The 144179-nt window shown below is 42.5% G+C and overlaps 3 protein-coding genes across 6 annotated transcripts in view; 2 read left to right on the top strand and 1 right to left on the bottom strand.

Annotated features, from left to right (window-relative positions):
• Nucleotides 1–3653, top strand: part of SMIM3 (small integral membrane protein 3) — a 4383-nt gene extending 730 nt beyond the window's left edge. Inside the window, exon 1 of the mRNA XM_063292177.1 lies at nucleotides 1–3653. This exon is cut by the window's left edge and continues 730 nt beyond it. Coding sequence (XP_063148247.1) covers nucleotides 1956–2147 — 192 coding nt within the window. The 5' untranslated portion in view covers nucleotides 1–1955 and the 3' untranslated portion in view covers nucleotides 2148–3653.
• A 67570-nt stretch (nucleotides 3654–71223) lies between these two features.
• Nucleotides 71224–81580, top strand: GPX3 (glutathione peroxidase 3). Its single transcript, XM_063292191.1, has 6 exons — nucleotides 71224–71431; nucleotides 73554–73646; nucleotides 76417–76567; nucleotides 78134–78251; nucleotides 79303–79402; nucleotides 80096–81580. Exons 1-6 carry the CDS (start codon nucleotides 71345–71347, stop codon nucleotides 80303–80305), a joined length of 759 nt encoding a protein of 252 aa, XP_063148261.1. The 5' UTR covers nucleotides 71224–71344; the 3' UTR covers nucleotides 80306–81580.
• Nucleotides 81581–82368: 788 nt separating this feature from the next.
• Nucleotides 82369–143701, bottom strand: TNIP1 (TNFAIP3 interacting protein 1). Of its 4 annotated transcripts, none has more exons than XM_063292183.1 (18): nucleotides 143570–143701; nucleotides 123232–123408; nucleotides 121661–121783; nucleotides 115715–115803; nucleotides 115032–115103; nucleotides 104271–104477; nucleotides 101780–101874; nucleotides 98814–98904; nucleotides 97112–97201; nucleotides 96586–96651; nucleotides 95676–95807; nucleotides 94252–94380; nucleotides 93934–94062; nucleotides 88590–88715; nucleotides 87515–87595; nucleotides 85273–85470; nucleotides 84654–84741; nucleotides 82369–84068 (listed from the first exon to the last, which is right to left on the bottom strand). In XM_063292183.1, the coding sequence occupies exons 2-18, from the start codon at nucleotides 123368–123370 to the stop codon at nucleotides 84025–84027; spliced, it is 1899 nt and encodes a 632-aa protein (XP_063148253.1). In that variant the 5' UTR covers nucleotides 123371–123408; nucleotides 143570–143701; the 3' UTR covers nucleotides 82369–84024. The 4 variants fall into 4 exon arrangements, with proteins under 4 accessions (XP_063148253.1, XP_063148255.1, XP_063148254.1 ...); XM_063292185.1 differs by having other exon boundaries at nucleotides 104286–104477; XM_063292184.1 differs by having other exon boundaries at nucleotides 123238–123408.
• Nucleotides 143702–144179: the final 478 nt, after the last annotated feature.

Here is a 144179-nt window from a genome sequence, read left to right as displayed (position 1 = left end):
GCTTCCGAGACCCCGCTAGATGGAATTCTTTTATAGATGGGGCCCGTAACATGCCCTCCCTGCATGACCAGATGGGGCGGGTCGATGTAACAGGGATGAGACAGTCCCTCAGATATCCTGGTCCCATGCCATGTAGGGACAAAATTGCCAAATTGCTGTAACATTTTCCATTCAGGGGTGCAGTTAAAGTTAATATTTAAAACTTTTCTCATATTGCGTTGCTTAAGATGAATTGGTTTTACACGACTCTTGATTATTCCCCCAAGGTGCTTACACAGTGTAAACAGTTTCAAAAACAAATTATCCCAATGAACCTGGGAAGGTATTAAAATAAGAGAGAGTGGCAAAAAATGTTGCTGAGCTGAGATTTGTACCCAGATCTCCTTCTTTCATATCTGTTAAATCAGTTACATCGCAATCACAAATTATTTATTGTATGCCTTTTGTTGGATTTATGGGCTAATCAGATTTAAATCCAGTTAAAACAATAGAACATTCCAGTGCAAAGTAAAGCAGTATATTATATTAATCATGTGGCATGCAGCTGGACATTGTATATTTCTTTTCTACAGTGTAAATGTGCAGGATCCTGACATGGATCAGGATTACCATGAGCAAGGAGAGAAGTTTCAAAAGGGGAGGGAAGCACCCAAATTTTGATCACATGACTGTCCCCTGTCACTGTGTTCCAGACTGCTGCACTGGCCAGAACTTCAAGCACCAGTCTTAAGTCACTTTCTTCAGCGCATTCATTTGAACGGTCACTGAACAAATGGTCATTAAGCAAGGACTACCTGTATTGTTAAAACAGCTGCTCCCTCCTCTGTTTAGTTACACAGCCATGTGTTGACTGAAAAGGCAGAGTTCCTCCTCCCATCAGATTATGAAACCAAAGGCTAATTAAAATAATAATTACATACAACAAATACTTTTACAACATGTCTTATTGAAGGGTATCAGAGTACAGAGTTTTCCGCTCCCCACAGATTTACCTGTTGAAAAGAACATTTTGTGGTTATGTATTTAGTATACGGAGTATAAACAGCAACCCAACTTTGAAAACTGCTTCCCTGTCATTCTGTCATATATCTTACCATATTCTACACATTCAGCTTATATATCGCTATCTAACAAATGATTGCCAGCTTCCAGAAAAAGAGAAAACTGGAGATATGGTATTCTGAAATAAACATCATCCATTTTATTCTACAATTCACAAATAAATTTATTTCTTCATTTAGCGTATGTGCATCCTGTCTCTCATACAAGGCACACAACTTTGTTAGGTAGTTCAGGAAAATACAGTATTGATAATCAGGGATTTGAGTATAGGTTTCTAAGATTTATGAAGGCTGACCTGCTGACTTCCGGATATATTGGACTTGAATACCATATCTCCAGCCAGCATGGTGGCCAAATTCTAGAATTTGAATTCCAACACTTCTGAAGACAAGCAGACTGAGGAAACCTGGTTTACTAAAGGGTTTTAGGAAGTCAAATTGCATTGACTTACATCAAGTTTCGTATGGTGCAAGGACAGAAGTCTTGCTTCAGAGAGATCTATTCCATTAGGTTCTCATAACCTTGCTGGCACAAACCAGATACTTCCATTTTCAAAGATTTAATTCTGTAAACACTTATATGATTATATAACCAGAAGTGAAAATGTATGTAAGGTTTCTGAAGAATGCTCCACTCCGCTTAAAAGTAGCCCCAGTACTGCTTTGTCTGCTGTAGAGAAAAGAAAAGATGATATGTTTATATGAATCTGTCCTTTCCAGGGATTAATGAACTGAACCATCACGGTCAATGGTGAGGGTTGCTGGGTGTTGCAGTTCAGCAATCTCTGGAGGACCATGCTAATCCTAACCCTAGAACTGTGGTTTTTACTCTGTTTCCTTTCTAGTTGGTAACCTTTTTTCACTTCTTCTTGCCTTAGGGAGGAACTTGGGAAGATGATGGGTAACTTGGAGAGCATGGAATCTACCCAACTCTCCCTTCCAAAGCACATTTTGGACATATGGGTCATTGTCCTAATCATCCTGGGCACCATTGTCATCATGACTTTACTGGTATTGTGCCCAGCAACAACAGTGATTATTTATCGAGTCTGGACACACCCTATACATCATAATGGTGCTGAGTGAGAGTTGCCTCCTTGTCACTGTTTGGACTCTACTTTTGAGGAAAATGCAGTAGGGAAAGCAGCCAATTTATCTAGCAGCTTTCAAGATTAGGTTGAGCCCTGAGCAGGCGTTGGTGAATTGTCAGCAAGGATATGGCAGCAACACATCTGCTGTCAGCGTGTGATAAGAATGCTACAGTTCTCAAGAAGTATCTTCAAAGCCTGGTTATCCATTTGGCCTATGACCATAACACATTACATCCTGGACTTTATCCCCACTTGTGGAAACTGCTACAGAATTCCAGATCGTTCCAGTTTGGGTTTCTGGTGTGTGTACTTTAATCAAAATGTGTCTTCATGTTTACTGAGCAAACTATTCCAAAGGACCAAGGAGATGGCAGAATCCGATGCCTGGAGTCCTTCAGTAAAATTTAAATGGTGGCTGCTTTGTATAAGCAACCTGTTTTATCTGATCCAGACAAACTTTTTATCTTCATTCCATACAAATCAGATGGGATGGAGAGCGAGAGGTCTTAGCTGAAATATTTGTGGTCCATCTTTTCTTCCAGCGCCCTCTGTTTCAATCAACACCAGTTAAAGAGAATCAGAAGGGAGAAATGAGAAGTCAGCAGATAAGTGACTAGTTGAAATCGTATTTGCGATCTACTGCAGTGGAATAGTACATTCATGATGGGAGATTTGTTTTGAAGAAATTAAAAATCTAAGTTATAAACAAAATACAGGGGGAGGGAGCGAGAGATAAGAGAGTAAGATTCTAGCAAAACATTTTACTGTAAGGGATTAGTGTAGGATGTGCCCATGAGAAAAGAGAGGTAAAAAATCTTTTAGTTTGCTCTTGATTTTGTGAAACTAGATTTTGTGATAGGAAAGTCTATCTCAAGGAAAGGTTTTACAGCTACCGTGCTATACAAGCAGTGTTATAATGATGTTTTTGTTTCAGGAGATTGATCCCTGCCATCAAACCTTTTTAAAATATGTTCTCTTTTCAGTAATTGACTTCCTAGAAGAACTAAAGTAGCTTCCTCAATTTGATGTCCTCCATATGGTTGGGACAAAATCATTCAGAATTCTTGGAGAAAGCCAGTCTAGACATCTCATTTACCTAGCTGATAGAATAATTCACATTTTCAAGAACCAGTCAATTGAATGTCCCTTCTCTTTCTCCCATGGTTATTGCTGGCTTTAGGAAAGAACACGTTCAGTCTCAGTTGTTTTCCATTCCCTTGTACAGTAGAGCTGGCAGCCTCTCATCCACGTGGGTTCTTAGACCTATAACATCTACAGAGAACAGAAACATTTAGCAGGCATTGTGGTCAATGTCTGGAAGGAAATACTCTGGCAAGTGAAAAATAGTAATAGTGTTTAATAAATGAAGCAGCCAGTCACTACTCATATACATATCAACAGATACTGAATTCATTTCCAGTCAATATATGAGAAAATTGTTGTATTAAATTACAATATTGCACAATGCCATGTAATAAACTTACTGATGCCTGTCTCTGAATATTGATCTTTGAATATTGGTTTACTTCTGCCTGTTTGGCCTTGAAATGTGTTACAGTATTCTATTCTTTTATTGTGCAGCTTCACACCATTCTAGTCCTCCCTTATCTGTTTGGTCAAGCTTGAACATTCTCAAACGAAGCTAAGTTCACAATGCAAACATATATTGTTGCCTATTATACACTATATGATTATCACCAATTGCCCCAGAGGCGGGAAATATATATGTAAGCCCAAAACGTGTGTTAAATACCAAGTGAAAACGGATGCTGATAGGGAGAAATCTACCACTAATTGGTGGATGCTTGGGATTAAAAGCTTGCTGAGCGCAATAGTTCGAGTTTATTTGAGAAGAAAGAAATATGCATACAAGAATATTAGATGGAGGCTAGGAGTACAGAAAATACGAAACCCAATGTTTGGACAACTCTTTGAGCTCATGGTTTATTTTATGCAGGATGAGGTTTTGATGCATATCTGCTTTGTGCCATGATGCTGTCTTAGGGCAATTTTGTAGCGTTTTCTCATACAGTCTAGGGTTTAGATGTGGTAAGAGCTGAGTAAATGGAGGGAAGCCCTCAATAATGAGATGAGTCAGCCTCTAGCCTCGAAGAGGTGGAATATGTTTTATTTGCTTACATCCTGTTTCCTGTAAGGTGAGGCCTAGGTGTGGGACATAAAGGGGGATTAAATATGCATTTAAATATGCATTTAATACAAAAGCTGCCTTATTGTACTGCATGCACAACTGGTTTGCTCTCAGAATGGAGGAATGGAATTTCCGTATTCCTGTTATATAGTGATGGGCTCTGATTTCCAAGTCATAATGGTGAGATACTCTGCACATTCAAAAACAGTCTATGTTGCGATTTGTATTTCACGTGGTGTCTTAAGCTGTGCACCTCTGCATTGCCAGGAGGGCTGGAGGACCTGGCTATACTAAAGAAGATCAACCAAGCAGCTCTTTTCTTTTCTCTCTCTTCTCTCCTCTCATAAACCGAAGCTAGCCTAAAGCAAATCTTGGTGATTTTGGAGGACTCTCCATTTTGGGAGTTTAAAGGAGGAGAGTCAGAGAGGCACCAGTTAGGGTCAGGATTATAAGAAAAACCAGACCTGTTCTCAATAGAGGAGTCATAATTTCAGTCAAGTCAGAGGTACATAAGGAAATGTGAAAATAGTATACAAGACGCCCCACATCTTGTACTAAGTCTGATCTTGGCCACACCAACATTTCTCAATGCACTGGTGCTGCCATGGTTCACCCCACCCAGGTTTTCACCCATCTTTGTCTCTGTTTTGGCCACTTCTCTTCTTGCTGCCCCCTCAGCTGACAATAGCAGCAGCCACTGCACTTCCTTTGATCCCCAGCAGTGACAATTAAGCTGCTCAAATCATTGGTCACTGGTGGGTGCAATTCTTTCACCAGTGGCTTATGAGCAAACACACCCAGCAGCGAGGACCAGAGTCGTCATCTCCCAAATAGTTTACGGGTGGCCTCTCAGCTTCCCCATTATCTCACTTTCTATCTTTGCTCTCATGATATTTCTGCTGTCATTGCCATTGGAACACATTTGTTCTCAGCTGTTCTTCCACTTCCCTCTCTCCTTCTGACAAGAACTTCCACTACTGCCAGGCCTTTGAGGAAGGCCAGGTCATGAAACAGGCATGGCAGGGGCTCCAGGAATGCCCTTTATTGTAGTAAGATAAAATAACCAAATCTTGAAAGCCTGTCCAAGCTTCTGCAGATCCCATCTTATACTAAACACCATTAAGGTGGGATTATTTTGAGTTTCTTTCAGGACTGTGTAACCTTTTCTGCAAGTCCCCCCTTGATGACTCGCTGATTCCTTCTCTATGCCCAAGATCAATTCTACATTCCTTTACAACCACCCAACAATTCATATTCATATCCTGTCCACTTCTCCCTAACATCTATCCTCCAAAGTCAAAATTCAATAATTAAACTATCATTGGACTAACCAACTACAAACAACCCTGGGTGTCATCTGAAAAAAGAACTGCATTCAGAGCACAATAGTAAGATAGTTCAGTATTATCCCCTTAGCACAGGTGGACTGACCAAAATCTATCCATTTTACAGACATCTTTGGCCTTCTTTTCTCCAGAATGAGTCTCAAGCGAGGAATAAAAGACTTTCCTTGATCTTTTTGTTTGTTCAACTTGTATACAGCCAGATCCTCTGGAACTCTAAACAGTTGACATTGTTTGTTCACTTAAAACAGCCACAGTAAATATATCATCATGCAAATCTTCCTGCATCATTCCAGTTTTTATACATGTGCTGCCTAAGCTCTATAGTAAAGGTAAAGGTTTCCCTTGACATTAAGTCCAGTCGTGTCCGACTCTAGGGGGCGGTGTTCAACTCCGTTTCAAAGTCGAAGAGCCGGCGTTTGTCCGTAGACACTTCCGTGGTCATGTGGCTGGCATGACTACACGGAACGCCGTTACCTGCCCGCCGAAGCTACTCACATTTGCATGTTTTCGAACTGCTAGGTTGGCAGGAGCTGGGACTAGCAACGGGAGCTCACCCCGTCATGCAGATTCGAACCGCCGACCTTCCGATCGGCAAGCTCAGCAGCACAGCGGTTTAACCCGCAGCGCCACCACGTCCCTAAGCTCTATAGCTATAGAGAAATTTGAATGTGGAATGTTCTGATTCACAGCTCGGATATATTATCAGTTAAACCATGAGCTCTACATTTTTATGAAGAAGTCATGCTAAATACAGACCCTCTAAAATATGATTGGGAAATATGCTAAGTACAAATCCCATTAAGATTATGTGATACACTTGGTCTCATATAAGCCTTAATTAAGAGGAAACATTTTTTCTCCAGGGTGTCATGAGCACTGATGACGAGCAGGAGGGGGCCCCTATCCAGGGGGGAAAATGCATGCGTAGTACTGAGGAGTTAAGCAGTCATTCAAAGAGACACAGATTAGACCCGCCTTGACTTTTGGGGTTTATCTGTCTGGGTTTTTCCCACGCTTCTTCAGTTTGTTAGGATTCTGTTTTATCTAGCAGTAATAAACACTAGAGACCTATTCCTTGTCTCAGCGTGATTTCTGACTGTTAGGACATGGGAATTAGTAAGTGTCATGCGCTGCCTACCTCTGAATAACACTCAGACACTGGTTCGTGGATCAGGCTCTGGTTTATTTGCAGGGCAGGTACAGCGTCGGTAGAAAAAAGCTGAGAGTGACAGGAGCGCGCCGGTGCGGGGTTTAAATACCCCGCGCCGGTCAGCGCCCCCTCACTCACGGTCACGTCACCCCCCTTTGTCCAATACGTTGCCCTGCCGGTGGGTGAGGGTTTCCGGGATCGCCCATCATCAGGTTTCCCATTCCTCTGCTGATTGCTTTCAGCTGGGCGATCCCCGTTGTATTGCCGCTGATGGCTTGGGTGGCTCCGTGATCCGTTTAGCTATTGTTTGTTAGCCGTTAGTCGTTGTGGGTTGATGGCTACTTATCTTGTACCCCTTCACCTATTTCCTTGTCATTGTCATGTGTGCCATTGCGCTGATGACTTTAGCTCAACGGCACTCATGACATACTGCCCCCTGTTCGAATAGTGTTCTCCCCCGGTTTTCTGGGTTTTCCCCGTGGAGCTGTCAAAACGCCACATTTTTTTTTTTTTTTCCAAAGTTCCCGCCGGAGTAGTTGTCGCCCCTCCCTTTGCTCCTCCCTCTACCACGTGCCTTCCCAGGGTGTGTCCATGGTACGCATGCTCGGGTCCTGACCTGGCGTGCGCATGCTCCAGCCACACCCTGTTTGTTTGGCTCAGTTCGGCGAGGAGAGAGGCGTGGCTGGTCGGGTGCTTCTCAGCTCCAGGTAGGGCCCTTCTTTTTCTTATTTAAAGTGCGTCGCCTTTGTTGTGTCTCCTGGGCGTTGCCCCCAGGTTGCCCTGTTGACTTGCTTGCCACTCCCCCGCGGCCGGGGGGCGGGGGGAGGGTGCTGGCGAACGTTTGTCACCACCCCGTGGGCCCGGGGCGGGGGGAGTGAGTCCCGGGGGGGGGGAAGGTCCACCCAAGTCGCGGGCTTGGGGGGGCCCTTTCCCTTGGGGCACGGGAGGCGGGGGGGGGGCCTGCGGGGGGGGGTTTGGTTTTGCTGACCTTGGTTGCGGTTTGTCGGGGTATGCCCGGTGAAATGCTCTGGTCAGGTCAGGCGCGTTAACGTTGTGCGCCGCCACCCATTCCGGGTGGGGGAAGTGTTTCCACCTGACCAGATAGTGTAGAGTTCCTCGTTGCTTGCGGGAGTCGAGGATGTCCCTTATCTCGAAGTGGTGTTGCCCGTCGATCATCACCGGTGCGGGCTGTGGCGTGCTTGGGTGCCATCGGGAGGTGGTTGCCGGTTTCAGGAGGCTGGTGTGGAACACCGGGTGGAGTCTCCGGAGGTTGTGTGGCAGGTCCAAGCGTATTGCTACCGGGTTCACTATTTGCGTGACTCGGAACGGCCCGATGTACTTAGGCCCCAGTTTTTTCGAGGGTTGGGTTGACTTTAGGAACTTGGTGGATAGATAGGCCATATCCCCCGCCTGGAACGTCGGTTGTTGGCGCCGGTGCTTGTCGGCCTGCTCTTTGTAGGCAGCCTGTGCATCCTTCAGCGCCGCCGTGATTACTGGCCATGCTTCCGCGATCTTCCGTCCCCAGTCGCTAGCGTCCACCTGGGGTTCCGGGGGTTGAGGTAGCTCCGGTATGGGGACGAAGTCGCGCCCCGAGACTACTTCGAACGGAGTTTTCCCCGTGCTCGTGTGGACGGCGTTGTTGTATGCGACTTCGGCGAACGGGAGCAGTTCAGCCCAGTCGTCTTGGTGGTAGTTAGTATATGATCGTATAAATTGCTCTAAGGTGGCATTAAGAACCTCAGTGGCTCCGTCCGTCTGAGGGTGCCAAGCCGTAGATAGGGCCTGTTGGGTCCCCGTCAGCTTCAGGAAGGCCCGCCAGAATTTGGAGGTGAACTGTGTGCCCCTGTCGGTCACCACACGTGCGGGACATCCGTGTAGCCTGTACACGTGGATGAGGAAGAGTTTGGCTAGCTGTTGTGAGGATGGGACCGACGTGCAGGGGATGAAGTGGGCCTGCTTTGAGAAGTAGTCCTTCACCACCCAAATGGCCGTTTTCTTCTGGCTGGGTGGGAGGTCCACTATAAAATCCATAGAGATTTCCTCCCATGGGCGGGAGGGTTCTGCCACCCGTTGCAATAGCCCCGCGGGTTTGCCTGGTGCCCGTTTGGCCCTAGCGCACGTTGGGCAGGACGCCACATAGGTTTTTACGTCTCGCCTGAGCGCGGGCCACCAGAATTGACGCCGTGTTAGGTGTAGGGTCTTGAGGAACCCAAAGTGTCCCGCTTGCTTGGCGTCGTGTGACCTATGCAAGATCGCCTGGCGTTGCGAGTCCGGGACGTAGATTCTGCCTTCCCCCCATGCCAGGTCTTGTGCCATCGTTACCTTGTCGGGGTTTGCCAGGAACCAGGGGTCGGTTTTGAGGGCGGCGGCGAGGTCCGTGCGCATTCCCCCTGGTAGTTGCGGTTGGCTTCTTTCCGTCGCCGGTTGTCCCGCCGTCGGCTGCGCCGTAGAGTCGAGCTGCCTCCGTGCGCCGCTTCGGGTGGTCACGGCCATCCCCAGTTGCGAGGCGGATAGGACCGTCCCAATGGTGTCTGGGGCGGGCTCTTCGTCTTGGGGCAGTCGGGAGAGGGCGTCGGCCAGGAAGTTCTTCTTGCCCGGCATGAACTTCAGCTGGAAATCAAAGCGGCTGAAGAATTGGGCCCATCGGACCTGTTTTGGGCTAAGGCATCTAGGCGTTCGTAGGGCCTCGAGGTTCCGGTGGTCAGTCCAGACCTCGAATGGTTGGGTGGCTCCCTCGAGTAGGTGTCGCCATGTCTCTAGTGCCGATTTCACCGCGAAGGCTTCTTTCTCCCAGACGTGCCATCGCCTCTCTGTCTCGGAGAACTTCCTTGACAGGTAGGCGCATGGTTTCAGGAGTCCCGTGGGGTCTTTCTGTAGCAGGATGGCTCCCAGGGAGAAGTCTGAGGCGTCGGCTTGGACCACGAACGGCCGTTCTGGGTCCGGGTGCGCGAGGATTGGCTCCGTAGTGAACAGCGCTTTCAGCTTGTTGAATGCGGTCTGGCACGCGGGAGTCCAATTCAGCACTGTGCCTGGGTTCTTGGCGCGTCGGGTGTCCCCCACCCCTTTGGTTTTGAGGAGGTCCGTTAAGGGGAGGGCTATCTCAGCGAACCCCCGGGCGAATGACCTGTAGAAATTCGCGAATCCGAGGAAGCTCTGTAGTTGCCGTCTGTTGCGGGGCCGCTCCCAGTTTAGCACCGCTTCGACTTTTGCGGGGTCCATTTCGATGCCGTCCCCGGAGATTCGGTACCCCAGATAGTCTAGGCGCTTTTTGTGAAACTCGCACTTTGTAGGCTTTGCATAGAGCTGCGCCCTTCTGAGCTTGTCGAGGACTTGCCTCACGAGGGTTACATGTTCCTCGTGCGTTTTTGTGTAAATAAGGACGTCGTCGATGTAGACCAGGACCCCTTTGAACAGATGTTCATGCAGTACCTCATTGATGAGCTGCATGAACACCCCAGGGGCCCCCGCGAGTCCAAAGGGCAGTACCTTGTACTGGAAAGCGCCTAGGGGGCAGTTAAACGCCGTCTTCCATTCGTCCCCCTCCCTGATTCGGATGCGATAGTACGCCTCGCGAAGGTCCAATTTGGAAAAGACTTTGCCCGTGGACAGGTGGGCGAGCATGTCCTTCACCAGGGGTAAGGGGTATTTGTTGGACAGGGAAGCCGCGTTTAGGCCCCGGTAGTCGGTGCAGAGCCGTAGGGTCCCGTCTTTCTTCTCCCGGAATAAGACGGGGGCTCCGACCGGTGAGCATGCTGGCTCTATGAATCCCCTGTCTAGGTTTTTATCGATGAACTCCCGGAGGGTTGCCATCTCCTTCGGGGTCATTGAATAGATCTTTGGTCTAGGTAAGGGGACGTCGGGCAGTAGGTCGATCCGGCAATCCGTCTTGCGGTGGGGGGGTAGTTGGTCAGCTTCTGCCTCTCCGAAGACCTCGGAGAAGTCGGCGTATTGTTCTGGTAGGTCTGCTGTGGTAGCGGCGTTGTCTTGTGTGGTCGCCTCCGCTCGTCCTACCGTGGGGTTGCTTCTGCCCGCTGGAACTGGTGCTCGATACTCGCCGTCGCCGAATGTGAAGGTGCGGGTCTCCCAGTTGATCCGCGGGTTGTTTGTCGCGAGCCATGGCATCCCCAGGACTGCAATGGGCCGTCCGATGTGCGTGACTACGAACGATGTGCGCTCGGTGTGAGTGCCCATTTGCAGGGTGACCGGCTCGGTTTGTAGCGTGGCTGGTTTCCCTCCCGCTGTAGAGCCGTCCAGCTGGTGGAATGCCAGCGGCGTGGGGAGGGGGAAGCAGCGGAGGTCGAGTTTGGCGACTAGGTCGGGGTGGATGAGGTTTTTTGAGCACCCCGAGTCCACTAGTGCCGCGGCCGTGGTGGCTCCGTTGCCGGCAGAGAGTTGAATTGCTGCCAATATTACGGGGCTTTCGTCGTTTCGTTGAGGTGGTCCGCGTTGCTGTCCCACCGCCTGCCTCGCCACGCGTCTCAGGGCAAGCGGGGAGCATTTCCCGCCGGCTGGTCGGGGTCTGTATTGTCCTCTTCCCCCCAGTAAGCGTCCCAGCCCTCTTCTGGTGTCGCTGTGGCCACGGTCATTCGGCGGTAAGGGGGCGGCCCCGGGTTGGGTGGTTTGGGGCTAATTTTCGGAGTGGGTTTGGGCGCGCTGGTCGGCGGTCGGTTGGCGAAGCAATCCGCCGTCTTGTGCCCTAATTTGCCACTCCTCCCGCAGGGCTCCCGGTTGAACTTCTTTTTTGGGTATATGGGGCCGGCCATCCCCCCGTGTGGTGCGGGTACCTTTTTCCCGGCATAGTTTGTGTCTTCCGTGGTTGTCATGAGGAAGGTGCGGTGCGCATGTTCGGCTTTCCCCGCGAGGTGGATCCACCCGTGTAACGTTTCTGGGTCGTCGCGGTAGAGGGCCCATTGGAGAACGTCGCGGTTGAGCCCCCTTTTGAACATTTCCAGCAGGGTGGTCTCGGACCAGTCGCTGACCTTCCCCGCGAGGGCTTTGAACTCCAGGGCGTAGTCAGGGACCGTGCGTGTGCCCTGTTTAAGTCTTTGGAGTGCGCTTTTCGCCCTTACTTTGGCTAGGGGGTCTTCGAAGTAGTTTTTCATCTCATTGATGAAAGCAGGGAAGGTGGCGAGGGCGGGGGAGCTGGACTCGTACAGTTGGACGTACCAGTCCGCCGCCCTGTCTTGGAGTTTGATCGCCACGGCGGCGATCTTGTCGGCCTCGGAGTCATAGGAGTGTCCGTGCCTCCCCATGAACTCCCTAGCGTTGGTCACGAAAAACGAGAGTTTTGTGGGGGTCCCATCGAAGAAGATGGGGAAGTCCTTTGGGGCCTGGGCGTTTTGTGCGGCCCCGCCTCTCGCTTCCCGGGGTGTGGTGTCGGCCGCCTGTGCCGTCTGCTGACCCTCCGCTGGCCCGTGTGGGTTCGGTGCTTCGCTCGGGGTGTGGGCTTGTGCGGGGACGTCGTTGGGTGGCGCGGGGGGCATAAGCGCCTGGAGCATGGTCCGGAGTTCCGTCAGTTGAGCCCGCATGGCCGCGAGTTCAGCTCGTGCCTCGTCCACAGCCCGCGCTGCCGCTGGGGCCGGTTCCGTTGGCGCGTCCTCGGGGGTGGGTTGCCGGCGGGGTTCATCGTCCCTCTGCCGCGGGTCCGCTTCCTCCGCCGTCTGATGGGTGTCTCCGTCGTCCTCCTCCGTGTTGAGCGCCGTGGGGCTGTCGCTCCACGCCCGTTGCTGGGGTGCGATGTGGGGCGCGGGGTCCTCCGCTGGTTTCGGAAGTCGTGCTGCTCCCTCCCGCGGTCGGGTTGCCTCCGTCGCCATCTCCCCTTGGGGTTGGAGCTGAGGCTCGGGTCGGGTGGGGTGGGCGTCCATGGCTCCGGGAGTCCGCGGTGCCTCTGGCCTTGGTCGGTCCTCCTCTGTCTCTTGCCGCACGGCTCGCCCTCCTTGCCCGCGCCGCTCCGGCCTCATCTTGCTGGTCTTCTCGCCGTCTACTCCTCCCGCGGCTCGTTGTCGTCCGGTGGGGCTCGGCGAGGCTGAGTTTATGACTCTCAGCTTTATGTCATGCGCTGCCTACCTCTGAATAACACTCAGACACTGGTTCGTGGATCAGGCTCTGGTTTATTTGCAGGGCAGGTACAGCGTCGGTAGAAAAAAGCTGAGAGTGACAGGAGCGCGCCGGTGCGGGGTTTAAATACCCCGCGCCGGTCAGCGCCCCCTCACTCACGGTCACGTCACCCCCCTTTGTCCAATACGTTGCCCTGCTGGTGGGTGAGGGTTTCCGGGATCGCCCATCATCAGGTTTCCCATTCCTCTGCTGATTGCTTTCAGCTGGGCGATCCCCGTTGTATTGCCGCTGATGGCTTGGGTGGCTCCTTGATCCGTTTAGCTATTGTTTGTTAGCCGTTAGTCGTTGTGGGTTGATGGCTACTTATCTTGTACCCCTTCACCTATTTCCTTGTCATTGTCATGTGTGCCATTGCGCTGATGACTTTAGCTCAACGGCACTCATGACAGTAAGAGACTCAGGATAAAAACTGCTGCACAGGAAGCAGTTTCAATCAGAGAGTGGCAGGGGGGATCAAGGAGACAATTACAGAAAATGAAATGCGATACTCAGAAAAATAATGTGCCTTAGCCCAGATAGTTTATAGCCAAACCTGTGTTCAGTTTCTGCCCCAGAAATATATTTGTGTTTTCTCTGCAGGCATACAGCTGTGGAAAGAAATGCTAGTGTATTTGAGGAGCGCACAAACTATTTTGTTAGAGACTATTCAACCTTGGAAGAACATACAAAAAAAATATGTGTGTGTGTGTGTTCAGTAATAAATTGCCCTAATTTGATTCAGGCCAAACCAGAATATAAATACAGAAAAATATTTTTTTAGGAGGAAGAATTAGATAATTTTTTGACAGCAGCCACATTCCTTTTTCTTTTTTCTTTTATGCTTTCTTTTTTTTTTCATTTTTACTCAAGGGCATATGAAATATTTTATTTACTGATGACAAAATTTGTTTAATGTTCCAGCAAGTACAGTTTCAAAATACTTTACGGAACAGATGGAGTGCTTTATAATGAACTTTAACGTAAAAATGGCCCCAAGATCTGGTGATCGTCTTTAAGAAAAGGAATGATAAAAGACCAATTTTATGGAGAAATGGAAGTAGCTAGATTAGGATTCATCAAATATTTTAATATTTCCTCTGGATTACACAGAGATTGGGGGGAGGAGGTTACACTATCCACATACTTATACAAAAATGCCTATAGCACACATAGCTACTCCTTTATTATTGGTCATGATCTGTAGGTAATTCTGTCTCTTACCTCATGGCATCACATGAACATTCAAAAGGGACAGATTTTGTGCTGTGATGGTACGCTGCTGCCTTCATCGTGTTGATCCTCTGCTACAGAAGTTGATGCGACAACACATTTGTTAGGCTGTAAGGAGTCGCATTCTGAACTGGTAAGCTGGTGATTGCAGGGCAGGTCTCAGCTGTTCTCAGACGCTGAGCATGTAACTTCTCCAGTTCCAAGCAAAAATGCAGCTAAAGTAATAAATAAAGTCAAATAAATAAAGGTTAGGCCTGGAGAAGCTCAATCACTTGGAAAAAAATAGGATTGGCCAGTGCAGTTTTTCTGTATGCCTATGACAAATAATGATAACGATCTCTGATTTTTGTACCAGCTTTGATATTTACTTAGTCAATTTCCCCTAAAACATAACTGAAAGGTTAAAAGAACTGTGTTTGACTTCGTTCTTGACCAGTTGAAACATCGGCCAGGACATATTTCACGGCGCCACTCTGTCCAGGCAAAACTTCATCTTCTGAATTGCAAAAGTAGAAAATGCAGAGAAACATAGTTTGCCTAGCAATGAATGAATGAATGAATGAATGAATGAATGAATGAATGAATTTATTTATTTATTTATTTATTTATTTATTTATCAAATTTGTCACCGCCCATCTCCTCCGACCGGAGGGACTCTGGGCGGTTTACAATACAGAACAAGAAATATACAATAAAATTCTAATTAATATACAATAACATTCTAATAAAATCCCACTTCTTAACTACCCCAGCTCATAAAATCCAGATGGCTGTGATCTCCTTCAGTCGTTATGTAGGAGGGGCACTTCAAGGCACTAGCCAACCCCAAGTATGTCGATTCTCCTCCCTGCCCCAAGCCCGGTGGCAGAGCCAGGTCTTCACCTTCCTCCGGAAGGCTAGAAGCGATGGGGCTAATCTCACCTCTGGGGGCAAGATGTCCCAAAGGGCAGGTGCTACTGCCGAGGAGGCCCGCCTCCTGGACCCCGCCAGATGGAATTGTCTTATCGAAGCATGCCCTCTCTGCATGATCGGGTGGGATGGGCTGATGATACAGGGAAGAGGCAGTCCCTCAGGTAACCCAGTCCCATGCCATGTAGGGCTTTAAAGGTGATAACCAACACCTTGAGTTGGACCCGGAAGCAGACTGGTATCCAATGCAGCTTGCACAGCAGCGGTGTTACATGTGCCCTTCTGGGGGCACCAAAAACAGCTTGTGCAGCCGCATTCTGGACTAGCTGAAGCTTCCGGATACTCTTCAAGGGTAGCCCCATGTAGAGCACATTGCAGTAGTCTATATGGGAGATAATAAGGGCATGAGTGACTGTCGAACGGCTTCCCGATCCAGGAAAGGGCACAACTGGTGCACAACACGAAGCTGTGCAAAGGCCCTTCTGGCCACGGTTGCCACCTGCTCTTTGAGCAGGAGCCGTGAGTCCATGAAGACCCCCAGATTATGCACCGGGTCTGTCTGGGGCAGTGCAACCCCATCCAGAACTAAAGATGACAAAGTCCCAGATACGGAGGAACCCTTAACCCACAGCCACGCCATCTTACCAGGGTTCAGCCGAAGCCTGTTGTTCCCCATCCAGACCCCTACAGCCCCCAGGCACTGAGAGAGGGCAGTCCCAGCATCACTTACCTCACCTGGGATGGAGATATACAATTGAGTATCATCAGCATATTGATGATACCTCATCCTGTGGTGATGGATGATCTCACTCAGCGGTTTCTTGTAGATGTTGAATAGGAGAGGAGAAAGAACTGAACCCTGCAACACCCCACAAAGGAGAGGTCAAGGGTCGGATCTCTGCCCCCCCATCACCACCAACTGGGACCAGCCCTGGAGGAAGGAGGTGAACCAGTGCAAAACTATGCTGCCCACCCCCAACTCCCTGAGCTGACCCAAAAGGATACCATGGTCGATGGTATCGAAAACCGCTGAGAGGTCAAGAAGAGTGAGGATGGATGCACTACCCCCATCCTGCTCCCTCCAGAGGAACCTGAAACCTGACTGAAAGGGGTCTAGATAATCTGTTTCCTCCAGAATCCTCTGGCGTTGCCACCACTTTCTCAACCACTTTCCCCAAAAAGGGGAGATGGGAGACTGGATGAAAATTATCCAGTACAGTAGGGTCCAGCGATGGTTTCTTGAGGAGGGTTTGTACCAGCGCCTCCTTAAAGGCAGCTGGAAACACCCCCTCCCTCAAGGATGTATTAACCATTGCCTGGACCCAACCACATGTCACCTCCTGAGCTGCTTTCACCAGCCAGGAGGGATATGGATCTAATTGGCAAATGGTGGCATTTACCGTCTGGAGGATCCTGTCCACTTTCTCGGGTCCAACAGGGTCAAACTGTTCCCAGATAACATGGTAAGTACGATCTCTTGGTATCTCCACAGACCCTGCCTCATGCTTGGAGTCTAACTTAGAGTGGATCCAAGCAATTTTGTCTTGCAGATGCTCTGAAAACTCCTCTGCATGGCCCTGTAGGTGGGTCACTGTACCCACCCTCCCCAAAAGGGATTGAGTTATTTTAAACAGGGCCGTTGGGCGGCATTCTGCAGACGCAATAAGAGCGGAGAAGTATTGGCGCTTTGCCACTTTTATTGCCACCAGGTAGCCCTTAATAGCGGCTCTAACCAGTGTTCGGTCAGATTGTTTTTAAAAACATTACAATTCCATGTAAGACTGAAAATAGCAAATCACCCTTGAACTAAATAACTAAATAACCCATTTAGTGTGTTTGTATTGCTATTACTGCTCTCTATAGACATTTTCTCCCAGGGGAACACAGAGAATCTGCAAATCACCAATCTGATCCCGAGAAAATGAAAGGACACCCTGTAATAAGCTAAGAAACAAGGCCTGAATGGTTTCTTTTCTAGTTTTGAGCCAGCAGTGGTCAAATATTTTCATTAACTTTTTAACATTTAGCATTATTTATACTCAATGAAGCAACCCTGATGAAAAACTCCATCATGCCCCAAGAACAACTAGTATATTTACTCAGTAATTGGATGGAGATCATGAGGGCTCTTGCCTAAGCCTTGGAATTTGGGGGTGGTGGTGGTGGAATCCAGAAAATGGCAATGGCAACTCATTTTCATATAGTGCCAAGAGAATTACAAACCTCCTCGTGTTGAATCAAGTCAAATTCAACTCAGAGGAGACTCTGTCTTAAATTCCACTGAACTTCTTTAGTCTGCAGAGGATCAACATGTTAAGCATTGAGCTATCTAAAACTAAACTAAAAGTACAAACAATCTTGTGAGGATGTGCTACTGTTAAGTGTGTTACCATTTATTTTCTACCCTAAGATTGGAATGCCATCAAGGAAAAGAGAAGTAAGGTCCAGCCTCTCTTTGGGTCTATTCCAAAGTTAATGCAGTGTTGGAGGTCCTGGCAAATCCGGCATGCCTCATTAGCATGTAAAATGAGTTGATCCCATGATGCAACTCTCCATGCTTCTGAGGAAGCTGTTTGTTGCCACTCCCACTTCCTCTCTCTCTCTTTCTCCTTCTTCACCATCTGGGAAGAAGCATGCTTTGCTTCTCTCTCCATCTTGGGCCTAAAGCCATGTGCTTGCCCCTTTCTCCCACGCAGCTCTTAGCAGCTATAGGGCTAAGAGTTCATTAAGTTTAGGGAAAGAACAGAAGAAACAAGGAACATCATTTTTCCACCAAAGATGGATGTAACTAAACGAAGAATAAAATCAGTAAGACTCTTTTTACTTTTAAACCTACTTTGTCTAAGCATGTGATTCTTTATGCTTGGGAGGGCTGAGTGTGTAAAATCAATAACCTGTGTTTCTCTGACATGCTCATTAAAGCTATTTAAGATAATATTCTTTTTCTGTGTGCAGTTTCTCTGCTGTGTTAAGCTCTGCTCCATTCAGTGGTCCTAGCTGTCCACTAATGGCTTCATGCAAGAGGAAAGGCCTGTCAGCATCGCATTCACTTTTAGGACAAGGAAGCAAATGATATCATCTTTCTGCTGTGAAAAAGTCCAGGAGCTGTACTACCTTTCATCACGACAGCACTCCACAGACTCTACAGAGCATTTGTTGAAATATTTGAGAATACAAGCATTTAAGGAACAGCATTCTACATATGAATTCTGAATTTTCAAAAGATGACTGCTTTTTTGGTTTGAGTCAGCCTTCCTCAAGTGATGCGCTTCAGATAAGCTGAGCTTCAATTCCTAATATTTATCGTCAACGATCTGGAAAGCATCAGCAAAGGGAAAGCTAGTTTAGCTGCTCTGTTTCTTCATTTAACTTGTTAGTCCTTGCTTCTAATAAACTGTTGCAGGCAGGCAAAGAGTTTCGTTGTCTGAAAATCTCATTTCCTTTGCTTATGGTTAAGTGAATGTCCTTCTTAATTAACATCAGTATGAAATTAGTAAACATGTTTCCCATTGTTTTGGTGAAGTCACAGCAGCATATGTCAACCCTGTAAGCTGTCTTCTTTGTTATATATGGCAGCCACACAGCTAAATGAGACAGATTTTTTGTTGTTGTTGGCACTTGCACAGGCAAATGAATACTTTCACCCTTCACTGTTGGAGAAGGTTGTAAGAATCAGAGAGAAAGGGAAAGCAGGAGCATCAGTTTCATATAGGTAAAGGTAAAGGTTTCCCTTGACATTAAGTCCAGTCGTGTCCGACTCTAGGGGGCGGTGCTCATCTCCGTTTCAAAGCCGAAGAGCTGGCATTTGTCCGTAGACAATTCCATGGTCATGTGGCTGGCATGACTATACGGAAGGCTAGATAAATGGTGACTTAACAGAAAATTCATTATGAGATCCCCATGCAAGAGTCTGGGATTACTGTATATTGGTTTGTTTCATAAGTGATAAGAATGTTACGGATGTAGTATCTGAGGGATGCAAACAAGCATAGTAAAGGTAAAGGTTTCCCTTGACATTAAGTCCAGTCGTGTCCGACTCTAGGGGTGGTGCTCATCTCTGTTTCAAAGCCAAAGAGCCGGCGTTTGTCCGTAGACACTTCCGTGGTCATGTGGCCGGCATGACTACACGGAACGCCGTTACCTGCCTGCCGAAGCGGTACCTATTAATCTACTCACATTTGCATGTTTTTGAACTGCTAGGTTGGCAGGAGCTGGGACTAGCAACGGGAGCTCACCCCGTCACGCAGATTATAAAGAACTTAATTGCTATAAATTGGAAGAGAAAACAAACAGTGGTTTTATATACTGTAATACCTATTGCTGTCTAGAAAGCACTTTTATACAGTATCGGGACTCTGCATCAAAACAGCTCCAGACCTCTGTGATCCCATGACACCAGCTAGGTCTGGCAACTGAGAAGATTTATTTCCAGCTCAGCTGTGGTATAACCCAAAGGCAAACATTAAAATAAAATATAAATCCTGATAAAGGTCTTCAGAGTTTTTGCACAATTGATTGGAGAATACTTTTGCCTATGTCCCCAAGTTCCCAGAGGCCTCACAAGACGCCCTCTAAGGCAGCATTAGCAGGGATAAAATGGACAAAAGTTCAAAATTGTCCTTTTCTTTTCAGCAGTGAATGAATGAGCATGAGTTTGAGGTGCAATGCTACTTGTTTCTTGTTTTTAATCTTGTTGCTTTCTCTTGTGTGTGAAGAGGGGAAGGGAGGGGGAACCTTAAGGTTATTTCAGTGGGATGAAAACAGTGGCAGCAAGGAAATGCCCTTGCAATGAGTTCTGCTCCTGCAGCCAAAAAACATGCATTTTGCTTAGAATAAATTGCCCCTCTCCCTCACTTTAGTTGAGTGCGGGAAAAAGCACTTGATTGCAAAATTAGTAATATGGTATCATATTTCCTTCCCTCATCTCAGTGGGATCATTAATAAAGAAGTCACTGGGTAACTGGACAGCTGCACCCTATTACAAGTGCTCGGACTTTTTTTGCAAACAACCTGACAAGGGGGCGCAAAGCATACCGAAAATGTGGCTTGTGGAAAGGGGATGTGCTGGTAATTTATTTTCAAAATTTAACTTAAGTTTTCTATTGAATCGAGTTGAGATAATTTTTAAAAAGTAGTCCAGGACCTTAGTAGCTGAGGCAGGGCACTGACTTCTTTTTACTTGTTCTTCTTGGTCAATAGCAGGGAGACACTGATTAGCTCACTCCTAAAGTGGGCAGGAGCAAGGATGATTGGAAGGTCAGCTTCAAAGAGCTTTGGAGGCACTGGGGAAGAGAAGTGCCCAAAGTATTCAATGAAACAGAGACAGAGATTTCAGCTGTAAGAGAAATAAATTATGAAGGTGAGAACTTGAGATTGGCTTTGATGCTACAACAGGTATCTTCGTTTCAGATTGTACTCCAATAATAAACTTATCTAATTGTTTGTGAAAGTATGTAAGGGAAATAATGATCTAAGTGTGTGTGTGTTTGTCCTCCTTGAGAGTTCTTTTTTTTAGACTTATTCCTGACTCTGCTGTAATTTTCATAGCTACAAGGCAAGTATAAAATTGTATTAAAACATGATTAAAAACAGCACATACCAATATGAAGATAATGCAAATAGCAAGAATAAAAATGAAACAGCATAAAATCATTAACAAAATAAAATGAAAAAAAGTTAGACTCACCTACTTTTGGAGCAAAGTGACAGCAAATGTGGTGCTGATGTGGCCTCTGGGCCATGGATTAGTCTCCCCTGACCTAAATGATATTCTTAGATCAGTGTTTCTCAACCTTGGAAACTTTAAGATATGTGGACTTCAACTCCCAGAATTCCCCATGGCTGGCTGGGGAATTTTGGGAGTTGAAGTCCACACATCTTAAAGTTGCCAAGATTGAGAAACACTGCCTTAGATGATGAGGTGGACAGATAATGGAAGAAGCCTCTCTTTCTGGAGCCTTGGGAATGTTATACCATTCCCAATTCTACCATATTTCATTCTATATTCTACCATATAGAATCATTAGGCTATATAATTATGCTTGGACACTTCTGCCAGTACAAGGGTAAACCTTCAGGGTAATTTTCAAAGGCAGGCCCACATATGATGCATAGCAATAATCCAAACAGGAAGTTATTAAAGACTCCCTTGAACCAAGTTCAACTCCTAAGGACTTCTCTGGAAATGTCCTTGTAATTTTCTTGGCCATAATATAGAAGCAAATTACCATTGTCCAGTGTGTGAAGTCTGGCCCTGGTAGATTGAGTGGAGGAGACCGATCAATGGTCCAATGGTCAAGAAGGCAGTCCCAGCAGGCATCGTGGAGTGCTAAGAGCACGGCTAGATACCTTGACCTCCTGGTCATCCACTGCAACAAGAGAGGTCTCCAGCCATAACAGTTGTTCATGCCACTGGATGAAGGTCTCTTCTGCAGAGAGAGTGGGACTGCCCCATGCAATGGCTGCTCCACTTTAAACTCCATCACACACAGCTTTCTGTCGTGCAAAATTGCCTCCATTTGGGGTATGGTTTCTTTTCTTTTTTTACTTCCCTAGCCTACAACTCTAGGATTTCCTTATAGTCTCCCATCTAAGTATGAACCAGATCCAACCCTACTTAGGTTTTGAAGATGGGACAAGGTTGGGTATATGCTGCTATCTATTGTAAGCAACTGAGCCTTAATAGAGCCAGGTATGTCATACCAGCCTAATGTAAACAAAAATGTTATACCGCCAAAGGCATTTTTCTTGTACTGAAAAAAAATCTTTTTAAAATGATTTTTAATTCATTTAAAATTCATTTATTTTGGTATAATAATAACACTACAGTATTATTATACCAAAAATAAAACACCAATTAAAAATAACCCTACATTGGGAAAAGCAGTGGTATAAATGGAATCCAACTAGACAACTTCCATCTGGCCTCCAACCATCCCTTCTCAGTCCAGATCTTAGGCAACTCATGATGGAATATCTATTTTCTGAATGTTTGTTCCTTGCCTCACTCACTGGCAATACTTAGTGGCTTCTGTAGAGTTGATTAGCCCTGCAGACAAAATGCTTTTTGGGTTTGTTTTTAAATTGAGATTCCAGAAACTGGCATAGCATCAAAATAAGTGCTCTGAAAACCGTGCGCCTGCTCAGCTATGGAAGTCCACGTGGAGGGGCTGAGGCAGGAAGGAAAATCTCAGAAGCCGCTGCCACCCAAACTCTTCTTCGAATGTTATTAGCACATCCACAGATTTAGCAAATGGTCCTTCAGGCTTTTCCTTAAACAGATCATTCCACTTGAGTAAAAGATTAATAGGAGATAAAACATGGGTTGTTGTCTATACTGTAGAAACATCACCCAGAGGCTCCATAAAATTGCCACCACTATATTAAAACCCTACTGTGACCTTGCCTAAGACTTCAAATTGCATGTCATAGTCAGGCACACTTCCCTTTAAGAAAGGGAACTCTTTTAAGAACTCTTTTTATATATTCAGTCTTTAATGGCTGCATTTTGTCAGTAACAAATGTGAAAGAAAAGTCAGTTGTTTATGGATCTTTTCCTGTTTATTTGTGTACGTTATTAGATAAAGACTAATGCCAAAAAGTCACTAGAAGGACGTCACTTTAAAATGAGTCTAAGAAGAGAAGCATCTGTTTTAAAATTCATGAGTTAGAACATTTCTAAATATCCTGACATTTTATAATAAATGTTTTCCTAAGCCACAGATCTGGTAAAGCTGCTTTTGTTAAAGGAAAGTAAGAGAACAGCATTTTACAGAAAATAAAATCTCCCCAGATTTTATTTTTACCTTTTCACTGGCATTTACCTAAATCTGGGGGTATATGGGGTGTCAGGGAGGGGAACATGTTGCATCCTTTCCAGGCAGTTTGCCCACCTTTGGTTCTCACCTGGCACTCAGCTCTCACCTGTGGCTTCCTGTATATTTGCATGTGATAGCGGCCACACAGCAGGCAACGGCTTCAACAAGCCAGCTGAACAAAGTGAGGGTAGCCAATGGGTCTTAAATCCTCAGTGAGACAGGGAGCTGTCTATCCCGGCATGTGAAGACAGACTCCGGCAGATTGAGAGGATGAGACCATTGGAAGGCCCAACGGTCATAAAGGTGGCCTCTGCAAGCGTCATGGAATGCAGAGAGTGCAACAAGGCACAAACACCATCCTGGCCATCCACCATGCCTAGTCCCATCTCTGGTTGTCTCAACTCTGTCTCACCACTGGGCTCAGATGGGCATTGGGAAGAGAGAGTAAGGCTGATGCTGCGCAACTCTCCCTCACTTAAATCCAAATTATGCACTAGTCTCAACACCAGCCCCATCGTCATCATCACTCTTGAAAAAGAAAAAGAAAAAAAAGTCCTGTGGCGATGGGCGAGTGACAAAGCAGTAGGCATGGATACACTGGGAGCCTAGTCACAGACCTGCGCACAGGTCTAACGGTTGCTTTTTCGCTGTCTGAAGCAGCAGTGAAACTCAGGGTCCGCCTGGGTGACTGAGCAGCCCTCTTTAGGAACACACTGCTCACTGCCGCAGTATGAGGATGATGGACAAACAACACATAAGCTAAATCTAGAAAATGTCTGATTTATATCAGAGGGAGGTAACTCAGCTGGGGAAGTTTTCCTGTTTACCCATTTTAATTTTTTTCCAAAAATCATAGGAAATCTGAAGCTTGCTGTATTCAGGCAGTGGAATTTACTGGTATGTTATTTATTATACTTATTGGATACTCACAATAAAATGATTCAGTAAAGCATGATGCTTTTTAGTGCCTGAAACTGATTTAGGATCCGCTCAGCCTTACATGCAGGGGAATAATGTGATAAGATGGTCGCTCAGGAATAGAGTGTATGATCTGCACATAAAATTTCTTAGCTGGAACCCTTGGCCCCTATCTCTAGAATATGTCTCTTCTCTGCAACCCTAGAAGGCTATTGCCAGTAATCCTTCACCTTGGCCCCCTGATTTTGTAGATGAAAATTTTCAACCTTGCCCGTGCTGCCTGGGGTTGATGTGAGGGCTGTAGTCCAATCCAGTAAAGCCTGGGGACCAGCAGTGAAGACCTAATGGTAGACAATGCTAAGCTCATGGTCTGATTCTGTTTAAGGTACCTTCTTGTCATAATGCAGGCTACGTTGGACCCTACTTACATTTTCAGTGAATGGATGGAGCAATTTTTTAAAAATCTTTTTTTTAAACTTCCATGAAAATCTAAAATCAGCAGAACAAGTAAAGGCCTGGGCTAGACCTTTGCTCCTAGAGTTTTCAAATTTAAATGGGATGAAGATAAATGGTACTTCTTATGTACAGGATGATACCAAACAATCCATTCAGCCAAGTTAATGTTCCACACAGCAGCATGTTCATTCCAGGGATGCTTTGGGCATTGTCCAGCAGATGGCATGGCTCTTGCACAAACCTAATGCATAGGATAAACTTGTGGCAAAATAAAACATCCTTATAGTTGAAGGGTGAAAGCTGGGGGTGGGGGGAGGTGTTTGGCTGCCCCAGAGCAACTGAGCTATACTGTGCTAAATATTATCACCTACAATCACTATAGACACAAGAGCGTAACTGGTCTTAAAATGGAAACTTGTATGGATCACTGAATCCATACATTTAACAACAGTAGACAGGCAATCACTTTGTTTGTTTGTTTGTTTAACAAATTTATATGGCTGCCCAGCTCACACACAGTGACTCCAGGCGGCTTACAAAATTAAAATCCACAAAGAAAAACCCATCGACCCCCCCATCCCACCCAGTATATGCAAATTGTTGACGTCCAGAGGAGCCCCAGTTTACTCACAGTGTCTCTATTTTGCTTTCAGTGGAAATTTAACTCTCATACAGATGAGGAGGGTCTGGTCAGATCTGGGTGTTTAAGTGCAAAGGCATCATGATAATGCCTCAGTCACCAGCCATTGACTCAAATCCACTGAGTCAGCGGGCCCATATTCAGCAGCACAGAGATCTTTACCTCAAAGACTATATGCTCCATCAGGAGCTCTCCCCATTCACACATGGTCTTCATAACTTCACCCTAGCCTCTGACAAGCTGGACTAAAAGTGCAGCACCCCTAGTGCTGACAAGCTGGACTAAAAGTGTCCCAGGGAAAGAGAAGTGAACAGCTCATTAAGGTCTCCCTTTTTAAGGCCTCCTCAAGAGAGGAGTAAAGACTTGGAGAGATGCCCTGGCCCTGGAGGGCTTTGGTTTTGTTGCTGTGAGTGGCTTTCTTGGAAATGTCCCAAGTACCACCTTGCCTTTCATAGTTAGTAAGGCCTTTCCAAATATTTGAGTGCATCAGACGCTTGCATTTTTCAAGCAGTTTTTGGCCAGGGCATCTATCTCTGAGCAAACCTGCTAAGTTAGAGAGGCCCTGGGCACACACTGGCAGTGAACTGCTTTGTTTTCAGTCTCTTCCTTAGGCCTCCTCAGAGATCCGAAAGGGTTTGAACCACTTTGAGTGTTTAGATCCCTAGTCATAATTTGAACTTTTTTCAAATTATGGATCCAGCACCGAAACATAAGAGGAGCAACGTAGTATAGGCAATCCAGTGCAGGGAGGAGTGTTCTGAGCTCTACACTGGGGAAACCAAACAGCCTTTACACGAGACGATGGCCCAACACAGGAGGAGCAACACCACAGGACCAGAATCACCAGTTTACCTTCATCTAAAAGAAAAAGGACACTCATTTGAGGACAACAATGTTCACATTTTGGACAGAGAAGATAAATAGTTTGAGAGCGGGGTTAAGGAATCCATTCACGCCAAAGTGGAAAATCCTTCCCTCAATAGAGGCGGAGGCCTCAGACACAACTTGTCCCCCATTTTTCATGCTGCCTTTTCATCAGTTCCCAGGAAGATTAAGACCACCAGGAAGGCCACTCTTAATGATCCACTTGGGGATGAACAAAGGATCTAGGAGTAAGACATCCCAAAGGCAATCCACACCTCCATGGCACAATTACAACCATTCAGGTGTAGGGACAATGCAGCCACTGTCATGTTCACCGTTCCAATGTTGCCGGTACATCGTAACGTTTCGCATGTCATTTGGCTGATGCGTGTTTCGTCTGGGAGGGGAGGAGGATTCCATCTTGTGGGATTGTTATATGTTAGCAACTGGATTGGAATGTGTTTGGGTTATCTCGTGTGTTCAAGGCTCCTTTCCCAGGACATCAGCAGAAACGGTTACCAGTACCTGGGGGTGGGGGGGAGTTTGCAACAGCAGGGCAAGGGGAGGGATTACGTTTGAGCCGAGGGTTTTTAGTTTGTATTTGGCACGCTTTTGCTCATTCTCAGCTTTCTCTGTATTTGCATACTATTCTTTAATAAATCAGATATCATTAAGTTCCTGCTTGTGAGTCTGAGTCTATTAGAGTAGGCAATCATTACATAAAGCTGAGAATCTAAAAAATTTACCGTTAGCCCCTTTCCAGATTTATTTTGTGAGGGAGAAGTGCTAGCGATGAGCAAACCAAATCCCCAAACCATGGAAAGCGAGGAATCAAGCAAAGGGGAACCCGACTCCACGGTGAGAAGAACGGAGAGGGTCCCTCCTCGAGAGCTTTCAGAAGTTCAAGAGGGGTCGAGTTCCAGCCTAAGAGAAGAGGAGGTTGGAGGTAAAAGAGTCCCTGAACCGACTGGTGAGTCGCCAGGCGAGCTGACCACATGGGATGAGACACAGGGATCCCTACCAGGGATGTCCAAAACGTCTTGGAAGCAGCGATACCCGGGTTCCCCACCTGTGGTGAGGCAGGAGGGAAAGGAGGATTCCCAAACCCCTGACCATATAAGACTGGTGGAAGCCAAATTGGAGTCACTAGAATTTATGTTTCGAAATATGTCCATGGACTGGGGTCCCTGGGAGAGGAGGAGAGAGGAGTCTAGTACTAGGCATTCGACTCCTTCTTTGCCCCCCCCTTCCCCGGAGGAAAGAGTAGGACCCGGCACAGAGAGGAAGCAAGAGCGCCGAGGGTGAGGATTTCAAGGTCCCCTCCTCGAGAGCGGAGATCCCTGGGAGCTACAAGAAAGCTCGACTGCCCAGCTGTGGCGAAGGGACCACCCGGAGTGGGGGTTAAGGACTTTACCGTTAAATTTGATGGAGATCCAACTAAGCTATCGTTCTGCCTTACCAATGCAAGGAGTTATATGGATGAGTGGGAGCAGTTTTTCCATTCAGAAAGAGCCAAGATTAATGCCATTGCCGCTAGGCTCAAGGGGCGGGCAGCTGATTGGTATGTGCAGTTATGTCAATCGGATGCCCCTGAGCTGGAGGAGTTTGAAGAATTCCTGTGGGTGTCGAAACTACATTTTGAAGACCTGTTAGCTAAAGAAAGAGTAAAACGGGCACTGAGGGAGCTGTGCCAGGGGCCACGATCGGTGGCAGACTACGCTCTGGAATTTAAGGCTCTGGCTGGGAAGGTTGAGGATTGGTCCCAATCCACATTAATAGAACTTTTTAAGGACGGTCTGAATACAGAGGTCCTGAGGTGGTTGCTCAGCAGGGATGACCCAGATACCCTGTATGAATGGATACAGCTGGCAGGGAAGGCTGAGCATGCCCATGAGACCTTCGCTCACAGGAAGGTGATGAGATATGCTGGGCTCAGCAAGGGTTCCCGCACTGCTGCGCCCACTGGAAAGTCTGGTCAACGTGCCTGGGAAGAGGAGAGGGAGCGCCGCTATGTGAAAGGGCAATGCCTTCGATGTGGGAAGGAAGGTCACCGAGTGGTGGCGTGCCCGAAGGGAAAGACCGATGATCGTCCGGGGAAGCCGTCGGGGAAATCTCCCTCTCTACCCAGGAAAATGAAGGCAGCCATGGCTGAAACTGAAGTGGAGGAGATTCCTTACTTCGGGGGCGAGGGGGAGCCCGATCTACTCCAGCTGGCGGGAAACGCCAGCCACCTGCTTTAAAGAGCGCCTCTGGGCAAGTGGTGGAGGAGGGGCGTGAACATATTTTGGTGAGTGGCAACTATCCCACACTGACAGTTAAAGTGAAGTTAGGCTCCCGCACAAGAACCGTTGAAGTTTGGGCATTGATCGATTCAGGGTGTTCACGTTGCTTGATGCACTCTGACGTGGTGGCTGCTTTGGAGTTGCCCAGCTTTCCACTACAATGTCCCATGATTTTCACCCAGCTGGATGGTTCTACGGCAAGGGGGAAGCCAGTCACCCATTTCACGGGCATGGTGGCATTGCAAATGGGCAGCCACCGTGAGGGGCTGCTGTTTGTGGTGGCGCCTGTGGGGGGTCCCTTAGTCATTCTGGGGATTCCTTGGTTGGTCCAACAAAACCCATATATGAATTGGGTGCACAGGACTTTGACTTTTGGGGATGGTTTCTATCAAGCTCCTGGGGAGGACGATGCTCTGAAGGCTGCAGTGGGGAGGGCGGCGGCAGCAACCCCGCATTTTGCTGTCACCCCACTGGAGGGCTTGCCGGAGCAATACCAAAGCTTTGCGGATGTGTTTAGTGAGAGGAAGCAGACCAACTTCCACCTCATCGAAAAACTGACTGTGCGATAGAGTTGGTCCCCAACGCGCAACTGCCCAAACCAAAAATCTATGCCATGATGCAAAAGGAGCTGGCAGCGTTGCGGGAGTTTGTGGACAAAAACTTGGCCAGGGGTTTTATTGAGCCAGCAAATTCGCCAGTGGGCGCCCCTGTCTTGTTTCGAGCAAAGAAGGATGGGACATTGAGACTTTGTACAGATTACCGCGGATTAAATGCGGTCTCGATATTAAACAAATATCCTCTGCCAATAATAAAAGACATGTTAGCACATCTGGCTAAGGGGAAAATCTTCTCTAAGCTGGATTTGCGGGAAGCCTATTTCCGCATTCGCATACGGGAGGGGGATGAATGGAAGACTGCTTTCAATTGTCCTCTGGGTTCTTTTCAGTACAAGGTTTTGCCTTTTGGGTTGGCGGGGGCACCAGGGTGTTCATGCAATTGATCAATTAAGTGTTACATGAACATTTGTTCAAGGGTGTACTGGTCTATTTGGATGATGTTTTGATTTATACTGAAACGGAGGAGGAACATGAGTGCTTGGTGAAACAGGTGCTTAGCAAACTGAGAAAGGCTGAGCTTTATGCTAAACTTTCTAAGTGTGAATTTCATCAGACTCAGCTTGACTACCTGGGGTACAGGATCTCTGACAAGGGCATTGAAATGGATCCTGCGAAGATTCAAGCTATTTTGGGGTGGGACCGCCCGCGTACCCGCAGGCAGCTCCAAAGTTTTCTTGGATTTTCCAACTATTACCGCCAATTCATCCAGGGGTTCACAGAAATTGCATTGCCTCTCACTGATTTGTTATGTACGAAGGGGTTGGGGGACACACGCAAGGTGAAGAACCCAGGGGCATTGCTCAATTGGACACCTGAATGCCAGTTGGCTTTCAACAAACTCAAAAGCCTGTTCACTGCTGAACCCATTCTTCAACACCCTGATCCCACTAAACCCTTTGTGGTTCAAGTGGATGCTTCCGATTTCTCAATTGGAGCGCTCTTGCTGCAAGCGGATGCTGGTGGCCGCCTGAAGCCCTGTGCGTATCTGTCCCGGAAATTTTCCGAGACGGAAAGGCGATGGCATGTTTGGGAAAAAGAAGCTTTTGCAGTCAAGGCTGCTTTGGAGGCATGGCGCCACCTCTTAGAGGGGGCTAAATGTCCTTTTGAAGTTTGGACTGACCATAAACATTTGGAAGCGCTCAGCACGCCCCGTAAGCTCAGTCCTAAGCAGATCCTCTGGGCTCAATTTTTCAGTTGCTTTGACTTTAAGTTGAAGTTCATTCCGGGCAAGAAAAACTTCCTGGCTGATGCGCTTTCCCACCTGCCCCAGGATTCGGTCCAGGCACCTGACGTTGTGGGTACAGTGTGGACAGCACCCCAATTGGGGTTGCAAGCTGTCACACGCAGTCAGACTCATGCACAGCTGCCCCCAGCTGCGGTTTCACCGGCTGGGGGAAGAACGCCAATTCCCTCGCAATTGCAACAACAGTTTCTGCTAGAGCTGAAATCTGACACTTGGTTGCAAGCGAATAGAGACAATGTTACATTTGACAGAGGCTTTGCTTGGAAGCAAAACCGCCTCTATGTCCCTGACAGTTTGCAAAGGGAAATTTTGATTAGGTCTCATGATGATAAAGTGGCTGGTCATTTTGGGTTTGTCAAAACCTTGCATCTGGTGCGCCGCCAATTCTGGTGGCCCACATTGAGACGTGATGTAAAAAGTTATGTTGCTTCTTGTCCTGTCTGTGCCATGTCTAAACGGAAGGGGGGCAAACCGCAAGGGCTGCTGCAGCCGGTGGCCGGGCCCTCCCGTCCTTGGGAGGAGGTTTCCATGGATTTCATTGTGGATTTGCCTCCTAGTCAGAGAAAGACTGTGATTTGGGTGGTAAAGGACTACTTTTCTAAGCAAGCCCATTTCATTCCATGTGCTTCCATTCCATCTGCGCAACTGGCCTGCCTTTTTCTAGTCCACATCTACCGGATTCACGGGAGCCCCTCCCGCTTGATCACAGACCGCGGAACACAGTTCACTTCCCAATTTTGAAGGGCATTTTTAAAGCTGGTGGGTACCAAGCAGGCGTTGTCCACTGCGTTGCATCCGGAGACTGACGGATCTACGGAGGCTCTTAATTCGACCCTGGAGCAATTTTTGCGGGCATTTGTCAACTATCAGCAGGACAATTGGGTTGATCTGCTATCTTTTGCTGAGGTGGCTTATAACAACGCCATCCATCAGAGCACGGGGCACACCCCTTTCCATACTGTGTTTGGCCGGGACTTTGTTCCCATTCCTGAGTTGCCTCAACCCTCCACACAGCCCTGCTCTGCTTCTGATTGAGCTGCTCAACTGGCTGATTCGTGGCCAGTGATTCAACAGGCGTTGGCTGATGCCCAATCTGCCTATAAACTGCACGCCGATAAGCGAGGAGCCCTTCAACCTGCTTTTAAAGTTGGTGATAAGGTCTACCTTTCCACTAAGTTCATTAAGTCCCCTCAGCCCTCGAAGAAATTGGCTCCTAAGTTTGTTGGACCTTTTCCCATTGTGGGAGTTGTTAACCCTGTCACGTTTAGACTGGATTTGCCACACAATCTGAAACGTTTACATCCTGTTTTTCATTGCAGCTTACTCAAGCCTGTCACCCACTCAGATCACTGGCATCCACAACCCCCACCACCTGCTCCGATCATGATTGACGGGCAACAACATTTTGAGGTGAAGGAGGTCCTGGATTCTCGCCAACTACGTGGCACTCTTCAGTACCTTGTTCGCTGGAAGCACTTTCCCCACCCTGAATGGGTGTTTGCCCGTGATGTCCAATCTCCTCTTTTGGTTCGCCGCTTTCATCTAGCTTATCCTCACAAACCTGCTCCTTAATGTTTTTGGGGGGGCGGTATGTCATGTTCATCGTTCCAATGTTGCCATTACATCATAACGTTTCGCATGTCATTTGGCTGATGCGTGTTTCATCTGGGAGGGGAGGAGGATTCCACCTCGTGGGGTTGTTATATGTTAGCAGCTGGACTGGAATGTGTTTGGGTTATCTCGTGTGTTCAAGGCTCTTTTCCCAGGACATCAGCAGAAACGGTTACCAGCACCTGGTGGTGGTGGGGAGTTTGCTACGGCAGGGCGACGGGAGGGATTACGTTTGAGCCGAGGGTTTTTAGTTTGTATTTGGCGCGCTTTTACTCATTCTCAGCTTTCTCTGTATTTGCATACTATTCTTTAATAAATCAGATATCAGTGAGTCTGAGTCTATTAGGGTAGGCAATCATTACAGCCACCCTGGAAGACATATATGGGGTCCCCCCACCAACCTTTGCCCAGACTGAAGAAGCTGCTTGGACAAGCAGCGAAATGTTTCTACCAAAATGAAAGAAATCCAGTTGCCATGACTCAACCTATGGAAGTTGTATAACAAGGCTCTTGACTCAGGATCTTCCACTTTGGAGAAAGGAAGCAACATGTTTACAGTATATAATAAATCTAATACATCTATATAATAATAATCTCACTCCCATACACGTGACTTACCCATGGCCAGCTGCCCTGATGGTTGGTGTGGCACTGAATGTATGTTTATATATTTTTCCTATAGATATCCAAGAATATTTCCCTGTGGCTCACTAGAGGAGCACTAATATTTTGGTTAAATAACATTTGTGGAGTGGGGAGAGAAGGGGAGAGGTAAGGAGGGCAGAGAAGATACCCTTTCTGTCTGCCAAGAACATTAGAGTTGTTGTTTTCCTCCAAGAGGGAAAGAAAAATAAAGTTTACTTTAAGATGAAGAAGTCTTTTGGACTCTTGGCTAAAGCCAAAGAGCACAGAGGTTAAAGGGGGACAAATAATTGTGGTGAGGGTGAAAAATACAATTTAAATTCTTTCCAGTAAAGCAGAGAAATACGTGAGAAGCTTTTAGTATTCTGAAGCTATGCTAACAGACTCTGTCTAGTCTGATGAGAAATTGGTCAATGATAACCAAAAGCCTTTTTTAAAAAACAATAAATCAACCAAAAGAGATGTTGTGGAAATAGTGATATGCTTTTTTCATGACTGTGAGGAAAACAAATTCTTCTCTTATCTGCAAAAAGACTTGAAAAGACATGTGATTCTAGTCCTTGTTCCTGATTTTAACTGGGGGATATGAAAAGAGCTGAATTTAATTCCTCTAAGTTTCCATTTTAAACAGTTACGCTTTTGTATAACATTAGGGCTCAATGAAAACAGCTATATTTTAACTGTCTGAGGGCTGTGAAGTAACGCTGGGCATCTGCACTGCCAAAGCTATAAAAGGAAATGTTCCTCCTTGAAGACTCTGTAGGAGGAGGGCTGTGTTTGTTTGTTTGTTCACATTTATATTAGTCTACAGTGGCCAAAAATCAGAAAACAGTTTTGTTTTAAGGCATAAGCTTTAGTGAAAGAAGATATCTATGCAGGATGGAAAGACAGGCTAGCCACAAGAAAATATTTAAACTGAGGTGCCAACACAGGAGGATGGGAACAGCTCTGATGCTCAGGAAATTTCCCCAAACCCCAATACCCACCATCCGATATGGCCATTTTACTCTGCTGGATAGATAATATAATAATATATTGGATATATCGAAGAGATAATATTATCCAACTGCAAAATATTAGGCTTTCAGTGTTGGGAAACATGATTATCCCCTAATTAAAATGAAATATTGAGGGAAAATCTGCCCATTGTAAGCATCCCATGAGTAACAAGAAATACGAAACCAGTATTGCACCAAAAAATGGTTCCTATTATTATCTGGGATAGAATGACCAGATGTAACACATTAAGTGCTCTCTCAGCATCTCTAAGCAGATTGTTGGGTTAGGCTAGCAGGGATTCCTTTCGGAAAAGGTTGGAGACATTGGGAGCAACTTTCTTGGCCTGGATGTTTAAAAGGCCTCAGGATCTGATTATAGTGACAGCCCAGCAGTAGTGTAAGTTCCTAAGTCTGGTTGTACTAGCCGAAGAGAAAATATTACATAATAAATAAAGCATCCAAACAAAAATTGGGGTTAACATCCATACGGTTCTCCACAGTGGCCTTAGTGTGGACATCAGAAAGCAGAAGAAAAACAACAGCCTAGCCCTAAGGCTCTGAACCTTCCCTCCCTCCCTCCTTTCTTTCTTTCTTTCTGTCTGTCTGTGTCATGAGTAAGGATGGTGAGCAGGGGGCTCCCATCCAGACTGTCAAGCGCATGCGTAGCACTGATGAATTGTTCAGCCATTCAAAGAGACACAGATCGGGACCGCCTTAACCCTTGGGGGTTATATGTCTGGGTTTTCCCACGCTTCTTCAGTTTGTTAGGATTCCTGTTAAGTACTAGCAATAAATATTAGAGACCAGTTCATTGTCTCAGTGTGTTTCCTGGTTGTTAGGACAGTCTGTCTTTCTTTCTTGTTACATTTCAAGAGTACGAGAGAAAATCTCTGGAAAAGTGCATGACAACCTCTGATCTCCTTCTCCCATTTCAAAAGGCAGAAAATATACAGAGGAAACAAAGGTCTTCTGTAAATAACAGATACCAGCACCAGACGGAAGACAGAAATGACAGCTGGTGGCTCTTAAATCCTGATGATTATTAATCTTGTGCCTCTAATAGTGCAGTTAGAACTGAAGGGCAGATGGGAAATTCAGCTAAATGGCTCTTCTGTCAGAAGCAAAGGACTGCTATGATCATTTTACAGATTGCCTTCTGCTATTCTAATTCATTCCAAAAAGAGGGTCTGGGACTTGTATTGATCCCCTTTTTTGGCACTTGGACCCAAATTCAATGGTTTTTATATAAGCTGTATTATAAGACTGAAGCCGCTGTCTCTTATGACTTAGAGTGGCTCCCTAGGTTAAAGAATAAGTCCTGTTTCTGCAGACATAACAGGGTATTGCATTCACATTTCCTACAACAATCATATATATTGCAAGTAATGGATGTGTGCTTCTCTCCGTGCCTGGAACCCTTATTAGGACAGACCTGGGGCATGTAGTCACAGTGTTTAAAGATTCAGGTATTTATTTATTACTGAAACAATTTGTATGGCCTTCCTCTTTCATGGACTTATTATGGGAATAACTGTGTAATAGCAGGGTAGTTGCAGTAAGTTTTAAATCAGCTTTCTGCTAACTACCACATGAGTACTTTTCCTGCGTGCTGGAGGAAAGGAAGTACAGTAAAGGGAGGGGTCCTGAATGGCCAAACTAGCATTTTTATTAATTCCATGAACTCTTTTCGAAACAAAGGAAAAACATTTGTGGGCAACACCGAACAACTTCCTCCTGAATAGGTCCATCCAGATAAATGGAATGGCAAAGAAGATTACTTAAAATTTGTAACAGTAAACTGCATGCCCCACCTTAGAAATACAGTAGGTTATTCAGAGGTATATTGGTGCTTCTTAGAAAGCAAATGTAGGACTACAGCCTGGCATAGCACCTTGGTAGATGAGGTGGAGCTACAGCCCATAACCACTGCTATGTCTAAGCTTCTGCTCTTGTACCATAACCAGGCAGGAAGTGGGCAGCAGCCAATTTTCCTTCCTCTCCTCCCCATTGCCTGCACTAGGATAAAGTTTAGTATAGGTTTTGTCATGAGTAAGGATGGCGAGCAGGGGGCTCCCATCCAGACTGTTAAGCGCATGCATAGCACTGAGGAATTAGGTAGCCATTCAAAGAGACACAGATGAGGACCGCCTTAACCTTTGGGGTTTATATGGCTGGGTTTTTCCCACACTTCTTCAGTTTGTTAGGATTCCTGTTATGTACAAGCAATAAAACATTAGAGGCTAGTTCCTTGTCTCAGAGTGTTTCCTGGCAGTTAGGACAGGTTTAGTGCACATGTTGAAGCTGTTCTTAGGTGTGTCTAGTTATAAGAAGTCTAGTCTTCAGCTAAGGATTGTTACCTTGTCGTGATGCTGGAGCTTGAGCACCTCAATGATGCCATGAGCTAAACTGTGAAGGGCCACCCAAAACGGGAAGGTCATGACAGAGAGGTCAGACTAAATGCGATCCCTGGGGAAGGTAATGGCAGCCCACCCCAGTATTCTTGCCGTGAAAACTAAATGCATCAGTACAACCAGAGATATGTCGGTATACCATCAGAAGATGAGACCCCCAGGTCGGAAGATGGTCAAAATGCTACTGGGGAGGAACAGAGGATGAGTTCAACTAGCCCCAGACATGATGATGCAGCTAGCTCAAAGCTGAAAGAACGGCTAGCGGCCAACGGTGCTGGTGGTGAACGGCGAATCTGATGTTCTAAGGATCAACACACCATTGGAACCTGGAATGTAAGATCTATGAGCCAGGGCAAATTGGATGTGGTTATTGGTGAGATGTCAAGATTAAAGATAGACATTTTGGGTGTCAATGAACTGAAATGGACTGGAATGGGCCACTTCACATCAAATGACCACCAGATCTACTACTGTGGACAAGAGGACCACAGAAGGAATCGAGTAGCCTTCCTAATTAATAGTAAAGTGGATAAAGCAGTGCTTGGATACAATCCAAAAAATGATAGAATGATCTCAATGCGAATTCAGGGCAAGCCATCTAACATCACAGTAATCCAAATATACGCCCCAACCACAGATGCTGAAGAAGCTGAAGTAGAGCAGTTCTATGAGGATCTGCAGCACCTACTGGACAACACTCCTAAAAGAGATGTTATTTTCATCACGGGAGACTGGAATGCTAAGGTGGGCAGTCAAACGACACCTGGAATTACAGGTAAGCATGGCCTGGGAGAACAAAACGAAGCAGGACATAGGCTGATAGAATTTTGCCAAGACAACTCACTCTGCATAACAAACGCTCTCTTCCAACAACCTAAGAGATGGCTTTATACATGGACTTCCCCAGATGGACAACACCGAAATCAGATTGACTACATCCTTTGCAGCCAAAGGTGGTGGACATCTATACAGTCGGTAAAAACAAGGCCTGGAGCTGACTGTAGTTCAGATCACAAACTTCTTCTTGCACAATTTAGGATCAGACTCAAGAGATTAGGGAAGACCCACAGATCAGCTAGATATGAGCTCACTAATGTTCCTAAGGAATATGCAGTGGAGGTGAAGAATAGATTTAAGGGACTGGACTTAGTAGATAGGGTCCTGGAAGAACTCTGGACAGAAGTTTGCAACATTGTTCAGGAGGCGGCAACAAAATACCTCCCAAAGAAAGAGAAAACCAAGAAGGCAAAATGGCTGTCTGCTGAGACACTAGAAGTAGCCCAAGAAAGAAGGAAAGCAAAAGGCAACAGTGATAGAGGGAGATATGCCCAATTAAATGCAAAATTCCAGAGGTTAGCCAGAAGACATAAGGAATTATTTTTAAACAAGCAATGTGCGGAAGTGGAAGAAGACAATAGAATAGGAAGGACAAGAGACCTCTTCCAGAAAATTAGAAACATCGGAGGTAAATTCCAGGCCAAAATGGGTATAATCAAAAACAAAGATGGCAAGGACCTAACAGAAGAAGAAGAGATCAAGAAGAGGTGGCAAGAATATACAGAAGACCTGTATAGGAAGGATAACAATATCGGGGATAGCTTTGACGGTGTGGTCAGGGAGCTAGAGCCAGACATCCTGAAGAGTGAGGTTGAGTGGGCCTTAAGAAGCATTGCTAACAACAAGGCAGCAGTAGATGACGGTATCCCAGCTGAACTGTTCAAATCTTGCGAGATGATGCTGTCAAGGTAATGCATGCTATATGCCAGCAAATTTGGAAAACACAAGAATGGCCATCAGACTGGAAAAAATCAACTTATATCCCCATACCAAAAAAGGGAAACACTAAAGAATGTTCAAACTATCGAACAGTGGCACTCATTTCACATGCCAGTAAGGTAATGCTCAAGATCCTGCAAGGTAGACTTCAGCAATTCATGGAGCGAGAATTGCCAGATGTACAAGCTGGGTTTAGAAAAGACAGAGGAACTAGGGACCAAATTGCCAATATCTGCTGGATAATGGAAAAAGCCAGGGAGTTTCAGAAAAACATCTATTTCTGTTTTATTGACTATTCTAGAGGCTTTGACTGTGTGGACCATAACAAATTGTGGCAAGTTCTTAGTGTTATGGGGATACCAAGTCATCTTGTCTGCCTCCTGAAGAATCTGTATAACGACCAAGTAGCAACAGTAAGAACAGACCACGGAACAACAGACTGGTTTAAGATTGGGAAAGGAGTATGGCAGGGCTGTATCCTCTCACCCTACCTAGTCAACTTGTACGCAGAACACATCATGCGACATGCTGGGCTTGAGGAATCCAAGGCTGGATTTAGAATCGCTGGAAGAAACATTAACAATCTCAGATATGCAGATGATACCACTTTGATGGCTGAAAGCGAAGAGGAACTGAGGAGCCTTATGATGAAGGTGAAAGAAGAAAGTGCAAAAGCTGGCTTGCAGCTAAACCTCAAAAAAACCAAGATTATGGCAACCAGCTTGATTGATAACTGGCAAATAGAGGGAGAAAACATAGAAGCAGTGAAAGACTTTGTATTCCTAGGTGCAAAGGTTACTGCAGATGCTGACTGCAGTCAGGAAATCAGAAGACGCTTAATCCCTGGGAGAAGAGCAATGACAAATCTTGATAAAATAGTTAAGAGCAGAGACCTCACACTGACAACAAAGGTCCGCATAGTTAAAGCAATGGTGTTCCCCGTAGTAACATATGGCTGCGAGAGCTGGACCATAAGGAAGGCTGAGAGAAGGAAGATCAGTGCTTTTGAACTGTGGTGTTGGAGGAAAATTCTGAGAGTGCCTTGGACTGCCAGAAGATCAAACCAGTCCATCCTCCAGGAAATCAAGCCAGACTGCTCACTTGAGGGAATGATATTAAAGGCAAAACTGAAATACTTTGGCCACATAATGAGAAGACAGGACACCCTGGAGAAGATGCTGATGCTAGGGAGAGTGGAGGGCAAAAGGAAGAGGGGCTGACCAAGGGCAAGGTGGATGGATGATATTCTAGAGGTGACGGACTCGTCCCTGGGGGAGCTGGGGGTGTTGACGACCGACAGGAAGCTCTGGCGTGGGCTGGTCCATGAAGTCACGAAGAGTTGGAAGCGACTAAACGAATAAACAATAACAGGATTGTGTGCCAACTTGGCTGTGCCAGCTTGCTCATCTCCCACCTAAAACTTCTTGGTTTTGGCTCCATGGCAAAGCATCACTACCCGAGCAAAGGGCTACTAAATCTGGGTGGCAAAATCACACTGGCCAGTAGAGGCAGCAATCAGATGTAGAAAACTCAAAATCATTGCTGTCATCTCACGGGTATCTAGAATTTTGCAGCCCAGATCTGGTAGCCCCAGCTAAGGAGCTACAGTAGCAATGTTTTCTGCAACCAACCATGACAGCCGCTGCAAGTAGACTTCCAATAAGGAGAGGCTAAGTCTTATCATGGTTGCCAGCTTGAGTTGTATATATAGAGGCAGGATATCAATCTAATGAATAAATGTCCACCAGACCTCTGGGTAGGCTTCTAGAGAGCATAGAGTGGTTCTTTTATCCAGTTTCATTCCATTTGTATGTCTTTCCAGGTCACCATCAAGATGTATGAACTGAATTGCAACCTGTTTTCTACAACTGCTCCATATTCCTGGACCATCAGGTTGCTATGTTTATTTCTTAAAGCAGGCATTGAGTTGCTACAGAGAAAAGTTTAGTATCAAAGCAGATTCAGTTCCATTTCACTGGCAGTGTAACTGTTTCAGATTGTGGCTCTGATGGTTTCCTTGAAGAAAAACATCATTAAAAAGTCAAGGGCCAAAAGCTCCTTAAAAAAAATAAAACCGAAACTTGATTGATGTGGCCAACTGCTTTCAGCTAGCTTTTGTTCAGATGTCGAGGAGAGGCACTCAGTCAATGAATTCATTTCTCTGATTAGTCATTCTTTTGACATAAATGTTTGCTGACGAAGATGGTATAAGAGGTGGATTTTGTCTGCACATGTAATATCAGTATCCACCCCTTTCTTCAGTTGATGCTATAATATGTTAACACTCTCTGACTCACTTGGTTTTACTAGAGCTTGAAAATGTGGTAGAGACAGGTTTTTAGAGAAATTACACAACCGTTCACATGCACTAAGCTCTCCCAAAGTATTCTCAGTGACCACCTAAGGCTCTAGAAGTCATATAATCTGATCCTGTGCAGAAACTGCCCCCCAATCCCCAAGTTTTCCTTCCTTGTGAAGTATACCTGTTTTTCTAACTCAGTTCCCAGATGCTTTTGAGTTACTGTTGCTGTTGTTGTTGCAGATGGCTGAGGGCATTGTTGCTTTTGTCGTTGTTGTTGTTGTTGTTCTATGTCTTTCCATCATGCTGCAGCATGGGATCACGCATGGGGCTTTCTCAAACCAAAATACAGGGGTAGATGGCAGGGCTGCAGAGCAGTGGAGGGACAACAGCTTCTCATGGGATTTAACTGAAGCCAGGAAAGCTGGAGACAACATACAATTGTTACTTTCCTTCCCATACGCAGAACCCATAGTATCAAAAGCATTTAATATAATTTTTCTTCTTCTGTGAATAAAACACTAAAATGAAATAAATGGTTTCCCCCATCAAATTGAATTTTAAAAGGTTAAAAAACAAAACAAAACTTCAGAGTAAGTTTTCAGCAGAGCCGTGGTAGGCTCCATGAACTCCGTTTCAGCTCAAATTATAAGCAGAGAAAAATATGAAAAAGCTAAGCCCCTTATCAAACTAGGGACAAATTTTAAGTTGCTCTGCTTCGTAGTGAGGTCCCAATTAATAACCATGAGGAAACATTTCTATGACAACCTGTCTGCTCTCTCCTTGCTATGCTATTTTATGGCAGCCCCACTTCATTCATAGGTACTAGCTGTATAAATTAAAGTCATAAAATTTCCAAACGGTCGCCTCCTGAATAGTTGAGTCCGTCCCAGCTCCAGGGTGCCATGAGCTTAGAAACAGAAAAGATCTGCTTCTGTTTCTCCTTCTTCCGGCCACCTGCAGATCCTTTCCAACTTGGTGGCTAGAGCCGTAAATGTGATGCTTTTTGAAAATTGGTCAAGCTGATGAATTCTGTCAGCTACAATGAATTCTGTAATGAATTCTGTTTCAAGAGAAGGTAAATGTTATTGTCTATGTGCTGAAACTTTGTTGTTGTCCCAGTGACGTCACTTATCTTAAGGGTGTCTGTTCTTGTCTGCCCCTTGGAGCTCAGCCATTTGGCCTTGACTTTCAGACTACAAAATATTCTTCCCTAACAATCAAGGAAACAGCCTTTATACAGCTGCCATATTTTTCTACTTATTTTTTTGTACCTTCCAGTGCTTCTTAAAATATATACAGCTGGGCCTGAGTCATGATTCATTTACCATTTCCTGTGAATGCCCTTCTTACAATGCCAAACCAGATCTGTCATAGAAATCACATTTCAATTTAGATTCATATGGAACAACACGGTATGGAACTGTATTGCTAACAACGGTGCAGTAGTCAATTTTGTAGTGCATGAAAATAGTCTTCAGGAGTCCATAGTTATAATTCTATAGTAATCAGTTAGAGACACAAAGAGGAGGGACAGATCCTGTATTTCTATTATTTATATACAAAGGCAATAATTCATTCTAATTTATCTTCTCTAGTTTTAAAGAGGTGGCACCAATTGTGCCATGTAATCTGCCACATCCTGTTGATAATGTAGGCTCTCCAGTAGCCAGTGGCTGGGATCTGCCCAATATTGTCATGTTCACTGTTTCAATGTATCTTAAACATCATAACTTTTCCCATGCCATGGCGCTGACGCGTGTTTCTGTTTGGGAGGGAGCTGCTGTGAAACCTTGTACCAAGCTTTGTATGTGGAATCAGGGGAATGGAACGTGTTTGGGTTATTTTCTCTGTTCAAGGACTTTTCCCACAGACCATCAGGAACCATTAGGAGCACCAGTGGATATGGACTTCAGAAGATTCTAAGGGGGAGGGATTTTGTTTTCACCGAGGGTTCTTAGTTTGAATTTGCCCAAGCTTTTAGTATTCTCAGCTTTCTTTGTGATCCTGCATGCTGTTCTTTATTAAATCAGATATCCTTGAACTTCTGCCTGTGAGTCTGATAATATTTTAGAATAGGCAATCATTACAAATATCTATTGGCCACTTTTGGCTTCTGCAGGCATGCCTCTTCTCTTCTGGCCACTGGGATCCGTCCTCCATGGCCTTTTAGTTTTGGCAGCAGGGGAGAAATGGCACCTGGGCTCCACAGAGGCATCTGTCTACATTATGCCTAACTAGTGTTTCACAAAGCCTGATCAGACATTATATAGGTTCCTTATCTATACAGATCTAGTGCTCTTGTGCAGGACTGCTAGGTACTTATTTAAAAAAAAACCCAAATAACAAGCAGCACCACACAAGCTGCCTTCAGTTGTGACATTTGTTTACACATGTCCAGATAACTGGATATGTGTGAGAGGAGCTTGCTTCCCTTCCATTCTCACCCCCCGCCGGCCTTCTGTTGCCACCCATGGCAGAGGGGAGGAGATCTTAAGGTGACAGTTCTCCAAACCCATATATCAGTTCTGTGGAGTTGGAGAACTCTCAGCAACTCTCCCCAAGTGGCAGAGAAAAGAGGGGAAGCAAGTCTTTTGCTGCTTATTCTCCAGTTTCATAGAGTGTTCTGCGGGGCATCAGCCAGCTGGCACCAAAGGAGCTCTTCCCACCCATACAATGCTCTTCCTCCCTACTTTTGTTGTCACCTCTCAGGTGGCAAGAGCAGCAGATGAGAAGAAGTAAGAGAGAATTACTCTTTAGCTCCTACCCACCTCCCTTGGATCTAGTACTGCACCTGATCAGTGAGAGATGGTGCTTCTACCTTATAAAGCAAGAGAGCATTGCTTGCTTTACCAGACACAAACCCTCTCCCTGGCTGAGGATCTGGTTTTGACAGACTGTGTAGCATTTTGTAAAAACTTGCCTCCTCCTTTAAGGAAAGCAATTGGTGGTGGTTTCCTAATGTCAGGAGAATCTACCAATCGTTTTGCTTAAGTTGCCACAAACCTGTGAGGACAGCACCAGCATGGACCTTTCTGCTGAGGCAGAATAGAACTTGGCACAGAGGGGACTGCAAAATATGCTGCATATTTTTCTGCTGTCTCAGGAACTGGGGGAAAGGACCTTAACACAGCCAGGAAGAAGGGCCCTCAGTCATATCCATTTTTCAAGCAGCATTCCCTGCTAATAATTAGAATCCAAAAGGATCCTAGCTTGGATGGCACAAGTAGAAGCAAAGCCCAATTCTACATCTTGCTTACTCACACTATTCTCTGCAAGTTAGGATCTCTGATCGAGAGACTACCTTGCTACCCAGGAGATGCATGCAAAAAGAGAAAGGTGAGAGGTTTCAAGTACAAGAAGGCAATATATGAAGCACTGAATGCACAAGGCAGAAGCAAGAATGTTTGCAAGATTAGAAAGGTATAAAGGAGCATAGTGGGTGGTGTTGGTATAAACTTGGTTTAGTTAGATTTCCTTTTCTTTCCCATTATTATTATTATTATGATGATTAATTACATACACAACAACATGAAATCACAGCTGCCAGTTCTTTAGCTGGTGTTGGCCTTCATTCGCATTGAGTTCTTCCATATTTTATTATTATTATTATTTCCCATTATTTTAATTTACTCACTACTATGTTCTCTTTTTCTATGCCTTGCTCTCTCCAAAAGGAAATATGTAGCACAGTGGGTATGAGTAACAGTATGAACATTTGTCATCAGAGTTTTCCTCCTCCATACTTCTGTGTATGTTCTCCTGCCATCTGAATAGTACACCTCAAATGTTACATGAAGCAGATCCTAGCCCACAAAGGCCAAGATACTCCGGTTGTTACTTAAGGAGGTCATATGGTACTTTATTATTATAAAGAAAGAGATCTGCATCTAGTAGATGCTGTCTTTGAGACAAGTCTTAGAGCAGTTCCTCAGACTTGAAAGAACTAAATTCTTAAAGATAATTTAAGTTCACTTAACAGCCAAATAAATAAAATAACATAACAGAAGTCTTACTGCCAAAGTGGTTGCAGTAAGTCTCAATGAACTAACTTACTTAGAAATGCATTTTGCTGGATTTACTTCTGAGTAAACTGAGTTTATCTTGCTGATCTTGGCTCTCAGTGTTCATTTTTGTTTTGTTTTTTAAAGTTTAATGGGAAAAATGAATTCATGATCACACACACAGATATAAGCTTTGTTACACATTTCTTGCATGATGGGGCAAACTGCATGAAGTTTGGGCCCCAAGCTGAAGGGAAAGGAAGGAGAAAGAAACGTAGGGCATCCAAATGATGGGTTGGTTGCAGGCCTTGCAGATGACAGGAGAGATCACAGCAGAAGATTTTTGGGGCATGTATCTCCTGTAGTGAGCACTAAATCCAGCACTCCCACTACCACACCAGACCTCCAGGAAAGGAATTAGCCAAGTCATCTTGATGTATTCTTAACCACACCTATGAAGCCATGGAAGAGGCTGACATGCAGCTTGTGGTTGTGAGTTATGATCTGAATCCCTTTCCTTTTGTCCTAGAGACAGAGAGTTCTTTCAAATGGAAAATAAAAAGCTCAATGAATAATGTAGCCATACAGCTAAAAGTTAACCATATTGCTTATGAAACAATCTGCACTGGGGGAGGGAGAAGGAAGACTACTTGAGACATTTCCACCAAGTTCAGCAAATGCCAGGGTTGTGCGAAGTCAGGTGGAAAACTCTCTTTTTCTGCAATAAGGACTCCACACTAATGCAGGATTTGCATGATGCAGCTGATTCAGTCAAATGGTTGGATGACTGTCACTTTCTGGTCCCCCCCACCCTTCGGGAAGAAAAAATCTGTGGTGACCCAATTGGGGTTGATGCCAGAAGTAGAGTCGGCAGGAGGCAACTTCCCACCACTTTCTGTCCCTGTTGTGTCATCCTTGTAGGGCTAGCAGGAGTGGGGGTGAAACTTAACATGAACAAGCATTACAAACTTCCAACAGAAGCCCTGTTTTTGTAGGATCTCTCATGTATTTTGCCTCTATTCTGGCAGCTGGATAGGAGGATTGAACCTCCATTAAGCCTCTTGTACCTGTTCAGATTACACAGGTGATGGTGGGGGTGGCCATGGAGGGGAGGGAGGGGAGCAGTAGTTTAAAACTAAACAGCCCTAACTCCTTTCATTTGACCCCTTCCTACTGAGTTTAGCATAGAGCTACAATACCCGGGCTGCATGACCACTAGATCAGTGTTTCTCAACCTCAGCCACTTTAAGATGTGTGGACTTCAACTCCCAGAATTCCCTAGCCAGCATGCTGGCTAGGAAATTCTGGGAGTTGAAGTCCACGCATCTTAAAGTGGCTGAGGTTGAGAAACACTGCACTAGATGGTATAGGGAAAGATTGGTATTTTCTATAACTCCTTGCTGCCACCTAGTGGTCATCCAGATCACAGGATAGCCGCACCCCACATCTGTAGCCCTAGTCAGCTTGTCTGCCCTTTCCTCCCCTGGCCCTGTGGAGCATATTGTATAAATAAAGTCTAAAAGTAGCAAGTGGTTTATACAGAGTGGACAAATATATGCAAATCCAGATATTTTTAAGGTGAAAAATTTGTTGCTGTTTGTAGGCAAGAACAAACATGATAAAAACAAGCCAAAATTGCTCGTTATGGGACATAGATAGCAAAGTATTTATTTAAGTCAGACTCCTCCAATATGACATCCTCCAGATCTGTTAGAGCTCCCATCACCCTTAAGAGGAATGACCATCAGGCAATGGACAACGGAAATTATAGCTCAAGACATCTGGGGAATCAAATTTTCGTGCAGCCACTATTTTTGCTTCCATCTAGACTATTTTTTTAAATGAATGGAATATACTGCCATTCAATAAAATGATCAACCCAGAGCTCTCACTCAAGGCACAAATGACCACGTTCAAATTATCCTACTTCAGACACGTTATATGAAGACCCAGCTCTCTGGAGGAGGCCCTAATGCTGGGAAAGGTAGAAGGAAAGAGAAGAAGAGGACAATCAGTAGTAATGTAGATGGACTCAGTTACAGTACAGTGGTGATGAGTGCACCATTGGGAGTCCTGAAAGAGCAGGTTAGGGATAGATCATCAGAGAGAAAATTTACCTGTGTGATTTCTAGGAGTTGAAAATGATTTGATGGCATGTCATCAATCAAACAATCAATCAACAATAAAATGATTATATTGAACAGCACTTAGATGGTGTTTTTCTCAGCTGAGAACTCTATTCAAAATATATTTTCACAATGTTTTGATGTTATGATTCTACTTAATTTGAAATTCATTTGATAAATTAGTTACCGGTTGCATTCTGTCCAAGGTCATTCTGATGTCTGTTAGATGGATTTTGGCTGGGCTTTGAAGAATAGTCAGTGATAAAGTCTAATTCTTGTTTGATTAGAAAGGTGAGATATAAATGAAATAAATGGATATGTAAGCAAACAAATATATTATCTTATACTTCTTTTGTCCTATGGATTGTTTCTCCTTTAAATATTGCCTATCAGCTTAGCAGACCCAATACTCATAGAATCATAGAGTGGGAAGGTCTTAGAGGTCATCTAGTCCAAATTCCTGCTCAGTGTGGGATCCACTACAGCATCATTAACAGATGACTATCCTATTCTACCTGAAAACCTCCAGTGAAGGACAACTCATCATGTGGCAGCCTGTTCCACTGGCTGACAGCTCATAGAGCCAGGAAGTTCCCCCAGATAACCTGCCTGAAGCTTCTTCCTTATAGTTTTAATCTGCTTGTTCTGGTCCCTCTGGGGCAATAGAGAGTAAGTCTACTCCCTCTTCTATGTGATTGACAGCACTTCAAATATTTGAAGACTGCTATTATAACTTCCTCACTCATCATATCCAGATCTTTTAACTATTCCACATAGTGCTTAGTTTCCAGGTCAGGGTGCTTGGTTTTCAATCCTTAGATCTTGATAGAGCTGTTGGGGGCATGGGGTGCAGAAGGATTACAGTATATGAGGAAGTCCATTTACCAAGCTGCTATTAACAGGCCAATGCAAATGATACCCACTAAGAATCCAGCTGTCTTCATATTGTATCATGTCAGAAAACATCTAAGAAGCTGAATTAACATACCTCAGAACAGTACATTACTTTCTATTCATTTATTTCTGAACCAGTTAAAACTTGTTGACATTTGTTGGCAAATGAAGTTTTCTGCTTCATCCTAAATGAACTTCTTGTTGTTTATTCATTCAGTCACTTCCAACTCTTCGTGACCAGCCCACGCCAGAGCTTCCTGTCAGTCGTCAACACCCCCAGCTCCCCCAGGGATGAATCCATCATGAATCCATCCATAGATTTTTCAGAATTTCCCAAGGTCGGAACTTATAAGTACCTCTTAGTGATAATCGACCATCTTACAGGCTGGGTAGAAGCTTACCCCGCTGTACAAGCTAATGCCCGATCCGTGATACGGCTCCTATTGGAACATATAATACCCTGATATGGATTGATCACTCAAATCGATAGCGACCAAGGGAGTCACTTCACAGAAAAACTCTTGCAGGGAATCATGCAAACCTTAGATATAAAATGGGATTTCCATACCCCATGGCATCCGCCCTCAAGTGGGAAAGTAGAGAGAATGAATTCTAAGATTAAAGAAAGCCTCAGTAAACTCATGTTAGAAACAAAAATGCCATGGACCAAATGTTTGCCTTTAGCATTACTGAGAATTAGGACACAACCTAGGCACAACATAGGATTATCTCCTTATGAATTATTATATGGAGTAGGGTTTGCTCTGGGAAGAATTTGTATAGACTCTCTGGAAACTAGAGATAAAATCATATGAGACTATGTGCACACTGTCCCAGTATTTTGAATTTTATAGGAAAAAAGGATTGTTGGCTCAACGACCCCCTCTAGAGTTCCCTGTTCACAAATTCCAAATTGGAGATTGGGTCCTGATCAAGAGTTGGAAAGAAGAAAAACTCCAACCTAAGTGGGACGGACCGTTCCAGTTATTGCTGACCTCTGAGACCGCGATCAGGACAGCTGAAAAGGGTTGGACTCATCATACCAGAGCCAAGAGAGGGCCAGAACCACAAACTCTGGAAGAGTGGAAAGTGGTAACCGGACCAAGCAAGCACAACGGAGACCTCCGAATGACATTATGTAAAAATAAACCAGGGGAGGGTTGTGCGAATGTGCTGGTTCTGTGAATGCCCTTGTATTTTCCAGTGTTGTTGTTGTAGCCACTGTGAGGGATGTGGAGCGGTTCATGCTGATTGTACCGAAGAGTGTGATATAACCCTAGAGGAAGATTGGCTAGAACCCGAAGGCTACCCGTGTCCTTGTGGCTGCAGGTGATATGACTAAAATGTCTTTACATAAAGTATGGGTGAAGGTAATAGTTGTAAATATCTTGTGGGGACAGATCCTTTCTACAAACAAAGAAGCAGAAAAATCAAATTGTGAAAAGTATGTCAGTTGGGTACAGCAGGGGCGAACAAAAACCAAAACCCTACAATATCACACTAAACAACCAGAGGGATGTCAACAAAAGGGGGTGTGCATTGAGAATAATCAAGAATTCCAAGTCTGTGAGACAGAGAACAAAACGATATGTTATGACCCTAAGGAAGTTACTAAGATCACTATGATACTGGTGAGCTTAACTCACCATATGTAATGGTTGCCTAATCCCAAATACTCAGTCTCACAAGCTCGGGCTTAAAGATAACTGATTTATTAAAGGAATAGTATGCAAATACAGAGAAAGCTGAGAATGAGCCAAAGCGCGCGAAATACAAACTAAATACCCTCGCTTCAAACCCAATCCCGCCCCTCACCCCACCATAGTAACCACCCCCTCCCAGGTGTTGGCAACCGTCACACATCGGCCTGGGAAAGCAACCTTGAATACATGTCATAACCCAAACATACATTCCTGCAGAACAGCAAGGAGATTACAGCCTGGCATGGCTGAAATTCCCCTCCCCGCAAATGACAGACACAGAACAGGAAAGTGACATGTGAAACGTTACGATGTATTCAAACCATTGGAACGATGAACATGACACCATACTTCAGGAACCCATAAAAATATAACCTCTAAACTCATTTGAACATATGGAACCCCTGTGCAACTAAACTTTGATGCATGCAAGGTCATCAATGCTAATGGCTGGCCAATGGGAAACTGTGATGGATTGAGGTGGGAACGCACGTACATGTTAGATGCTAAGTATCTATGTGCCTATCCAAAACAAGGCCCCAACAATTATGACAATGATTATAATTGTAATGTACAAGACTGGTATTATTGTCCAGAATGGAAATGTGTGACCACTGCCACGTGGACGAACCGACCCATAGGAGAACATAAGTTGCGAATACAAAATGGGGTAGCCCAGAGCAACTGTAAAACTGGGGAATGTAATCCCATTATAATGACATTAACTCTGGTCAAACCAATAAAATATACCTATGGGATCCTGATATATGGAAAAGGGACAGACCCCGGGGCAATTATAACATTGGAGGTAAAACAAATATTGCAGGAAACAGGGGAGGAGAGGAGCATAACTTGGTCAGTTTATGAGACCTTAAAACAATTAGGAGACAAACAAGAGGTTTCCACAAAAGCCCACAATTTGTTTGTGGAAATGGCAGAAGGTATCACTCAAACCCTAGATGTAAAAAATTGTTTTGTCTGTGGGGGGACAAACATGGGTGAGAAGTGGCCATGGGAGACTAAAGAGGCTGACCCTGGCCAATTCAACAATCTCACTAAGACGGGAAACATTACTCAGAGAAAAACAACCTCTGACATTATTTGGACGTTAACCACAAACTTGGTGGCAAGAATCTGCTTTAGACAAAACGGAACTATTCCTGTCGGAGACTTAATGTGTTCAGGGGTATGGGATGAACAAGAGTGGACAAGCCCTAATAATGAGTCAAAACCAGTGAAGTTCAATATCACTATAGAAAAGGGAAAAGATTGGATATCACCGGAAAATATGTATTGGATATGTGGAAACCAAGCTTACGAAAAGCTACCAGGAAACTGGAGTGGAACTTGTATGTTGGGATGGATAAGGCCTTCTTTCTTCGTCTTACCCATGAGAAGAAAGCAGGTTTTAGGAATCCCAGTATACGATGAGATAGGGAGACAAAAACGAAGTGTAGCAGGGATAGAAGTGGGGAAATGGAAAGATGACGAATGGCCTCCAGAAAGAATAATTGCATATTATGACCCGGCATCATGGGCTGAGGATGGGTCCTATGGATATAGAACCCCAATCTACATGCTTAATAGAATAATAAGGTTACAGGCAGTATTGGAAATAGCGGGCAAAAGAATAGATGCTGCCTTAAATGTAATCGCAGAACAACAGGACAAACTTAGAACCACAGTATACCAAAGCAGATTAGCCCTTGATTACATATTGGCAAAAGAGGGAGGTGTATGCAGGAAGTTCAACCTAACAAACTGCTGTCTGGAAATAGGTGAAACTGGAAAGGTGGTGGCAGATCTTACCGCCGACCTGAGGAAATTAATACACGTGCCCGTCCAAACATGGAAAGGAATTCTAGATACTGACAGTGGGGGATTTTTGGGAGGATTATTCAGCAGTTGGAAGCAAGCTTTAATGATGGGAATGTTAATTTTTATTGGCCTAATGTGCGTCCCATGCATTATCCCCCTGATCAGAAATATTGTACAAAGCACGATAGAGAATATCATACCAAAGGAAAAAATGATGACCCTAATGGAAAATAAATATGGGAGTTCCGAAGCAAGTAAAATATTACAACAATTCGAGTTACAAATTAAAAAGATTGATAAAAATTAAAAGGGGGGATTGTGAGAGGTAAAGATTTTAATGTGTAAATAAGTTCAAGCTAGTGAGCAAAAGCAACGCCATGTTAAATACTTAAACCATCACGAAGTCAGGAGGAGATAGTGGGGAAAACCCATCAAATGATAAGGGCTAAACTCATCACTTATCATGGCAATGGCTAAACTCATCATCTGGTAATGGCTGAACTTATCAGGGCAACGGCTAAACACATCACCTAATATGATAATGGTTTAAAACAAAGGCGGCCGGAAGATTGTAAGTCTGAGAGTACCCAGCCAATGGGGAAACGGATAAAGAGGAGCGACGGGACAGGAAAATGTATAAAAATAAACTTGAAATATTGTATGGTGTGGCTTTTCTTTTGGACACGTTGCATCGTGCTCCTGGAAAGTCCACCACGCTTTGCAAACCGTAGAAGCTCAGAGAGAGAGCGAAATAAAGTCTTTTTCTATTTCTAAACTCAAAGACTGTTGGAGTCTAATTTGTTTCGAGTTTTGTCGCTAACAAAGATGTGTGGACTTCAACTCCCAGCTGGCTGGGAAATTCTGGGAGTTGAAGTCCAGGCATTTTAAAGCTGCCAAGTTTGAGAAACACTGGCTCAGAGTTCCATTTCTCCTTTCTATTGTTTTGCCAGAGGTAACCTGAGTGGGGGTCCGATGTGGGCAAGAGTTCATTGGTTTGCAAGGGAGTTTCTGGAGCAAAGATCCTAGTGCAACGATTGCCTATCCAAAATCACCATCAGACTCACACAAAGATCTTTATGGAGATCTGATTTAATAATGAATAGTATGCAGGGTCACAAGCAAAGCTGAGAATAGTAAAAGTGTGGGATTTCACTCAATAAAAGCCTAGGCAGTTCCCAATCCCTCCCCCCAGAGACGGTACAATTCCATTCCTTGCAGGTGCCCCTAACAGTTCCTGCTGGTCTTTGGGAAAATGTCCTTGACCAGACGAGATAACCCAAACACACATTCCTGACTCCTTGCATCAGTGCCTGGTACAGAGAACGGAGGCAGCCCCCTCCCATACAGCAACACGTGTCAGCACCAGCATGGCATGCGAACATGTTACGATGTTTGCAGGAACATTGGAACAGGAACCATGACACCTAGCTTGCATAGAATAACATAAGCATGCTTGAAATAAAATTGGACTTTGGTCATACATCTGGCACACTGGCCAGAATCTACCAAACTAGAGGGTCCTGTCCTTGCCATTAACAAAGAAAAGTTGTTGAAAGATGTGCAACAGAGGTCAATATTTATATCTGTCAGGAGAAACATAGAAGTGGGTTGAATGCACTAGGAAGAGATTACTTCAGACGTGTGTGTGGTAAAACAAAAACAAATAATGGGTACTGAGCAAATGTGGATTGAGTACCAAAATGAGTGACCTGTGTGAAAGAAGTATGTTGAGTTGTTTGGTCATATTGAGAGAATGAATTAGGATCTAATTGCAAAGCAAGTATACGAGGAAAGAATAGGTCCAAAAGAAAGAAAAGGCTAGAAAGGTCTTTAATAAATGTTATTTTTGGTATAATTTTATTGTATTAAACTAATTAACAAGAGAAAAGCTTGTATAGAAGTAGCAATATTAATATAACTTCAGACTTAATCATCATTATCATAATTTATTTACTTATTTGTTTATTTCATATGGCATAGCAGAATGCAGCATTGTTGCATAAAAATCACGAAAACAATATATAGAAGTGTAAAAATATAGGACATTGGGACAATAAATTATTTTAAAAACACTCAATACAAATGATGAATAAAATTATGAACAAATTAAGTTATGTATGAGCAGTTACTAGAGTGGCTAAGCCTATCGTTGGATATCTAGATCGTTTAGCCATTGGACAGCAGTGCCCTTGAGATGATGTAGTTCTTGCAGGGAGCCAGGAAACCTTCTGAGGGGACATTCTATTGCGATGTGATGTAAAGTTTGCAGGACATTCCTGCAGTCACAGTCAGGATTATCAACCAGCCCCCATTTATCATAATGAATAGCAGAGAAAGATAGAAAAGGAGCCTTGGAAGATTAGTGTCATGCGCTGCCTACCTCCGAGTAACACACAGACACTGATTCCATTGAAGCAGGCTCTGGTTTATTCGTAGTGTAGATACAGTGGTAGAAAAAAGCTGAGAGTGACAGGAGCGCGCCGGTGCGGGGTTTAAATACCCCGCGCCGGTCAGCACCCCCTCACTCGCGGTTACGTCACCCCCCTTTGTCCCACATGCTGTCTTGCCGGTAGGTGAGGGGTTGCGAGGCCCCGCTGGCGCTCCGGGATCGCCCATCATCGGTTTCCCTATTCCTCCGGTGATTGCTGTCAGCTGGGCGATCTCCGTTGCGCTAGCGCTAACAGCTTGAGTGTGCCTCGCGATCCGCTTAGCCTTTGTATCTTGTTCTTTAGTCTTTGTAAGTTGATGGCTGCTTATCTTGAGCCCCTTCCCCTGTTTCCTTGTTATTGTCATGTGTGCCATTGCGCTGATGTCTTCAGCTCAACGGCACTCATGACATACTGCCCCCTGTCCGAATAGTGCCCCCCCCCCGGCTTTCCGGTTTTTTACCAGGAGAGCTGTCAAAATGGGTTTTTTTTTTTTTTTTTTTGAATTTCCCGCCGGAGTGTTTTCGCCCCTCCCTTTGTTCCGCCCTCTCCCACGTGTCCCTCTAGGGTGTGTTCTTAGTGCGCATGCCCCGGTCACACCCTGGGCGTGCGCATGCTCCGGCCACACCCTGTTTGTTTGGCTCAGTTCGACGAGGAGAGAGGCGTGGCTGGTCGGGTGCTTATCAGCTTCAGGTAGGGCCCTTATTTTTATTCTAAGTGCGTCGCCTTTGTTATGTGTGCTCCTGGGCATTGCCCCCAGGATGCACTGTTGACTTGATTGCCACTCCCCCGTGGGCCCGGGGCGGGGGGAGGGTGCTGGCGACCACTTGTCACTGCCTCGTGGGCCCAGGGTGGGGGGGGTGAGTCCCGGGGGGGGGAGGTCCACCCAAGTCGCGGGCTTGGGGGGGCCCTTTCCCTTGGGGCACGGTAGGCGGGGGGGGCGCGGGGGAGGGGTTATGCAGGTGTCGGTTTGCTAGTCTTTCTTTAGGCTTGTCGGGGTACGCCCGGTGAAAAGCCTGGGTCAGGTCAGGCGCGTTAACGTTGTGCGCCGCCACCCATTCTGGGTGGGGGAAGTGTTTCCACCTGACCAAATAGTGTAAAGTTCCCCGTTGCCTGCGGGAGTCGAGTATGTCCCTTACGTCAAAGTGATGTTGGCCGTCGATCATCACCGGTGAGGGCAGTGGCGTGCTTGGGTGCCATCGGGAGGTGGTTGCCGGTTTCAGGAGGCTGGTGTGGAATACCGGGTGGAGTCTCCGTAGGTTGTGTGGCAGGTCCAAGTGTATTGCCACCGTGACTCGGAACGGCCCGATGTACTTAGGCCCCAGTTTTTTCGAGGGTTGGGGCGACTTTAGGAATTTGGTGGATAGGTAGACCATATCCCCCGCCTGGAACGTCGGTTGTTGGCGCCGGTGCTTGTCGGCCTGCTCTTTGTAGGCCGCCTGTGCTTCCTTCAGCGCTGCCGTGATTATTGGCCACGATTCCGCAATCTTCCGTCCCCAGTCGCTAGTGTCCACCTGGGATTCCGGGGGTTGTGGTAGCTCCGGTATGGGGACGAAGTCGCGCCCCGAGACTACCTCGAACGGAGTTTTCCCCGTGCTCGTGTGAACGGCATTGTTGTATGCGACTTCGGCAAACGGGAGCAGTTTGGCCCAGTCGTCTTGATGGTAGTTGGTGTATGAGCGTATGAATTGTTCTAGGGTGGCATTGAGGACCTCTGTGGCTCCGTCCGTCTGGGGGTGCCAGGCAGTGGATAGGGCCTGTTGGGTCCCCGTCAGCTTTAGGAAGGCCCGCCAGAATTTAGAGGTGAATTGTGTGCCCCTGTCGGTCACCACACGTGCGGGACATCCATGTAACCTGTACACGTGGATGAGGAAGAGTTTGGCTAGTTGTTGTGCGGACGGGACCGATGTGCAGGGGATGAAGTGGGCCTGTTTCAAGAAATAGTCTTTCACCACCCAAATGGCCGTTTTCTTCTGGCTGGGTGGGAGGTCCACTATAAAATCCATGGAGATTTCCTCCCATGGGCGGGAGGGTTCTGCCACCTGTTGTAGAAGCCCCGCGGGTTTGCCTGGTGCCCGTTTGGCTCTGGCGCACGTTGGGCAGGACGCTACGTAAGCTTTCACGTCCCGTCTTAGCGCGGGCCACCAGAATTGACGCCTTGTTAGGTGCAGGGTCTTAAGGAACCCAAAGTGTCCCGCTTGCTTGGCGTCGTGAGATCTATGTAAGATCGCTTGGCGTTGCGAGTCCGGGACATAGATTCTGCCTTCCCCCCATGCCAGGTCCTGTGCCATCGTTACCTTGTCGGGGTTTGCCAGGAACCAGGGGTCGGTTTTGAGGGCGGCAGCGAGGTCCGTGCGTATCCCCCCTGGTAGTTGCGGTTGGCGTCGTCTGGTCACAGGTTGTCCCGCCGTCGGTTGCGCCGTAGAGTCGAGCTGCCTCCGAGCGCTGCTCCGGGTGGTCACGGCCATCCCCAGTTGAGAAGCGGATAGGACCGTCCCAATGGTGTCTGGGGCGGGCTCTTCGTCTTGGGGCAGTCGGGAAAGGGCATCAGCCAGGAAGTTCTTTTTACCCGGCATGAACTTCAGCTGGAAGTTGAAGCGGCTGAAGAATTGGGCCCATCGGACCTGTTTTGGGCTGAGGCGTCTGGGCGTTCGGAGGGCCTCGAGGTTCCGGTGGTCGGTCCAGACCTCGAATGGTTGGGCGGCTCCTTCGAGTAGGTGTCGCCATGTTTCTAGCGCCGATTTTACCACGAAGGCTTCCTTCTCCCAGACGTGCCATCGCCTTTCTGTCTCGGAGAATTTCCTCGACAGGTAGGCGCATGGTTTCAGGCGTCCTGTGGGGTCCTTTTGGAGTAGGATGGCCCCCAGGGAGAAGTCTGAGGCGTCAGCTTGGACCACGAACGGCCGTTCTGGGTCCGGGTGCACTAGGGTTGGCTCTGTGGTGAACAGCGCTTTCAACTTATTGAATGCGGTCTGGCACGCGGGAGTCCAATTCAATACTGTGCCTGGGTTCTTGGCGCGTCGGGTGTCCCCCACCCCTTTGGTTTTGAGGAGGTCCGTTAGGGGGAGGGCTATCTCTGCGAACCCCCGGGCGAATGATCTGTAAAAATTTGCGAAGCCGAGGAAGCTCTGGAGTTGGCGTCTGTTGCGGGGGCGTTCCCAGTTCAGCACCGCCTCGACTTTTGCGGGGTCCATTTCTATGCCGTCTCCGGAGATTCGGTACCCCAGGTAGTCTAGGCGCGCTTTATGGAATTCGCACTTCGCGGGTTTGGCATAGAGCTGTGCCCTTCTGAGCTTATCAAGGACTTGTCTGACTAGGGTCACATGTTCCTCGTGCGTTTTAGTGTAGATAAGGACATCGTCTATGTAGACGAGGACTCCTTTGAACAGGTGTTCATGCAGGACCTCATTGATGAGCTGCATAAACACCCCCGGGGCCCCCGCGAGTCCGAACGGCAGCACTTTGTACTGGAAGGTGCCTAGGGGGCAGTTGAACGCAGTCTTCCATTCGTCCCCCTCCCTGATTCGGATGCGGTAGTACGCCTCGCGAAGGTCCAGCTTCGAGAAAACCTTGCCCGTGGACAGGTGGGCGAGCATATCTTTCACCAGGGGTAAGGGGTATTTGTTGGACAGGGAAGCCGCGTTTAGGCCCCGGTAGTCGGTGCAGAGCTGTAGGGTGCCGTCTTTCTTCTCCCGGAATAAGACGGGGGCTCCGACCGGTGAGCATGCTGGCTCTATGAATCCCCTCTCTAGGTTTTTATCGATGAATTCCCGGAGGGTTGCCATCTCCTTCGGGGTCATTGAGTAGATCTTCGGTCTAGGTAAGGGGACGTCGGGCAGCAGGTCAATCCGGCAGTCCGTCTTGCGGTGGGGGGGTAGTTGGTCAGCTTCCGCCTCTCCGAAGACCTCAGAGAAGTCGGCGTATTGTTCCAGTAGGTCTGCTGTGGTAGCTGCGTTGTCCTGTGTAGTCGCCTCTGCTCGTCCCACAGTGGGGTTGGTTCTGCCCGCCGGAACTGGCGCCCGGTACTCGCCGTCGCCAAATGTGAAGGTGCGGGTCTCCCAGTCGATGCGCGGGTTGTTTGTCGCGAGCCATGGCATTCCCAAGACTGCAATGGGTCGTCCGATGTGGGTGACCACGAACGATGTGCGTTCGGTGTGAGTGCCCATTTGCAGGGTGACCGGCTCGGTCTGCATCGTGGCTGGTTTCCCTCCCGCTGTTGAGCCGTCCAGCTGGTGGAATGCCAGCGGCGTGGGGAGGGGAGAGCAGCGGAGGTCGAGTTTGGCGACTAAGTCGGGGTGGATGAGGTTTTTCGAGCACCCCGAGTCCACTAGTGCCGCGGCCGTGGTGGCTCCGTTGCCGGCAGAGAGTTTGATTGCCGCCATTATAACGGAGCTTTCGCCGTTCCGTCAGGGTGGTCCGCGCTGCTGTCCCACCGCCTGCCTCGCAACGCGTTTCAGGGCAGGCGGGGAGCGTTTCCCGCCGGCTGGTCTGGGTCTACGGCGTCCTCTTCCCCCCAGTAGGCGTCCCAGCCTTCCTCTGGTGTCGCTATGGCTCCGGTCATTCGGCGGTGAGGGGGCGGCGGCGGTTTAGGTGGTTTAATGCTAGTTTTCGGGGCGGGTTTAGGCACACTGGCCGGTGGTCGGTTGGCGAAGCAGTCTGCCGTTTTGTGCCCCAGTTTTCCACACCTCCCGCAGGGCCCGCGATTAAATTTCTTCCTAGTGTATGTGGTACCGGCCATCCCCACGTGTGGTGCGGGTACCTTTTGCCAGGTGTTGGTCGTGTCTTCCGTAGTTGTCATGAGGAAGGTGCGGTGCGCGTGTTCTGCTTTCCCCGCGAGGTGGATCCACCCGTGTAGAGTCTCTGGGTCGTCGCGGTAGAGGGCCCATTGAAGTACGTCACGGTTGAGCCCCCTTTTGAACATTTCCAGTAGGGTGGTCTCGGACCAGTCGTTGACCTTCCCCGCGAGGGCTTTGAACTCGAGGGCGTAGTCCGGGACAGTGCGTGCACCCTGTTTAAGTCTTTGGAGTGCGCTTTTCGCCCTCACTTTGGCTAGTGGGTCCTCAAAGTAGCTCTTCATCTCATTGATGAAGGCGGGGAAGTTGGCGAGGGCGGGGGAGCTGGACTCGTACAGTTGGACGTACCAGTCCGCCGCCCGGTCTTGTAGTTTGATCGCTACGGCTGCGATCTTGTCCGCTTCGGAGTCATAGGAGTGTCCGTGCCTCCCCATGAACTCCCTGGCGTTCGTGATGAAGAACGACAGTTTCGCGGGGTTCCCATCAAAGAAGATGGGGAAGTCCTTTGGGGCCCGGGCGTTTTGTGAGCCCCTTCCTCTTGCTTCCCGGCCTGCGGCGGCGTCCGCCTGGGCCGTTTGTTGACCATCATCTGGCCCATGTGAGTTCGGCGCCTCGCTCGGGGTGTGGACCTGTGCGGGGACGTTGTTGGGCGGCGCGGGGGACATCAACGACTGAAGCATGGTCCGGAGTTCCTTCAGTTGGGTCTCCATGGCCGCGAGTCTAGCTTGTGCGTCCTCGTCCGCGATCCGCGCCGCCGCTGGGGCCGGTTCCATTGGTGTGTCGGCGGGGGTGGGTCACCGGTGGGGTTCAGGCCCTCCCGATCGTTGGTCCGCTTCCTCCGCCGTCGGCTGGGTTGCTTCTTCATCCTCCCCCGTGCTTACCGCCGTTGGGCTGCCGCTCCACTCCCGTGGCTGGGGTGCGATGTGGGGCGCGGGGTTCTCCGCTGGTTGCGGGAGGTATGTTGCTCCCTCCCGTGGCCAGGTTGCCTCCGTCGCCATCTCCCCTTGGGGTTGGAGCTGAGGCTCGGGTTGGGCCGGGTGGGCGTCCATGGCTCCGGGAGTCCGCGGTGCCTCTGGCCTCGATCGGTCCTCCTCTGCTTCTTGCCGTGCGGCTCGCCCCCCTTGTCCGCGTCGCGCCGGCCTCATCGTTCCTGGTCTTCTCGCCGTCTACTCCTCCCACGGATCATTGTCGTCCGGTGGGGCTCGGCGAGGCTGAGTTTATGACTCTCAGCTTTATGTCATGCGCTGCCTACCTCCGAGTAACACACAGACACTGATTCCGTTGAAGCAGGCTCTGGTTTATTCATAGTGTAGATACAGTGGTAGAAAAAAGCTGAGAGTGACAGGAGCGCGCCGGTGCGGGGTTTAAATACCCCGCGCCGGTCAGCACCCCCTCACTCGCGGTTACGTCACCCCCCTTTGTCCCACATGCTGTCTTGCCGGTAGGTGAGGGGTTGCGAGGCCCCGCTGGCGCTCCGGGATCGCCCATCATCGGTTTCCCTATTCCTCCGGTGATTGCTGTCAGCTGGGCGATCTCCGTTGCGCTAGCGCTAACAGCTTGAGTGTGCCTCGCGATCCGCTTAGCCTTTGTATCTTGTTCTTTAGTCTTTGTAAGTTGATGGCTGCTTATCTTGAGCCCCTTCCCCTGTTTCCTTGTTATTGTCATGTGTGCCATTGCGCTGATGTCTTCAGCTCAACGGCACTCATAACAATTAAGTTTAAAATAGAACTACAACAGCTTTGAGCGTCTTCTTCCCTGGCCTCTTTTTGAAAAATCAACAACAGCCTAATTCCAGTGCTGCTGTCTTGATAGATTCGTGTAGTAGGTATATGGCCAAAAAGAACATACTGTAGGCATCTGTAACCTGCAGAAATGGATCCAGAGTCATATTAAAATGCAAGTGATGTCAGCCCACAAGGTGACATAAAAGTGAATACAAGTTAGATGTAACATTCATGAGCAGATTCTGGCACCCTAACCTTATTAGGAGATACCTAAGGGAATCAGCAAGTTGTCTTTATCCAGTCATCTTTTCAGTGATCTGCAACCTCCCTGACTTTCCTCATTTCAGTTAAGTCCCAAAGAAAGTCATCATGATGGGATTCTTCACACAGGGCTTTTGACAGCATGAAGTGCAGGCATCTGGATAGACATTTAACTGAAAAAACGAAACGTCTCTATTGTGCAAGCTCTAAAACACCGCTGAAAGAAATTTGAAAGAAACTCTGAAGCACCATAAGAACAAGGTAGAAAAAAACAGGAACCTTTTTTGCAGCAAACTCTGGGGAAATTGGAGGCCTGATTTCCACAGAGTATTACAAGTCAAGGTGAAGGTTGTGTCACCCTTGGCCATCAAGCTGCACACCTCAGCTCTATAACAGCATGCACATGGATAAGACTGTAAGGTACTGTTGGATTGTGTGGCAAAACGAGTGGCTGATGATTGGAATGAAATAGAGTTTTGTTTATTTCAATTTAGTTTAGCTTCCAATCTGTTTGAAGGTCCAAGCCCAGATGAAAAGCTGGAATGGTTGTGCTAACAGTTCACCGGTTGTTGGGACAGCCAACTTTAGAACAGAAAGTCATCTGACCATTTTGCTATCTCATTCTGTCTTTCTGGCAGCCCCTTACGTATCTACCAGCCCTTTGGAAATTCTTCTGTTCCTTTTGATAACATGATCCAATGCCTGTGGTTTCTACTTGCTGTGGTAGGAGGAAATACATGCAGACTCTGTTAATTTTACATTGTGTGAAGCATTTACCATTCGATCTCTTTCTTCCAGCCACCAAACCCTTACGTGTCAATGGCCAGTTATGCTGGACACAGACAAGCAATTCCGTGCTGTCCTTCTCTTTCATTCCTTCAGTGAGATGACCTCTTTACACAATCTGTTTTATTTCTAAAAATGTATAATTTGGCTCTAAGGTAGAAAAGTAAATGGTTTTTGAGCAACCCAAACTTGGAAGCCTGGGAGAAGAATGTTTGATCCTCAGCAGGGTGAACAGTAATTATGCCTCAAAGGCATTTAGCAAGAGAGCTGTTGGGTGTTTTGTTTGGTCTCTGTTGTGCCATAATTATTTGGAAATAAATTAATTTGCAGTGCATACACACGATTTCATGCAGCTTTTAGCAAATCTCATTATCAACAGTGGCTGAATCCTAGGCTACCTTTTCCTTTTCGCCCATGATCAACATTTACTAATCTGTATTTTGTCACTTCATCCTTGTCCTTGTAGGGACAGTGGTGGCTACTGTCAAGAAACAAGAGGAAACAAGAAGAACAAGGGGAAAGTCTCACTATCCATAGAACTATAATATGCATCTCAGAAAGCATCACATAAGGGTAAAGTGCATTTCATAAATGGTAGATCCCAGTGGAAACTTAGCTTGTTCCTTGTCTATGGCATTTTGAGATCAGAAGGAGAGGAAAAACATGCACACGTGTGTGATGGGGAAAGGAAATGGAGCAGACACCAGCATGTGTGTTAGATATGTCTGTGCATTCGTTACACCTTTTGGCTCACGGGATTTCATATCGTTTTGAAAGAGCTGTAACTGCTGTCAGCAGTCTTAATAATGTGTTCAAAAACAATCGTTGGGTTTGAATTTGGATGTGTTGCTTCCTACTACAAAAAAGCAGTTTGGATGGATGGCTGAAATCCTCGGTGGGACTACTCTTCTTAAGTGAGATGATCTACTGAAAAACAGAACTTTCATTTCCTATGTACTTGGCACACTGATAGCATTAAAAAAAAATGCTCCACAACAATGCGCATATTGATACTGCTTTCCAGGAGTTGTCAGCCATTAGAGGAGTTCACCAAAGGCCTTTTGCTGGTCCATCGCAGTCTTCCAATTGATTTCAACTTCACAAGGAGTTTTTGCCATTCCTATTTAGAGATAATGAAGCCTTTTCGGTGCAGAGAAGATGCTTTGCTACTACTCTGTGGTGGTCCATTAACTGGTATTGGGTTACCATAGTGGTGGTAAATGGGGCTAAACTCTTAACTGAACAGTTTAAATTAGTTCATTGTTACTCCCTGAGCCTCTGGATTAGAGAAATCAGTATTTTTATATAACTAAAAGGTTTATTCCTGGCATTTGATTTCAGATCCCCCCCCCCAAAAAGAGGCGGGGGTTGAGGGCATTAGTGGAACTTAGCCAGGTACACTGGATGATTAAGATAAAATTTCTGAGTAAGTACATTTATATCTGCACTGAAAATAGACAAAGGATGGAACTTTCTCCCTGATAACAAGTGATATAACTAGTGACAATTTGTCCATTGTTTTCAGTATTAATATCTCAAAAACAAAACAGGTTGCAAAACACTTAGAACAACTTATCAGTGGTACATGATGTGGGGACCAATTTAAGCTTCCTCACTATCCAGCCAGAGGACAATTAATTCATATTGAAAGAAAGAGTAATCTTTTAAGACAGAATTAATTCACTGTGTAACCTTGTCCAAGCTATATATTAACATACCTCTTATATAGCATGCTGGTAATCAAGACCTATCTGTTTCTCCTAACACATCACTACTGACAAGGATCTATATATCTTCCGTATCCTTCACAAAAGCTCCTTATAAAACTTACAGTAAATCTGATGACCTGATTTGCCCATTGTACTAGGCCATGAACAATTTAAAAAATGGTTGGGTTTGTATAATAAGTTGTAAATCATGGGTAATGAACGACAATCACAACAACATGCTAAGCCATCAAAGAAAAATTTGATTATGGCTCAGAATGTAATCTGAACAAGATTAGTATATTGTCTTAAGTCTCCATCTTTCTTAACACATCTGTATCATTGTGGGGCTTCTGGAACTTGGGTTGGCCTATTTTGGGGGGTTTTGCTGCTATTTTAATCTTCTTTAACGCCTGAACTTTTGGTAATCATTCCTGGCTCACATGTAAGGCATGATTGCTATCTTTCTTTCTTCCTAAACTCTTCTGTCTCAAATGTATTCACAGTTACTGTATGTAGAGATGGTAAGCCAATAGTATAAAAATAGTGTGTTGGGATGACATGTTTGTCCAGAGCAGGGCAGCAACTGGGGGGGGGGGGGCAACCGGGGCATGTGCCCCGGGCACCGCACTGGTGGGGCACCAAAATGAATGCTGGGGGGAGCGCCAAAATGGGTGTGGAATCCATGTTTGCCCCAGGTGACACAGACCCTAGTTGCGGCCCTGGTCCAGAGTGGATCTAAACATGGTTTACTCAGTTAACAGAATTCTCACAATGTACTGAACCAACAACTAATCATACTGGCTGGGTTTGCACAACAAGTTGGGCTAAAACATGGTGGCTTCTCTGTGGCTTGGTGTCTCATGCAAACACAGCCACACGCACACACAAAGTGAATATCACCAAAATTACAGGAAATTGCTATAGTCCTATATTAAGGCCTATTCTTCTACAGTATTTAATTATGGTAAAGTTGACAAGGCTAATGGAGCTCTCCACTACCAATAGTTGTCTTCATACATCAAAACAATCTACAGTACAGGGACAAGGTTAATTACCTCCTACTCATTTGCTCTGGACACAAGTAGAATCTTGCTGTCTTTCAGAATGCCTGAAGCAAACTTACATCAGCCCGTCATTTTTTCTAGAATGCATTATTGCTAGGAGAGACAGGACAGGTTTTTTTTCTATGCTTGAATGAGAAGTCCACCTGATGTTTCTGCACTGATGAAAGGCAAAGGGCCATGGTTACCCAAGCCTTTCTTCACTGAGTTCAAATTTACCATTCTTACTGATGGGGATTCTAAAACACAGTGTTTGTTTCCAATGAAAGAAAATAATTTGACTGCACAAAAGGCTTAGTGAAGAACTGAAAACTGCAAAGGTCCCAAAAGAAGGAGGAAGGAAAATTAGAATTACTAGGGAAGAAGACCCCAGAATAGTAGATAAAAGACTCATAAAAGCTAAAGCTCAGAAGGATTTCAGGTTGAGAAATGACACTAAAAACAAGAAGATGGGGCTCTTTGGATATTTAAAATAAAAGGAAGTGAAAAGAATCAGTATACAAAGATGGCAAAATGCTCACAAGTAACAACAACAACAACAACAAAGGTGGGACTATTTTTATTTTGGCTCAGTCTTCTCTGAGAAGAATACCTGTTTCGCTATATATTTGTGAAAAGCAGAATTAAAGCTTGAATGTGACAGAAATCTACAAAAGGGAATTCACATTCATTTTTAATAGGTTTATGTCTCCAGAACCAGAAGAACAGATTCCAAGGGAATGTGCTAATAGCCCAGCTGAACCTCTTTGAAGCCCTGGAGAAGTCTGTATTTCCAAAATGAAAAACGAGCCAGTGAACCAGTCAGTCTGGCATGAACAACTTTAAACTGTGTGGATTTCAATCCCCCCTGCTGGTGGGGGAATTCTGGGAGTTGAAGTCCACAAAGCTTAAAGATGCAGAGTTTGAGAAACATTTGTCTAGTAGTTAAGTCACCAGGCTAGAATCCAGGAGAATGTGAGTTCTAGTCCCGCCTGAGGCATGAAAGTCAGCTGGGCGACCTTGGGCTAGTTACTCTCCCTGAACCCAACTCACCTCACAGGGTTGTTGTTGTGGGGAAAATAGGAGAAGGAATGAGTATTAGTTATAAATAACCCATGAGTTATTTATAAAAATAATAAAGGCGGGATAAAAAAAAATCTAAAAAAAATAAAATTCAGAATGGTAGGTTAGAGAAGTTGCTCAAAATAAAATAATGAAATATAACAAATAAACCCATTTAGAAACAGAAATCAAATGAATAGGTGTGGGACGAAGGAAACTTGGCTTAGCAATTTGTTGTTTATTCGTTTAGTTGCTTCTGACTCTTCGTGCCTTCATGGACCAGCCCACGCCAGAGCTTCCTGTCAGTCGTCAACACCCCCAGCTCCCCCAGGGACGGGTCCATCACCTCTAGAATATCATCCATCCACCTTGCCCTTGGTCAGCCCCTCTTCCTTTTGCCTTCCACTCTCCCTAGCATCAGCATCGTCTCCAGGGTGTCCTGTCTTCTCATTATGTGGCCAAAGTATTTCAGTTTTGCCTTTAATATCATTCCCTCAAGTGAGCAGTCTGGCTTTATTTCCTGGAGGATGGACTGGTTTGATCTTCTGGCAGTCCAAGGCACTCTCAGAATTTTCCTCCAACACCACAGCTCAAAAGCATCTATCTTCCTTCTCTCAGCCTTCCTTATGGTCCAGCTCTCGCAGCCATATGTTACTATGGGGAATACTATTGCTTTAACTATGCGGACCTTTGTTGTCAGTGTGAGGTCTCTGCTGTTAAATATTTTATCGAGATTTGTCATTGCTCTTCTCTCCAGGATTAAGCGTCTTCTGATTTCCTGACTGCAGTCAGCACCTGCAGTAACCTTTGCACCTAGAAATACAAAGTCTTTCACTGCTTCTACGTTTTCTCCCTCTATTTGCCAGTTATCAATCAAGCTGGTTGCCATAATCTTGGTTTTTTTGAGGTTTAGCTGCAAGCCAGCTTTTGCACTTTCTTCTTTCACCTTCATCATAAGGCTCCTCAGTTCCTCTTCACTTTCAGACATCAAAGTGGTATCATCTGCATATCTGAGATTGTTAATGTTTCTTCCAGCGATTTTAACTCCAGCCTTGGATTCCTCAAGCCCAGCATGTCGCATGATGTGTTCTGCGTACAAGTTGAATAGGTAGGGTGAGAGTATACAGCCCTGCCGTACCCTTTCCCAATCTTAAACCAGTCCGTTGTTCTGTGGTCTGTTCTTACCATTGCTATTTGGTTGTTATACAGATTCTTCAGGAGGCAGACAAGATGACTTGGTATCCCCATACCGCTAAGAACTTGCCACAATTTGTTATGGTCCACACAGTCAAAGCCTCTAGAATAGTCAATAAAACAGAAATAGATGTTTTTCTGAAACTCCCTGGCTTTTTCCATTATCCAGCAGATATTGGCAATTTGGTCCCTAGTTCCTCTGTCTTTTCTAAACCCAGCTTGTACATCTGGCAATTTACGCTCCATGAATTGCTGAAGTCTACCTTGCAGGATCTTGAGCATTACCTTACTGGCATGTGAAATGAGTGCCACTGTTCAATAGTTTGAGCATTCTTTAATGTTTCCCTTTTTTGGTGTGGGGATATAAGTTGATTTTTTCCAGTCTGATGACCATTCTTGTGTTTTCCAAATTTGCTGGCATATAGCATGCATTACCTTGACAGCATCATCTTGCAAGATTTTGAACGGTTCAGCTGGGATGCTGTCGTCTCCTGCTGCCTTGTTATTAGCAATGCTTCTTACGGCCCGTTCAACCTCACTCTTCGGGATGTCTGGCTCTAACTCACCGACCACACCGTCAAAGCTGTCCCCGATATTGTTATCCTTCCTATTCAGGTCTTCCGTATATTCTTGCCAGCTTTTCTTGATCTCTTTTTCTTCTGTTAGGTCCTTGCCATCTTTGTTTTTGATCATACCCATTTTTGCCTGGAATTTACCTCCGATGTTTCTAATTTTCTGGAAGAGGTCTCTTGTCCTTCCTTTCTATTGTCTTCTTCCACTTCCATGCATTGCTTGTTTAAAAATAATTCCTTATCTCTTCTGGCTAACCTCTGGAATTTTGCATTTAATTGGGCATATCTCCCCCTATCACTGTTGCCTTTTGCTTTCCTTCTTTCTTGGGCTACTGCTAGTGTCTCAGCAGACAGCCATTTTGCCTTCTTGGTTTTCTCTTTCTTTGGGATGTATTTTGTTGCTGCCTCCTGAACAATGTTGCGAACTTCTGTCCAGAGTTTTTCCAGGACCCTATCTACTAAGTCCAGTCCCTTAAATCTATTCTTCACCTCCGCTGCATATTCCTTAGGAATATTAGTGAGCTCATATCTAGCTGATCTGTGGGTCTTCCCTAATCTCTTGAGTCTGATCCTAAATTGTGCAGGAAGAAGTTTGTGATCTGAACTACCATCGGCTCCAGGTCTTGTTTTTACCGACTGTATAGATGTCTGCCACCTTTGGCTGCAAAGGATGTAGTCAATCTGATTTCGGTGTTGTCCATCTGGGGAAGTCCATGTATAAAGCCATCTCTTAGGTTGTTGGAAGAGAGTGTTTGTTATGCAGAGTGAGTTGTCTTGGCAAAATTCTATCAGCCTATGTCCTGCTTCGTTTTGTTCTCCCAGGCCATGCTTACCTGTAATTCCAGGTGTCATCTGACTGCCCACCTTAGCATTCCAGTCTCCTGTGATGAAAACAACATCTCTTTTAGGCATATTGTCCAGTAGGTGCTGCAGATCCTCATAGAACCGATCTACTTCACCTTCTTCAGCATCTGTTGACTTAGCAATAGTACTTATGAAACAGACTTTGGAATAGTCATTGATTACAGATGGCTGCAAAAAGACAAATGAAGCTTTAGGTTCCATCAGCAGAGATACAGTTTTCAAATCACAGGAAGTCATTGTCTGACTTTATTCAGGATTGGTTAGACTGCACCATGAACTTTGTTCTGGACACAGCACTTTAAGAAGGTTTCAGACAACTAGAAAGATTCAGAGAAGGGCAATGAAGATGAATAGGAGTTTAGAAACGAAGTCCCACAAAGAGAAAGTGAACAGAGAGCGTTTAGATTTGAGAATAAAGACCAAGAGGGATAGGATAGTACTCCTCAACTACTTTAAATAATGCCACAAGGAAGACCAAAACCTATTCTGAATCTTCCCAGAGGGCAGGATAATGGATTTAAATTACAAGAAGGAAGATGCTGGCTTAATGTCTGGAAAAAAAACATCCCACAGAGTAAAAATGGTCCCTTCCAATTCTGTGATTTTGGTTAATTCAAAGTTAATTAAATGAAAACATTTTTAGCTTTTTTTTTTAGTTGCATTAAATCTTGTGTCAGTGTCAATGGTGGATAGGGAGTGCAATGGTAATGTTTAAAAATGATCTCATTCTCAGTTCAAACATAATCTGTAAATGATATGTTGTCATAACCTAAATGAACCTGCACATCTGTGAGAACTGGCATTTGACGTTGTAAAAAACAATAACAACCTCCCAGATTAGAAAATTGTATAAATATATACCCAGCCATGCCCAAATCCTTATTTCAAATTCGAGAAAAGTAATCCTGGAAATAAAAGACAATTAAGAAAGATGACATGTAAAATCAACCCTCCACCCAAGCTTGGTCTTTGTCATTGCTGAAACATAGAAAAGTCCTGGCCACAGAGGCTAGTAAATTAGAATCCATCTAAATGGATCCATCCACCTACAAGCATTACCTGCAAATATTCAAATTACTACAGATATCATTTTCTTCACCCTGAGTGTCTCCGGCCAAGAAATATAGATCTTTTCTTGATCAGTGATAATCTTTACAGAAGCAGAGAGTGGTTCAAAAACAAGGTTTTCCTTTCTATGAGTACAATCATACTTTAATCTTATTAAGTCCTGCCAATTTTGGGGAGAAGTCAACCAGGTTTATCAAGTAGGCAATTTGGGGAGGAAGAGTATTCATTTCATGGGCTCCTGTTTCACCTAGAGCTTTTCAATAATTAATAGAACATTTCACTTGATTGTTATGAAAATCAAGGCTTTTGTGGAATAACTTTAGTTCAGTAAAACCTACATTTACATGATAAGCAAGTCAGTAATCATAATTTTTAATAACCCTTACTTCTTTTATTCAAAAAGAACTCCATATACTGTATTCCTTTTGATATTCTTAAAATCGCTATATTTTTTCATAAACTCCAGCTAGTTTTCCAGAAACTATGAAATAGAGTGATAGATTGGAAAATAATTTCCAATTGATCCATATAGCTGATTTTGTTGATTCCCCTCAATCCATACCTTTACTTGATCCCACCATCCTGATGGAGAAGGAAAGAGGCTTGATTCTTGTTTCTTGCCCAATGATTGTGCTCAGCTTGATCACTGTTTTCCTGTTAATAGCTGGGAATAGAGTCAGGGTTAGTGCATTTTTTCCCACCATTCAATTTGATGGGGGAAAAAAACCTTTTGAAGTTTCTTTCAAAGAAAAAAGGAGAATTCAGTGAAATGTTCATGGAGGTATTCTTGCATTTATTTTGTCAGGAGAATGGCTAAAGAACATGGGTGATCCCCTGTCCCACATTTCTCTGGACTGCAGCCTTCCTGGCTTTCCATTATTCAGTTAAGTCTCAAAGCAAGATCTCATGAAGGAACTTCTCCCATCAGTGTTTTTCAAGAATTGTCCTATTGTCACTGCTAAGTCCTGTTCATGAGAAATGGTTGAAGATTTTTTCTTCTACTGGATAAATGTTAAAAATTGCCTATTTAAGATTTGGCTTAACCCTTTGTAATTCAGGCTGATGCATCAGATGTCGCAACTGGAGCAGCGTTGTTGCAGGAAAATGTAAAGGGGGAGTTGCAGCCATGTGCTTATTTGTCAAAAAAGTATATTTGTCTACAAAAAAATTAAGATCATTGCAGCAGTCTAAAAAACCAGGCCCAAAGTTTGTGGGACCCTTTGAAATTGAACAAATCATCAACCCAGTAACTGTGAGGCTAGAACTCGCAAAAAATCTGAAAAGGATCCATCCTGTCTTTCATTGCAGCCTTCTGAAACGTCTGCATGAAGCTCCTCAGGGGCACCCTGAAACCCCAGCACCAGCTCCCCTCATGATCAATGGAGAACAGCATTTTGAAGTGAAAGGAATTTTAGACTCCAGAAAACATCGGGGCAAACTTCAATATCTAATCCAGTGGAAACATTTTCAGGACCATGAGTGGGTGGATAGCTGTCATGTGAGGGCTCCAGATCATGTAAACAAGTTTCATGCAAAGTATCCTAGCAAGTCTAAACCTTAATTGTTTTGCTTGATAATTTCTTTGTATTAATCATATTAGATACCTTTCTTTTTCAGGAGACGCAGTATGTCAGAACCCACAATCAAAGAGTTGTTCGATCTGTTGATTGTGTTCTCTGCCATTGAAGCAACAAATCTCAAGCTCCGGATTGGGGGGTGGAAGTTGCTGAGAGTGAGAAGGAATCCAAGGTCGTACCAGCCAGCCAGGATTGGAATGCTGGACTGTTAAGGGAAAAGGGGGGGAGTGTGGAGGAGGTTTTGACGTGCCTGTGTGGCTTTTACCAGGTAGCTGTGTGAGAACTTTTTTAGTCGTGGCTTTTTGCTTAACATCTGTATGCATCATCAATAAATCTGAAATCTGCATTTCATCTGGATGCATGAGTCAGAATTTTATTGAGTCAACTGTGTCAGCACTTTACAATGTGTGCAAAACTGAGAAAGGGATGAGTTTAAGTTTCTATACTTCTCTCCTCCATAATGTTTATTAAGATAACTGTTTCCGTATTGGTAAAAACAGAAGTAATGATTTTAAGCAAGATCACCAGGAGGGGTGGAGGTTAAACCTTCATCCCAAGCTTTGGGTGTATATGGCAATAAGGTGTTCAATTTACTTCTACATCTGTGAGTAGGACGATGTGGAAATCAGCCTGACCTATTTTTGTGTTCCTCCAAAGGCTTCCATAAGGCCCAGTGAACCAGTGTCTCCAAAAGATTGTTAGTATATCTGACAAAATGTCATACAAAAAGTGGTCAAGGCCTGTTCTCTCATTCCAAAGGGCAGGACAGAGAACAATTGATTAAAATACCGGAAGGCACATTCCAACTGAATTTTAGGGGTAAAAAAAAGTAAGAGCTGGTGAGCACCTCTTGTAATTTGGATTCCTGAGGGGTTCACCTCAATGGTCCCTTCCAACTCTAAGATTCCTTAATTTTATAATGGAAAAGAAATCAGTGGTAGTACTGACTACCAGACTGTATGAGGAGCACCATTCTGAGGTTCTGAGCATCTTAACTACAGTTAATTTCCAACTCTGAATTTGAATTGGCTAGAATTCACAGTGTTGTGCTGGAACATTATGGAATTTGATAAGAACATGAGATCATTCAGAGCATCTGTTGGTCATGCCAAAACGATTCCTAGATCTGTTTTTATGAAATATACCTCTTGAAATGGCAAATTAGATGTAAATGCTAGGACTTGATCTAGTTCCTCTTTCCTGTTTGTTAGAATTATTTACTTCCTCAAGGCAGCAAATTTAGTACTCCTTCCTCCAAATTTCTTCAAAACAACAGTTCTGTGAGGTAGGCTGAGCTGAAAAGAATAGCCCAAAGTTACCCAGTGAGCTTCTATGGCTGAAGGACATTTCTACCCAAGTTTCCTCAGTCCTGGTCCAGTATCTTAACTACTACATCCCATTGACTTCATACTAATTGCCCCACTCCCCCAAACTTAGCCTTTTCTAGACGTTTTGGACTACAACTTCCATTGCCACATCCAGGCCCAGTTAGGGAATACTGGACACAGGTGATGTATCTAAATACATGCCTGGTTTTTAATAAAAGGAAAGTGGGAATAAAAACATTACTCACAGAGCTCTATACAATTGTCCTCAGAAACAAGGATCACTGAGTTCCATGGGACATACTCCCATCTTAAGAGATATACAGCATTCAGTTACAGCAGAAGAGACCCAGGATGTGATTTTCTTGTGCTAACACATCAGAGTCATATTATTCTGATGACTCCCTCTAAATGACCATTCAGAACATGCTCTGTTCTCAAATCTTCCCTTTAATCCAGTTCCACTTGCTGAATTGAGCATTAAGGTAGGTTTACAGCAATTTAGTTAAGGACCTGGGCAGCATTTGGCACTGCAGCCTTTGAGGAATGCTGAAGCCCAGAAGCCACATGGTTAATATCAAAAGGACCAGCCCTCAAGTCCCTGCTGCTTCGTGATTGGCTACCAGCACTTAGCTTCATCCTTTTTATACTAGCTGTTGAGCTGGAAGGTGTTTATGTGACAGAGAGAGAGAGAGAGAGACAAATACAAAGAGACACCTACAGCAAGCAGCAGCACAGCTGTTTGTGGAGGCGAGGCCAGGGGTGCAGGGCCCCTGACCCTCTGGCTCTCCTACCATGAAGGGCAGACTTAAAGGTGCATGGATCCTCTCCATGCTCTTGGCTGGCTTATTTCAGCCCAACTTGGGACAGGAACAACAGAGGGTAAGACATTCTAGCACTGTTTCAAGGAGGGTGGTGGTGGTGGCCCAAATTGTGTTGTAGGAGGATATCATTAGACCAAACAGGTGGTGCTTTCTGGTCTTACATCAGACAGTGTTTGCCTGCAGAGGGTGATAAGGATGGAGAGCAATGCCTAGTGGTTTAGAGTATTTGTGATACAGTAATGATACAGACATCTTAGAAATCTGTAGCTAGCAGCAGCCAATCTGAACTGGTTAAATGGGAGCCAAATCCACTCCCTTCAAAGTCACAGTATTAGAAATAGAACGACTGAAATGAATCCCAGTTTGGCTTTAGCCAACAAGCACCATTTTGGGGAGGTGGGTTGGGGTTTTTTTTTTTTTTTTTTTGCATTTATTTATTAAATTAAGACCCATGTTTGAACCTCTACTGTCATACTCACATCAAAGGATAAAGAAGGCACTTCTCCCAGCATGAACCGGCAGCTCCCCATCAGCCGGTGAAAGGTAATGAGGGTGTTTGCCTAGCAATTGGTGAGTGGGCACTCCCTCCACCCCTGTCCATTACAGTGAAAGCAATTTGTTGCCTCAGCAGGCTTGATTCAACAAGAAGGGAGATATGTGCACATTTTTCAGGATGATTAAATAAATGCTATGTTTTAAATTTGGTCTAGAATTAAGGCTCTGCTGATGCTGCTGGGCAGGTACCAGGTGAATGTGGGCTGCAAATACGCCTTTGTGTAATGTGAAAGGCTAGCACTCTACCCTGCAGGGTGGTTATGAAGATAAATGAAGTCATTTTGCTTTCAAAAGTGCAATTGAGTATGATGTTAATGATGAGGGGGGAAAAAAGATGGAGCTTTTTTTTCAGTGGTTTTGCCCTACTTGTCCAATTCAAATCTGGACAGAGCAGAGACAGGGAACCGCTGGAAATAAGAAAGGAACTCAGAATTATGGAGCTCCCTGGTGAGACAGATATTAACCCACCAAAGAGGAGGAAGAAAACTGCTCCAGGACTGTGTTGCAATTAGAACGAATATTGTGGAACAACACTTCGATAGGGCCACTTGTATTTAGCACAGTGGACAAGATCATCCTCAAAAGACTTGTTTACATGAATTGCTGTGTATTTGCACAGGCAAACTCTGGCAAACACTGACTGTGCTGAAGTCAGAAGAACAGTGAAAGCTGCCAGTGCTGGCAGAGGAAGTTTAATGGTCAATTTATCATTTAAAGCAACTTTAAGGTGTGTGGATTTCAACTTCCAGAATTCCCTAGCCAGCCTTCTGGCAGGTGAAATATTGCATTCTCAAAGTACATAAACAGGTATTTTAATCTGTTTGGGAGTCATTCTAATTCACTTTAAGCAGTGAGATCTGTATCAGAATAGAATTAACAGCTCAAGAGTTTTGTGGCACCTTAGAGAGTAACATATTTGTTACAGCATAATTTTCCTGAATTACTTGCAATTACTTCAGTTGCTTCAGGTATTTAGGATTGCGCTGATAACATGATTACTACTTCTCTGGAAAATAAATGGAAATCCTTCCAAATCTATTGCACACCCTTACAAATATAGCATGGTTTCCTTCTCCCATTAATTGTGATCTTGTATTGTTATGTTTGTTCTTTTTTGTCGCTTGGATTTTTTTCTTAATTTGATGAAGAAGATTGAAAAGAAGAACTGTATGGGCTAGCTGGCCTTCCCCAATCCAGGTTGCAATTCCCCAGGCACTGGCACTGTACTTCACCGAATTTCCACCAATCAGCCTCTCTGGATGGCACTAGAGTTGGGTGGATATACATTGAATATACATCCATGACACTTCCCCTGAGTGTACAAGAGTGATTGTGCAATGAAAGCTAGAGCCTAATCCACACTCAGTTGGGAGTAAGTACTGTACTGTCAATCTCAATAGGATTTAGTTTAGTAAACTGTTAATCATAGATTTAAATTTCTTACAGAAAAAGTGAGTAAACAACTACAGAGCTGTGTTGGTATAGACTTTAGAAGTAATATAATATGTCCTCTCTCACACACAGGAAATGCTAATGTATAATAATTGCTTTTAACATGTACTGTACTTATTAAGTAGTCCTTGATTTTGCTACAAAACTGTCTTACTACATTGGATCTGAATCAGATTTTGACAGGTCTCGATATACCTCACCAACATGAGGATACAAAATCCTGTTTGCATGTTCCTCTTCCTCGACCGACCCAAGATCCAGCCAAGGTAGGATGTTCTAGTGTTTGCTCCTAAAGCATTTAAGGAATCAACCATCTACTTTAGCCTACTTGTGTATTCTGGAGCACTGGATGCTCCATTTAGAGAGGACTGCGGTTACCAACTCTGTCTTTAATCTGTTTGTCACCATGTATAATAAAGCAGTCTGTGGCCCTGTATTAGGATCACTATTCATGTTGAGGAAAGCCATGCTGGTCATAATTAAGAATTCCTAGTTGGGCAAATAAATACTCAAGGACAAAAACAGCAACTGCAAACCAAAATGAAAATAACTATGACGACTGCTTTTGTACACTGCACAAAAATGTTGTTGGTATCTTTGCTGGGGTAAAATAGGAAGTCTTCTCACTTTTTGATACTTTCCCATCTGTGCCTTTTCTTTCTCTCAGAACAATTAGGTGAAGGTGACACTTCGAAATTGCAACTTTGAAATTTGGCAACTTAATCATATTTCCATTTGCTAGTCAGTGACAGATGCCACAGCCTCCCTCCCAAAGGAAAAAGTGTGTTAAACTGAGTAAAACTGAAATACAATATTCTGAACAAGAAACTTGAAACAACATAGGTTTATAATTACTTAATTTGTGTAACTTGCTGACAAGTGCATTGCCTGTTGAGCTGTAAAGGCTGAGTAAAGCAATAGTGAGTGCTGCCATGTTATTCTTTAACCAAAGCTTGCTATTTGCAGTGTCATTGGACCTAAAATGGACACCATTTTAGAAGTGTAGAAACCAGACTTTGTATCCTAGTTTTTTTTAATAGGTTGCACAGTCTAGTTCTGGACAAAGCAGATGGCATCAATATTAGGCCTAGATGACATGGAATATTGCATACATTGGTGCAAGCAGTGTACAGAATAAGGAATAAGTTAAATGAATATTACAGCTTAGCATGTTAAGCGAATATAGTGTTAATCCTTATTTATTAAATCTGAAGTAAGCATATATGGTGGTTGTTCTGCATGTATTAATTCTTTTAAATTTTTTGAATGCAAATATCAGGAATATTCTAAAGCCTCTACATTTTCATTCTATTAATACATTTCCTTAACATATCAAACTCCTCTGAAGTTGAACATTTAATCCTCACAAAGGCTCCCAGATGTCTTTATGACAGGCAAAACCTCAAAAACTGCCGTGCTCCAAAGTGTAGAGGAAAGCTGGCACAAGATTCTGTTCTGTTCTGTTCTTTTTTCTTTTCTTTTCTTTTTTCTGGGATCCATATCTGAGTGACAAACATGATCTTGTTTAAGCAACTCCTGTTTAAACCTTTCTGTTGTTCTGGAACTATTCATGCAAACAAGAAAAACAAATGATTAAGAAATAGATGGCTAGTGTCTGATTTGCAGCAATTTTTGATGTAGGTTGAACTTCTGACTTGGTGCAGGAGAGAGGCAGAGTGAATGGCTGAAATGTTCTAGTCATATCCTAGGAACCAAATGTTTCTAGGTGACCGTCAGAAGCAATTCCTCAGAAATAATACTCATAAACCTCCAGAGAAATTACTGCTTTAGTAAAACAATGACTTCTTGGCATGTTCAGGATTTACAAATGATCACAGCCTAAGTGTTCATGGGTCCATTTCTCACTGAGATTTATTCCCATTACAACTCCATATCCTACTTTAGGATAACAATCTACGCTGATGAAGTGGACTTATGTCATTAGATGTACTGGTTTTAACTAGTGCCCAATACTCTTTTTCCAGTGAGGGGGTTGGTGGGGACTGCTTTATGCAACACCCTACTAGTCCATCTAGCCCAGTCTCCTCTGTGCCAGGGCAAACTTCATGCTTCCGAGATCTACTTCTCCAGGCCAGCAACTGAACATAGTAAGGACTAGGGTGATTTGAAACACAGACCAAATATTTGTTTTTAATAAGTGAACAAAACCTGTAACCCTTTCTCTCATTCTACACACACAAACACACCCTCCTAAATCCCATCCCAAAGGTTTCTTCATTAGATCAGCCGACTTTGGGAAAGGGGGAAGAAAAAGTCTTTTGTTACTGTGAATGGTGGCAGAAGTTCTTGGAAATCTACAGCAGATGAACTGAATTCTACTAGTAGGTCCTGGCTTGCATTTTGCTGGCAGGAATTGCTCTGCATTTACCACCATCAACTTTCTAGAGTTTTAGCCCTCCCTAAACATTGAATTTAGGAGACTTTGCATGTCTAGCACATCCTTTTCTCCTACCTTCCATACCACCTATGAGATTGAATATATTTCCAGGATTTATTTTGCATATTCTACTCTGTTTGCTTCACATATTCTTAAAATATATTCATAGTTCTGTCAGCCCACAAACTTCCTACAGTTATGACGTAGCCCCACAGAAGAGAGAAGTTCAGAAGTTGTGGCCTCTTTCATCATCCCTTTAACAGTTGAAACACTCCTTACACCATAAGCCACATACCACTAATTTGCTCCTAGGCTGTGCTTCTTGCCCTTTGCACATGGGAAAGAGACTGTGGACATCCACTGTCCTGCAAGGAGGATAGCTTAGCAAGTCTTTATATTCCTCAATCCATACAGATATTGCTGCAGCTGAGTTCCCATGACAAGCATTTTTGTAAAATGTATGTTGCGGCTTCTAATAAAATTGAACAGCATGTTCCATTTCAGTGGCTGGAGCTTAGCTTACCAAGGTACTTAGCTGATTCTGGAGTTTGTGTGGGAATCTGGAACACAGGTTAGAACTTGTGGAAGTATGCTTTGTCCTGTGCTACTTGCCTGTTATGTCTTGTGCTGTCTTCCAGGTAGCCTGCTATGACTCAATTCAAGGAACAATCTATGATTATGGGGCTCTCACTTTAACTGATGAATACATCCCTTTCCGGAATTATATGGGGAAGTTTGTCCTCTTTGTAAATGTGGCCACCTACTGAGGACTCACATCACAATACCTTGGTAAGTTCCTGAGCTAGGAAGAGAAGTACACTCTATCATGAACTGTTGCTGAAGTAAGCAAGTGTTGGACTTCTAGACAAAACATCAGCAACCTTGTATCGATAGCCAGAAATATGGAAGCTAATCGAAAACGTTGGGTTGGAATGGAAATGCTCAGAAGTATTTATCACATCCCACAGCCCAGATCTGATCTGTCATTGAAGGCTGAGAGTTTGAGTAAAAGCTTCCTCAAGTTGAATCTCTGTTTTACTTTTATTGCAACAGTAATTTGTGATATATAGTAAGATGAATGATGGCTCTTTTGAGCATCTCCACAGTTTGGTCTCGTGGTGAAGGCAACAGGCTAGAAACCAGGAGACTGAGAGTTCTAGTCCCGCCTGAGGCATGAAAGCTGGTTGGGTGACCTTGGGCCAGTCGCTGTCTCTCGGCCCCACCCACCTCACAGGGTTGTTGTTGTGGGGAAAATAGGAGGAGGAAGGAGTATTAAGTGTCATGAGTACTGATGGTGAGCAGGAGGGGGCCCCTATCCAGGGGGGAAAACGCCTGCGTAGTACTGAGGAGTTAAGCAGCCATTCAAAGAGACACAGATCAGACCCGCCTTGACTTTTGGGGTTTATCTGTCTGGGTTTTTCCCACGCTTCTTCAGTTTGTTAGGATTCTGTCTTATGTAGCAGTAATAAACACTAGAGACCTATTCCTCGTCTCAGCGTGGTTCCTGACTGTTAGGACATTAAGTATGCTCGCCACCTTGAGTTATTTATAAAAAAAATAAAAATAAAGGCGGGATAGAAAATAAATAAATAAATAAATTTCATGGAATACTGTGAAGGAAAAACATGGCAATAAAACTATATTAAGCCATCTAAGATTGCAATACATATCTCAGAATATATTAGTAAAAAAGTCATGACACTGGACCTGTACTGGCTTAGGCTGCTCCACACGTGGTGGCTGTACTGATCTCAGATCAGTGGTGTCCCCTGTCATTCCTTCGTTCCAGGGCTTAGCAAGCCAAGCCAGTCATCTCCCAGTTCAGGTTTTGCTCTGAAGGAAAAGCTACAAAGATACTTTCATGGTATTTCCTCTGGAGCTGCAAGTGTGTAATTTATCAGTAGCAGGAACTTCCATCTCATCCCCCTTCTTGGCGTTGTGGATTTCCTCCCTGCTATAGCCAAGGCCCACTGTGGGTCAGCACCAGCCCATCCCCTAACCTCCAAGTGGTGGTTTTGTTGCTTTTCCTATACAATGGTCAGATACAGTTTTTAAAGTGTTCTTCCTTGAGGAAGAACAAGGAAGGGGTGGATCATCTGTTTAGTGCCATGTTTAGTCCTCTCCTTTGGCCAGCCACCAGGAAGATTGGTCAGCTCAAGGACAGAAAGGCAAGGAGAGCTGCTGGGCCCTGGGCTGCGATAAAAAAGAATGCTGCTTCAAACTAAGAGGGCAAAGATTGTGGCTGTGTGGAATGCCTTATAGAAGGTTCAGAACGTTCAAGAAATGTTCCGTGCCTTATGGAAGGTTCAGAACAGAGTCCTATCGCTGAAGTGTCCTATTGCCTTTATCTAACAGAACTGAATGCACTACAAACTGCACTGGGAAATGACCGACTCGTTATCCTAGGCTTCCCATGCAATCAATTTGGAAAACAAGAACCTGGACAGAACTCTGAAATCCTTCCAGGACTAAAGTGAGTACATGCAAGGAATGCATTTCTGGCTATGCTACTCATATAGGATTATGTTAGCTTTGCCAGACTTCCCAACAGCTAGATTGCTGTCTCCTTCTGTGGCTTTATCATTTATTCTTTAATGAGCTTACATTTGGGTATCCTCAGTGTATACCTATTGTTAGGCTCTTTGGCCTGTTCCTAAACCAGGAATGATTATTCTTCAAACACCATTTTCAGTCTCTTTTGCAAGATTTATCAAGAAGAAAGAGATGGGATTACTAGAATTCTGGCAAATGAATTAGTCCCCATTTAAAACCAATATATCCCCAAAGTTAACATGGAGACTTCTGTTTTCTTTTCAACTGCTTTCCTGTAAACCAGAAAGCCACTTAGTCTTTTCACTGATTACAGGGCTTGCAGCTGGTGGTTTACACAATGGTCTCCTAATTCTTTTATCAGTCTTAGAACCAGCCGTTACATCTATCCTTTCTGCATCTTGATGAAAATTGGGCAAACCAATGGACCTTTTCATCAAAGAATGGATGAGCATTTGATACCTGGAGGCCACACTTTTGTAGGCTGTTTTGGGGTGATTGAAGACTGAAATTGGCAGAATGATGAGCTGGTACTTTCACAGATTATGTTTTATGATATGGGAAGCCTCACTCCCTGCCATGGATTATACATGCTATGCCAAATGTGTCATTTTTGTTTGACATCCCCCCCACAAAAACAAAACAACAAAAACAAAACAAATCAGCAGGACATGTACGTTCAGCAGTTTGCCAACAATTTCAATAGTGTGAGTTGTTGGAGCATCAGGGGTCACAACATCAAGGGATGGGGACTGCATGTGTCTCACCTGTGCATGTTTGAACTTTTCTCCAGGCAATGATTTAAAAAAAAAATTGTATCAGTAGCTGCACAGCCAGATATATAGGCCTTTAGTGGCAAAGGCACTGAATGATCAGCCCTAATATAGAAGTGGGAAGTTGTCCTCAGAACAAAGCGGGCTATTTCGTGCTGCACCCTCTCTGAAAGTGACTATCAATCTTCTCCTTTTTCCCAGATATGTCAGACCTGGGGGAGGCTTCGTCCCCAATTTCCAGATCTTTCAGAAAGGCAACGTAAATGGGGAGAATGAACAGAGAATTTACACCTTCCTGAAGGTTTGTATTGGCTGCACTGTTTCAGAGAAGATGAGCAATAAGGTTTGGATGATATTAGGGACAAACTTCTAAAGTCTTAATTCTAAAATTTCACCTACTCATGCAATGTTCTTGCAGGCAGAAAAGTGTGTATGTGTGTGTGGGGGGGGGCAGGATTTTCCTACTATTTTAGTCTATGTCTTGTCACGCTGAAAATCTACCTTTGGAGGGATGGAAAATCTTCGGGGTGCTGTGGTACCAGAGGGCTGCAGAGAATCAGCAAAAATTACCTTTCTCCCTTGGGATAGTTAGAGCCTTCAATGCAGAACATTCTTATTCATTCCAGAGCAAGGTGGAATCCAAAATTATACATGTTATTGATGCAAACCAAAACCAAGGTGGAATTGCTTAGGAAGTGACGGATTACTGGATTTAAGGATCATTCCACAGTGCTACAGTAGAGCCAACCAACTTGGAATAGAACATTTGTAGCTTCATAATAGACATCTGAATATAACATGGACTATAAGCCCCTTAGAAGACTCAAATGTCACTTCAATAAAATATATCTTCTTATAGATTTTGTTCCCAGTTGACTAAATCTCTCTCTCTATATCCTATCCACCCCTGTGCCATTAGACTAAAGATGAGAAACCTTATAATTCTATTGTTCTAGAAACAGTTACAAAATATAAACTATTTTTTTCCTGGCAGAACTCCTGTCCACCTGTTGTGGAAAGCTTTGGTGACCCTGCAAAACTCTTCTGGTCACCTCTGAAGATCCATGACATTAAGTGGAACTTTGAGAAATTTTTGGTTGGTCCTAATGGAAAGCCCTTGATAAGGTGGTTTCACCGGACAAATGTTGCCACTGTGAAGAATGATATTCTAAGATACATGAGGAAAAACAACATGGATGGATAGATTCCATACAAATGAAGATGGATTCAAGGAGGAGAGAGAGCCTGCAGACATATCCAGACATATTCATTTTCTTTGGTCAAACAACCAATCATCCAAATGTCCTTTATTCACAGCTAAAATAAGGTTAAGATAGAATTCATCCTAGAGGGTGCCAGTTCATATACTAATATTGCTGAAGTTTAACATCAAAATTCTTAATCTTAACTGACATATTTCCAAGCATAACTTTACAGAAGAAAGTTGAACTCGGTTTACTCCAGTGATAGCTTTAATTTCCACAGGATGAAGAGAGTACTGAGAAACCATTTTAGTAACTTCTGATACTACTTCAAAAGTCTAATACTAAAGTTGAGAGCAGCACAAGAACAAGATAACGTTTTGGTTTTGCATCTCTAGGATATTATACTACTGAAGAAAATTGGACACTATTCCTCATTTTCATTAACATATTGATGCAAAACATACTCTACAAATTTTAAAAACAACAAAATTAAGAATTTTTTAAAAATTACAAGCTGTACATTGACCCATTGTGTCACAATATTAAAGTCAATCTAGTTCATTTTTAGCAATTTAAACTCATTCCCAACATTATGTGAACATCAAATACTACATTCACTAAGAGTTTCCCACTTAATTTTGTTGTTTTAAACTGCTAAGATATTTTGTTTTTAGCAACAAATCCTTAGTCATAACTCAGGCCGCGTTATACTTGCTCAAAACCACATTTCCAAGAGTCTCATGGCACCTTTAAGGCTGTAGATCTGTTGCAGGTCTTTGTCTGTAACAGACTATGTCACATCCTCAGCACACTCATGTCTTCACCCACTGACCCTTATGTACGATCCTTACTATCTTGGTTACACACAGTTCTATTGAAAACAGGATGACCCCTCCAAAATAGATGGAATTAATATCCTTGGCATCTCTGGATAAAGTACAGTTTATCTCCCTTCCTCAAAATACAGAACAGACATTCCATGTAGAGAATGTATGAACTGGAATTTCTCAAATGATTTTGTTTCTGAGAGCGGAGAGAAGATGAGACAAAGGATTTGGGGGCAAGGAAAATGCATCCGAATGATGGTTTGGTCTGAAAACTCGCTAAGAGTGGGACCTGGCCTAAGACTGCAAGGCAGTGGAGTAGTTCTTAAGTGCATTCAGCTACTTCACTACAACCTGTGCAGAGATGTATTCCTTCCTATTAACCCCAAGATCCCAGCTTCTCTGACCTCCACATCTACTGCCAAATAAAAACAGCAAATTCTCAATGCACTTCTGTTGTGAGAGACTCTCTTTTAATACAGATCAATGCTCCATTTTACTACTTTCATCATGCAGCCACTTTCCTACTATGGAAATGCTGAGATCTTAAGTTTGACCATTTCACTGCTATCAGGTAGATCATATTTATACAATGCTTCTTGGAAAGTGCATCCATATACATTCACATGGTAACTTTAACACAGATATGCAATATAGGTCACCACTGTTAGTTCCATATTCAAGAAACTGAAAAACACTGCTGTATCTGGGCTGCAGGTCTCTGGATGCCCACTAAATGACATCAAGGTTTCATTTTTTTTCTGCACCTTTTTGCTGCCTTCTAGAGGTTTTCTGGATCTTGATAGCCCAGATCTGTTAGCCCTCATGTTTGCAGAGTTGACTAGAGGATTTCTAGGTTTACAGCTCACGTTTGGTGCCAGGATAGCATGCATTAAAAACACATGTGTGACAGACACTATTCTATGCTAAATATATTCTCTGTGATCTCAAGCACGAAGTCATAAGGCTAGGAAAGGCAGCTGTGCTTTTTCTCGGATTTCATTTCATAATATTCAGATTCAAAGAGAAGAGAAGATCCAAGCAGTGTGTGAAAACTTTTTTCCTTTTACCTGCATTGTAGGGAATTGTTTGGGGGCATAAAGGAAACAGCGCACTTCTTCCCCCCACATCTCTTTTCCTTTCATGGCAATCTGAAAGGTATCTAATAAAAACACAGCATACTACAAAGACTTACATAGTAAGCGAGCAAAGCTCAGATATAAAACTCCAGCCACAGCCCAGGAAAACATGTATTTTATTAAACTGAATATATTTAAGATAATTTTGCACAAATTATCCAATGCTTTTTTGAAACCAGAATATTAGCTAGTAAAATATTCATATAAATTGCCACTGTGTTTACGCAGGCTAAGAGTTTCTCAAAATGTTTTGGAAAGAGGTCTCCATCTAGAGACTGTAGACATGCAAAACATCCAATCCTATTATGCCTGTCCTTTCACCTCTTCCTACAATACAATTTGTTCTATAATAATTGACAGACACTTCCCTATGACAGAAGGTAAACTCAGTGAAAAGATTTTTTTTTAAAAGAGAAGAGGTTTACAGGTTCTTCACAACACTCATGTTCTGCATTTTTCTTTGCCCTGCGAACATTCTGAAATCATTTTTCTTTTCCTTTATTTGATGAAGAAAAAGAAAACACACAATTATTTCTCAATTATGTGCTTATTGGTGAACATGAATTCTAGTTTCAAATGAGCATATATATTCCATGTTTTAGAGGAACATGTTACAAGCAATTTATGCCACTTCCAGTGCTACACACTTTGAAAATTGCTTGGCTGGTTCAGCATTTCATAACATTGCTCCAAGGGACCAGTAATCTGGGGGGGAAAAAAAGACTCACCATCCATCTAACCCATTTAAATCATGTGAGGGGCAAATATACCCTTTCTCCAACAAAAGAAAATTAGACCTGCATTGTTAGATCAGGGAACAGATCTATCTAGTCCATAAGCTAGGATCAAGAGTAACCAGGAATGGGACAAAAATAGAAGCCGGGAAGTGAAATCTGAAGCCTATTCCCACTGAGCAGTTTAAATAATCAGACGTAATTCCACTGCGCAACATGCAGTAGGATATGTGAAGAACTGGAATATGCTTTCAACTAAGAGGGAGCAAAAAGGGCTGCCATATTTTAGGGATAGGTGGGTAATTAAACTAGTATGAACAGTTTTCAACTCAAATTAACAACCACTAGGGTTAACGTATTTATTGACAACTACAAGTTTGAATGTGTGTGTCTCTCTCTGTGTGAGTGTATAATTCATTCAGAGTAGGAAATGTGTATGTGTGTATGAGTATATAATTCATTTTTATTCCTATACATTATCTAGACAAACATGAGAAGATTTCTTCTCTTTGTCCTTGTGCAACTGCTGAATCCTGAACTTGTACAGTCATTAGTTATTATAAAAGGACTGCTGTGCTGCCCAAAGCATGCTTTCACTGCCAACGAATGCAAAATTGCCACATCCTAGATATACAGCTGCCCTATTGTAAGAGAATCAGCTAAACATAGGTCCTGATAACCCAGAAATCCTAGTGTTTGCTCAACAGGTGTTCTCTTACAGCTGAATCCTTGAATGTAGGAGGAGAAAAAGTTGTGGATCCAAATGCTGAGAGAAAACAAGATCCAGAGATTTCAAAAGGAGAGATTGTCCAAAAGCACTGGGTCACTGGTTGCTTCTTGGCAGCATCTGCCATTCAGTGTCAGAAAATCCTGCTGAAAGTGCTTATTATCTCAAGTATCCAAGCGGTGTGGATCGTTTTTATACACAGATAAATTTGACCAATGTCCAGAAGTAAGGAGGTGAGCTGGACAAACACATGATGCTGTTCCACTTCTGTAGTTTACACATATCACCACAAAGTTAAACAGGTCTTTGATTTTTAGGTAACCCAAGACCTGTAGGGTCTGAAAAGCAAACATATGTATTAAAATAATTTTCAAATCTTGTATTACCAAGACCCTAATTCTCCTAGCCAAGGCTGCTAGCTTGCACAGCATTCAGGTGAAATGGATCTGCCACCCAAATCCTCACTAGTATCAAGCACTCTGGTTTCCAGAGCCAGCTTTCAGTTGGTTATTCAGAACGTCCTGAGTGATATACAGTAACTGACATTCAGAAAACTTTGAATATTTAGCATTTCGTATGTATGGGAAAGAAAACATTTAAAAATGTAGATATAAAAAAGCAGAAAAGGATAGATACAGAATTGCAAGCTAGGGCTCTCCTCACTCCAGACCTAAACACCAAACCAATGAACTCAGAGCACCTGAAGATCAAATCTAGGAAATGTCTGACAGACAGACTAGTAATGATCTTATTTAATAAGGTCATGAAGACCCTTCAAATGATTCACAAATCAGGGTCATGCTAAATGTTCCCACATGAATCATATTCACAAGTTAGTTGATCCTAAAAGTGAGAGCCAGGAACAGTGTCACTGAAAAAGGTATTCTAGGATCTCATGAAAGAAATAGAAAGCTCTTTCTCACCAGATTCCTTGGGAAATTGTTTCACACCGTCCCCTCGTGTGTTCTGATTGTGTGATATAACACATGCTGGATACCAGGTATAATCTGGCTATAAGAAAAATACATTTCAATTTGAATCTTTTCAAGTTTAACTGCCCCCGCCCCCTGAACATGAAATGTTCTATTTCAAGCATGAAATAGCCATTTCACGTGTGAAATTGGCTGTTTTGTGCATCCTGGAACTCATGGGCAATTACTGAATATCATTCAGCAAAAATGGACAAATACATACAGTATCTTAAACAGTGTGTTTTGTGCTCAGAGATGGGACATATCAAACCAGAAAAGGGGAGCTTCAACTTCAAAACGGTTTGAATTGAAACATCCCTGCTGTATATTTTCTAGTGGAAACTTCGCAGTTCTTCATAATGAATGGCAGCATTGTATAAATACAAGACAGCATCAGTTGTTGAATACACAAGTTGACATTCTTCTGTTTCCTTGTACACAAATCTTGGCATGGAATCTGAGAATTCCAATTCTATCCATTTTTTTGGATAGAAGAAAATGATTGGCAATTGCAGGCTATTCTTATTGCTTCTAGTTCCCTACTCTGATTCTTCACATTTTATTAACTCACAGGTGGGACACGATGGTAATTCTGAACTGGAGGATGCTCATTTGCCACTGCTGATGGTGGGTACCGGATCTGCTGCCAGTCCTCAAAACCATGAAACACATGTGGTGGGACTGGAGGAGAGCACTGAAACTGGTACACGGGGCAGACTGGGCTCATTTGTCCTGGTTGCGGCTCTGGATGCAGTCTGTCACCTGAATGCTACAAGTGAGAAAGCAGGAAGTTGAAAATGATGGAACTTTGTGGAAGTCCTAATTCAGAAAGGTTAATGACTTATCCCCTAATCAACGCAGGATGCTTTGGCTTGACCTATGCCTTTTTATCCCCTTTTAAAGCCAACTGAAGGAATCATGTCCCGTGTACGATATTTTAATCTGTTGTCAGGATAAAGAGGAAAGAATAGTCTTTAGAGGAGGTAGCATATAAATGTGCCCCCAATCTCTCTCTATGTATAGAGGAGGGGTTGGGGTTGCGGGGGAAGGGTTATCTCTCACTACCACAGGACAAAGTCAAGAAAAAACAAATTAGACTTGATCTTGGCTGTAATTTCAGTTATACCATCTTAGTATATAAAACAAACATCCAAGAACCTCATAGCCTTATTAAATCTGGATACTCCAAATGTGTGGACTTCAATTTTTAGAATTTTTAGCAATGGCCAGAGAAGATGGACAATTCTGAAAATTCAAGTCCACATTTCTGGGCAGTGCACAAGTTGGGGAAGGTATCTTTAGATCAGCCTAACCCAACAGGGGTCCCGTCAGATACGATTTTACTATAATTTTCATATCCCCAATCACTGGGTTGTTGCAAGCTGAATCATCAGGAAGGACCCAAGGAGGCTGTTGTAAAACTAAGGGGATATCAGTCCCCAAAGGGGGTTTCAATAAACACCAGTTCAAGGCTGTGAGTCTGGCAAAATCCTGTCTTTGTAGAGTGCTGTGGGGCACCTCACCTCCTTCACCAGTACAGGCCTTTTGGAAAACGAAAGTTTGAACTCAGACGGAAAGTCACATTAACTTTGTTCTTCCTGTTCTTTAGAAAAAGCCATGAAACTGCAGGTATTTTTATTACATAAAAGGAGGAAGACATCAAAACATTTCCCCACCAAGGTGCAATACTGTCAATCTCTCATTAATTTAACCAAACCAAAGCAATGGCTGGAATTTCAATCCAATGAAATCTTAGGAAGGAAATGGCATATCTCAGATAGATTGTGGGTCAAGTAGTTAAAGCCCCAAAGGACTTCCATTTCAAGTTAGCTTTGGGACAGACATCTCCCTGCATGTTAATGTCTTCATATGAGGAAAGAACAGCTTTAACACGAGTACTGTTATTACAGAAAGGCTGGTTTCCATACCACATCAATCCAAATCTATATAGCATACACGATGGCAACTGTGCGACTCCCTTTTTTAAAAAAAATATTTTTAAAATGGATGAAATTTTACAGATCAACAAAACTTGCAAGATTCTGGTGTTCTCACGCCTGAGATTTTAGTGATCTTCCTTTCAAAAGCTTGTGAGATTTCAGCTACTTTTTTAGAAAATATTATTAGGTGGCCAATGTATGTAAAATTCCTTGCTTAGCATAATGCGTGAAGGCAGCCAGTACTTACTGAAGTAGATTATTCTGCAATTTCTTATGTTTATCAGTATAGTGCAATTCAGATTTCACATTCTGAAGACATTTAATTTTCAAAGTGTTTTCATTCCTTCAAAGCACTATTGACAGGGTTTTACAAAGATAACGATGCTGCTAATTAGGATGCTTAAAGAACCAGACTTCTCCATCTGATGCCCCAGCAATGTGCTGGGCTTAAAACTCTCACATTTAGTTCAAACTATCAGACTGGGGAATGAGGCCCTAGAGTAATACAGAGGTTGACACACCCTCTGGCTTTGGCACTTCCTGGCATGCAAGAAGAACAAGCCCTTTTAAAAATACATGTTTAGTTTTTGGTAGAGATTAAAAATATGTGCCTATTAATGTGGACATAAGACAAGAAAGGACTTATGGATAATGAATGCAGAATTGATCAGACTGACAGACCATTCCTAACATGAACTGGCTATACGGGAGTTATTGGAATTTACAAAACAAATTAAATATGAGCTGCATGTTGAAGTTGGTCTCTCAGTCTTCTTTCCAGTGCCCAAAGTCCAGTGACTATGGCATATATTCAATACTGGGAAGCCATAACGTTAAGCCAGCTGGCATTTGCTTTTCCATAGTATTCCATACCTGTTTGTGCTGTTTAAGCAGTTTCTTAAACTTGTCCTTTTCTTCCTTCTCTTTATGGTAGTCCTCTTTAAAGATACGCAGCTGCCATGGAAAAGAGGAGGCAAAAAAGGAAAGAAAGGAATATAAACTTCCATGCGCGCTGCATTCTAGCGCTGAAGACAAGCAGAGCAATACAAATATTCTGCTCAGATCTGCAGTTTAGCTAAACTGGATTCTGGATGTCCATTATGGAACATTAACACAGAGAGCGCTAGAGTATTTTTGTTCCATACCTCTTGGAAGATAGGGAGAATATTTTCATAGAGAGCAAGCAAAGTTGGATGGTAACCCAAGAGACAAGAGCACTACAAGAGCATATGAAACTGCGGTGGGCACCTGACAGGAAGAATCATTTTCTCTAGGTGGTGACTACAAAGTCTTATGGGTTCCACTGCTTTACAACTCAAGTACTCAAATACCTTTTAACTCTACTTACTGACCTGCCTCCTCTAGTTCCATTTAAAATCTCTTTTCAAAAAGCTGTCCAAGCATACCCTTTTTTGCACGTTTTTAATTTCTTCAGGAATAAAACAAGAGGCAGATGGGAACTACATAATCAAACTATAACTTCTGAGTTGCATTCATCTATGAGAACAGCTATTCTTAGAAGAAGGACGTTGGGAGAGGATACGGCTGGACAAGCCTATCCATAAACCTCCAAGGATTGTGGCTAGGATTAGAGGAGGGAAATGGGCATGCAAGCTGAAAAACACAGAAGAAAAGATAAAGAGGTAAGGAGAGAATGTTTGAAAGTACCAAGAAATGGGGAAAGAGACCAAGAGACAGAAGGAAGCAGTGGTAGTTGCTCAGAAGGATATATCTTGGTTACCTGGAGATTTTGGTAAGCACCCCACAATAACAAAAACACAAGATATTTAGTTCAGATTAGTCAGCAGACTGGGGTTTTGCATAGATCATGGCAAATGGTCCAAATTTCATCTCTTCCATAGAAGCCACATACAAGGGATTCTGCGGAAGAGGTTAAATTTAGATCACCAGAACTTCCAAACTCAGAATGATTATTTTGGTTTCCTACCTGGTTATTAGTAAGGGTCAACTGCTTCTGAAGTTTTTCTAGTTGCTGCTTCAGCTCCTCTTTCTCTTCATTCATCCTTTCCCTGTCACTCCGCTCCCGCTGGAAATCCTCCTCAAAAATCTTCACCTGGAAAAAAAAAAGAGGGACTTAAATTCTAGGATCAGACAGTTATGCCCCTAAATTTACATCACCATGTTCCAGCACTGATGTCAGGAAAACACAACATGCAGAAAACTAAATTTAAATACTGTGCCATAGTTTTGTAAAGCATGGGATCATCTGACAACTGAAATTCCTTCGCAAACTCATGGTAATCCCTCACATACCAGTTTCCATTCTGGCCCATTTGAAGGTTAGTTAACTCATTTTTAGCCTATTTTCCTAATTTTTTTAAAAGAAAAAACAGTATTGTGTATACAAGCAGTAAACAGCAAGTCATTAATTCTACAAAAAAAATATCTTTAAGGATAAAAATATTTTCAACATGCTTTCCAACTGATATGGCATACATAACTTTTCAAAAAGACACTTAAAGCAATTAACAATAATATTAATTATTGTTGACATTAATGGTCAATTAATAAGATCCACCAGTGAAACTAGTACAAATGTTAATACCCATAAAACTACAGAAGTACAACAAATACGAACTGCTAAATCTTTTCATATAGGCAGAAACCCATTAAAATCCTCTTTGACAATAAAATTTTGTTTAATGAAATTGGTAACACGGCCTTAGCTGACGAGAAAAGGATCATTCTTTTTATTTGAAAATACTCACAACTCAAGTTTTGAAATGATGTGGGCAGCTTTGATTTAAGGGACTGGATCTGCATGTCTTCAGGTGAACTCATTATAGTTCATTAGATGAGGTGCTACCTCTGTTGCCCATCTACTATGGGAACAACATGTACCTTTCAGACTTGTGAGAGTGAATTCAACATAGAAAGCTATAAAGCAGGGTAGGATTTTTTTAAAAGTGAAATATTTCATAATCTAGTACAACAAAGGTGGGGGAGGCCAAATGACAAAAAATTGTGCAAATGACAAAAGGTGTATGATTTCAAAAGGTGAAAGGACAGTTCTATCCTGACCATAGCTGCCAATCTTCCTGCTGGCCTGCCCAATCTATGATCTTCCTTCCATCTGTCCACTGATCTGCCCATCACAGCCAGCAATTTTTCCCCAAAACATCTATTTTTATTTAATTAATACATTTACATGGCTGCCCATCTCATATACATGACTCTGGGCAGCTAACGATGAAAACAAAATAAAAACAGAGTAAAAACACAACAAATAATTTAAAATATAAATAACATGGTTTAGTAGACTTTGTCTGTTTTTCCAGGCAATGTCCAGACACATTTTTTTGTCTTTTGCATCCAAACTCCATTAAATGAATGTCTGCTTCAACAATGTTTTACTGAACAGCTATTTTACTTTTTACTTCAGATTTTGTGACATCTGGTAAATAATTAAAGGAAAAGTATTAAAGGATAAGAATCTACATCTTTTGATGTGCCAAGAGGGGAAAAAAAGATATGGTAGATTCAAAATCAAGAGAGTATTCCCCCCTCCTAAAATCAAAATAGTGTTAACAATCTGAAAAGGAGTACCAACATGAGACACCGTATTAAACAAAGATGGAGAAACCTCAGTAAGTGAACTGCTGCTTGGTAGGAACCATCCAAACTGCTGAAAAAAATATTATTTTTACCCCTGAATTCAACTTTAGCCTAACATTAGTCTCAAACTGAAATGATTCTGTTTGACAGAAATAACCCTACTGCTTTTCTTTTAATTGTATTTTTTATTTTATTAGATATTTAAGAACACAGCCAGGGGGGGCGAGGGGGAGACAGAAAAAAACGAGAAGCTAAAAGAGGAGATTTACAAGCATTTTAAGATTATATTTTTAAAAATTCAAAGTTACTTTAGTTTGACAGCTAAAATATCTTGTATCAGTTTAAAACTTCAGATCATTATTAAAATGAAGAGGTGACAATTAACAATAACCAGTATGAGTTATGAATTAAAATGATAAATTGCAACAATGATTAGATTCTAATCTAATAATGCTATCCTTATTGGCAGATAAAACAATTAAATATTGTGTTGTTTATTCGTTTAGTTGCTTCCTACTCTTCGTGACTTCATGGACCAGCCCATGCCAGAGCTTCCTGTCGGTCGTCAACACCCCCAGCTCCCCCAGGGACGAGTCTGTCACCTCTAGAATATCATCCATCCACCTTGCCCTTGGTTGGCCCCTCTTCCTTTTGCCTTCCACTCTCCCTAGCATCAGCATCGTCTCCAGGGTGTCCTGTCTTCTCATTATGTGGCCAAAGTATTTCAGTTTGGCCTTTAATATCATTCCCTCAAGTGAGCAGTCTGGCTTGATTTCCTGGAGAATGGACTGGTTTGATCTTCTGGCAGTCCAAGGCACTCTCAGAATTTGCCTCCAACACCACAGTTCAAAAGCATCGATCTTCCTTCTCTCAGCCTTCCTTATGGTCCAGCTCTCGCAGCCATATGTTACTATGGGGAACACCATTACTTTAACTATGCAGACCTTTGTCAGTGTGATGTCTCTGCTCTTAACGATTTTATTGAGATTTGTCCTTGCTCTTCTCCCAAGGATTAAGCATCTTCTGGTTTCCTGACTGCAGTCAGCATCTGCAGTAATCTTCGCACCTAGAAATACAAAGTCTTTCACTGCTTCTACATTTTCTCCCTCTATTTGCCAGTTATCAATCAAGCTGGTTGCCATAATCTTGGTTTTTTTTGAAAATTAGCTGCAAGCCAGCTTTTGCACTTTCTTCTTTCACCTTCATCATAAGGCTCCTCAGTTCCTCTTCGCTTTCAGCCATCAAAGTGGTATCATCTGCATATCTGAGATTGTTAATGTTTCTTCCAGCGATTCTAACTCCAGCCTTGGATTCCTCAAGCCCAGCATGTCGCATGATGTGTTCTGCGTACAAGTTGAATAGGTAGGGTGAGAGTATACAGCCCTGCCATACTCCTTTCCCAATCTTAAACCAGTCCGTTGTTCCGTGGTCTGTTCTTACTGTTGCTACTTGGTCGTTATACAGATTCTTCAGGAGGCAGACAAGATGACTTGGTATCCCCATACAGCTAAGAACTTGCCACAATTTGTTATGGTCCACACAGTCAAAGGCTTTAGAATAGTCAATAAAACAGAAATAGATGTTTTTCTGAAATTCCCTGGCTTTTTCCATTATCCAGAGGATATTGGCAATTTGGTCCCTAGTTCCTCTGCCTTTTCTAAACCCAGCTTGTACATCTGGCAATTCTCGCTCCATGAATTGCTGAAGTCTACCTTGCAGGATCTTGAGCATTACCTTACTGGCATGTGAAATGAGTGCCACTGTTTGATAGTTTGGACATTCTTTAGTGTTCCCCTTTTTTGATATGGGGATATAAGTTGATTTTTTCCAGTCTGATGGCCATTCTTGTGTTTTCCAAATTTGCTGGCATATAGCATGCATTACCTTGACAGCATCATCTTGCAAGATTTTGAACAGTTCAGCTGGGATGCCATCGTCTCCTGCTGCCTTGTTATTAGCAATGCTCTAGCTCACTGACCACACCGTCAAAGCTATCCCCGATATTGTTATCCTTCCTATACAGGTCTTCTGTATATTCTTGCCACCTCTTCTTGATCTCTTCTTCTTCTGTTAGGTCCTTGCCATCTTTGTTTTTGATCATACCCATTTTGGCCTGGAATTTACCTCCAATGTTTCTAATTTTCTGGAAGAGGTCTCTTGTCCTTCCTATTCTATTGTCTTCTTCCACTTCCGCGCATTGCTTGTTTAAAAATAATTCCTTATCTCTTCTGGCTAACCTCTGGAATTTTGCATTTAATTGGGCATATCTCCCTCTATCACTGTTGCCTTTTGCTTTCCTTCTTTCTTGGGCTACTTCTAATGTCTCAGCAGACAGCCATTTTGCCTTCTTGGTTTTCTCTTTCTTTGGGATGTATTTTGTTGCTGCCTCCTGAACAATGTTGCAAACGTCTGTCCAGAGTTCTTCCGGGACCCTATCTACTAAGTCCAGTCCCTTAAATCTATTCTTCACCTCCGCTGCATATTCCTTAGGAATATTAGTGAGCTCATATCTAGCTGATCTGTGGGTCTTCCCTAATCTCTTGAGTCTGATCCTAAATTGTGCAAGAAGAAGTTCGTGATCTGAACTACCGTCAGCTCCAGGTCTTGTTTTTACCGACTGTATAGATGTCCACCACCTTTGGCTGCAAAAGATGTAGTCAATCTGATTCCGGTGTTGTCCATCTGGTGAAGTCCATGTATAAAGCCGTCTCTTAGGTTGTTGGAAGAGAGCGTTTGTTATGCAGAGTGAGTTGTCTTGGCAAAATTCTATCAGCCTATGTCCTGCTTCGTTTTGTTCTCCCAGGCCATGCTTACCTGTAATTCCAGGTGTCATTTGACTGCCCACCTTAGCATTCCAGTCTCCTGTGATGAAAATAACATCTCTTTTAGGCCTGTTGTCCAGTAGGTGCTGCAGATCCTCATAGAACTGCTCTACTTCAGCTTCTTCAGCATCTGTGGTTGGGGCGTATATTTGGATCACTGTGATGTTAGATGGCTTGCCCTGAATTCGCACTGAGATCATTCTATTGTTTTTTGGATTGTATCCAAGCACTACTATAGCCACTTTACTATCAATTAGGAAGGCTACTCCATTTCTTCTGTGATCCTCTTGTCCACAGTAGTAGATCTGGTGGTCATTTGATGTGAAGTGGCCCATTCCAGTCCATTTCAGTTCACTGACGCCCAAAGTGTCTATCTGTAATCTTGACATCTCGCCAATAACCACATCCAATTTGCCCAGGCTCATAGATCTTACATTCCAGGTTCCAATGGTGTGTTGATCCTTAGAACATCGGATTCGCCATTCACCACCAGCACCATCGGCCGCTAGCCGTCCTTTCGGCCTTGAGCTAGCTGCGTCATCACGTCTGGGGCTAGTTGAACTCATCCTCTGTTCCTCCCCAGTAGCATTTTGACCATCTTCCAACCTGGGGGTCTCATCTTCCGATGGTATAGCGACATATCTCTGGTTGTACTGATCCATTGAGTTTTCACGGCAAGAATACTGGGGTGGGTTGCCATTACCTTCCCCAGGGATCGCATTTAGTCTGACCTCTCTGTCATGACCTTCCCGTCTTGGTGGCCCTTCACGGTTTAGCTCATGGCATCATTGAGGTGCTCAAGCTCCAGCACCACGACAAGGTAACGATCCTTTGCTGAAGAATTAAATATTAAACCTTACATTAAAAACAAGCAAGCAAACTTTGGATGCCTACCTGCTGCTTCAGAAGTTCATTCTGGGTCATCACCTCCTGGTGCCGGAGTCCTGAGCCAGGATCAGTAGGACTTTTGAAGGCTGAGGGGGAAAGGGCAGGTGCTTGGAAGTTCAGAGCCTCTTCTAAGGCCTGAGGGGAGACAGCAATAAAGGGACAGTAAGAAAACCTCTCCTGGCATAACATTTGTTTTTTGCGGCAACAGCAAGAGATATGGAATCATTCTACTGCCCAGGGAAGGCCATCTCCTGGGTGAAGAGAATCACACAGCTAAGAAAAGCAGAAGAGGAACCAGATACAAATTCCCTAAAGCACACCCACCTTATTTAGCCGGAAAATCTCCTTCTCCTGGTACTCTCTTTGCCTCGTGACTGGCGCCAACTGATCCTGAAGAACCTTCACCTTCTGCTTGAGGTCCTTTACCTCCCTACCAAGTCTCTCTTTTTCTGCCTGGAAAAAAAAAAGGAATAGAGTGGAAGGGAAAGAGAGGAAGGTATATACAAGGAGAAACAGCTTTCCACCTTATTTCCATCAGGTTTGGAACAATGAACCTCCTTTCCTGCCTGAAAGCCACTGCAGAAGAAAGGAAGGGGAATAAGGAGACCTGGACAGGGTCTACCTTCAGGCGTGTTAACTTACTTGGAAACCACTTTTGAACTTTTTGCTTGAAACTGAAAAAAAATGGAGTTTTGAATTTGGAATTTGACGATTAGGACTCTATAAGAATATACAAATAATGTGTATCTTAGTTAAAAATAGAGTAACAGGGTAATGTAGTTTTATGGTTTTATCTGTACTGAAGATTTTTGTTTGTTTGTTTGTTTGTTTATTTATTTCTCAAATTTATACTACCGCCCATCTCCCCCCCAAAGAGGGACTCTGACTTTTTTCTATGTCTCTTTATTTCTGCACTTCTAAGTTTATTTTTTTTTCATTTCTTCTTTTATCAATCTCTTTCTATCTTTATATGTTTTATTTGTACTTTGAAATTTAATAAAGTTTCTCTTTTAAAAAAAGGCTTGTTAACCTTTCAAGAGCATGTCAGTTTATACCAAGAAGCCCATGAAGTTTTGATGCCTGTCAAATACAGCTGGCCACCACATTGCTGTCATTCTCACATATCATCCCTACATCCAAAAAATCCTATCTTGCTTGATCAAAGACACCTATTTGCTAGACAGTCTACACTGTGCCCCTTTTGCTCTCTGGTGTCCTTTTTTTATAGAACCACACATAGCAATATGAACACGGACGGAAAGAAAGAGAGCAGGTCCCAACCAAATGAAGTGCCTTCCAGAGAATACGGAGATGAGAACATTCAGAAATCAAATCCAAAAGCAAAAGAGCTCACATGCATTGTAGTTACAGCCCTGTAGAATTTGAACTGCAAAAGCCTTTTCTGCCTACTAGAAGACCAGCTTTTCCAGTTCTTTATGTGTTGCTCCTGCCTACAAGGCCTAATGAGTTGAGGTTTATAGAAGATATAGAAATTACTGATTCCATCGCCACTATCTGTCGATAATATTTTGTTAACGTCAACTGTTATTTGCATCTTGATATCTTTAAAAATTCAAGACACATTCTCATGTGTCTTCAGTTCCTCTACAGAAGAACTGAAAGGAGGGATAAAAGAAAAATGTTATTAATATTACCTGCCTGTCAACCCATTTAGATTTAAATCCAATGTCAACACACTGTTTTAGACAGAAATGTAGATGCATTCCAAATGGGATTTTGGACTTTACCTCTTCTTCTTCAATTTTGGATTTTGCCAAGAGAAGCTTGCGGTCAAAGTCCCTCTGTTTCTGCTCCCGCTCTGTCTCTAACTCTGCTAGTGCCTTCTGGGAATCAGCAAATTTCTGTCGCAGATCTGTTATCTACCAGGACAAAAAAGGGGGAAAAAGGCAAGACATCCTCAGGTATTTTAAAGCCAATTTAAAGGCTATGCTACCCCAAATGAACAAAACTAGTGAGAATATGCAGGCATACCTACTGTATGTAATATCAGTATCAGTCTCTTACTATATGGCATTCCTGCATTAAATATTTGATTTGGGGAATAAATGCATAAAATTGCTTTTGGCAATTTTGGCAGAGTTTCTATGATATCTTACAATAATATCTTGTATTGTTTAGGTTTATGAAGTAGTGACTTCATCGGTAAACCAGTGACCAGTTCCATCGGTACTGTGGATGTGGTACGATGGACAGTGACTCCATCGGTAAACCAGTAAGTATAAAATATGTTAGATTTTTTTTCCTTAGTTTTTATTTTCAGTTTGTACTTTTACTTTTTAATTTTTTTTTAAGATTAAAGATTGCTTCATTACAAAAATAAAGGTATTAAATCTAAAAAGCATAAAATTACATACTGGTATTATTGGATTCATATTGGCTGCGGTTTTCTATGTAGATAGTTAGATAGGTGTAATATGTGTAATTAAAAAAAAAAACACCCTCAGAAGTGTTTACATCTTCACAGGCCAATAAAGGAGAAAGTTTAAAGCAGGGTTCAAACAGATAGTGCTGTGGAGACCCTATGACTCAACTAACATTCCCATATTCCTTCCATTTGATAAGAACAAGGCAACATCCATCTTATGTGGTGCTATCAGAAACTTCTCAGATAAAACCGTCCTGGAGCTTTGTCATTACCTTCTGCTCATACTGCTGCTTCATGGACCGGAAATGGTGGTCCCACTGTTTATTCACCTCCAATAGCTAGAGAAAAAAATGCATCAAGTTATTCTGGACACATCCCCTTACAGCCTTCACCCCCTGATGCAAGTAGTCACAAAGCTGAAACATAACCTTGTTTACTTTTCTAAGTCTGACCAATAGCCCTATATCCTGCATAGGCTCATTCATGTATCACCCATATTGCCAAACCTGCTAATAAATATACTTAGTCTATTCCAAGCCTCTCCTGGACAGGGGGAGGGCATACTTTAGATGACACATTCAGGAAGAACTCTAGTGATAGTTAGATTAGGAATATAATTAAATTAAAAAAAAAAAACGACAGGTAACGTGACAGTTTAGGAATCTGGAGAATCATTCAGAGGAGGTAGTTCTGGAGTAGAAGGTTAAGTAACTTCTATTATTTAACTGGTAGCAGCCATCACCTGATATAAACACTTTATGATCTCAAGAAAAGCTCTTTTGTATATGTTTGGCTTACCTCATTGCGCTGATGTTCCAGTATCTTCACTTTCTTCTCACTTGTCCCCAACATGCTCTTCCCTGCTGCTTTCTCCTCTGTGGCTCCCTTCTAAAAGGCAAGTTTGTTTGTTTGTTTGTTTGTTCATTTATATTTCAAATTTCTATCACTGCCCATCTCTCCCGAAAATATCAGATCTTGAGAAGTCACTCAAAGCAGCCAAGTCACTAGTCAGAAGTTGGATCCATACCTCCCTGTTCAAAACCTATAATCTAAGGTACTGCACAGCTCAGCTCCTTCTTTCCCCCAACACCCTGCATATGACAGAATTGAGAAGATGAAAAATACCAGTGGCAACTTAAGAGAAATTGCCATCTGACTCTTTTGCTCATAGACATCCTTAAATCTTCCATGACCGAAAGCAGGAATAATCAAGCATAAAGATTCCTCCATTTTGGAGATTCATTCCAGGCAATCTTCTTGGGGCTGAAGGCCACATGTAGTTTTGTGTGTTATGTTGAGGAAGCATAAAGATTTCCTGATTGTCCCCCATCCAAGCACTAACCAGATAAAAGCCTGCTTAGCTCTTTGAAGATCAGCCAGGGTTAGCTTGGTATCAAAACGGGTCACAAAGTGCCCATGGCAACAGAGAAAGCAAACAGCAACAAAAAGAATATAAATCATTACATTAACAAACAAACAAAGAAATACTCTGATTTTGGCAGGAATCAACTAAAGCACCAAAAGAAAGGCATGACAGACATAATAATGTATGACTGTATACTAACTCATGGCTTTGTCTCTACCAGAAGGGGCTATTTCAATGTACTTTACATGGGACTGGCTTTGCAGATCATGAAGAAACGGCAACTGGTGTAAAATGCAGCATCCCACATTCCGGCAGGTGTATAACTTCAGCCGTATAACACCAGTGTGGCAGGCACTGCACTGGCTCCAAATATAACACTGGTGTTGCTGATTTTTACCTTTAGAGCTGTCCTTGGCTGGGCTCCTAGGTATCTTCAGTTCTGCCTCCTCCACATGGAATACTCCTGTCTGCCCTGCTCAGCCCAGGTGGGGAGGCTTAGGGTTCCCCACACATGTGCACTGAGAGGAATATTTGTCTGTGGCAGCCCCCACCTGGTAGTGCAGCCTTCCCCCAGCAGTTTGGGTCACACCTGCCCTCAGCATCTTTCAAGAAGGCATTTGAAGCCTAATGGCTTTAGCAGTGACTGGGACTGGCAGCACGGTTTTATCCTTTTTGTAATTTCAGATATTATTCTTTTATTTTGGTTTTATTATCTTTTATTTGTTGTAAACCACTGGGAGTTGATCATGATTCCATCTGCATGTACATCTAATGAATAAATGCTATGTATTTCTTTTCTTAAAGACGCTATGCTCCAAATAAATTCTTTATTTAAATCACACCCCCATACAACATTGTGTCAAAAGATGAAAAATTATGTGAATTAAAAAGAAAATACTAAATATTTTGATGTTTAATTTAAGGTTATGTTCATCCTTCAGTTTTAAATACATGTTACTTTAGATATTTTTTAATATATTCCTTTTATTCTAAAGCTGACCCTTAGATACAGCTAGATCCACATTGCTGAGCAAGAGAATTTCTAAGCAGTTTGAGGCTAAATGTTATCAGCATATAGCACAGGATAGTGGACCAAGATAATAGCCAGTCTAATCTAGATTAAAATCCTCCTACCTGTTGCTGGCCAGCACATTCTGTATTTTCCACTTTCATTCCTTCCTTACTTCCCATCGTCACCATCCTTCTGAGTTCCAGGTTCTCACACCTACATCAGAAAATCATCATCACCATCATCCACAGTATTACATCTTAAGGAGAGGAAAGCAGTCTTTTAGGTTTGCGGCAAAACGCGTAAAGGCAGCTATCAGGGTAGCCATCATTCAGAATGAGATTTACTTTACAGCTCACGGTCAGAAATATCTACCATTGGATTAGATCATTTCACTGAGTATAAAGCTAATGATACTGGGTGTCTGCTAACAATCACAGGCATCCTGCCTCCAAATACCATTCAGTGTAGAATTATGAGTAGGAGAGGAGTATATTCTTCACTTCCTGATGATGGGTTTTGATACGGAATACTTGATAGGGAATATTTGAAACAAAGTATTTGATATGGAACCTACAGGGTGCTGGAACAGATAATCCTTTGGTCTGATCCAGCCCTATCTTCTGACGTTCTTATGTTGATATACACTGCTTCTTCCCCTATTATGGAACATCGCCCCAAAATAGCATCATGCTATTTGCTAGATTTCTGTCCTGCCTTACCAAACACGTGCTCAAGATATCTACAAGTCACCATGATTCAGTTTAACACCAGGAAAAAAAAAATGCCACAATCACCTTCCAGAAACTATTTTTAATGGAATGTTATGATTTGGCTCCTCCCTCAGCAATGAAATGGTAATAATAGGGATCAAGCTTATTAATCAGGAACAATCCAACCTTTGGAAGGAAGACACTAATGGAGGATATGAGATTCACTCCTAAGCTAACAAAAGGATTAGCCTATACAGTGTCTATGAATATGCACACATACAGTCAACCAACATTTATGTTTGATACCCTGAGTTGCTCTTTTACAGAGCTCAGCACGCAATATTAAAAGTGGCAGGCTTTTTGTTTTTGATATGTAATTTTTTCTGCCTTTTGCTTATTTTTACTTTTGAAATGCTATCTAAATCCTCTCTCTCTCTGTATGGCCATGCAACCCTATATGTAGGTCAAGTAGGGAGCTGCTCTTGCATCATTCTACTCAGGTAACTGAACAACCAAATATATTTCTTTTCAACTGTAGGGAAATTACTAGTCTAAATCAGTACCGAATTAGTGGGTTTGATTTTTCAATATGCAATCTCCATTTGGTTTTGTCCTTTCTTGCCTCTGTGTAACTTGAAGACACAGTTCTTACTGAATTAGTCTACAACAGCTCCATTACTGCCTGAAGTATAAAACAATGTCCTCTCAATCTTTCTTATAAAAACCAATTCCAGAAACATCATATATATATGAGAAAAGAACAAAGATGAAATAAAATACATAACTTAACATATATGCATACCATATTGTGAATTTAAGGCTAAATTTATCTTACAAATTTTGCTTTGAAACAGAGTATACCTACTTGATTTTGATTTAGAAACTGAGCTAGAACAAGTTGGCCCATTCTTGCCCAAGAGAGTTAATGTTCTAAGTGTTGAGGTTTTCCTACTAACGATTAAGACTGCTGTTGTACCTCATCATTTTGGCCGGGTGAAGAGGTTGTATTTGATTGTCTCCTTTCACATGCTTCATGCAAATTGCCTGGGGGGAGGAAACCTGCCTGGACTTGTTTCTTACTTCCTCTTTTTCTCTCTGCCGATATGTAGCCAAGCTAGGTAGCTCTGAATGAGAGCTAAGTCCTTTAAATATGTTTTGCTTTCTGTAAATAAATTATTTTTATAGAAATGCCTGGTGTGTGACTTTTCTGATCTCTCCTGGGCTAAAGGCTTTCCCAGCATTCTGGGACCGCATTACATCACCATGCCAGTGCAAGATTATTCCCTCCTTGAGAGCTAACTCATCCCTGGAACATAAACTGCTCATGGAATGTAGAATTCGTAACAGAGGTGGAACCTATCAAGGGCAGCATTTAATAGAGAATTAAAGACATGGGTTTTTTTACACATCTGACTATTAGCCTACAAATCTGGCTAAAAGATAAGGTCTGGAATGGAATAATCATGATATTGAGGGTTGGGCATTCAGAAAAACTTCACTTTTGCCAGTTGAAGCCAGCAGGATACAAATGACATCTGGGTTACCGAAAAGCATTTGCGCTCTAAGAACCCAAAGGACAAAGAGTTATATAGTCTCCATACATTTTCCATCAAAAGTAAGGAAGGTTCCTGATGACCTGGATAGAGCTCCCTTAGTAATTCTCAATTACGTTCACAACTGTGAAAAAAAACTTTGTTCCTCGATTTTTAATTAGAATCTTTGAAAGGACAGCAAATCAAAAAGGCAAGCTTTCCAAAAGATCTCACAGATCATAGTAAACCATATGAAAGGAAGGCCATTTATTTTTTGTCAGGGAGAACATGTGAGCAATCACCTAGCTTCATCAAGAAGGAAGAAAAATATTTCTCCATGAGTTATTCTAATCTTTCACAAAAAGTTCTGGGCTAGGAAAGACTTTCTTAAGCAAGTGAGATGCCCTTGATTCCAAAGCAGGCCATTGCTAGAGTTAGGCTCTCTTTGTCTGAAGCTCATGCGTATAGTTTTATACCACCCTATGCAAGCTGAGCAAATAGAATTCAAAGGACAAGGTCCCCACAATTATCTTCTAAATTTTACCTGTGTTCTGGCCTTTCTTTCATTAAAAAAAGTAAATAGTTTGGACCAGTGTTTGGGCTCACTCTGCATCATGCAATATATGGAAATTCCCTTATCACTTTCTGGAGTTTCCTACCATTGTAACTTTTTCTATGGAGTTCTGCCACAGACTTCTGCTCCTTCCTATCAGGTAGATTACAGTCCTAGAATCAACCTCTACAGTAGCACTAACATATCCACTCCAGAATAGGGGATTTTCTCCCCTCCCCCAAGTTGCTCACCAACGTACTCCTTTCCCGATGGAGTTCCTGATGGGCACTCACCTTAGTTTCTCTGAAATCTCATTCCTTTGCTCTAGTTCCCTCTCCAACTTTGTCCTCAGCTCCTCGTTTTCATTCCGTAACTGTTCACACAATGCCTATTTGAAGGAAAAAGAGAAATTGAGAGAGAGAGAGAGAGAGAGAGAGAGAGAGAGAGAAAGAACAAGAAAGAACAAGGCAGATGTCATGAGTAAGGATGGCAAGCAGGGGGCTCCCATCCAGGCTGTAAAGCGCATGCGTAGTACTGAGGAATTAAGCAACCATTCAAAGAGACACAGATCAGGCCCGCCTTAGCCTTTGGGGTTTATATGTCTGGGTTTTTCCCACGCTTATTCAGTTTGTTAGGATTCTGTTTATGTAGCAGTAATAAACATTAGAGTACTACTCCTCGCCTCAGCGTGTGTCTCACTGTTAGGACAGCAGCAGTACTATGGATTGTATCATATTTGTCAAGAACCATTTGCATTTTTGCGGAATCATGTATTTCACCTTTTGTTTTTTATTTAATAAATAAAAAGACTCCTCAAACAAATTGGTCTTTTCCAACCTGCATCTGTACATTACATTAAAACAGCAGTAAAACACACATAACAAAAACGTAAATTGAATAAGCATTTCAAATAATCAGAAAAGTTACTAGGTAGCAAAGATATGGTTGATTAAAAACATCACTGTGACACACTGAATAAAAAGCCATTGAATAAAACATTCAAGGGCCTGAGAGAGCAAAACTGTCTGTCAAATGGCCTTACAATGAAGTAGCCTCTTTGGGGAGAGAGTTCTGCAGCCTTTCACTGAGGCATGAATACTAATAAGTCCTGCTCCTTGACAGCCACGGATTACACTGTAACATCAGAGTACAGAGAACAGAGCTTCCAAAGAGGTTGGGGTGTAGGAGTGTACAGAGAGATGAATTTGGTTTCATTAGGTAAGATGAAAACAGTGAATGGCTTTAGTATTTGCCAAAAAGCTTCCAGCAACAGACCACCTACTCCTTTTTCTTGGTAACTGTCTTTTAGTCTGAATTAATTAAGCACAAATCTCACCGCCTCTTCTTTCAGATGTTGACATAAACATCCAATTGGATTATTTCAGTTCCCACTTTACCTCCAAGAAGCTTAAAATGGGGCTGAGAAACAGTGAAGAGTCCAACCTCATTTACAGTAACTGACAGGAAATGGATCTCCTCTGTCCTAACCGGACACCGTCACTAAGCATTAAGGTTGTGCATGCTTCAAAAACCCAGAAGTGCTTCAGATCTCATGCAAGCACAGCATCTCTGTGTTACTCATGAAAGCAGCCCAACTTCTACATGAAGTTAATCTACTTTAATGAAGAGCACAGAGGTCCTGCATGTATAGAAGATCCCAAGCAGTTCTTCCAAATAACTATTGAATCATACACCTTATACTACTGTATATAGGTTTCCTCTAATCTTATGAAAATTTATGAAAAGGACAGGAAGAAGGAACAGGAAATCTAACAATCCATCTGTGGCTTGAGAAACTTTCTGTATTTGCCAGGATCTCAGTGGAATTCTACCCCTCTCCACCCCCCCACAATACATAGTACCCGTTTTAGGAGAAAAAACTGCATTGCCGTCAAAGGGGTAAGGTCTCTTCCTGCCCTATCCTTGTCCAGCTTGCCCCCTCTCACCCCCATGGACTGGTTATTGTTAAAGTAACAGTAAGTGATATGAGCAAAGCCATGTCAAAGTGGCCCCAGAGACAATTTCTCCGAAAAAAAGGATAAACATTGTTTCCAGAGGTGACACAACTGTTTCTGCCCATTTTTAGATGAGTCAACTAACAGAAAGTGTATTTCGCTGTCAAGTGGCCTGTCCCAGGAAAGTTTCTTCCTCCTTTTACCTAGAGGTTTTATTGATTAGTTTGTAGCCTGGAGGAAAAAGCATTTCTGATGCTTTAAAGACCTGCCTGACAAAGGCCGTGTCTTACATCCCTTGAAAGTTTCACACCCTTGTTGGAAACTAATACCTAAGAAAGAATGAACAAAGGAATAATCTTACGTTTTCTAATTGTGATCGGACGGCCTTTAAATGATGGATGATTATTCATGGCAGGAATTGCTTTGGGACATCAAAATGCCACCAGGCATGACAAAGTGATTTGGAACCTGTCACAGAGTTTCCAGTACTCATTGTAGGGGCAAACTGAAATCTGAGCTTTATGTAGAAGCAATGAAACTGAACTAGCAGGGTTTTATCTACTCCCCCCCAAAGATGGATAGGACAGAGCAGTATTAAGGACGTCACATAAATAAAAGAGTGAGAAGGTGGTGAAGGGCCATAAAAGGCATGATGCAACCAGGTGACCTGGGATGGTACAGCATGGTTGGCTGCATACGAAACATTTTCATGGGATGGTCTGTAGCCCACGTGTTATGACCACTCAGCGGGATGGGGGGGGGGGGGGGAAGGAAAAACAAACACGAGAACTCAGGAATACAGAGAAGCAAATGAACTGTGCACATATACCAGCAGCCCTCGGACCTGAAGAATGGATGTCCTCTGCTCGTTCTTGTGCACTTTGGAGGCCAGGCGGTTAAACTCCAGAGCCATACGCCCCAGATGGGCAAAAAGCTGGGTTTTGTCAGACTCCTCAGCAAAAAGACTGAGTGTGTTCTCAAAGCGCTGAAGGTGGAGCATAAGGTTGGCGTCCTCGTTCGGAAGTGGCTCTAAGTCCTGCAGAAAATGTCCGAAAGTAGAAAATGGTATCAGAAAAGCAATCTGTCATTTTTGACTTCAATTTAGACCTGGAAAGTTCACCAAATGTGATCACCTGGTGTTATTCTTTCCCACACTTAAAAAAAAAAGGAATTTCTGTTTGTGTGCAGTAGGAGGGCAACTGAACAGGATTCATAAAGTATATGAAGGTAGGAGTACAGATCTTCCACCTCTTTTGGATTTTGTACTAGGAATCTTCTTACACACACACACACACACACACAGAGCTGCTTTTTGCCCCTTAAGGTTCTATTTGCTTAAGTGGAGGTAAGAAAATTGTCCCATTTGGAGATTGCTCTAAAGAATACCCAGTGTTTTATAAAGTAAGTCATTTTTTTCTTCACTAGGCATAACTCTGTCAAATCCATTTTACCCCTTCCAAATTCTCTCCTTCCCCACAAAATACAATGCCCATCACAGGGAACATACTCCAGCCCCTTTAGATTCCTCCTTCCTCCATGTCTTCCACTTTTTCAATAATTCAGTTTAAGAGGGGGAGGGGAAGGCATCTCTTAAGAGGGAGGGATTTTTCTCTTAAGTTATTTATTCGTTCAGTCACTTCCGACTCTTCGTGACTTCACGGACCAGCCCACGCCAGGGCTTCCTGTCTGTCATCAACACCCCCAGCTCCCCCAGGGATGAGTCCATCACCTCTAGAATATCATCCATCCATCTTGCCCTTGGTCAGCCCCTCTTCCTTTTGCCCTCCACTCTCCCTAGCATCAACATCTTCTCCAGGGTGTCCTGTCTTCTCATTATGTGGCCAAAGTATTTCAGTTTGGCCTTTAATATCATTCCCTCAAGTGAGTAGTCTGGCTTTATTTCCTGGAGGATGGACTGGTTTGATCTTCTGGCAGTCCAAGGCACTCTCAGAATTTGCCTCCAACACCACAGTTCAAAGGCATCGATCTTCCTTCTCTCAGCCTTCCTTATGGTCCAGCTCTCGCAGCCATATGTTACTACGGGGAACACCATTGCTTTAACTATGCGGACCTTTGTTGTCAGTGTGAGGTCTCTGCTCTTAAATATTTTATCGAGATTGGTCATTGCTCTTCTCCCAAGGATTAAGTGTCTTCTGATTTCCTGACTGCAGTCAGCATCTGCAGTAATCTTTGCACCTAGAAATACAAAGTCTTTCACTGCTTCTCCATTTTCTCCCTCTATTTGCCAGTTATCAATCAAGCTGGTTGCCATAATCTTGGTTTTTTTGAGGTTTAACTGCAAGCCAGCTTTTGCACTTTCTTCTTTCACCTTCATCATAAGCCTCCTCAGTTCCTCTTCGCTTTCAGCCATCAAAGTGGTATCATCTGCATATCTGAGATTGTTAATGTTTCTTCCAGCAATTTTAAATCCAGCCTTCGATTCCTCAAGCCCAGCATGTCGCATGATGTGTTCTGCGTACAAGTTGACTAGGTAGGGTGAGAGTATACAGCCCTGCCGTACTCCTTTCCCAATCTTAAACCAGTCTGTTGTTCCGTAGTCTGTTCTTACTGTTGCTACTTGGTCGTTATACAGATTCTTCAGGAGGCAGACAAGATGACTTGGTATCCCCATACAGCTAAGAACTTGCCACAATTTGTTATGGTCCACACAGTCAAAGGCTTTAGAATAGTCAATAAAACAGAAATAGATGTTTTTCTGAAACTCCCTGGCTTTTTCCATTATCCAGCGGATATTGGCAATTTGGCCCCTAGTCCCTCTGCCTTTTCTAAACCCAGCTTGTGCATCTGGCAATTCTCGCTCCATGAATTGCTGAAGTCTACCTTGCAGGATCTTGAGCATTACCTTACTGGCATGTGAAATGAGTGCCACTGTTCGATAGCTTGAACATTCTTTAATGTTTCCCTTTTTTGGTATGGGGATATAAGTTGATTTTTTCCAATCTGATGACCATTCTTGTGTTTTCCAAATTTGCTGGCATATAGCATGCATTACCTTGACAGCATCATCTTGCAAGATTTTGAACGGTTCAGCTGGGATGCCGTCATCTCCTGCTGCCTTGTTGTTAGCAATGCTTCTTAAGGCCCATTCAACCTCACTCTTCAGGATGTCTGGCTCTAGCTCACTGACCACACCATCAAAGCTGTCCCTGATATTGTTATCCTTCCTATACAGGTCTTCCATATATTCTTGCCACCTTTTCTTGATCTCTTCTTCTTCTGTTAGGTCCTTGCCATCTTTGTTTTTGATCATACCCATTTTGGCCTGGAATTTACCTCCAATGTTTCTAATTTTCTGGAAGAGGTCTCTTGTCCTTTTCTCTTAAGACTGGACTGCAAATCCAAGGCCAGAATTTACTTCTGTCTTCAGTGACGACCTGTATCTGAGATGACTGATTCTGTGGTACTTACCTTCGTCAGTAATATTCTGTGATTCCAAAATGACTCATTACAGAACTCTTACCTCTTTAACTGCTTTATGATTTCCCTGTTCCTGTTTTCCTAGACAATATCCCATAAATACAAGTTAGCTTTTACCTTTCTTATACAATTTTTTTAAACTCAAGTAGTTGGCAGATATACCACCACTGAATGTTGCAAGGCACAGCTTTTAACAAAGAGAATTCAGTTTACAGATTCCTAATCAACAAATCTAGGTGAAGTTTCTACAGTCACTATAGGTGCCAAAAACTCTCAGGGGATATAGGGTTCAAGTCAGAATTGAGTAGAGGTTGTAGAATATGTTTAAGCACTGTCGATCCTTGGTATTCCCACTGTTGTGCAGGGTATCTTTAGCACATATTTTGGGTGTCATTTGTGACTGAGCTGTCCAGGGCTTGGTTTCAAAACTGAATTGAAGAACCAATGCTAACTATTAAGTATAGAGAAAAAGAAAAAAAAAAACCTTTTTTCCCCCTCTTCATTGAGCAACTACAGTCCATTCCCCATTTAGGATGATGGCAAATGGTTTTTCTAGGCAAACTCTATTGTGATGTGAATCACAAATTACTTCTAAAAATTAAGCTTGGAACATACTCCTAGAAAGCTTAAGTCTGAGTGCATGCTGCTGCAATGCTACTCTTCGCTTTAACTAACTTCCTAAAGAGCCACAGGGAAAGTAACAATAAAACAGCTAAAACTGACCTCTGCTCCAACTTATATTTCCAGATAAGATTCACTGTAGCCTCAGACCTGATCAAGGAATTCAGCTTGCTCATATGAAGGCTAAAAGTGGGAAAGGAGGCAATCACTTACCCCTTACTCTTAAATCCCCATCCCTCAGTCCCCATACTGAAGTGGAGGGGCAAAGGCACAATTCTCATTGCATTTGCTTGAACGGAGACAGAAGCCACTGCACAACCAGATGCTCATTTTTAAGAACAATCCCACCCTGACAAAATGTTCCACACCTATTCAAGTAAATCTAGACACCTCCCTCAGACTTTCCCCACCCAGATGAAAGATATGGGGCGTTTGGAACAAGACCTTTCCAACAGAGGTAAAAACATAAACCAGAACGTACAAAACCATTAAAAAAACACCTTAGCTTGAGGGCCCTAAAGGTCTCATTACTAACCTGTCAACATAGCCACACACACGTCAGCAATTCCATTAACGTCCTGGCCCCAGTGCCTGGAGAAGAGCTAGGTCTTTACAGCCTTTCTAACAGCTGACAGGGAAAGGGCTGCCATATTGGGAGGAGGCTCTTCCACAAACCAGGTGGCATAACAGAGAAGGCCCACCTCCTAGGAACCCCCAAGTGACACTGCTTTACTGATGGGACCAGAGCAAGCCCACTCTGCTGAAATGGGCAGAAACCATCAGGGAGAAGCGGTCACACAAGTAACCCAGCCTCATGCCAAACAGGGCTTTGCAGGTAGCAACCAATGCTTTGAATAGCACCCAGAAGCCTACTATTTCCACTCTAATGGATGATCCTTCCACATTTGGACCAACTTTTCTTCTCTCCCATCTTAAGAATGCCTTTTCCTACCTTCTGTTCTCCAGTTCCAGAATCTCACATTGCATTAGCAATTTTCACTCCAATGGTGCACACAGGCACCTCAGACACAAGTTCCACAGAATGCTGTCATATCAGAGCTGCCTACCTACACCTCCTTAATTTTGGGAAGGCTGCCAAGTGTTTGCTATTGGAAGCTACGGTTCACTCTTCAGAGCCAAGAGTTTTAAGCACCTAAGACTGACCCCTTGCTCAACAGCAAGCACAGCCAGCATGGATAACCACCTCACAGGCAGTCCATGCAAAAGGAATCTTTGAACGGGAAGGGCAGGGAAATACCACTTTTCACTCAGGACCTATAGGCTGACTCATGATCTCCTCCCCTCGACAGGCTGCCCCAGTGAACTTGGTTCAGGCAAAAAGAAAAATCCAGTCTTGCAAGAGACTTTGCCCATCTCTCTTGAAGATGATTCATGAGGAAAATATATCAAGAATGAACCATACCCTGTACATCTGTCTTTAGTCCAAGGTCTTTATTACCTTATAGGTCACAATATAAGGCATTTTCAAGGAACATAACTGTACTCAAGGCAGATTCTCATTAGATTTTACCTACTTCTCCTTCAGCAGCTTTTCCCAATCTCATACCCTCAAGATGTGGCAGACTATAACTCCCATAATCTGCCAATATGGCCAATAACCAACCATTTTATGGCCTTTTTTCCTCAGATAACACAACTGTATTATACAACAGTGAAAAGAGTATGTAGGTATTCTGTTGCTATGGAAATCTTTACTATTTTTACACCACTGTCTAGCACTTGGTAGATATTTTCTTACAGGTGCTTTTTATGTTGAAAATACAGCCTGTGGGTTTCCAGGAATACCAAGCTAAAATCCAAGACCTTTCCCCACTTTAGACTTAAATTTGCCACAGACATGTTCTAGCAACTTCTTTTCCTGTGGTGACCCCAGGCCACTGCCTTCAGCAAATCCCCAACACATGAGTGAAAGAGGCTCAAATTCTCTTTAGCTGTACTAGCATTAAGGTAACGCTTTCCCCATCATTCCAACAATTCCAATGACAGCCTCAAGCTATATAAAATCTACCAGCTTTTGTCACCTATTAACATGGAGGGGAGTGGTTACAGAAGGAATGGAGGTGCAGGTCAGCAACCTGTATGCCAGCATTATTTGTGCTGCTTTAAAAATGGGGGGAACTTCCAACTCAGGCAAAAGCCCACAGCCTATTCATTCATTCATTCATTCATTCATTCATTCATTCATTCATTCATTCTCTATAGCCGCCCATCTCAGCAAGTGACTCTGGGAGGCTTACAACAATAAAAACCATAAAACCACAAAACAATTACAATTAAAACAGTTACAACACAAAATAAATATTACTGTCATGAAAGGAGGATGCCTCAGACTGATATATTCTGATGACAGTTTCCTACGACATATATGCCTACTTCATTTCAACAAAGCCTCATACCCCTTCAACAACATACTACCCCTTTAGATGCTACTTACAGCAATCCTCTGCGCTTCCCAATGTCCCACAAAATCTTACTGCAGCAAAATTCTTTTGAAAATGTTTTGAAATAATCCAAAAGAATAATTTTTCACCTCTTCTAAAGTTCCCATATTTCCACATATACTATGCATATTCAAATATATGTCATTAAAAATCTGATGCAGTTTTTAAAAGTTCATTCAACTGCATGCATTGGTTTCTAATCTTGCTTTCTGTTCCAGAATCTGGGAGTTCCTTTTTCAAATCTCAGAATGGTTAAATATTTAGTCATGAGAAAATAATTGCGATCATGTCATCCCTGGGCACCATTATGGTTGTCACAATAATTAATTATAGTTTTTTGGAATAATTAATAAAGCTATGTGTTTGTCTGGAATTTATTATTGTCTCTGCTGCCTCTGGATCAGGAGCTGTGCAATCATTAACAAATGTCCAGCTAAGGGCCAGTTTGGTTGACACAACTGAGATGTATCTGGGTAAAGCTGCTTTGTCCATTTCTACCCCAGCCAACAGTTTATGCAGGCAAAGACAGCATGAGAGTATTTGGCAGTGCAATGTTCCCAATTATGCCTGACAGGTCCATGATGGCTATTTACCCCACCTAGTTCCTCCAGAGCTGACGTGCTGCCTGTTCCATACCACTCCGGATCTCAACAAGGTGGGTATGTTTTTATATTGGTACAGTTGCTTCCTTAAACCTTCTGCTTCAGTAGCCTCACCCATGCTGGCTCGGTAGCAACACATGAAGAGACTTGTTCTGTCTCAGCTTTAAAAAAACCAGGATTCTAGGATTCCCACTTCCTTTCTGTAAGAGCCCTGAAAAAGACATGAGCAATACCAAGTAAATGCGACTCACCTTTGGGATCAAAAATGGGATCCTTGGGTAGGATAAAGGACTAGTAACTGTTAAGAACGAGCCATGTTAAAAAATGATATTCAAGGAATCAATCCTTACTTCCTTAATAGAGTACATGGAAGGTCCTGTTTTAAACTGGAGTAATATGGCAGAAGAAAGGGAAACTAAACCTCCTAAAGAGGTGTATTTATTTTAGAATATAATTGACAGAAGATCTGTTAGGATTTGGGGGTTTTGTGCTTCCATCCTAACTACTCATTGGGGTGAGAAGAGCCCTTTTGTTTATGCACAGGACTGAGGTCCAGAAGAGGGTTGTTCTGCTGAAATCTTGTCTTTGGCTTCCTTCTCCTGTAACCTGCTGCCTGATTGTTCCAGAGGAACCCCATATCCTCCCAAGCACAAGAGACCATGGCTATGCTGAGGATCATGAGCACTGTATTCCATCATATGTGGGGGGAGGAACACTAGGGCAATTTCCAAACTATTGATTTAAAACACTATCCCCACTCCCCGAGCATAAAACAACATTAATACAAAATTGGATGTCCAAATCAATGGCCCTCACTGCTGAACTGTCCAGATCTGCAGGGACACCAATTATTATAGGCACATTGACTGCTTTTATGCTCCAGCTTTATCACTATCCCTCTTCAGCACATTAGTATTAGCATTCATAACTCAGGGCGCTGAAATATCGATGGGATGGATCTTCTGTCAGGAAGTGCCATGCTTCAGATCTGAAGCTGAAAAGGTGCTTTGAAGCAAGTGTGGGTGAGCATGCCGCACCTCACAGTGCTTCCTTCAAAAAGCTGTATCTTTTCCTGGGGTTGCACAGGAGCAAAGCAATTTCTGGAAAAATACTCAATTTGAATTAAGGAGGCACTCATGTCTGCTATAAAGATGCATCAGTTGGGTGATATTTATCTTCTCAGCTTCTCCATTTGATTGAAGATGATGGACAGAGCAGCTTTCCAAAAATATTGGAAATTGAGTCAGCAGTGTGATTAGTACAGCAAAATTAAGAACAAATTTACAGTTAAAAACTGGCAAAGCTGAGAAAATGATGTATATTCTGGATACTGCTACAGAGTGGGGGCTCCCAAAACAGAATATTTTTTAATTTAGCAGATTGATATTTACATTATTTTTGAGGAAATACAGAAGCCCTAATAATCCAATACAGGAAGATAAAAGTGCCTATCTCTAGCTTAGCGTAGAGGCTAAAATTATGAAGGTGTTCAGTGTCTGAAGTAGGATCATCAGAGAAAACGAATAATTCAAATACAGAATTTCTAAAAAATCATTAAAAACTATAATTTCTAAATTCCAAAGATGCAGTGACCAATCCAGTCCACATTTCAATTTACATTACTTCCTGCACCAAGCACCAAAAGTAGTTAAATATTTGTACCCTTTCATACATATCCAGTTATATATTCCCCAAGATCCAACGCAATAAAAAATCATGTTTTCTGCAGTTGTCCCAAGAGTGTAGAAGTAGGGAGAAGCAGACAGCGATGCCTAATGGTTACAGAGTTTGGGGGCTGGATTATACAAAGGACGGCAGCCTTTTTCTTAACAAAAAGACAGCACTGGTAGAAAGGAAGAGGGGAAGATAAAAGTTTTCAGTAAGTTCTCATGAATAAACTCCTTTAGGCAAACTAACTTTGTCCTTGACCCTGGGTAGTTGTGTTTTCCAGGAAACAGAGCTCTAGGAATACAATTGACAGCAGCCACAAAATTGGGGAAGAGGGCAGTGTCTGTACTTCTTCCTTTCAAAACACATAAACATAATCCCTATTTTTGGCAGGCGAGACAGCTGCAGAGTAGTTAGTGGTGAGAATTCGAGGCTCTACAGGCCATGAGTTCTGCATGCTGAGGAATCAAAGGTTTTATTATTCTGTACCTTGGGTCTGAAGCCAGCCCTTCCCCAATACTATAGGAAATGCAGATGCTAAATAAAGTTGCAGGCATGTTGCTGATGGTGAGAAGGAGAGGTTCAGTGCACCCTGATGACCCCTGAGCATAAGAGTCAGCCAGCAGTAGTCTCAGCTGGACAGGTCTTGAGCACTTGGGACACTGGCTTGCAAAAGGCCGTTTTCCCCCATAAGTACAAAGCTGATGCTTTAGGAATGCGCAAGGTCATTAGACCAAATATAAATTTGACTTGAGATCCTCCAGTCTTAGGAATATATCTGAGTGCTACTAAATTCAAAAGGGCCATAGGGAAGATGGTCACAGAAACTAGGATTAGAAAATGGGTACAGGTTGCAGGTATCTAATTCTTATTTTAATATAAAGAAAAACTTCCTGAGGATAAGATTTGTATAACAATGGAACAGTCTACCTATGGAAGTTGTGGGCTCTCCATCTCTGGCAGTTTTTAAGAAGAGTTGGGGCAGCCACCTCTCAAGACTGGTTTAACTGGCTTTCCTGTACACTGCAGAGGGATGGACTAGAAGATCTCTGAGGTCAATTCCAATCCCACAGATATATTACTCTGTGTGTAATTCACACTGAGAAAGGAAGGGAGTAAATTTGCCAGGATTTACATCATTTTTCCCAGTCAGGGAAGTGGCTGCTGGTATTTCTGCCACTGCAGCAGCAGCAGCAACAGCTGCCAGATATTGGTCTGGAATTGGTATAGAAACTGTCCCACTGCCTGGTTCATCATCTGGACTAACTGGTCCAGTTGGGCTGCAACTTGGTTCTGATACCAGAGCAAAGCATTGGTGACTTGATTCACATTTGTGGGGTTACAAGAGGATCTGCAGCCATTGTTTATATTCAGTGTTGAAGCACAAGCTTTCCTCCCAAAGTGTTGGGAAGAGGAGGCATATCATGCTATCAAACTTAATCCCAGGTATAACAATACATCTCAACTCTCCAGACACTCAACTCCTCATTCAGGAACTTGCTTACAGCACAAGCTTTGTGGATATGACAAGTCTTTATAGATAAAAGACTTGTCTAGTGCAGAATGCAGAAATGAAGCCCTGTATTTGTGTGCTCCAAAGTTTAAATTCCTGGTCTGTTCTTCCTGCCTTTTCAAGTCAGTGACCTTTTGGCAGTTTTTCCAGCCTTGGGAGTGACCTTGATCTGCTTATTGTTGACATAATCAACAACAGTACCACTGGTTCTTGCCCCACAAGCTTTAGTCCCTTTCTCAAGAAAGCCTTTGCGCTCTACCTGATGCCTGTGATACTGTCTGACATCCTGCTGGCTAATTGCCCAAGCTTGCAAGAGTACATGCTACTGAAAGACAAGGAAATAGCCTGACCTACTAGTAGCTTTACATATATAAGTAAGAAAGGAGGAAAAAACCCTCTTGACAATATCACCTTTAGATTATTTTTCTCACATCATGTTCTACTAGTTTCTATGCATCTGTTCTAGGAAAGGGCCAAGTGAAGAAATCATGTGGCACGTGCATGATTTGTACAGTTTTGTGCTCCTGGGTGGCAGGAAAATGTCAGTAGCAGTTATATTCAGCTCATGGCTCTATACAGAACAAGCCAGCTCCTTGGAGACAAAGCACACAGGGCCATCACAGAAACTAAACCAGCAGTGAGAGGAGCCCTCTAGCACAGAAGGTGTGAATGCACCACACCTCACACTACAATTTTGTAGGATCAATCTTCTTCTCCATTAACCTGAAGACTCTTCTCCCCATCCCCACACTTCCTCCACCATGAAAAAGAAGGAATGGGGACATATGTATCTTTTCCCCCAACGGTCAAAAAGCACCCAGGCAGTTTTTTTAAATCTTAAGAATGGCCTACAAAGAAACATCTCTCTCTGTCTCGATCTGTGTCTCTCTTTTTTCTTCCTCCCCCCCCCTCTCTCTCACACAAACACACACACACACAGCTAGATAGGCTTCCTGACACTGTCAAATGTTAGACTATTAAGCTCATTAAGAATGGGGTGTAACCTTTTCTACAAGATGCTACATGGTGCAATATAATTAAGTATTCAATTATAATTATTATTTAAAAAGTAATCAATAAGTAAATCCATGTAGATATCCAGGTTAGCCTGTGAATGTCTCCATAACTATCTGTCCCTATTTTCATTTCTAAAACTGCACAAGGAAGTTTTGAGAAATGTTGTACAATTGCAAAAAAAAAAAAAACCCACTGAACTCCATGACATTTGCTGGCTTTTACACTAGCTAAAAGATTTTTTTAAAACATTTTTTAAAAAAATTACTTACAGACTTCCTACTGTTTTCCTGAGAGGACTTCTTATCTTCAGTGCCAACGATTTCAAATTCAGATGAAGATCCCTGGAGAGAAAGAGACAGAGGGAAAGAAACCACATTTAAATGGTTTGTTTTGAATTCCGTAAACTAGTGATCAGGTAGCCTTGAGACAGATGACAAAAATTGCAACCTACAACCAAATATTGTAACAGATCTTCACCTGATAACCGTAGTGTTCCTATTAAAGGATTCCAGCCAGGTAGTCGTAGGCTGTCACTAAGATACAGGAAAGGGCTTAACTACCCCATCTCCCCAGCCTGTTTTCCCCTGTGCTTTTTCAAAAGACTGGGCTTTTTGGGTAGGAAAGTTACGTATTTTTATATATTTCTGTAAGCTTCATGGCTCTGCCAAAGGTGCTGAAACTTCCCTCACAGAGCACTGCTCTAGCCACTCACAGTCAATCTGGAGTCGGGTGGCACCTAAGTCAAAGTGAAATAAATAAATTGCCTGAATCCTGCCAGCCCTTGACGATGAAGTTAGTATTAACTGCTGAATCTTCACTGCATTCTTGAAGACTGATTAAATACATACATTTTGTTCCAAAAATGAATGGAGACTTTAGCTACTACATACACCTACCTACTTGATTCATTTGTGGTTACAGCTATGAAAAATACTTAAGACTGATTTCTTACACTGGAAGATGGCTTCTGTGCCACTTTTTCTAGGTTCTTCTCACCCTCAACTGGAATATCGGAGGAAGAGCAAAGTTCTGGAATCCCACCTATAAAAAAAGTGAATTAGTAAACCTCAGAGTCCTGACTTTGTGGGCAGAAATAAGGGCAAAAAGGGGAAAAAGAAAGAGAGAGGGAGAGATGAGGGAGACTAAACAGATATTTGGACAGAATGAAAAAGCCATGCCCTGCACTTACAGGAAACAGATTCTGAGGTTTTATAGAAAACACAACCATTACTTGCACTTAACCAATTCCTTGTAAAACAAAAAACAAAAAAACCCAGTCAGATATGTCAAAGGTCTAAAGTCCTCTTTGACCTCTTGTTAAGAGGTTCTAATGAGTCCCAAAGATTAACAAAACTTCACATGTCAAATTATCTTTCCATATGGTATAAGTGGCTGGTCTCTGGGGTAACATTTGTGTGTGATGCAAATGTATATAAATGGCATTTGATCAAAGTCAGCTGGAATTTCCCCCCTTTCCTCCTGGGTTTAGCAGACTGTAATATTAAAAGATCAAAATCATTCCTCAGCTTTTCCATTTGCTGTTAATTTACCTTTCAAAAGGAGATAATTATCATAGTTTAAAAACCTTTTATTTATTTTAAAAGTTACTTACAATACATGTATGTACAATCTATTGGAATAAATTGTACACTAATTACTACATTTTCTAAGATTAACAGAGGCTTTCCTGCAAGCCTTTTCATTTGGATCTATCATGCATTTTAGTCATGCATTTTAGCCTCTAAGTTGTACTTCCGTCAAGTCTCTATCACACTATGTGCCTTTCTAGAGATCTGGTTTCAGATATTTTGATGCTCAAGGAAGAAAATCATAAATTACATCTCCAGCATCTATTAAAAGTGCTCAGTTAAACCATGTAAGATTCATTTTCTTTAATCACGTGACAAAATCATGTGGACATTTGACTTGTTTTGTTTTTTCAAGAAAATGTAGACTTGGGTTTATAGCATTCTCTGATACAATGTTTAACAAAGTTTCCACATAGACCTAACCGTTAGGACCACTCCTTCAACTATAAAGGTTTAACTACTATAACCAAAAAACACACTGTGTACCATATATAAAATAAAAACTCTGTAGCTTTGTTCCTACAGAACAGATACAGTACTGACATCACTATATGAACAGGTTTACAAATTGAACAAAAGAAAGATACTTATTATGGGATGAAGATTTACATAAGGATTTACTTTTCTACAAGAAGAGAGAGATTACTGCAGTCAATACATTTAGTTATGTCTCCTAATGCATAAGGAATCTTCCCCAACCACTTGATCTTTCAACTGTTTTTTTCCTCAGGTGAGATTTTCCTAACCTTTTGTCCATCTCTCACAACTAAGGACAATTTATGCACAGCAACCTTCCACTGGCTCTATTTTCTCCTGCTACTTCTAGCTTCTCAGATAGAGGTTTCAAATCTTTCAAAAATTGCTTGAAATTTCCTCTGGCCAGGTCTCTGCTTGAAGTTTCACCATGACCTCAAAGAGCAGCTTCATGTTCTCTTCAGCCACTAGCTCCAATCTTCAGGTCACCTCCCAGCAGGTTTTTCTCAGAAGGCTGCTCTCACCTCCATTCTGAACTCTATTCCTTCCAGCTTCCAACTCTGTTCCTCCAATTAGCTGTCATCAGCTGACCGTTCCCTGTTCATGCTTTTTTTTAAAATCACCCTATAAACTTGAAGCTTCTTTGCCTTAGTTATGGTTTCTACAGGAATCACAGTGACTTAAACCCAATATGTAGAAAAAGAGGCTTCCACTCTTAAAACAGAAATACTACAAAACGTAAACCAGTAATACCTCAGTGGTATAATTCCTTCCCTAAAGTCTAATCAATAGTATTCAAATAGAACAAGAGGTAAATTGAAACAGTGTCGACCATCTTGTAACTGCAAAAACATCAATTGCAATAGATAAATCTTTACTGATTATGGAAAACATTGACAAAGAAAATCTGATGATCATCTTTGCAAGGAAATTCTACAATATTAGTGATACCACTGAAAGTATCTTGTTTCTAGCCACAGCCTCTTATGTGATATAATGTAGTACCCAATGTAACATTTATTTTGATGACCTCAGCTAACTAGTGATAGGAAAGGAAGATGGAACATAGGGAAATAGTTATTCGAAGTCTGTAGATAACCATTTGGCTACTGGAGAAGACTAAAGAGCTTTATCAAATAGGTCTAGGCAGTATGATATGACTAGATCAAATTTATAGGGAAGGATTGCTGATGAAGCCAGAACCAAAAGAAAAACTTGGAGCTTATTGAAAACATTTTTTTAAGAGGAAAGCTCTGCGCACATTGTGGGACATGTAAATGCTTTGGTTTATTTTGAAGTGGGATAAGGGTTGAAGAATGTTCATCTGGTTTGCTTTAAAGGTTTGACTGATGCTATTTGCTTTTAAGGATTTGGATTAAGATTATTAGGGTATAAAATGTTTATTTGGATGGTTTTAAGGATTTGATTTAAGGCCACTGTTTTGAATTGTTTTTGTTTCTTGGGTTTATTAAGATTATTAAAACTGTTGTACTATTAAGTATAATGGCAGACAATTTATGTCGTTTTTAGTTTGATTCTTATTATAGTAGACAGAAATGTATAGAATAGTAGTAGGAAGGGAATAATTACATAAGCGTTATCTTTTGGGGGGAGTTGTTTAGGGGGTCTATATGAATTTTTTTTCTTTATTTTAATATAAGGGGGAAGTAACTGTACTTAGTGATTTTTATAATGTGCTAAAGTGAAATGACTTATAGAAATAATGTGGTTTTGGTTTAATATAGAGTAAGAGATTTATTATGGAAGTTTTTGTATATCCTTGCTGTTAAAAGTCAGAAGTCACATCTTTCTGTAATTTTGAAAAAAAATTGTCTTGTGTTTTCACACCTTTTTAGTTTTTTTCTTTTTTTGTAGTTTTTTGGTTTTTTTGTAGCTTTTATCCTTGTCTCAAAACTTAATGAAATTATTTAAAAAGAAAAAGAAAATTAAGATTATGTCAACTGGAAAACAAAAAGAATTAAACATAAACAATGAGGTGACAGAAGTAGTTAACAGTTACAATTTTCTAGACTCCAGCATCAATAAAGAGGGTGGGCATGCAAAACAGTTTCAGAGAAGAATAACAAGGGCAAACAGACATTGAGGGGCCTAAGCAAACTCATGAAAGACTGAGACATTTCAGTTAAGTCAAAAATTAAATTGGTCAACTATTGGTATTCCCTGTTATGATGTACAGGTGCAAGGGAGGGACTGTGCAAAAGCGAGAGGAAGAACTTGGACTTCTTAGAGCCGTAGTGCTGGAGAAGCCAAGGGAACCAACCATCCAATACTAAAGGAAATCAAGCCAGAATGCTCACAGGAAATAAGGATCATAACACAAACACCATGATACTTTGGACACATCATGAGGGCAGGTGCATCTAACTGAAAATATATAATGCTGGGCAGGGTAGACAGAAAAGGAAGAAAGCAACAGCACAGGCGGTGGATAGATGGGCTACTGAAAGTTGCAGGAATGCACCTCCAAGAATTGCATAACGTGGCAAGAGACAGGATGGCTAGGGGAGCTTAATCCATACAATCACCAGGAGTTGGCCACGCCTTGACAGAACATGACAACAAAACTCCCTAAAGCCAAGTTCTTAAAATTTCAAATTCCAAGGGATCTTTTATCGCAACCCTTTTCAACCTGATTTCCTTTAGAAGTGTTGATTACAACTTCCATTATATCCAGTCAAACGTATCTGGAGGGCACTAGGTTGTAGAAGACTGTTTTAAACATACATGTGTCTGCTGAGGACATGATTGAGCTCATGTGCAGTTCACTCAGATTGCTGCTTAAACTACTGGGTCACAGTGTTTCATTCGACAAGCTCATATTGCATTGTAGGATGAACTCACATATACAGCACATACCACAGAGAATGATCGATAATGTCAGGTTACAGATTTTCAGGAAGACTTCTCAACTATTACTGATCTGGAACTGTAGGAATATCATTCTCTCCTCTCACCCTCCCACCCCCAATTAATTTGACCCCAACCCTGCTGGCATTTTATAAATCCTTGAAGAGCTGGATATACCCCAGGGTATGGGTCCTGTAGGTTGGGTGAGCCTGTCATTCTGTTTCTTTTCCTGACGTGACTGGGGATATATGGTTTGAGTTTGATTGTCCTTGGGTGCCATTTGCACTATTATTCTGTTTCTATTGTTTGTTATTATTGATACTTGTTCTACTGCTTTTTCAGTCTTTCTTCTCTGCCCAGAGTTGTGACTGATTTATATACTAGCTGTCCATCTCACAATCAATCAAATAAATAAATAACTTGGTTTATTGTAGAATCTCAGTCGAATTCTCAAGCAACTCCAGAGCTCTTCAGAACATGGCATAGTAGCATAGGATGAACACCTGTGGAATTCATCCATCAGTCTGATATGCACTTTTCAGGTAAGTATGTGGATTAGAATGAAGTACATCATTAGAATAATGATGTATAGTACACATCACAGTACATTCACAGAGATGCATCCTTTAAGGAAAAATGCACACTTAGCTTGGTTTTTAAATGTATGTTTCTTGTTGTTGTAAGTTTACCTAGCATATAAATGTGGATTTTCATGCACTTAAAAAAAATAATAAAATCTGCATTGATGCAGAAACAGGACGCACTGCATTTATGAAAACAGGTGAAACTAAGAAAGGCCGAACTGGAGTAATCTATTCACTTCTACCTTGGACAGGCAGAACCTGTCTTGACAATCTCAGCTTCTTTCCTTTTCTTAAGGATTGAAGAGAGAGTTTTGTGGCTTCAGCAATGCAGTAGGAAAGAGTGCATCATTCTGAAGATTCAGCGTACAGTGTTTCTTTATAAAATCTCAGAGCAATGAGTTTAGGGCAGCCTGGCACTTATTATTTGAGTGCAGATGCTCTAAACTCTCCTGAATTGGATTACTATAATTTGCTCTACATGCCCATGAAGACCATTCACAAATTTAAGCTGATCCCAAATACAGCAGCCCATGAGCTTGCAAGGCAATCTCAGCACCGTTATGTTACACAACTGCTGTTGAAGCTGCACTGGGTTCCCAGATGTTTCCAAGTGCAATTCATGGTGCTGGTTACAATAATGTCCTATATGCTAGGTGCCTCTCCCAAGTAGCTTCTGCCTGCCCTGTCCAGTTGTCCAGGGAACACTTGCTGAGGGTCCCTTCCTATCATGAGGTCCAGCCTGAAGACATGGGTGTTGGCTGCATTGGAGAACGATGTTGCATCAGGTTTTTGCTTTTTGCGTTTATTGTTTTTATTGGGGTTTTCAGCTTTTTACTGCCATTGGGAGCTGCCCAGAGTTGTTTTTTAAGATAGCTGGCCATAGAATTTTTTTAAATAAATAAATAAAGTTAAATAAACTATTTGTCAGTTTAGCCCAATTTGGTCACTTCCACTGGCAATAACTCTTCAGCTGAGGGTTTTCCCACCTCTTATTTTTTGAGATTCTTTTTAACTGGATAAAACCTAGGACAGTTTCCACTGCTCTGTTATTCAGCTATAATACCTACTTCAGTTCCACTGTATTCATAAAGGTGAAAACAAGGTAACTCTTAGAAGAGCTGAGTTTACTCTACGCAAGCTTTCCTATTCTTGTGAACTCTTTTTCATATGTTACAATGTAGATTGAAGCATATTTTACTATAACCTGATTCATCCGCCAGGACAGGCAAAGGCATCATTGCAGATTTATTTTTCCTGCCCCCACTCCAAATTGCTCTTTTTTCCAAATGTAACATTTCTTTCCATTCCTTCCCTCTCACCCATAAATGCACAAATGTAGGGTTGGCAGATAGATGTTTACACATTATTCTAATATTCTCATACCTGCTATTTCTGCAAATTTTTCGAAAGAGGAGGCTGATCTTAGCATTTCATTGTCCTTCACAAGGTCTTCCACTTTTTGACGTAATCTGGACGCTTCTAATTGAGACTCTTCTAATAGCTCTCCTGGCAAAACAGAAAGGGTATGATTCATTGGTCCCTGATACTTTCTCAACCTTTTTTCTAGCAATACAGCATATCTATAGTTCAGCTTACAATACTAGCCCTATTCTACTGCATTTTATTCTAATGATTACTTGATAGATTATCCTTTTGTCATCCTTGCTTATGAGCAGAGCAGTCAAATGTTTGGACAGCTACATTTCAGTCTATACAGGTAAGCAAGTGCCTCGTTCATGCACATCCATAATTCACTTTTAATGCCCATACTTTTTGGGCTAAGATATGATTATTACTATTCTTTTTCAGAAACTTAGAGAATTAAATTCCAAAAGCACAAAAGACTACTAAAAAGCAATTACTACTTAATATTCATTATTTAAATCTTTTGGAGGTATATACAAACACAACATCACCCTTAAGCTACTCAATATGAATGATCTCTTTTAAAAAAAACTTTTTAAAATAAGTTATTTCTAATGCATATCTCCCCATCCGACACTTTATTCCAAGCTCATTTCTTAAGAGGAACAGTGCAGAACTGGAATTGAGAAATGTACATGGACATGTTTCTCAATAGTTGAAAAGTATTAATATGGTAGCTGTCTGATTGCAAATACAGAATTGATCATCAGGGGACCATCATGCAATATTCAGAGTCAGTTACGTGCAATTGCCTTAATTTCCAAGCCTTCTACTGACTGCCATAAGATATCAAAAGATTCCATGCTTGTGCGTGTGCAATACTTGGACATCACTACTAGGACCTACTCTGGTGATGTCCAGATACAAGGCAAGCCCTTTTGACATGTACAGTGACAGCTGTTATGTGGGCATCATCATAAGTTTTTTTTTAGTTTACACAGTACAAAGGAGACAGCCTATGCAGTCTTTGAGGTCCTGAGGACTGCATCAGGTAGTGGATCAGCCTTCTAGTGCTACATCTATAAATCCCACACATACAACCTCCACTTGAGGCTAGGCTTCCCTTCCCCAGTGAAGAAGAAACTCACTGCATACTTCCTGCTGCTGTCAGAAGTGATTTTCAGCCTCTTCCTCCTAAAAGAAGTGGCAATTGCAGCCCATAAATCAGATGATCATCTGGCTCTTGGGCACTGCATGGGGGGTGGGTTGCACCCCTGCTTTAATGCAGATGTTAAGATTACAAGCTGCACTTCAGTTATAGGATTACTTTTCTTCTTACTTGAATTGTATTTGCTCTCAGACCACCACTGTTTCTCTTCTATAGTAATTCAACCCAGCCATACATACACACATACTGGTGAAGGGCCCCTTATGCACCAACTTAGCTTTTATGATGCTGTAGATGTTGAGGGTTTACCAATAAGAATTAAATAAAAAGCTGCTTTTCTATAGCTTGTCACACATTCTGGGATCCCAAAGTCGTCAACAATATCAACAAGAAGTCAATTATACTTCCATTTCATCCTCACCGTTACCTAGAGATTTAATCCCCTGCATCTTCTCCTTAAGCTTTGCATTTTCTTCCACCAGCTGTTCGAAGGTAGCAGATGCTTCCTCCCGTGTCCCCCCACCAGGGTCGTAGATTCGATAAGGCCCCTTGCCTTCCATAACTGCAGATTAATTACTGAATTTCCAGGTATCTCTGCCTGACATGAAAAACAGCAATAAAAAGTTAGCATTCCCAAAGGAAGTCATCTAAGAAGGTTGAAATACTTAAAGCAAGGGACAATCCCAGTCGGCATGCCAACAGTCACCAATGACTTCCTGCCTATGGACTAGGCCTTTAACAGAAAGAAACCATCCGAATTTAGATTATATTTTTTCTAGATATCAATGTCTTGGTCAATGACAACCGTTTAGATCAATGTAGTACGGACATAATATAGTTAAAAAACCAAGAGGAATCTCTGTAATAACCAAATATTCCCTTGGTGTTCTGGGTGGAAATATCTCTGACTTTCTCCAAATAGAATGTGATATATTTTACCCATAGGAATTAACAGGAAATTTAGAGAACATTAATCACGAATGCATTTGACAAGCCAATTAATAAGGAAATCCATGCCAGAAATGTGGCCTGCAGGGAGAAAGCCCAATTCCGCAATCTCTCTCAATTTCTTAAATTTAATTATGGCTTTATATATAACTATATAAATATATAATGGATCTTTGTAGTTCTCTTCTATAATTCTGGAATTTAAAATATGTGTGTTATCAGCTATGAACAAATCAATCACTCATGAATACAGGCAATAACAATGTAAATGAATCACAAATAGACAAGTAGCTTCTAGAAACAAGAAAAAAAAATTCTAAGTTTTTAAGAAATATCTAAGGCAAATATTTGGATACCATTAGTCTATTCCAGTATCCGTGACATGCAACCCTGATCTGGATATTATCGCTGAAGTAATCTTGGAAAGTCCAAAGATTCTCTCTTGTGGCCAGATACAATACAGTCCCGCACACCTCCCCCTAATTCCAATTTTCTCACATTGGTCACCTCACTATTCCAGTCATTCTAGCATCTTAGGGAGAACGACACTTCTCAGGAAACAACTATAACTGAGGGGATTCAAGCCTTTAATGCCTGACATTTCACAAATGCCCTCCTACTCACTTCTTGAGAACTCTAGAGGTTTTTCCCCACACAGGTTTTCTTACACAGGCTCTGAATTATATAGTTCACATTTGTGCTGTCACACATTGCTCAGTGTTTCAGATTATATATTTTTTCCATTCTTATTATTTACAAAAAAATCATTTGCATTCTGCATTTATATTTCTGATTTGCACATTCTCCATGTAGGCTACTATTCTCAGGGCACGCAACTATGAGACAGAAACAGTGATCAGCATTAAACTATGAAACATTTCTGAGTCTAAAATCATGGTTAAGAAGTATACCTTTAACTATGCAGGAAATACTAAACTGATATGTAGGAATGTCTCCTAAAATACATTGCAAATTAAAGGTCTTGGTATTGAACCTCAAGAATAATGCTCTAAGAAAACTGAACTCATTTTCAGTCTAATCTGCATTGAATTATGGCAGGTAGTAGGCACAACTTAAGAACCTTTAGTCAGGGTAAGACAGTTCATGTAATGATAAAAATGTAAGAAGCATATTGCTGGATCAGACCAAAGGCCCATTCAGTTCAGCATTCTCTTTTCACATTGACTAATTAGATGCAATGGAAAAGCCACAAAATAGGTCTGAAAACAAAACATACTTCCCACTCATGATCCTCAGCAATCAGTCGCCTCCGACTGAAATAATACATAACCATCATGACTAGAGTTCTGTTTCTGCCTCTTTCTGATAAAATCCTCCTTGCCCCCTTTCTTCTATAATCTCAGAAAAAGAAGCCAATGTTGTATCTGCATTACTCAGTATGTTGGATTAAAATAACCCCAATCAGGTACTGTATAGACAGCAACTTTGTTAGCTGGAGATGATGGGAGTTGCAGTCCAATACATCTGGGAGGACACAGGATTAAGGAAAGTTGTTTAATGAGCAATTCTATGCAAATATATTTGAAATAAATTTGACCAAGGTCTTTCGAGCTTTCTCTCCAATAAATGTTCTTTGATCACACATTTTGCATTGCAGTATATACAACAGCAAATTCACACCCAGGAGTATTTTTTATTATTCAACTGTACAGCTCTGTTCCAGTTCAGAGACTCAGCATACTTAGATTCAGAGATTCCGATTACTAATATTTACATTGGGAAAGCCTCATTTTAAAAATACTGGCACAACTTCATACACATTACCTCTAAAACTTATTTTTAGATCAGTTAGTGATCCTTTGAACTTCTGAGAGGTACGGCAGTTAAATCTCAGCAGAATTTGTTGCCTAAAAAATCTCCATGAAACAGTTACAAAAGCAGCCAACTACAGAAAGGTTCTAAAATCGCCTTCCCTCTATGAGCACACTTGCATGCTTGTGTGCTTTGTAACCTCATGCAAATCCAAATGCTTACAGTATGAGCACAAGGGAGAGGATTCCCATAACAGATGACTAAATGGATACAAATGGCATCTGTGTCTAAGTCACTGATCCTTTTTTACCCATGCAGGCATTTTTATTTTCAGTTGTTGAAAAAAATCCTGTTTCTCTTCATGTAACTGACAGTGAAAGTCAAAATGAAGAACCAATGAACACAACTCATAAGCAATGTGCAGAAATAATTGATACAGCTGGTTATTATAGGTTTTAGTAGTAAATTAAACTAATCCTCCACAAAGTTTTCCACCAGTGATTATTTTAAAAATACTCAGCAAACTGTACTAACAATACTAGGTACTGACTAGGTTCAACCCTTGCTAAATCCTGGTTTTAAACATGGTTTATTGAATAACCTACAATTGGTAAGTGCACAATATGTGCTAAGCTATACTCCATGCTTCAAAAAACACAGTGGCTGAATTCATTCAGGACTCTTAACTGCTAATAAGCAAAGCAAAACAGATAATGGGGTTGGTGCAATTGATTGGCTTGGGATGGAAAAGGCTCCCCAGACTTCTTTACCACATAGCTGCTCATTGCTTCTCTCACTTCCTCCAACCTTGGAGAGGGAGGTCAAGGATTGGCATGCAACTGCTGGAACTCACTCAGTGTTAAAGCTGCAAAAGGCCAAAAAAGTTGAGGGAACAAAAAGATGGAAGTCTGGTTATGCCTCTGAGCATCCAGTGCTGGGGGAGAAACATTACAGAAATAGTGTCTCCTTCATGTTCTGCTCCCTGGTAGCAACAGGGTGGCCACTATTAGAACAGAATACTAGACTTTGTCTTAGTCCTTGAATTAAATTGCAAAATGTGAAAAGTGGGCTCCAACATCAGACAGACTGCGGTGGTTGTCTCAGGTGGCTGAAGATGTGGACAGAAGCAAAAGTTCCTAACTGCTCCTCCTAAGTGACTCGACAGCAACTAACAACAACAAGCCCCTGACCTAGTCCCGTCTACATATAGACAGAGCTGAGTGGACCACCGCACCTACCTTGTCCTGCATCTCAAGCATCAAAGCATCTTGGATGCACTGTAATGACACAGCCGATTTTAGTTATCAGGAAAGGGCAGCAGATGGAGATGACTGTATTTTTACTGCCAGGCAGGAAGAAAAGCATGTGGACTACTACATATCCAAGCTGGCCTTTCATACTGTGGCCTCTGATGTTTCTCTCTCTCTCTCTCTCTCTGTGTGTGTAGGGGTGCCACTGACTGCTAGGCCTCAAAAAAACAAAAGCAAAAAATCAAAAAAATCAAAACAGGCCTGGGACAATTGAAGTACAAATTATGCATATCTTTTAAAAGGGATAAAAAGCCAACCAAACTGCTTTGATCCTCTACCCAAGTCACAAAAAGAGAAACCAGAGAGACAGGATCCAGAAAAAAATGACTGCCAGAAAGCACAATCAGCAAGCAACCTCTGCCACAGAATGACGGCATCCAAGATCTCTTCTTCAGAGGCATTTCCCACTTTACATAACTCGCCTATTAGGATTCAGGAATGCTGGGGATTTTCCAGCTAAGAGTTGAAACCTGACAGAATCAACAACTAGAATAGCAATTAAATTTTGGGTGGTTCAGAGAGAATGGGATTTCCCCCCTACAGAAGAAAGATTTAAGAAATTAACAAAACAATCCTAAATGTTCTTTGTTTAGCACAGTTACTTCAGTGAACTTCATCTGCCAACTTGCATCTTCCTAAAGCACCAAGTAAACATCCAATGAGAAACATACAGTGAGAAATTCCTACTGATGCCTTGAGTTCTTGATTGCAAAAATTACCCAGTGTACGTCCCAGGTCTAACTCTATGTATAGAGGCATGCAGCGACCGACTCTCTTCTTCGTGTTGTCCAGTGAGACCCAGCTTGAGAAGAAAGTTTCAGGGGTAGCTTCTGTAGGACTGACTTCCTTATAAAGAATATTAAAGATATGTGCTTTAAAGATATTAAAATATTATAGAAGCTGGGTGGGGGAGAGATGTATCAGTCCTTCTAAAAGGTGTCAAAACCCCACCATGAATTGTCCCACCCCTCAGTAAGAGCAAAGCAAACGTTTGCCTTTTCTCTGTAGTTCTGTTCTTTCTCTTTCTCTCTCTCTCGCTCTCTCATCTTTTCTTCCTCCTCCTCCAAGATTCTTCCTTCAAGCATGGAAGAGAATTATCAGTAGACTCAGTTGGGGAGACAAAACTTGAAGTAACCATGAGTTAGCTACCAAATCCCCAATGTCTAGTAAAGCACCTTCCCATCCTGGATGGCTGCTATCATTTATTTATTTCTTTATTTATAAAGAAAACTTTAGACTAACTGCAAGACAGGGAGATAAACAGGTTTGGGCTGCTATTATGTATTTTGGTTTGTAAAATTCTCATTTGCCATGATTTAATATGGGGAAGTTCCCTTGAAGGAAATTACCACAGTTTTTTCTAAGACAAACTTGTAAAGAGATATTTCAAAGACGAGAAGAACCCTTCTTCCACTGTGCTTTTTCCATAAAGTGGCCACTTACACATTGCCTCCAAAATAAAAACAAATCACCAAAAACAGTGGGCAAAAAAAGACCCCCAACTGCATAATGTAGCATATGTTAATATTTACATATAACATCAGGCATACTATTACTGAAATATAGGACTGCTCACCACAGCATGAAGTCTATAATCAGGGGATCATTATGCCTCCTCTTTTGGCCATTTGGCACCATGATGATGGGGGCTGCCTTCAGTGCCACAGTAAAGCAACTTAAAATGCAAAATGAAGAATAATTTTTGCAAAATGAAGAATAACTTATCAAGAGAGAGTACACTTTTCTTGTATCCTGCTGCTTTTAATCACTGTACAAATAAATGTGACTATAAAAAGCAAAACTAAAGATGAAGGACTCAAAAACTCAAATCGTTTAGCAACTATACTATGAGGCTGATGACAGATTCATTACTGCGCCTTAATTTTCTGGTACTAAGCTTTGTGCACTTAAGGGATTCACACCTACAGAACATACTGAAATACATAACCTCATGTAACAGTAAATTATAAATTATTGATGCAGCAATAAATTATCTTCATGAAAAGCAAAGAGGAGTATCATATTATTATGATATGATGTAAAAATAATAGGAGCACATGTTATTTTAAAAGCACAGTAAGTTCACTGAGATGTATACTTTTCATATAGCAGTGGTCAACGTTGCAGATAATTCTGCTCAGAGTGATAAAAATCAAAGTCGTTGTGAAGAATTCCAGAAGTATCTCTTTAAACTGGGTGAATGATTACCCAAACAGCAAATAAATAATGGTTAACTGTTGCAGTTACAAAGCTCTAATTGACATACACACCAATGGTGTCTGAGCTGTTTATCACTAACCAGGAAAAAAATCTTGGGGTCATAGTAGATAGCTCAATGAACATGTCACCTTGGTGTGCAGCAGCTGTGAAAAGGGCAAATGCCATGTTAGGGATCATGAGGAAAGGATTTTAAAATAAAAATACCAACATTGTAATGCCCTTATTCAAATATATGACAGATCTGTATGCAATTCTGATTACTGCAGCTGAAAAAGAACATAACAGACCTGGAAAAAAAAAAGGTAAAGAGGGCGACCAATTGATCAGGCAGCTTGAACATTTTCTCTATGAGAAAAAAGGCAACCAAGGAGAGACATGAGATCAAAGTGTATAAAATATATTCACGGTATAGAAAGTAGACAGGAAATTTTTCTCCATCTCCCCAAACACATTGGAGTGCCCTCTAATGAAGCTCACTGGAAGGAGATTCAGAAGTGATAGTGATGAGTACCAACCTGAATGGCTTTTAAAGGCAGTAGGATAAGTTCATGGAGAACAAGTCTACCAAGAATTATTGGCCTTGAAAACTCAAGGTGACCCACAGGTTGGGTGGAACATCTTCCAAATACCACTTGCAAGAGAACAACAGTGGGAGAGTGGTATGTCTCTGCCTCCCACTTGTGTGTACCCCAAAGGCATCTGATTGGCTGCTGCAAGAAACAAAATACTGAACTAAGATAGTCAGGGCTGTGCTTATGTTCATCACCTATCTACTAATAGAACAACTCAATGGTAGCACATATACTTTGCAGGCAGGAGGTGCTAGGTTCCCTTGCCATCATAATTATGCATACCCCCCCTCAAAAAATCAATAATATGAACCAGCTAAATGAACCAGTGATCTGATTAGATATTTCTTTTTGCCCAATTAGCAGGAGCAAATGGTTGGATAACTGATAGTTCTGATCATATGCTTAAGCAAATCTCTTTCTTTTGATGCTGAAAACCAGATAGTAAGAGCTATTGCCTTGTGCTCTTTTTAAGTTTCCCAGAAGAATTTGGCAGGCCAATGCTAGAAACAGAATGCTAAATCAAACTACCCTTTGGTTTAGCAGAGCAAGATGCTTCTTGTGTTCATATCGCTTGTGGGATGTAATTTTTTAAGCCCTGTGTATTGCTTATTTAAAAAAAAACTGTATGCAAAAAAAAGGAAGACCACGAAAGCACAATTTCTTCTGCACTAAACAAAACTAGTCTTAGGTAAACATTCATATCATGTCATACAATTAAATTATTAACATCTAAGTCATTTTACTTAACTCTATAAACATGGGGAAATTAAGCACATACTAATTTGTACCCCACATTTTTAAAAAGTCTGTAAATAGGTCTCCTGGTGATAAAATGCTTGTTCAAACCCAGAAACAGTTCTTCAGCCCATCAGGAAAATAGGTATCCTCCTAGCCTTTTGATATCTATTTTTTTCTTTCTTTATAATTAAAGAAATGCACAGCTACATAGCTCAAAATACCATAAGCACTGAAAAACCAAGTATTTCAGAATAAGCTTAATATGTGAAATACTGGAAATTCTTTCCAAAGGGAACCTCTATTGCTTAAGACACATTATATAAACCAATTCGCATTAGTTGCATTTTGAGCATAGTATCTCCAACAATTTGCTGAACTGACCAGTTTCTTCTTTAAAAAGATGTAATGATATCCAGTAGCCACGAAACAATGGTAATTTCCAATCTATAGATGCCAAAATGGATTCCCATTTTGGGAGACCAACATGCCAACTTCTTATTTCATGACCTCCCATACTTTTGAGTATCTAACTTAGAATACTCACCATAACAGAGTTGTTGTAGTTAGAATAATAACCATTATGGCTCTATTTGGTGCCCTACCTTGTTAAATCCTCTAATGCTAGAGGAGATTCTGAGGCATTTAGGGCTACTGGCCCATATTTAGACATTAAAATGAAGATGAAGATACCGCTGTTCTTTTGGTCAAATGTTACTTATTGCAACCCCTCAAATAACAAATATTCATCCTCAAATCCTATTAATTAATCTGATTTATAAACTCTTCCCAAGTTCGCTGCAGAAAGATTACCTTGCTGTTTTCCAGTCTGGATTCCTATACAAAGTTCATAAGGATCAAGTTGGAGTTGGCATGTTACTGCATACCACACCTCTCCTGTAGCTAATACAGTAGGAGGGGGAATTCCGGACTTGCCAAGCTGGTTGGGCCTTAACATCTTCCAAGGCTATTAAATGTGCCAATTTCAAGATGGCACATGAAGGCAAGTTTCAGTAAGGAAAACGTGCCATTCAATAACCCCGGAAAGAAGCTAAATATTATGGTATAAACTTAGATCTTGAATATTACAATAAGCTTCTCTGAGAACTGAAGCTTCCTAAATAAAAAAATGAGCAGAAATATTTCCCCACCTTAACCAATAAAATACTGAATTTCTAAAAAGATACATCAGACACCTTAGCAGCTGCCTCAAATGAATGTAATTCTTTCCAGGCAAGATCATCACAGTTTTCTTTAGCAAGGTTTACTGAGATGAAAAGGATGGAGTTTCAAGAATTTCACTAAGTGAATTATTTCCCACTTAGAAACAATTTATCCCCTAACATGTAATGGTGGAGACTTTTTAGTTTTTTTATAAGAGCATTCTAGTGACCCAGTAGGGAGATGGGTCTTTTCACTGATAACAGAGAAGCTTGTATCAGGCTGTTTACAAAACAGTCTTCAAAACAGTTTACAAAATATATGTTTTAGGAACAGGTGCATGCAAAATGTTCAATGCATGAACCATTCCAGGCATGGAACAGCTGGTTTTGGGTGGTCTATGCGTGAACTGAAATATGTATGTTTTGGATATTTGAAACCGTATACAGAATGAAATGAGAGCATTAGTTCTAGATATGGACTGACATGGAGCTTCTCTGGAAATAAGTCATTCAAAGGGCAAGAGTGAGAAAAAGCCAAGGACACTGATGTTAGTAGCTGAAGGGAGACAGAGTTTGAGGGAAGGGAAGGCACTGAGAAGATCAGGGGTCAGCAGGCATATGGGATATGCCACGCAGATAAATACTGAGGGGAGGAAGGGAGAGAGAGGCAACACACCCCACCTAGCTCTATCCCCTTTAAACATTTACTATGGGATTGGGGTTTGGCTGAAACCTAGAACAACCAAAACTTTTTCTTTCTGCTGAATTGTAACTGATCTAAAATAGTTTAGCTGAACTTCCAGAATGAGATAGTTTGTTCTGGGCTGAAAACAAAATCTATTTCCCATTTAGGAATTATACCGGGAACAGAAGGTCCTGACTCACGTTCTTATATCCACATAGCTACTTATATCCACTACTGCAATCTGCTGCACACCTTTGAAGACTATGCAGAAACAGCAGGTGGCCCAAAACGCAGCAGCCAACTTATTGGTGGGTGAGAGGTGCCATAGTCATACTGTGTATCACTGGTGCTGTGGGCCCTGCATTGCTTCCAAATACAATTCAAAGGGCTAATGTTAACCCATAAAGCCCTATATGGCTTGGCTTTTAGGTAACTGCAGAACTGCCTCCTCTAAGTGGAACTGACTCATCCAGTATTTTTTTCCCAGGAAAAGTTGCTACGTAATTCTTTACTAGTAATGTGAGTTTTAGCCAGGAACAGTGTTCTTCTGTAAGGACCCCTATTTTATAGCATAGTCTCCATCCTGAGGTTAGAAAGGCACCCACTCTGACAGTATGCCAGAAACTAATTAAATGTGACTTTCTCTGGAGAACTTTTGGAGGAGGATGGAGTTGGTGCCATCTGTGACTATTGACTGACTAGAATGTGCCACATCTGTATGATGTGACGAGTTTTATATGCTTATGTAGTTACATGTTTTAAAATGTTAAGCACTGGGGTCTTCAGCTGATTACAATGGCGTACAAAATAACCAAATACTGTAACCAAATAAATAAGAACACTACATATACTACAAATTATCACATCTATGGCAAACATTCATTTTTGGAGTGTTAATATGAATATTTTATAATATAATATAAAATATCATAATAATGTTATTAATAATATTGTTTCTATTTCAGTGAGGCCTGTCTATCCAAATGAAGACCTTATTAAATTCAGTTTAACTGTAGATATTCTCAGCCTAAGGTAAATCCTTGCCTTCAGATCCCATTCAGATTTTCAAGGGAAAGCACAATTGTATCCTGCTTGCTTTATATCAATTACTGAACACAACCATAGCCTCATGAACCAAATGGTAGAAAAAGAACCCCTTTATCTGCTTGGCACATGGCACATGTCTCACTTTGCCCAGCGGAGAAAGCAGATTAGAGAGCAGTGTATAGATTTAGGTCCAGCTGATAATGAAACAGAAGGCATATCAAAGCAACAAGAAAGAGTCATTGGTTCATGAGTAACATGGCTATTTCTGGAGAATCCCAGCAGCTGACAGGAAGCTGATCGAGAAATATAGTCAGTGTATGTTTGCATGCACAAAGAATACTCAAGTGCTCTAATCTTGGAGCACAGATATCATTTCCCATAGGAAGACGGATCAATGACCCAGAGAAACAAACAACTGAAACCATACAGTCACCTGGGTCTGAAACAATGTGGAATGAATACTGAGTGATATAGCCAACAATCCTTTAATGATTTTGGGAGGTGGGGGAGGGAATCAGCAAATACTTGTACCAGATTAATAATGGAATCCGAGGAGATAATCAAGCGTCAAATCTATATTAACACAGTATTTATTTAGTCATTTTGTTGCAACTGACAGAATAACTGAAAATCAAATGTTCCAGGTATCTCATGGAACAGCAGTTTCTACATGTTTAAAACTATAATGACAACGAAGTATTGTAAAATATTGTACTAATAATGGCCTGCTGTATGGTTGTAACCTGCAGGAACCAAAAATATCCTAATAACGACTAATCTATTTGATAACCTTTATAATCCCATTATAAACTACCATATTTAGAACAATGGATCTTTGAAAAATGGAGGAGGAACCACCATGTTGAACTTAACACACTAAACAATCATCCTACATTATTCACACACCAGTCAAAGAGACAGAGATACTTAATAGACTTAACAGACGAGTACAGAGATAAATTCTATCTATGTGGTCACTAAGAGTTGACCCTGAATTAATGACACTTACTCAATCAATCAGTCAATCACCCAGATAAACTCACACCTGAATGAGTTACTCTTACCCTTGTAAGTGCTTTGGTGCCCCCCAACATTTTTACTCCAGATTCCACTGTTGCTAAATTCATCATTCCACAGTTACAAACTTTGTACTTCTGTAAGTTCATCACTAGCTGATAGAGAATAGATGAGCAGGGGATCCTCAAGGATATGTAACACAGAGTTACTAGCTTTTACAGACCAGTAGAACTTGTTCATGCTACGCTACAGAACGGAGGAAATCCCTGGGCATAAAGCTGAAGAGATTCAACCTATCTTCCTTTAAGAAGCCAAAAGGTGGCATAACCTTATTCTGATGCATGGTGATTCTAACAAGTATGGGATAGCTTCAGAATGGTGCTCACTTTGTTAATGAAGGGCATATATCTCTGTGAGCATCTGTATAAGTTTAGAGCACAAGTTTTAATCCAGTAGATACGTAATAACTGTTTGGATACTATCCTGCAAAATACCCAGCACGGAGACTCTCAGCCTGAAATATAGATTGGTTTACAGTGCAATGATATACACAACTCCATTCAGTTATGCTTATTTCTGTAAGCACTTAATCCACATGACGTTGAAGAGACCAGGATATCATATCTGAAAGCAAAACGCTGTTTTTCAGTAATAACTACAGTATGTAAAAATTATTAACTTTTCTTTAGTAGTGATTTTGATTAATTTAGGATGCCTTTTTAACTGATATAAGACTCTGAATTATGAACTATGCAATGCAGCTAATGAAAGCACTTCAAGTTTCCATGGGAATGCTGATCATGTGATTAAATGCTTTCCATTGAAACTAATTAGGATTTGTTGTCTTCCTATTCATAATAACTTGGAAATAAGCCCACTTAATTCACTAGATCTCATTCCTGAGTATACGAATACATTACTGTCTGCACCTTTAAAGTCCTTAGAACATATTTCCAGCAGCAGGTTGAGAAATATGTTGACCTACAGTAATTATATGCCATCCTAACACCAAATTTAAAGGTCATTCACAGCAAGAAATAAAATAAAATAAAACCTGTTACAGAAATGTAAAAAAAATCTGCACCATCTGCAATACAGAGGGCATCAGTACCAAAAAGGCTCTCACCTAGCAGTGGTATGTGGAGGTCTCCAAAGCCTGGGTGATAGTCACAGAAATGCCTTCAGGTATTCTAGCCTATGCCATAATGGGCCTCAAAGGTCAAAGTCATTACAGATTGTCCTCACTTAACAACCATTCATTTAGTGACAGTTTGGACTTAAAACAGTGCTGGAAAAAACCGACTTGTAACCAGTTCTTATACTTATGACTGTCACAGCATCCCCATGGTCACGTGATCATGATTTGGGCGCTTGGCAACCAGTTCTCATTTATGACCACTGCAGCATCCCATGGTCACATGATCACCCTTTTCAACCTTCTCAGCCAGTTTCTGGCAAGCAAAATCAGTGGGGAACTGCATGATTTGCTTAACGACCACGTGGTTTGCTTAACACCTATGGTGATTTGCTTAACAACTGCCACAAGTAAGGTTGTAAAATCAGGTTGGATTCACTTAATGACCACTTTACTTAACGATCAAAATTCCAGTCCCAATTGTGGTAGTTAAGTGAGGACTACCTGTATCCTAAAGTGGGGCCAAAATGCACGAGGACCCAGTGAAGATGGTTAAACACTGGTATAACTGTGCTCATGACTCCTAATCTTAATTAAGAGTCTCACAGTCATGTGCTGAATTTAGTGAAACTTAGTTCAGCTTGCATCCAGCTCTTTGCCAAAGAACAGTTGCCCCATGCAGACATCCTGGTAGACAGTTCTAAATCCCATTTCCTATGCTACAGAAGCACAGGAGTCCCTACCATGTGGTAAAAATACCATAGACAGAAAAGACTTCTGTGTAAGAGCTCTGCTGGCTTATGCCATAGGGTAACATAATCTAGTACAGTGTGTCACTTAATGTCCAACTGGATGCTCTGAGAAACTCACCAGCCTGGACTAGTGGGTGATCTTCCATTCCAGTCACCTTCCAGCAATCAGTATTTAAGACATGCTGCTTACAATTTAGGAAACAGTAAATAGCTATCAATATCAAAAGCCACTGATATCCTGATTTTCCATGAATCTGTCCAGTCCTCTTTTAGAACCATCTAAACTAGCTACCACTTCCATAACTGTGACAGTGAATTTCACAGTTTAATGATGCACTGTGGGAAAAAGTCTTTCATTCTGCCAGTCACAAATCTTCCCACATTTTTTTTTTAGATTTTTATATCCCGCCTCAAGGGATAAAAACTCAAGGCAGGGAACATACCAAACACAACTTCCTCCTCCTATTTTCTCCACAGCAACCACCTTGTGAGGTGGATTGGGCTGTGAGAGACAGCAACTGGCCCAAAGTCACCCAGCTGGCTTTCAGGCCTCAGGTGGGACTAGAACTCACAGACTCCTGGATTCTAGCCTGGTTTTTTAACCACTAGACCAAACTGGCTCTCTCACATTTAGTTTCATTGATACTTTATTTTACTGAAATACCAATATAGTGAGTATTTTCCTGTCCTATATTTAATCATTTCCTCTAACAATGAACTTTAGTAAGAACTTCTGGAGATCTCTTATAGTTTCATTTTTGGACTTCTGGAACACAGAAGCCTGTTTAATAACCACAGTGTTCAGATCCTGATAGAACTGGTGCTGTAGGAGACTCCAGTTCATTACACCTTCTTGTGGGGTGTTTCTTTTCAGTTTCTCAGTCTAGTTCAGTCCTGGTAAATTCTCATTCAAATTCTACTAAGTTTTTTTGAGATCAGCCAGGATCAGCTTGGTGCCTTGACAGCTATAGCTAGAATTAATAATGACTGTTTTAAAAGCTGAGAGGGAACTTATTTTGAAAGAGACACACACCTTGGCACTGTCAAGAGGAAACACTCCTCCTCCCACTAAGGTCATGAGACAGCGGTGTCTGCGGACTTGTGAAATGCAAGAGAAAAAACCACAAGGTAATTCTGCCCACCTTTTCTCTGCTTCGCCCACTGAAATGACACTGCAGCTTCCAAAACAGGTTTATTATCACCCACTGTCAGCAGCACTATATACACTCAATACAAAACAGGAGACAGTTACAGGGGGATTTTTTCTCCTTAATGTTAGAAAACTGGGTGAGGGTAGGTGGATAGGGTGATGGCAAATAAGTGATCCATGCTGTTTACCTGCTGGGATAAGATTACAGAATCTACTAAAAGGTATTGGGTGAATCGTAGTAGGTCAGCCAGTGTTTCCTAATACAGGTATTCCTAATACCTAATACAGGTATTCCTCACTTAACGACCACAATTGGGACTGGCAACTCCATCGCTAAGTGAGATATCGAATGACTGTGATGGAATTACGACCTCACTTCTGCTGTGATCATTAAGCAAATCACCTGCAGTCATTAAGCAAGACATCACATGACCACAACTTGTGACTTTACTGCTGGCTTTTCTGTTGACTCTGCTTATCGGAAGCTAGCTATGAAGCACACAAATGGCGATCATGTGACCACAGGGATGCTGCAACAGTCATAAGTGTGAGGACCAGTCATAAAGTTACTTTTTCAGCACCGTCGTAACAACTAAACAGGGCAGTGGTTAAGCAAGGACTATCTGTAATAGGAACTGAAAACGTCTTATTCTCTCTCAATTAGATTATTTTAAAAGACCACTCTGCAAGAGAGGAAGCCAGGAGTAAATATGTTGGTAAAATAACTTGCAAACTAGGCAAACTGCATTTTCACAAGTGACAACCTCTGGATTTATTCAGGTCTGTTAATATACAGATGCATTTATTTTTATTCTGAGCATACTAACACCATTTGAGTATTCATTCTGTTTAAAACCATTATTGTAATAGTGGCCTACCACTGTTAAACCACAATTCCAGAAACTCAGACACAAAACAGTCCTGCAGGTTTTTAAAAAGAAGACTTTCCATGATCTTAGCTCAAGTGCTGCCTGAAATAATGATCTTGATGGCCATGTTCATAAATTAAGCAAGGGAGTAAATACTGCATGTGCAATCAGAGAAGTTGGGCTAGATGCTACTGCCTAGATCTCCAAGTTTTTATAGAGATCAGGATATACAATACTTACTTATCATTACATCTAAAGATCTATCATTCAGTATTTACCATGTTGAAAAAGGAATTGATGATACAAACTAGCTAAATATACAATGTACTTTCATAAAAGGTACACTAATGACTTCTTTATTATATGAGACAAGACAACAGAATTAAAAATTAAAAATTATTAAAATTATTTTTTTAATTTTAAGCAGGACCCTCAACATGCAGTAAAAATCACTTTACCAGGGACCATCTCTTTTTTTTTGGTAAGAGAACAGACACAGCACAATATTAAAACCACACCTCTTCTTGCACCCAGAGCACCTCTCATTCTCCAAAATTATTACAAACAGTCCATAGGTGCTTCTAGTAAGTTTGTTAATGGTTACCTTCAAACCATCGCTATACTTTTGCACAGAGTGGTCCTCTGTGTGTGTGTGAGAGAGAGCCAGTTTGGTGTAGTGGTTAAGGCACCAGGCTAGAAACTGGGAGACCGTGAGTTCTAGTCCTGCCTTAGGCACAAAGCCAGCTGCATGACCTTGGGTCAGTCCCTCTCTCTCAGCCCTAGGAAGCAGGCAAGGGCAAACCACTTCTGAAAAACCTTGCCAAGAAAACTGCAGGGACTTGTCCAGGCAGTCTCTGACAATCGGACATGACTGAATGGATAACACACACACACACACCTGTGTGTGAATATGTATAAATACACACACAAATACACAAGTAAGAGCAGAAGTCCAAACTATTTCGTTTCATCCTGACTTTTTGCTTTTCTATTTACACTTTGGTTAGAATTATACAAGTTTCAGTTCTGTGTCTCAAGACTGCAGAGGTGGTCCTGGAACTCTATGGGAGCCTAACCACTTCCAGTACAGGTAACCAATACAGGAGTTCACTCAAGGTTTACAATAAGGAGCTGGTGACTTGGCTCATATAGATACTAAACCATAGTTTAACCACAGACTACTGAGTAAACCACAGTGGCTAGGCTCACACAACACGCTAAAACAAAATCAAACAAACTGATGTATGAACAGATTAGACAGATTCTGGGAGATTCCATTAGAACAACGGAGTAATCCCATCTGGCATTCTGAAGAAGTTCTGTGCACAACTGAACATTACTAAAACAATGCTGGCTCCTTGGAGATATCAGCATGTTTAGCACTGATATGTGCGGAAGAAAAACCTTTCACATATATCTTGGCCTCCACGTGAGCCAAGAGCATGATAATGCAAGTTCTAGCTCAAGTAGAAGCCAACATATATATGTACTGCAATGTTAATTTGTACATGTACAAATTACATGTACACACCGGGGATATGCCACATAATAACCCTTTCTCACAAACCTACTTCTTTATCTTGATTTCCATACTCTGTAGACAGAGTCACTGGTCATGGTTTCAGTTTTTTTTTTTTTTAACTGAGCCTTTCCCCATAACAATTTTATCCCAACTCTACTGCTGAACATAAGCTTACCTACTGTATGATTCCAACAGCAAAAGAGGAATTGTTGTTGTTGTTTATTCGTTTTGTCGCTTCCGACTCTTCGTGACTTCATGGACCAGCCCACACCAGAGCTTCCTGTCGGACTGCAAAATCCTTTTAAAAAGGCTTTCTTTCTACTCCTTAAGAATTAGGGGTGTGTGTTTTTTTTTAATTCAACAATGATATACAGATAATAAAGTTCTGTGAAAGTCAGACACTGCTAAACTAAAAGCAGTTTTTTGAGAGAGGATGGATAGTGTCTTTGAAGAAAATGAATTGCTTTTGAGACTGATTGGAAAAGTTCTAACAGTAATTAAAGAAAAATCTTTGGAACCAACAGAATTCTGAAACAGCAATACCAAGTCTTCTAATTGGCAAAAAGTTGACTCTTACCTTCATTCAACTCAATATAACCTGGAACACAAGGATACCTCCAACAGAAAGTTACTCAGAAGTGAAACTTTCCAAGATTATCTCATGAAAAGAAAACTAAAAGTGATTTTAGCTTTACTTACAGGAAATCATTGATACACAACTCAAAAAGTAACATTCCATCAATTCCATTCCCAAAATAACTGTTTAAGTAACCTCTTGATTGTCCAAAAAAAAGGAATTTGAGAACACCAAACTACGTTAGGTATAAATATATCAATAACACCACTGTTATTGTCAGTGAAGAAGTCATATTGACATGTTTATTATTAAGTATGCACTGGGAGAACTGTTTACATGCCAAATTCCCATGACCAGTACTATATTCTTATGAGAAGCCCATTTGGCTATCATGCAGCCTGAATGCCAAGAACAAATATAACTTGGGTTAGGGAATGTTCTCAGGCTGAAGATCCTATCTTTATGTTAATAAAGATCTATATGAAGGAACTGTTGATTTCATCAATTAGAACCAGTGAAAGTGCATCTACATTCCCAAAGATATTAGAATAATAAGTAAAAAATTCATCAACATTTGCAGAGGTGTGGTTGCAACTTTTGATACAATATGGTTAAACAACAGCTTCATAATGATGAACAATTAGCCTACGGACTTAGTCCATTATATAGCTGAGTAGCTAAACATCTGGTCATAATGCTTATTACCTTGCAAGGATTTGGAAAGAATGTTTCCAGTCCAGTATATTGATCATTTCAGCAAATTCCCATGTGGAATATAATACAAGGAAAAAGTTTTGATCTGTTATGATGCATTCAGTAACGATTATAAAAAGAAAGTAATGTGATAAGGATACAATTTTCGTATCCTTTTTTTAGTATCATTTTATACTATACACTTTGACAGCCAAAAGATTTTGGCAACAAATAACTATTGGAGCTAAGAAGGCAATCAACTAGTAAAATTTCCTTTGCTTATTAATCCATTATTTCATTTTCTGAAAAACTGAGTTTAGTGTTAGTAATTATTTTTAAAGAGATGAGGTTTAAATACCTGTTTTGGCTCTTGTTCGTTTTTTTTGTCCACCAGCGAGTTCCATAATCACAACACAGATATCTTTGAATGCATTCTAGATGATAGCTCTGTGCAATATTCATGCAACTACGTTGTTAATAAAAGTTTGCAGAATCTGCCTGTGTGAATTGATCTACCATCAGGCAAAAACATTTTGGACATGAAATTTTATCACTAGTGGTGAGCAAATAAGGATCAAGAGACCCAAGCAAACATTCTTCAAATTTCTATTACATGCCTGAAAAAAAACTGAAAGATATGAACACAGATTTCCAATCAGTTTTATGCATCATTAGAGGACAATCCCAAACAATCTGTTACACTTGATTGGTAACCACTAGTTGGTTTCACACATTATGCTAAACCATGGTTTTCAAATCAAGTGAATACTCTAAACCTAAAACAAAACAATAGGGAAATGTGTGTTTATACTTATTCTCCCTTATTCTGAGAAATAAATATACCAGAGAATGAGAAATTGATCTGACAAACCAAAGTGACATAACTGAAAAAGAATTGGGCACTTGTTATAGTAGGTGATAGCAACTAGCTAACTCTGGATTATCCCTGCCCTCCCCCCAAATCTAACCAGATTCAGATCTAATTAATTAGTATTGAAAAGGAGATCACAAGAAATTCCAGGGATATAGGCTAGACTGAAAAGTAAAAGTAACACACACACACTCCAAAAATAGTAGTAGCAAATCACTACTGTATTGTTACCAAGAAAACAATGTAAAGATCTACCTGCTTACACTGTTTTCCAGTTTCCCAAACTGAGGCTAGATCAATGTCCCTCCTTCAATCTGAAAGAGGTTTTATTTTTACTAATGAGATTCAGCTTTAATTCCATGCTCACTAGAAGCCATTCACAGACTGTGGTCACATGACATACTAACCAACCAGCAATTGACTTCAATCGGACTTACCCAACCCACCAAGCATACTAGCCACAAACCAGCCAATCACATTTTAACATTAATTACATGGATCTAACCTCAGTCTGGGAAAGAGAAGATAAAATATTTTCCCAGGTATCCAAACCTGTAATCTATGGAAGATAGTCAAAATAAAAATACTGTAAACAAATAAAGGAAAGGTTATAATCTTGTGCATGTTTATCTGGGAATGTGCATATTATAAAAAGATAAAGGTTTCCCTTGACATTAAGTCCAGTCATGTCTGACTCTAGGGGGCGGTGCTCATCTCCATTTCAAAGCCGAAGAGCCGGCGTTTGTCCGTAGACACTTCCGTGGTCATGTGGCCGGCATGACTACACGGAACGCCATTACCTGCCTGCCGAAGCGGTACCTATTAATCTACTCACATTTGCATGTTTTCGAACTGCTAGGTTGGCAGGAGCTGGGACTAGCAACGGGAGCTCACCCCGTCATGCAGATTCGAACCACCAACCTTCCGATCGGCAAGCTCAGCAGCTCAGCAATTTAACCCACAGCACCACCGTGTCCCCCATATTATATATGCATATTATAGCTTTGAACAAATAGGTGTATATGAAAAGAATTGGGCCCCAGATGTCAGACATACTGTATCAGTTGCTCCCGAACAAGAACAGTGTTCAGCAAATGAGTCAATAATTCAATTCATTTACATGACATCACAATCTGATGTGATCTTTCCATCCAAGTGCATGAAAGAGTTACCACACAAGAGATCTGACATTTTAACATCAGGGAGAAATATGTCAACAGGAGTTCGGTTGTATACTTGGACTACATTCAATATTAAAGGGAGCATTAATCTTTTTTCCTGATAACCTCAAAGAACTCACTACAGTTACAAGTATCATTGTTTACTACCTGCAATGGTATACGATATCAGAACGGCACGTGATGCTGTCTAACAGAACTATGGACATTACGAAGTGAGGTTTTAAAAAGTACTTTACCAAAACGTGGTCCAAACGGGAGAATTCGGACCTGCCTCTGCATCCCTTACAGCAATACGCTTGCTTATCCAATGCAATTTTTACTTGCCCGATCTTGTTTCGCCCTTATCCCAAAACTCTAAAATACCAGGATATCTGAGATGCACGCCTCATTTTTTTTTTAAAAAAGCTGTGCCACATACAGTATCTCGGGCACGTACCGAAAGTACCCGGGACTCCATCCTTCCCACCTCCTCCTTAAGTTTAAAAGAGACAATGAGCTCGACTTCCTGCAGGGAGTGGGGAGAAGTGAGCTATTCCTACCTGCTAAAATTTTACGGATCGGGGTCCAAACCACTCCCGAACCTCCAGAGCTCTGCATCACTGGCATCGCTTCTACTTCCTCTCCGCTGCCCAGGAGGAACTTTGACTCAGAACCGCCCACTCTGGAATTTCCCTGGTCCCTGATTGACAAGCCGCTCAGCTAATCAGCAAACTTTCCCTCTGCCGCGGAAACAACCCCGCCGGCAGAGGCACAAAAGAGGGGAACTGGCGCGGGGAAGCCCGGGTGGGTTGGTCGAGTTATTAGTGCGTGTGGTGGGTTCTCCGGTTGCGCGAGCCAGCAGTGTGCCTTCTGACGTTATCTCCCGAGTCCGTCCATGAACGCAAAGCTGGGAGCTAGCCGCAACAGTCTTCTGCGTAAACAAGAAATATGGTTGCTTGCCTTTCAGCCTGTGGTATTTTCCTCGCTGATGTTCCCCTTGGGGTTTTGAAGTTTGCTCGGTTTTACGTTTCAGCCTGTTTCTTTCAGCTCCACGCCTTTTCTGAAGTAAAGCACCACGTTCCTTTTACAGAGCGGTTGTAATAAATTGCAATGAGATTTGATCAGAACTAAATCTAGCTAGGGAGGCAGCAGACTGAAGAGCAGTGGCAA

This window comes from Candoia aspera, chromosome 2 (genome assembly GCF_035149785.1).
Source record: "Candoia aspera isolate rCanAsp1 chromosome 2, rCanAsp1.hap2, whole genome shotgun sequence".
NCBI lineage: Eukaryota > Metazoa > Chordata > Lepidosauria > Squamata > Boidae > Candoia > Candoia aspera.
This window is presented reverse-complemented; position numbering and strand designations above follow the sequence as displayed.

What these genes read in the sequence shown, in the direction of transcription:
- TNIP1 (XM_063292183.1), bottom strand. Translation starts at nt 123,370, where the DNA reads ATGGAAGGCAAGGGGCCTTATCGAATCTACGACCCTGGTGGGGGGACA. An exon ending in ATGAACTTCTGAAGCAGCAG is followed by an intron (nt 88,716 to 93,933) that starts GTAGGCATCCAA and finishes TTTTTTTTCCAG; the next exon opens with GTGAAGATTTTTGAGGAGGA. An exon ending in ACAATTTCCCAAGGAATCTG is followed by an intron (nt 84,069 to 84,653) that starts GTGAGAAAGAGC and finishes TTTGCTTTTCAG; the next exon opens with ACCCTACAGGTCTTGGGTTA.